Here is a 144,179-nt window from a genome sequence, read left to right as displayed (position 1 = left end):
GTGCGTGTTTCATCCATTCCGTTCATCCATTTTTAAAGATCATTTTAGGGTTTTATCCAAAAATTGATATATATATATATATATATATATATATATATATATATATATATATATATCTCAAGTGGACCACACCAGAGGAAAAAAAATAGTGATTGGATATCGAACATTAAAATCCTCCTGAGGCCTATTGTACTGTTTATTTGACATCCAATCTGTTGATTAGGTTGTACAGGCCCATATTAAGGGAAAAAAACAAAAATCAGCTTGATCCAAAGCTTTTATGGCCCCCAAAAGGTTTTTAATGGTTGATGCTCATTCAACACTATTTCCTGTAATGTGGTCCGCTTGAGATTGGGGTATACCTCATTTTTGGTCTAATACTATAAAATGATCCATAAAAATAGATGGACAGAATGGATGAAACACATACATCATGGTGGGGCCCACGGAGCACCGACCACCAGCCCTTGGCTCGTGGCAGGGAGAGTAGCCATCCATTTCGGCAATCCGATTTCACGTAGAGGATGCGGATTGCATCCTACGGAATTGCTTATTCACTCTACTTTGGGAGCTGGGTAAACTCTGTCTGGTTCAGCATAACTTATGTATCCATCCATTTTACTGGATAATTTTAGGACCTGAGCCCAAAAATAGGCATATCCAATGTTTAAATGGACCACACCACAGGAAACAGTTGAATTGAACGTCTACCGTCTACTATTAAAATTTTTTTGGGGCCACATAGGTTTTGGATCAAGCTTACATTTGTTTTTCCCCTTCATCCATAACCTTAATGATCTCATGAATAGATTGGATGACAAATAAACATCACTGTTAGGCCTAAAATAGTTTCAATGGTGGAAATCATTATCCCCACTTTTTCCAATGGTATGATCCACTTGATCATTGGATATGCTTCAATTTTGGGGACAACCCCTTAAATTAGATGGAAAAAACTGATGGACCGGGTGGATAGACCACATACATTCAAGGTGGGCCCGACTGAGTTTACTCAGTAGCAATCCGATTTTGTGTCCCACCGCCGCCTATCTCCTGCTAGGAATCGGAATCGGCGGGAGCTTTGAGTGGTCACGTGATGTATGCGTTTTATCCACACTGTCCATTTATTTTTCCTTATCATTTCATGGCATTATCCCAAAATGAGGTAGATCTAAATCTCAAGTGAACCACACCACATGAAGCAGCGGAGATAATGATTCTCACCGTTAAGTATTTCTTAGGGCCCACCGTGATGTTTCTTTAACATCCAACCGGTAGATTAGGTCATACAGACCTGGATGATGGAAAACAACAAATATAAGCTTGATCCAAAATTTTGATAGCCCTAGGAAGTTTTTAATAGTGAGAGTTCAATCAACACTGTGTGGCCCACTTGAGATGTTGATCTACCTCAGTTTTGGGTTCATACTATAAAAGTATTTTAAAAAATATATGGATGGTGTGGATTTATTACTAACATCTTGGTGGGACCCACCTAGCATTCCGGCGAAAGAACTTCATGTAAAAGGCTTCCGTCTTAGAGAATAGGGTGAAGAGGCGGGCGAAAGAAGGAGACCCGCTCTTTCAAACTCGCGCATACGTGTGCTTTCATCCAGACCACCCGCCTTATCATATGGTTGATAGAAAGGTTCGCACATAATGACGTGTGAACCGATGCATAGCTGAGCATCTCTCTCTCTCTCTCTCTCTCTCTCTCTCTCTCTCTATATATATATATATATATATATATATATATACACCTCATGGAAACTTCACATGAAGTCGAGCGGTGTGGACCCACTGTGATGGTGTCAAACATCTACCCCATCAGTCAGATGCACCATTCTACGGTGGGCCTCGGGCTTAAAAATCAAGTCAATTTGTGACTTTTGTGAGCCATACTACATACAAAAGTTGAGAGGGGTTATCCTTCATTAAAACATTCATAATATTTTTTGGGCCCACCGAGATGTGGTTCACAAATCTAGCTCATCCATTATGTGTGTCCCACTTGGCTGAGGGGTCAAAACAAGTTTCAGACGCATCCAAATTTCAGGTGGGCCCCACCAAATGCTTTTATATGTTTTAAGAATGTCTTCACATGATTTTAGATGATATGGCCCACCTGAGTTTCATATACGGCTGATTTTTTGGATATCCCATAATTTAAAGGGAACCCATCAAATGCACAATATTGATGTTCGACATACATTATGGTGGGGCCCACACAGCTTGACCTCATGGGAAGTTCTTGTGAGCTCGACAGCATAGAACCTTTTCCATACACACAGAGAGCCAATTAAACATAGTTACCCTTGTTTATACCTAGTTACAACTGGATATATCTAGTTACACTTAGCTACAGCCAATCACTGTGTTATCTCAAGTTAACCCAACTACACTCAGATATACCTAATTACACTTGTTCCCATTTACACCCAAATGCGCTAAAAGTTACACATCGCTGCACTTAGTTACACCTTGTTACTGTCATGAATTTCTGGTTAAACTAAGCGACACCTACCAACACCCAAATACACCTTGATATAGGCCATGCATGTTGCACCAAGTTACACCTCAATATACTTAATAAATCTAGTAATACCATATTCATGTTTACATTTATTTTTGAAGGCCCTGATGTGCACTAGTGAAGAGCCACCATGTGTCGATAGTACTGTGGGTTTATTACTCATGAAAATCATACTCGCACCCACAGATATCTTTGGTTGTTCTATTTTTTAGTCATATACATTCTATTATTAATATGGTGGTACAACCTTTAGGAGAACGTACTATCACATTCCACATTGCCACAATTAGCAAGTCAATTAACAAGGTACTGTCTCTGACATGTCTATAAAAAAACCATTGAGGGAAAGAATTATATCATGAATTTGATTATGATTCACTCGCTAAGGCTGTCTCTCACAGATCTTTTAAAATTGAAGATCTTTTTAAAAATATACAGAGAGCTGATGACGATAACAAACATTGCAAATATACGAAGATTGTAGCAAATCCTAGCAAAACCAATTGCAAATGAGAGTTGTCTACAATTATTTATTATTATTATTATTTTTTAGAACTCGTTGTGATGATTATATAAGATCCACTCCAACCATTAGATTCCACATTGAAATTTAGGATAGGGCCCAAAAATCAGGCTCATCAGTACTTTACGTGAGCCACACAAGAAAAAGTAGTTTGGACAGTGTGTGTTGCCCTATACATTATTTATAATCATGTGGTCCACTTGAATCATGGAGGGCGCTCATTTTTGGGCCCCTGACCTAACATGGGGTGACACATGTAATGGGCAAAGTGAATTTTATAACAACATCATGATGGGCACACCCAACCCGCGCATCCTATGCTCACATGGCAGCCCGAACTTTCGTTCGATTCCACTGCTTGAAGCGGATTCTGTCCGCTCCCACCCGTCTCTTGCCGGGATCAAGTAGATTTGTACGGAGTCCATGGTCATGTATCTGTTTATACACGCCATCCATCCATTTTCTCGGGTCTTTTAAGGTATATATAAACCTAAAAATGAGGTAGATCCAATGCTCAAGTGGACCACACCACATTGGACTCTTTCATTTAATGCAATTCAACATAACTTGTATATAATGCTTTGTGCATTAATGCAACCCAAGCTTATTACTTCGTGCAGTCCACTTAAAGGCCTGTTTGGCCGTGTGAATTATGGTGGATTACATGGGATGGAATTACGGCCATCCCATCATTTATGAGTTGCAGTGGATTGTCGGTTGCATATGGTGTACACCTTTATCCCATGCACCACAGGCGAAGTGTTTGGGTTTTGTGGGATTGCAAAATTGGGTTGTTTGGATTTCCCGTGGGATTCAACTGGATATCCGAAACGGCGTCCCTCCCTACAACTTCACCCACTGGGACCTTATCGCTCCCCCTCTCCCACTCGTCCGTCGATCTCTAATCCAAGGATTCTGGATTTTTCAATAATTTCAACGCTGACGTCGGGTTTCTGCATCGAGGATTTGGTTTCTAGAGGATGCGAAATCGTCTGAATCAAATTTCGCTCCTTTAAAAGTTTTTGGGCATCAGATTCAGGGTAGATGGAGCAAAGCCTTCAATCGGCAGCCGCAGGGTCGATTTTCGGGCTGGTGCTTGATTTCCTGCTGAAGAAGCTTACCCGTCAACTGGATTTCACGGCTTTCTACAGCAGAGTGACGTTGACTCCAGTTGTCAGTTTATGGCCTGTGTCGCCCCTGCTACTGACTCTTTGCCCTCCATTGGCGTTTGTTGCTGCTGTGTGAGTTTCTTCTCAATTTGCATCCTCTCCAATTCAGGTCTGTCGAGAAGATAAGCTGAAATCCCATCTCACAGGCTCCGGACGACGTTTTGGGGAAGAGGATGGGTGCGACTCGAGGGATTGAATGACTGTAGCTGGCATATTTCGGTGGGATTTTATAGTCCCACCGACTCCATCGCACGTGCCAATCCGTCTTATTATGCCGAGAGACGGACGCCATCCAAATACCTATCCATCTGTCACATCAGGGATTAGAGAATCCCATCCATCGTAATACCGATTAAGCCAGCTACCCAAACTGGCCCTAAGCGTTGGATTTGTTTCACCTTAAAATAGTTGAGAAAAGGGACGGTTGGATTTATTTCACCTTAAAATAGTTGAGAAAAGGGGGGGATGATGTGTATAAATAAATACATCATGATGGCCTCCACACAGATCCGCCCTTCCCTTTCGGAAATGGATTGGCTACTCCCGCTGCCGCCTGCCATTGGCTAGTGGTTAGTGCTCTGTGGGCACCACCATGATGTATGTGTTTCATCCATACCGTCCATATATTTTTCTAGATCATTTCATAATATGAGGCCAAAAATGAGGTACATCCCAATCTCAGGTGGACCACATTACAGGAAACCATGTTCAATGAACATCGATCATTAAAAACTTTTTGGAGGGCATAAAAGTTTTAGATCAAGCTGATCTTTGTTTTGTCCCTCCATTTGGGTCTGTGTGGCCTAATCAACAGATTGGATGTCAAGTAAACAGTACAGCGGGCCATAGGAGGATTTTAATGGTGGATATCCAATCACTATTGTTTTCCTGTGGTGTGATACACTTGAGATTTATATTCTTCTCATTTTTGGGATCAAGCCTTGAAATGATCAGTAAAAATGGATGATCGGCGTGAATGAAACACATATATCTTGGTGGGGCCACAGGCAACACCAGCCACTGGGCTGGTGGCAGGGGGAGTAGCCAATCCCGTTTCCGTCCCTTTCTAGAGACAGGTGGCAGTAGGACGCATTATGCTTCCCCTGCGCATATCATAATAAATTAATGAAGCAGCTTATTGACAACTTAAAAAAAAAACAAAAAGAAACACGTCAGGTAGTACCATATTAATGAGGTAATATTTTGTAAAATTGCAAAAAATCTATAATAATGAAAAAGGGACAAAAGACACTCTTTCTAATATTCGGTGGTACCGAAATAATGTAAAAAGAATCTAAAAAGATAAGAGTCTCTCTCCCTAAATCTATTTTAGCGACAGAAGCATGTCCATCTGAAAAAGCCAAGAAAATCAGCACCCAACAGCATTATATTCTCCATAAAAAGGGAAGCTTTGGAACAGGAAAAGAAATTCCCACTACTCTCCGTTATTGAGAATGAAAGAGGTTTCAATACAAACAAAGCTTTTAAAAACACGGGAAACAGAGGAGTCAGACTGAGACGGATGAATGAAGATTGAACGGACTTATTTTCTTCTTTTGATCTTGCTTTTCTTCTCAATCTTGCTAAGACCCATATTTGCTACCAAAAAGGCAAGCACATCCTTCTCTTTAGAAAAAATTATTTTATATATGAAAGATATCAATAGTTCTTTAATTGTGGAGATTTTTTGTTTCCCGTTGAATTTTTATGAGTTTCAATAAAAATCTGAACTGAATTCTCTTCTTTTTTAGTTTTTTCTTTGATAATCTGATTTTAGTTTTTCTTCTTTTTAGTTTTGATTTGAATTATGGTGAATTTTTTCTCTTTCTGTTTTTCAGTCTTATATTGTGTACTTTGGAGGACATTCTCATGGTCCATCAGCTTCTTTGATTGATTACAAGCGAGTGACAGATTCTCATTATGAGTTTCTGGGTTCATTCTTGGGAAGGTTAGGAATTATAGTAATCATTTTCCCATTTCTATCTTTTCCATTTTCATTCTGAATTCTACTAAAGAATGTACTTTCTTACATGAATTTTCTTAATTCCATTTATGTCACAGTAAGCAAAAGGCGAAAGATGCCGTCTTTTACTCTTACACGAGACATATCAATGGTTTTGCTGCAAATCTCGCAGACGAAAAAGCAATAGAGATATCGAGTTGGAAACAATCTCTATATTTTCATTCCTCTGTTTTATCCTGTTTTTATTTTGCCTCATTTCTATGTTCTCATTTGATTTTGTTCTTGGTAGAACACCCAGAAGTCTTATCGGTTTTCTTAAACCGAGGAATGAAATTACACACGACTCGGTCATGGAATTTTCTTGGACTAGAGAGAGATGGTGTAATTCCTGCAAAATCGATATGGCAAAAAGCTAGATTAGGAGAAGATACAATCATCGCCAATCTCGACACTGGTAACATTCAGCTTATATACTTTAAACTCCCATCAACACTTCAATTTTACAATTGAATCCAAGATCACTGCCATCTACGAATATCAACTACAATCAATCAATTCTTCTCCAAAAGATCTAAATCAACCCAACAAATATCATGTAGTAAGGATTAAAAAGGTTCCATCATCAAAACACTGTTCTTTTTATAGATATTTTTATGAATCCAATTTTAATTTTCTCATGGTTGCATTTGGTTGTCTTCTTCCAAAAGAAATAAAAGCAAATTCAGGCAAGCTTAAAAGGAGAACTAATAAAAATATACTCTTTTAATGTAATCTCATGTTTGAAAAAGAAAAGAGAATAATTCATCTCAATGGAGTCTTGGCCGTGATAGCAGCAGCTGTGAGCAATCTACTGAACCGAAGACCCGCCCTCACAACTTTTGGCTGATTCCTCACCTGCAGGCCTTAGGCAATAGTTTCAAAACTGAGGAAGTTGGCTCATCTCTCCGGAACATCAAGTCAAAGCATTAACCGGTAACATTAACCAGATAATGCAGATCTTGGAGAAACAAAATCCACCTCCCAACCAGAGGATAGATGCACGAGCAACCATCAAGGTCTCTGCACCACCTGAAGCACCGGTCGACTCGCAAAGAACCAAGCAACATCTTGGGCAGCTGAACCATACATCCTCCCACACCTCGGGAGCTGCCATGCTTGTCGACTCCGACTTGCGCCATACGTTGGAAAAGAAGAGGCGTGGAAAGGCTCCTAAGGCGGTAGCCAATAATGAGGAACCCTGGAAGGTAGAACTCAAGGAATTGCGATGTCAGATTGACAATATCCACCAAGCCTACCATGCCTAAATACTAACCTCCATCGAGGCTATGCTGAAGGACACCGAGCTGCCGTTTACCGACAACATTATGGGAGCCCGACTCTTGCCCAAATTCTGAATGCCACAAATCGCCCCCTACTTTAGGTACGGTGACTCGGCCAAGCATTTGGAATTGTTCAGGGTATGGATGGAGCTCTACGACATGTCAAGTTCGATTATGTGTCGAGCTTTCTCCCTGACTTTGTCTGGGACTACACGAAAATGATTTCAGCAATTAAAATTGAAATCCATCAGTTCGTTCGAGCAGCTCAACAAGGCCTTTATCGCTAAATTCATTGGAGGGAAAGACAAAATAAAGTCATCAACTCATCTTATCACAATCTCTCAAAGGGAAGACAAGTTACTAAAAGACTGTATCATCTGTTTTAATGCTGAAGCTATCCAGGTCGACGATTATTCCAACTAGATAGCTTTGGCCGCCATGATAGCCGGCCTTAAACGAGGAAAGTTCCTCTTTTCTATTGGTAAGAACCCGCCAACTACCCTCACCGACTTACTTAACCAAGCTCAAAAATATTCCAATGCCGATGAGTTCTTTAGTTCACGAAGAGCTGCTTGAGAATGATACAACTCGGCTAAGGATAAGAAGCAAATGGAAGAAGGGGAGCCTTCTGCCGTTAATGCCAAAAGAAAGAAAGAGGGCAACTAAGACCGAGACCATCGTATAGACCGACATTCGAAAATTCGCTTCCATTGCACACTCCCTTGAACACCAAGCCGGAGCAGATACTTGAGGAAGCTAGACTGGTCAAGGAAACCTGACAACTGGGTTGCACCAATCAACCGAGCTCGGTAATAAGAGTCGTCGGCCAACTCCGACCTACTCGACTAAGAGCGACCTCCATTTTTTAAAGGGAAAAAGGTACTCATGATTCTACTATTATGTTATCTATTGCTTTACGGGCTTCTAAAATAAAAGAATTTCCCCAGGTTATGGGAAGAAAATTCTTTTAAATGATTTCCCGACTATTTGAACTACACGGTCTATTGAGGACTTTCTTTAGTGCAAAGCAAAATAGTCCTCTCACTAGCTGTTCGACCCTTAAAGAAGAGGTTGGACCACTAATTGACAACATTACTTGGATTACGCAATCTACAATGAGAATTTCCCTTAGTGCAAGGGAAGAAAGTCTTCCACTGTGAATTCTACCACGAAAGAACCTCACCAGGTTAGGGGAGGAAAATTTCTTTTAAATTTTGACTATCCGATTTACGTGATCAACGACTGCGACTTCCCTCAGTTGAAGGGAAGAAAAGTCCCTCCTTCTAGTTCTACATCGGCCGACGATTGAGACTTTCCTCAGTTGAAGGGGTAAAAAAGTCACTCCTATTAATTCTACCGTGCTCGATCTATCACTAAACAATTGACTTATCTATCTTATGATTGCTCGGCCCACTAGATCTACTCCGTCCGACCTCTTGACCTCCCGACCTCTTTGATACAAGGCATGACATAGTGTCAGTCCATGCTAACTTACTTCCCAAGCTACTGGAGAATGCTTGAAAGTAGGGGACTACTATTATGGGTAAAAATGGATTGATTAGATGTACAGATTCGAAAACTATGGATTGCTTGAGTGCCGAAAAATCACCTCGGCCTCGACCAAAGGCCTCGACTTTGGAGGTCGGCCTCGGATAGTGACCTCAGCCTTAGTGTTCACTCCCCAAGTATAGGGTTGTGATGTAGTAAAGATCTCGACCTCGTAGGTCGACCTCAGATACTAACCTCGGCCTCAGGTATCAATCTTGGCCTCGGAGGTCGACCTCAGATATCGACCACCACCTCGGAATACAAATACACTTACAATATATTAAGATAATATTGTCCTTTGAGATATTCGCTGAGGATCTCAGGAAGTCAACCACGACACGTTCGAAGGAAGATCTCTTCCGTAATATGCAATCACCATCTAAAAGGCATTGCCATAAATGTCTCTGAGATCAAAAACCTATAAATACACCTGTTGCCAAAGTAAATGGACACACAACAAATATCCCGATTCTTTTACACTTTCTGCAGACTTACCCTGACTTAAGCATCGGAGGGTCCCCGGCTTTAACCGGCGCCCCCAATGTCTTTCCTTGTATTCCATTAAATCACAGGTATTCTGGCTAGCAAGAGGTGAGGAAGGATCAACCGGATTTTTGCATCTACATAGAATATAAAACTTCTCCCTAAAGGTTGAAAAGAAGACCAAATCTGAACAATATAGCAACATGATATTGATTAATATTCTTTCCATTTTTATTTTTTATTTTTTTAAATTTTTATGCTACCCATTTTTTAAGGAGTATACAGAGCAGTAACTTTATGAATTATTCCATTAAATTAATAAAAATAATCAAAATTCATAAAAGTGTATTATCCATGTATGTCACATCTTAGTGCTTTGATTTTTGTTTATTTAGTTTTCAACTTCATTTTAGAAACTTAGATAATGCTTCATCCATAGATTTTAACTGATATACATATGCATATCTGGAATAATTGTCAATAAAATTAATAAAGTACCCACCAATTAAATGGGGTTTGAATGAATTGAACAATACCGTTATCTACTTATATTAATAACAATACAATAAATCCCCAAAGCCATTGGATGTTGATCCCTTAAAACGTTTGATTCATTTGGGTGGCTTGATTTGATTGGCCCCACATTATATTCTCCCCCGTTAGGTTGTCAAAAGGTGTGTAGTGTGACCAGCTAAATGGGGTTTGGATGTACAAGCACTATTCAGTTATTCACCATAGTTGCCATGATATGTCAATGCCATACAACCTATCCTGTGTGACATTTTTCTTCCGTTGGGCTGTGGTCAATGGTCAGGAGTGTGGCCAGAATCAGAGAGCTTTAAAGATGATGGAATGGGACCGATTCCATCACGATGGAAAGGACTCTGTCAGAATAACACCCAAGTTGGAGTTCCTTGTAACAGGTCTGTTTTCTATTACCTTTATATATTCTTTTTTTTTTTTTTTTATAAATAAGAAAATAAATAAATAAATAAGAATACCCAAAAAACCATTGTTTTAACACTCGGATTTCTACCACCCTAAGTTTTCAGTAGTGGGAGTTCCATCCCCACTGTTTCCTGTGGTGTGGTCCACTTGAGCCGTGGATCTGTCTTATGTTTGAGCACGTGTTATAAAATAACCTTTTGAAACAGATGAATGAAGTGGATATGACCCACATCATCATGGGCCTAGAAGATCTTTGTTGCATGAATCTTTATGCAGTCACGGCAGCAAGCAATTTGTGTCCAAAAATTGAACAAAACAGCAATTTGGATCAACCTGATATTTGTGTTTTCACTTCATTCTGGTATCTGTGACCTAATCAACCGGTTGGATGCCAAATAAACATCATAGTGGACCCTAGTAAGGTTTTAATGGTGGATATCATTATCCACACCGTTTCCTGTGGTGTGGTCTAGTTGAGCGTTGAATCTGCCTCATTTTTGGACTCATGTCTAAAATGAGCTGATAAAATAGATGGATAGTGTAGATAAAACACATACATCATGGTGGGCCCCACAGACATTTGACACTAGCTAGCTGGCTGGTGTTGGGTTCAATGACCAAACCACGTCCATTCTGCATGTTCCATCTCAACTCTTTCCTATGGGGTGGCCTACCTATGAATTGGGTTATCAAAATTTTAGATTCAATGGTTAACATGAGGCAGAATATCTGATGGACACTATGAATCTAATGAAATCACCATCCACGTGGCACTCAATTCTTGCATGTCTGTTGAAGTTGAGGTGAAAATGGGGTTGGATTTCTTTTGAGTCAATGGAAAAATCAACCCAATTGTGTCACACTAGTATTTTTTATTATTATGTCAGACGCTATTCATCATTTTAAAAGGTGCGACCCACCTGTTGAGTGGATTTGGTTGAACTTTGCACCAGGTGACACTCACAAAATGGCTGGTCTTGTCAGATTAGATGTCCCACATCCTTTATTTATTGTTACTTATCACTGCTTGGGTCTTGACTCACAAGAATATTGATTTGATTGGCTTTTTTTATTTTTTTATTTATTTTTTATTTTTTCAATGCATTGGAGGATACAGTTATGTATGTACCTTAAGTTCTAAAACTTGTTGGGTTAACTTGAAACTTGTTCGAGTCAACTTAACTCGGTGAGATTTCCAGATGAGTTTGTTGGGAAACTCGGTCTTAGGCCTGAGTTGACTGCAACTCGGGACGACTCGTTGGGTCTGACTGTGAATGACATGATGGAGAGATGAAACTAATCGTTGATGTTTTCTTTAATATTTTGTACTATTTATACTATTTTAAACTATGTTAAATAGTTACCCCATTCTTATATATTAATTTATAAATATTCAATCAAGTCGGGTGGAGTCTTTCATACAACCTAACCTGGCTGAACATTTAGTTGAGTTGAGTTTTCAGGTTTCGGAGCTATGCTTTGTACATGCTTTTTTTTTTTTTTGAAACATGGATCATAGATTAATACCATGTTTGGTCTATTCTAATACTAAAAAGTAGAATAGTAGAATAGAAGAGTTCATGTATCAAAATCATTTCACTTAATTAATAATAACACTTGTGAAATAGTTTGATTACTTTAGAAGAAGAAGCAACAACTTGTTGCTAAAATGACATGTATGGTAATGTTGTTTGGGAGCATGTACTTGATATGCATCAATTACAGTGAATTCGATGTGACTTGAAATCACCAATTGCGCTTGGCATCCTAAAATCTGAAGTCATTGGAATATAGTAATTCAACAGCCGGAGTCACTAAATTGTATTTGACAGCTTGTATTTGGAAGAGAAAAATAGTGAGACAGATGACTACTACCAGTGAATGAATGATTATCCAAATCAATCTGAAATGAAATCACAAAGTTTTATTTTAGAAAGTACCTCTTGTTGTTCGAATTCACACAAAAATAAAATAAAAAATCCTCCGGAACATCTCAACTACCACCGAACGCTCTCAAACTATATCATTTTTGTGGCCGCATCCACTTTATAAAATATAGTAACTTTCAGCCACTTTTTGTGGTGAGGGGGAACATTTACATCAGCCAGTTACAAATTAAAGGGGGAAGCGGACTGCGTGGTGTGCCACACACCATCGACCTTGGTGGTGTGTTAATTTAACCAAGTTTTGGAGGCCCACCATGATGTATGTGTTATATCCACACCTTTCATGGGTTTTGCAAGATCAATTCTGGCCATGGCCCAAAAAAATGAGGCAGATCCAAAGCTCAAGTGGACCACACTATATTAAAAAAAAAGTGAGAATAATGATACCCACCATTGATTCCATGATGTTTATTTTCCATCCAACCTATTGTAAGGTCACACAAACCTGGATGGAAAACACAATATTAGCTTGATCCAAAATGAATGGACAGTCTCTGAATATAACACATACATCATGGTGGCGCCACAGAACTTGGCGATGTCCTTACACCACTGAGGTCGGTGCTGTGTGGCAACAAGAGGCAGCCCCTTTCCAAAAAAGAGCCTATATGCAAAAAGGCCAATCCATTTAGATTTTGGCACAAAGTTCCTAGAGTCCCACGTGTGAATTGACATTTAGAGCTATCTTTTGATAAAACATACACCATTTTTCTTCTACTTTTGATAAAGAACTAATACTTTTCAACGGCATATATACCACCAAAGAGAAAAAGGTATGGCCGTAATGTGAGTCAGTGAATAAAAAAGGTGTGTATAAAAAAGCTAGGGTACAGATTCTTTTGCCGTCCTTTGAGAGAGAGAGATCACATGTCATGAATGCATGCTAGGGTGGTTGTGGGGCTCCCGTTGGGCACAAGTGTACCTGTATGCTCACCCAACCATGTTCAGATATGTGTAACATACATGTATGCTAGTCAACCGGCCACGACAAGATACACATCCAACATGAGTTTTTATAGTTTTTATATATATATATATATATATTAAAATAGGTAGATTTTACAACATTTAAATTTACAAAATTTTAGAACATTGCATACTAAAAATATAATTAGGGAAATATTAATTGTAAATGTATAGCCGGCTTGATGTAGAAAGGGTCACAAATACGTTTCTAGCATGGCTGGGCCAAAAGAAGGTGGATTGTAAATTGATCATAACTTTTGATCCGGGTATCGCTACAGGTCGCACAACTTATCAATCTTTATTAAAATGGGTCATCCAAGGTGAACTGACCCACAAAGTGGGTTGCGTCTATTTCTTTAGTAAGAAAGCGCATGCTTTCAGCACAAAAATGAATTTTTAAGGAAAAAAGAAGAATAAGAAGAGGAGAGGATTTAATGAGGCCTAGAAAGGCCCAAATGTCATGAGGTTTGATTGCGTCATATCCATGTGATGTTGGTTAAGTACCTGCATGACTGAAGTACTCTCAAACATGCTTTGTGTGGCTCATTGACCAATTAAGTCTCACCAGATTAGGGCCTTATTTTGTTTAGTAAAGCTTTAGAAGGCTCAATTTGACATAGGGAAGCAGATGAAATGATCATGAGAAAGATCATTTTCTTCCTAATTAATCAAAACCTTGAATACACAAAATAATAAAAAAGAAAAATCAAATAATTTTATTGTATAACAATTTAAGTTTAATCCAATACATCACTTAGGGGGTGTTTGTTTTCTCAACTACATATGTAAATACGAGTAAATAGTTAATAATTACTTTTGAAGTGTGTTTGTTTAAGATGGAAATACCTCTGTAATTAGGCCTAAAAAACAACTCTAGAAATCGAACAGAACTTCAGTACCATTAAGATTCATGGTCCCACAATGATATGTGTGTGTGTGTGTGTGTGTGTGTGTGTGTGTGTGTTGTGTGATCTACCCCGTCTATTCATTTTACTACCTCATTATAAGGCACAAGTCCAAAAACGAGGTAAATCGGAAGCTCAAGTGGACCGCACCATACAAAACAAGGGGGTAAATAATGTCCACCATTCAAAATTGAAACTTTCATAAGGCCCACAAGAACATGTATCTACAATCCAACACGTTCAAAAGATCACACTAACATGTATGAAACGTATACGAATATCAACTTGATTCAAAACTTCCATGGCCCCAATAAGTATTCAATGTTAAGAATACTAAGTTTGCAATGGGTATAAGGGGCCTAAAATGTGATAAAATCCTAAATGGACCAAAAAGAAAATGCACGCACCACACACAGATGTTGATTATGCCTTTTTAAGGCTCCCCTTCAAGATGTGGAGTATATATCAAACATTGCTAGCTTGTTACAGATGAAGGACCCTTGAGAACATGATAATGACTTCGTGAATATATTGGCCAATTGAGTTTTAGATAGACATATTGAGTTATAATATTTTTTATACAATCTTTGTTGAAAAAAAGATCTCTTTTTGACTACACACACAATAATATCGAAGTAAAGAGAAAACATAAAAAGGCAAACCACAATACATATATTTATATGGTTCCCTTTTGGTATGTTCACGAATTCACGCTAATCCACTCACTCAAAAGCAAAATATGAAGAAGCAGCTTTTAATACAATGACGGCTCTCTCTCTCTCATGACTGAATATATATTATCTTAAATGAATTAGGGTTAACATAAAATTTCATGTGAAATTATGAAATTATCCTCCGAAAATGATGGTTGGATGAGCAATACGCCTTTAATGATGAGGCTCCACAGATCTTGACAATCTTCTCTCCAACAAAGTTCCCTTGTATATGCTTAATTCGTTCATAGATGATTATATTATTAGCTATATGGGTTGCAGCTTGATTGTCATGATATAAAATCATTGGATCTCTATTTTTTTAAAACAATTGAAGCAACAACTTAACAGTACATTGCCCATTGCCTTGTATTTTGCCCTTACACCTGATCTAGAAACCACCATTTATTACTTGCTCTTCTAGGGCATGGAGTTTCCTCCAATGAATGCATAATAACCTAATGTTGACTTTCTATCCATCATTGTATCAACCCCATCTCCTTCAGCATAAGGTCCAACTTGATGATGTCCATTGGACCTATAGATAAGTCCTTGTTCTAGAGTGTTCTTTAGGAATCAAAGAATCCATAAAACTAGATCATATAGTTGAACCCTTGGTTTATGCATAAACCAGCGGACAACCCCAACTATAAAATAGACATTGGGCCGAGTAATAGACAGGTAGATCAACTTACCCACGAGTCTTCTATCCCTATAGACACCCCACCTATGACAATGAAACCTACTCCACTTGATCCAAATTAGCAACGAAAAATGACTCTCAGAACACCCAAATCCTATCTCTAATTAGTTTGGAAACCTTCTATAACTCATATGACATAAACAAGGCCAGTGAACAACACAAAGGCCCATGGAAATAGATTTCCTCCGGCACCCATTAGTCGTTTAAAAACTGCCATGTGGCTCCGTAAGAAGCAAAATTATTGAAATGCATCAAGACTTAGGTTAGGCATATAAGCGAAAATCTAATTTCGTCTAACACATACTAAATGCATATCATAATGTTTCTGGAAAAGGAGGGGCCTTGGGGTTTAAGCTGATTCAACTTAGCATCCAGTGAAATTGAATTTCTGCCGGCACCTATAATAAGTAGGTTTCCTCCATTCAAACACGAAAGGGGAGAGGTAAAGGGAAAATGTGTGGAAAAAAAGGAAGAGAGACAAAAGAAAAAAAAATGAAACAAGAGAAAAGAAAGAGAAAGAAGAGGGGTCATAAACTAGCAACCAGAGCAAGCAAAGTAGGGTCGGGATTTGAGATATCCGATTATCTCTTTTCTTTAAAGTGTTGGGTTCCTCATTTTATCTCTCGTATCTTCAACATGTGAAAAACTTAATATTTATTAATAAGTTGACATGCATTAATTCACTCACAACCCTTGTTATGTATCCTTTAAGTTGTTATTAAAATAAGATACTTCATTAGTCATAACCAATGTTGAGCACGCCATTTCCATCGTCATGATGATAGCGTGTTGAATTTTTCTTTATTTTTATTTCTAGAACTAAATAATCCTTAAAAAAAATGTTAAATCTCTTTAAGTAGAAATTGTACTTTGGTATAGGTAAAAAAATGTCTATTTCATTTTCTATCAATGAGGCCCTCATTCAAAATATCCAGTCGCAGATCAACCACAAGAGTCTTTTAAATTGAGAAGTCTTTAATTTTCCAACTTGTAGTAAGTTTATGGTGTCTAATTGACCATAAATTCTAAGTTTCATTAACTAGTGGGGACTTTGATTCAACAAAAACCTTTTCAAGTGAATATCACATCCTACTCTACCAGGAAGCGAGTTAAAAGAAGTCTATGTAGAGTGAATGTAGTACTTTTATGTGTCTTCAAACAACTCGCCTTAATCACCAGATAGTTTATCGTTTGAATCCATTGAAGTGTCATATGGCTTACAAACCAATAATTTAGTTTATTCCAACAAGTTCAGTGTATATTTCTTCCATGACAAGTTGATCTCAATGGTGGATCAGACCACATCAATTGCTAGGAATGTTCATCCCCATTTTCGTCATTCCTCATGAGAACCAATTGGAATACGTTACATGTGATTTGTATGGATTTGCATGGTGTATTTGAAGATTTACAAATGTTCCTTGGTAATATAGCTACAATATATCAAACAATACCACGTCATTGTTTAAGCGACCAATGGAAGAGCAATAGCGAAGAAGTGATTATAGGACAGATGACAGAAGAAGAAACAGAGGAAGTCAAGTGGTGCTGAATGTTGGGGGCCGTTGCACAAAATCTTAGGATTTAGCCTCCCAAATAACACCAGAATTATAGGATAATAAAGCAATGAAATAAATCAAAACAGAAACCACACGACACAAGAGATTTTACGTAGAAAACTCTCAAAGAGGTAAAAACCACGGGACATCGTCCAAATCAACAATCCACTATGAAGTAGAACGTTACAACCGATCACAAGCACATCAAAACTTCTTCACTCATACAAGAGCAGATAAATAATAAGAGAATAAAGAAAAATGGAGATATCTCACCAATTACGAGGACGTAAAAGTGCTGAGATGTCGAGTGCACAATAGATCACCACTATGAGTATAACCTCCCTTCTATAAGCTTCCTCTCTCTCTTTCTCTTTCTCTTTCCCACACCTTTGATATCCCTAAACCCTTTAGCAAACCCTTGTAAAGCTTTAGGGAACTCTCTTGCATTTACTAGAAAAGCCTTATGAACCCCTATTTATAGTTTAGGCAACTCCTTTCTATACCATGGTGAAAACCGCCTCAAATTTACATAGTCCGCACAAAATCTGGACATGAATCTGCGTAACCTCGACTTGTCGAGCAGAGTGCTCGATTGGTCGAGCGGCGCAGAAGAATAAACTCAATTGGTCACTGAACTTTGAGTCGAACACCACCCTCGACCGGTCGAGCAGGGCACTCGACCAGTTGAGCGACGAGGAGAAAATCCTCATTAAATCTCTCTCTTTTTGACTTAGGAGGAATTCACCTTCTTCAAGCTAACCCGATTTCAAAAACCTCAAACTTGCCCTTGAGCAAAGCCTTGGTCATCATGTCTGACCCATTATCGTCCGTGTGGACCTTCTCAAGCTGTAACACCTTTTGTTCCAAAGTATCCCTGATCCAGTGATACCGAATCTCTATGTGCTTCGACTTGGAGTGCTGACTTGGATTCTTGCTCAAGTGTATATCACTTTGACTATCGCAATAAACCACGTGTTGTTCCTGCTTCAGGCAAAGTTCCTGTACGAACTTCTTCATTCAAAACATCTCTTGACATGCCTTTATAACTGCAATGTACTCAGTCTCTGTCGTCGACAATGCCACGACCTTCTGTAACTTGCTTTGCCAAAAGACCGCTCCCCCTGTAAACGTGAACATGAGCCTCGATGTAGACTTTTTGGAGTCTATGTCACCTGCCATATGTGCATCTGTGTAACCTTCTAACACAAGTTTTCCCTCACCATAGCATAGGCTCAACTTGGATGAGCCTCTTAGATACCGCAGTATTCACTTCACCACTGCACAATGCTCTTTGTCAGGATTGGCAAGATACCGGCTGACAATACCAACCATATATGCTATGTCTGGGTTTATACACACCATAGCATATATCGAACTTCCTACTACTGAGTGTAGGGATCTTCTGTATCTCATCAACCTCAGCCTTCGTCTTGGGACACTGTCTGTCGCTCAATCTGAAGTGACCATCTAGTGGAGTACTGATCGGCTTCGCTGCATTCATATTGAATTGGTCTAGGACTTTCTCAATATACCGCTCTTGTGACAACTAAAGCTTCCTGCTGATTCTGTCACGGGTTATCTCCATTCTTAGGATCTGCTTAGATGAGCCAAAGTCTTTCATCGCAAACGACTTGCCCAACTCCTGTTTCAACCTGTCAATTTTCTTGATGTCTTTTCCCATGATGAGCATGTCATCAACGTATAATAGCAGAACTAAGAAATCACCATCTGAGAACTTGCATGTGAACACACAGTGGTCCGACTCCATTCTATCATACCCATACTTTAACATGAACGAGTCGAACTTCTTATACCATTGCCTTAGAGCTTGTTTCAACCCATACAAGCTCTTCCTTAGCCTACACACCATATGCTCTTTGCCCTTGACTTTGAACCCCTCTGGTTTATGCATGTAGATCTCTTCATCCAAGTCATCATGGAGAAAGGCAGTTTTAACATCTAATTACTCTATCTCCAGATCCATGCTAGCCGCCAACCCAAGCAACACCCGTATGGATGTCATCTTCACCACTGGTGAGAATGTCTCCTCGAAGTCTGTGCCTTTCCTCTAACCAAACCCTTTCACCATAAGTCTGGCCTTGAACCTCATTTGTGAATTCTTCTGTTCAATCTTCTTTTTGAATACCCACTTGTTGCTCAGAGCTTTCTTGCCCTTAGGCAGTTTCACTATATCATAGGTGTAGTTCTTATACAAGGATTCCATTTCCTCTTGCATAACTTAGGATCTAGCCTCCCAAATAACACTAGAATTCTTCTGCTCAATCTTCTTTCTGAATACCCACTTGTTGCTCAGAGCTTTCTTACCCTTAGGCAGTTTCACCATATCATAGGTGTAGTTCTTATACAAGGATTTCATCTCTTCTTGCATAACTTAGGATCTAGCCTCCCAAATAACACCAGAATTATGAGATAATAAAGCAATGAAATAAATCAAAGCACAAACCACACGACACGGGAGATTTTACGTGGAAAACTCTCAAAGAGGTAACAATCACGGGACCTCGTCCAGATCAACAATCCACTATGAAGTAGAACGTTACAACCGATCACAAGCACACACCGCTTAGATCAAACCTTCTTCACTGACACAAGAGTGGATAAACAATAGGAGAATAAAGAAAAACGGAGAGATCTTACCGATTACGAGGACGTACAAGTACTGAGATGTCGAGTGCACAATGAATCACCTCTATGAACATAACCTCTCTTTTATAAGCTTCCTCTCTCTCTTTCTCTCTCTCTCACCTTTGATATCCCTAAACCCTTTAGCAAACCCTTGTAAAGCTTTATGAAACCCTCTCGGATTTACTAGAAAAGCCTTAGGAACCCTTATTTATAGTTTAGGTAACTCCTTTCCGCATCATGGTGAAAATCACCTTAAATTTTCGCAGTCTGCACAAAATCCAGACATGAATCTGTGTAACCTCGACTTGTCGAGTAGGTGTTCACACCCCAAGTATAGGGTTGTGATGTAGTAATAAACTCGGTGAGACCGAGGTCGAATCCCAAGGGACTGAACTTTGTACGTAATCTGAAAATAAATAGAACTATAACTAGATTAAGATGAAATCGAAATCAAATGAATTTGAGGGAATAATGATGAATTATTAATTTAAAACTTAAAGAATTCAGAGGTAAGAAACCAAGGATTCAGAGGATCCACTTGTAGAGATCAGGGAGATCTTATGCTTGTTTCAAGAACTCAGCTGTACTTAGAATCCCATCTTCATGAAAATTAAGATTAAACTTCCAATCAACAATGTATGAAGGTTAGGAAGGGTACCGACATCCAACCATGCCCAGGAGACGATGGCGAACAACAGGGCTTCCTGACGTCATAATCAAAATAAGAAAAAAGAAATACTCAAAGCCATCGCAGACCCATTGTAATTTCAGTCACAACAGACCGTTAAAAACTAAAAATATTCTCATAATAAAATTAAATCAAAATCCATTCAATCTAAACAAAAGGCACACGCATAAATTCTCCCATCACGCTACAAGCTCAACCTCTTAGCCCTAGCTAAGTGGTTTAGCCTGACCTAAACATGATTAGGCTTATCTCTAAAAGAAAGACATAAAACAAAAACAAAGGAAAAAAACTCTGTTAGGAAGCTGCTCCACGTTCCCAGCCAAGCTCCTTGAATCCTCTTGGAATTGAAATCCCCGCTCTCTCTCTTTGTTCTCCCTTTTATAAGTGTTGTAATCGGTGGCTGGAGTTGGTGGAGAGTCTTTATGCATCACCATGCGCATGCAGCAGAACAACGCAAATCAGCTTGCGTTTGGCTTGAATTTCTGGACAGTGGACTTCCCTTCTTTGGTTCTGACTGCATGGTCATGGTCTTGGCCCCCTGATGCAACGTGTGGACGGTCTGGATCAGAGATCCGACCATGATCTCATTCACAAAATGATCGTTAAAACCGGACAGCGTCCGAACGCGCGTAGTGCATAAGAAGTGCAGAATTTTGGATTTTCGGCGTCAGTGGGGCCCATGATTGATGTTATAGGAGAGATCCGATCCGTCCATTGAATTTCTCTTGGAATTTCAGTTGGGAAGGTGTATTTTTGACCTTCTTTTGATGTGGCCCACAGGATCTTTTATTCCGCCGTCCATCCTGCGTTTAACAGCTAGGATCTTTCAATCACTTGAATGGTGTCAAAAGGAGAGCTAGGCGAGAGTTACACGTCCCCTTTGGACACAATGGACGGTCCAGATCCTTCAAATGACTGATGTGTGGGGCCCACTAACTTCCGCAAGACGGACAGAGTCCGTTCGTTACACGGACGCAGGAAGAGGAAGCTGCTGTTTCCTTTTTTTGTGAAGAAGACTCGGTCAGCGGTCCGGTGTACATCCGGTATACATGTACTTGTGTACACACTACCTGAGGTGGGGTCCACAGTGATGTAGTGTGAGATATTTGCACCGTCCATCTCCTTACTCATCTGATTTAAGGGGTTGAGACCAAAATTGAAGCATATACAGATATCAGGTGGGCCCCAGATCAGATATTTATATGCTGATCTATCCATTTGGCCATTTCCACAAGGATCCAGAAGCTAAAATTTTACATGTACGGTTCATTTATGGTCCTCAGGCCATGTACAAAGTTTGAAGCCGATCAGATGGTGGGAACCCTGTGATCTTGCATTATGGACGTCTTTCAGGCCTGTTTGAAGTGAGTGGCTAGAATTTCTCTGATCTCTGGTGTGTAGATCCTCGATCTTGGTCCCATGAAGTCCCGTGCAATGCCTTGGTGATGCCAGAGCGTCAAATCTATGCTTTTAGCATCCTTTCCAGTTCAAGCTTGTAGTTGCATCTTGCATCATAAACATGATTACAATAGGCCGTTAAACAGTATTATGTTCATAAATCCAGGCAATAACTGGGGTCTGATATGCAATATTTAACCCTCAACACAACCCCCAACCAGCATTTTGCTAGTCCCGAGCAAAATATGCGAAAATTAAGTTGAGACTTATAGGAAAATTTTATAAACTCGAGTGACTTTTGAAAGACAATTTAGATCCTAGAATTTTAAGATTCATGAATGTTGGACATTACTCTCTCCTGGACTCAAGCGCACGGTAAATTTCATAATCAATTCTAAGCACTAATCCATCAATTAGAAAAATTCTAACAATAAGTACCATGAGTGTATAGTGAAATCTTGTCTTATCATCCTGGTTTATTTGTCTATTTCGTGATATCCTTGGCACTCCACAAGAGCATTTAGGTCAACAACAACGTAAACCAAAACCTACCTCATAGATCAACATCCCAACCCTTGCTTTTGATTTTTCGTCAAAAGTCATGCTAATGAAAGGAATCAAATTCTCACCTATGGGGAGCAAACCTATGGTGAAGATCAGTCGCCCAATATTTTCTGAATGTCAACTGTGGGGAATTGAACCTTCACCTATAGGGAGCAAACCTATGGGGAAGACCATTCGCCCGACCCTGGGTATTTTCTTTTTCTTCACTTCTTCTTTTTCTTTTTCTATTGATCGTGATAGGAAAATTGTCTAGGCTGGTTCCTTTCATGCTTAGTGATTACCAAGTTAGTCCTTCAATATTGAACTGAAACCTCAATATGTAAGCGAGATGTGACATGTTAAATTATGATTAATCAATGTTTAAAACTTCTAATCATGGATTGATAAGTCGCTCTCAACTGTGAAATTTATTAGACAACTAAATCCAAGAGACATAAATCAACAACATCATGTATCTTGTAAGTCTAAATTCAAGATGGCCATTAAAATCACTTCGCATTCATAAGAAGTTCCAGAAAAATTTTAAAAATTTCACAATTTTTGCTCAAGACCGATAAAATACTAATTAGGGGACTTAATCTCCCACCCTCAACCTAAAATCTACATTGTCCTCAATGTAAAAGATATGAGCATGCAATGCACATGGGACAACGAAAATAAAAGAGGAGTGATGGAAAGATAGTACCTAAACGGAGAATCAAGAGGCTTTCTCAAAAATATCAACGTAAAAGCGAGTTAGCACAAGAAAGAAATAAAAAAAAACAAAATAACAAAAATAAAATCACAAAAAGAAGATCCTACCTACACCATTTTCGCAAGTACTCTCGATTGCATTTAGCGTATGCAACAAGCCTTTAACCCCTAGGTTGCCCCTAGTGGACGAGTTGTAGTCTCGTGAGGGTTTGCAGCAATGTTAATCACAAACATTGAACTAACTAACTAGGAAAATAAAATGGAATGAAAAGCTGGGTTGCCTCCCAGGAGCGCTAAGTTTAATGTCTTCAGCCAGACAACAAATTAACTTAGAATATCTTGAAGCAAACTACCCTAGTCCTATAAAAACAGGAAACCTACCTATACCTCCATCAGACTAGGAGATCAATCCTGGTAAACAGGATCAGTCAGAGTAATGGACATGTCCTCTGAATCAAATTTCTCGACAAATGGCTTTAAGCGATGTCCATTTACTTTAAACTCCTTGCCATTGTCAGGATCTCTTATCTCAACGGTCCCATGAGGATATGCAGTGACCACAATGTAAGGGCCAGTCCAACGAGATCAAAGCTTCCCTGGAAAGAGATGTAATCGAGAATTATACAAAAGGACTTTCTGATAAGGTGTGAATGGTTTTCATAGAATACGTTGGTCATGAAACGCCTTCATTCTGTCCTTATAAATTCTCGAGTTCTCGTATACATCGTTCCGGATTTCTTCGAGTTCATTCAACTGAAGTTTGAGTAGCGAGCCAGCATTGTCCAAATTGAAATTTAATTTTTTGATTACCCAGTAGGCTCTATGTTCCAACTCCACAGGCAAGTGGCAAGCCTTCCCATAGACAAGTCTAAAGGGAGACATTCCAATAGGGGTTTTAAACGCAGTACGGTAAGCCCATAAGGCGTCAGTCAATCGGATTGACCAATCTTTACGGTCAGGGTTAACCGTTTTCTCCAAAATATGTTTGATCTCCCTATTGGAAATCTCAACTTGCCCACTTGTTTGTGGGTGATATGGGGTGTTCACCTTATGAGAGATATCGTATTTCTTCATTAAACTCTCAAATGGCCTATTACAAAAGTGTGAGCCCTCATCATTAATGATAGCTAGAGGCGTTCCGAATCGGGAAAGGATGTTCTCTTTTAGGAATTTAATGACCATGCGATGGTCATTATTCCGACACGGAATCACTTCAACCCATTTAGTGACATAGTCTACAGCGAGCAAAATATATAGATTTCTAAAAGATTGGGGGAATGGCCCCATGAAATCAATGCCCCAACAATCAAATGCCTCGATGATAAGAATGAGATTCAAGGGCATCATATTTCGACGGGACAACGCTCCCAATTTCTAACAACGCTCACAAGCTTTGCAAAACTCATGAGTGTCCCTGAACATAGTGGGCCGGTAAAAGCCACACTGTAAAATCTTGGCTGTGGTCTTTTTGGTAGAAAAGTGACCACCACAGGCCTGTGAATGACAGAAAGAGATGACACTTTGATGCTCAATGTGTGGCTCACATCTCCTTAAGATTTGGTCTGGGCAATATTTAAATAAATATGGATCATTCCAGAAAAAGTTGTGCACTTCGGTGAAAAATTTCTTCTTATCTTGCGCAGTCCAATGTGTCGGTATGGAACTGTGGCAAGATAATTAGCAATATCAGTGAACGAAGGTGGATGGGAGACTCTAAACAAATGTTCATCAGGGAATATGTCATTGATATGTGTTGTTTCAAGGGAATCAGAGGGATTAAGGTGAGAAAGATGGTCAGCCACTACGTTCTCTACTCCCTTTTTATCTTTTATTTCTAGGTCAAATTCCTGGAGTAGGAGGATCCATCGTATCAGGCAGGGCTTAGCATCATTCTTAGACAGAAGATACTTGAGCGCCGCGTGATCAGTATAAATAATGATCTTGGATCCAATCAAATAGGACCGAAATTTGTCCAAAGCGAACACTACGGCTAAGAGTTCCTTTTTCGTAGTCGAGTAGTTCACTTGGGCAGGATTTAGAGTCTTACTCGCATAATGAATAACGTAGGGTTTCTTATCTTTTCTCTGGCCTAGAACCGCCCCAAGAGCATAATTAGACGCGTTGCACATAAGTTCAAAAGGAATGCCCCAGTCGGGTGGTTGTATAATGGGTGCACTAGTCAACATGCCCTTAAGCTTAGTGAAAGCTTCCCGACATAGCTCAGTCCACTCGTATGGTGCATCCTTTTGAAGTAGATTACATAAAGGACGAGAGAGGAGACTAAAGTCCCTTATGAATCATGTGGAAAATCCTGCGTGTCCTAAGAAGGATCGCACGTCTCTAATGTTCTTGGGTGGAGGTAGGTTAGAGATAAGATCGATTTTTGCCTTATCCACCTCGATTCCTTTAGACGAGATAATATGTCCAAGGACAATTCCCTTATGAACCATGAAATGACACTTCTCCCAATTAAGTACCAAGTTCTTTTCTTCACATCTTTTCAGCACACATTTAAGACTCTCTAAGCACTCGCTGAAAGATGAACCGAAAATAGAGAAATCGTCCATGAAGACCTCTAGATATTTTCCCACCATGTCAGAAAAGATACTCATCATATATCGCTGAAAGGTGGCAGGGGCATTACATAATCCGAATGGCATCATTCTGAAGGTAAATGTGCCGTAGGGACATGTAAATGTGGTCTTTTTCTGGTCCTCAGGGGCGATTTCAATCTGATTGTAACCCGAATACCCGTCAAGGAAACAGTAATAGGAATGACCAGCTAGCTTTTCTAAGATTTGATCAATGAGGGCAAAGGAAAGTGGTCCTTCCTCGTGATGGTATTCAGCTTCCTATAGTCAATGCACATTCTTTAACCAGTAGTAACTCTAGTTGGCACGAGTTCATTATTGGCATTGGCTACGATGGTGATCCCAGACTTCTTAGGAACCACCTGAGTTGGACTCACCCATTGACTATCGGATATGGGGTATATGATACCTACATCTAATAGTTTAAGAACCTCGGCCTTAACCACTTCCCTCATGTTTGGATTTAGTCTAGGTTGTGATTGCTGAGCGGTCTTCGCATTATCCTCAAGATATATGCGATGAGTACAAATCGAGGGGTCGATTCCCTTAAGGTCCGATATCGTCCATCCAAGGGCTCCCTTATGCTCAATGAGAGTAGATATGAGCACACTCTCCTGTTCTTCCTCCAGGTGGGTAGAGATCACCACCGGGTATGTCTCATCTTGACCTAAATAAACATATTTCAAATTAGAGGGCAAAGGTTTTAGGTCAAGCTTCGGCGGCTTGAGGTTAGACGGTAGAGGCACTACATCAGTTTGGGGCAACTCTTCAAATTATGGCCTCCACCGGTTAACTTCAAGTACAGGTGCAGTATCAAGCAAGGCACACGTCTCCCTAATCATGTCATCATCAAAATCATGGGAGTGGGTCAGACACGTCTCTAGGGGGTCAGAGGATAAGGTCAGAGGTGTCGTATCTTCCACTAAAGAGTCAATCATGTTAATATCGTGGAAATCGTCATCATCCTCTAAGTTTTTGCCGTTATTGAAAAAGATGTTTGACTCCAATGTCATATTCCCAAAGGACATAGTCATGACACTATTCCTGCAATTAATAATTGCGTTTGAAGTGGCAAGGAATGGGCGACCAAGAATGATGGGAATCTGAGTGCTCATGTTATTGATGGGTTCGGTGTCCAAGATGATAAAATCTACAGGGTAGTAAAATCTATCAACTTGGACCAACACATCCTCAATTATTCCTCTTAGTACACGAACAGAGCGATCAACAAGTTGTAGTGCGGTTAGGGTGGGTTTTAATTCACCCAAACTTAACTGTTTGTATACCGAGTGGGGAATCAAATTGATGCTTGCTCCTAAGTCAAGAAGTGCATGATCAATTCGATGGTCCCCGATTACACATGATATGGTTGGGCTACTGGGATCTTTGAAATTCTGTGGCACGTCTTGTTTTAGGATGGCACTCACTTTCTCGGTCAAGAAAATCTTCTTTTGAATACTCTGCCGTCGTTTGGTCGTGCATAAGTCTTTCAGGAATTTGGCATATGAAGGTATCTATTTTACGAAATCAAGTAGAGGAATGTTAACTTTCACTTGTTTCAACACCTCTAGGATATTCTGAGAGTTAGAGAGAGGTTTTGGTGCGACCAACCGTTGGGAAAATGGAGCAACTGGCTTTTCTAGAAGTTCTGGTTCTAATTTTTGTGGGGCCTCACTAGATCTATTATTGTTGTCCTCTTCTGGTTCTTGAGGCTTTTCGAGCCTAATCGGAAGGGTTTTATCAATGATCTTCCCACTCCTAAGAGTGGTGATGGATTTAGCATGCCCCATTTGATTTGAAGAGCTGGGATCACTTATCTCGTATTGCGGTTTAGGATTGGGGAGCGGTTGTGCAGGAAGCATCCCCTTTTCTATAACCGTCATACGTGAATCCATCTTTTGCATAAAGTCTCGCATTGCATGGGTCAGCTCTTGCATGGAATTTTGAACCGGTTCTTCTTGAGGTTTCCCCTGATTTGGATTTTGATTGAAGAAACTTTGAGGGGTAGCAGTTTGTCCATTTCTCCAACTAAAGTTTGGATGATTTTTCCAACCAGGATTGTACGTATTAGAGGTTGGTCCATTGAAAGGTCTTTGATAATTATTTACGGCATTGGATTGTTCATTCAACACTTCTCGAAAGGCGGGTATCGTAGGACAATTTTCAGTTGTATGAATGTTGCAATCACATATGCCGCAAACACTTTCATTAACCTTATCCTTCTTTCCTTCCATGGCCTCAACTTTTCTTATGAGCGTAGTCACTTTATACTTGAGATCATCCTCTTCTTTCAAGAGATACAATCCACCTTTCTCCTTAGATTGAGTCGGCCTAGACGTGGTGTTCGATTTTGGGTAATAGTCCCATGATTGTATTTTTTCAACAAGACTATCGAGGTAATCCCATACCTCGTCAACATTTTTATTAATGAATTCTCCATTACACATTGTCTCGACCATTTGGCGCATGGAAGATGTCAGTCCATCATAGAAAAAATTTGTAATGCGCCACGTTTCAAAGCCGTGTTGTGGGCATGAACTGACCAAATCCTTGAACCTTTCCCAACATTGGTAAAATGTTTCATCCTCCTTTTGGGTGAAGTTCATGATTACTTTTCTAAGGGTAATCGTTTTATGATGTGGAAAAATTTTCTTTATAAATTCCCTCTGCATATCATTCCATGTGCCAATGGATCTAGGACGCAATGAATGTAACTACGTTTTAGCCTTCTCCTTCAAGGAAAAAGGAAAGAGTTTCAGCCTGACTGTGTCCTTAGACACATTTTGAAAATATAAAGTGGCTATGATCTTATCAAACTCTTTCAAATGTAGATATGGTTCTTCAGATTCAAGCCCATGGAACTTAGGAAGGAGTTGGATAACCCCTGGCTTGATGTCCATATGTCCTGTATTTTCAGGAAAAATCATGCATGAGGGCGTACTCAGCCCCGCTGGTTGTAAATAATCTCGTAAAGTATGAGGCGAGGTGCTTGATACACCTCATTCTCATCCTGAATGTCCTCCACCCTAGGTTGGGGTAGAAGAGGTTGGTTTTCAGCCATCACTTCAATTAACTCAAGGGATTTCGAGTGGTGTTTAGTCCTGCGATGGATAGTTAACCCCTCAACCAATCCTCCTTCAGTCAAGAGACGTCGAGTGTTGTCACGGGCCTACTTGGGCATGAAACACTCACAGCCCTCAATCTAACTCGAAACCTAATCCTAAGAAAGGAAAAGAAAATCTAGAAGGAAAGAGAGAGTTGGAAAGAAGTTACCAAATTGGAGTCCCTAAGTTAAAAATTTGTAAAAGAAAACAAAAATAAGTCAGTTTCTAAAGAGAATGTTTAAAATTAGAAAATCCTTAAAAAGAAATATAAAAGTAAACTAGTTTCTAAAAGAAGAAATTCCTGAAGGAAAGTGGAAATTTCTAAAATAAATCAGGAAAGTCCTCAACTAGAAAGTAAATTACTAAAAGAGATCTGAAAAATAGAAAGTAGAGAAAGAGCTTACCGAATTAGAAATTTCTATCTTAAAAGCCTACAAAATAGGAAAGTTAGTTTCTAAACAAAAATTCTACAAGTAGAAAATTTCTAAAAATAAATTAAGAAACAAAGTTTGATTCTAAAAGAGTTAGAATTAGAAAGTTTCTAAAAATAACATATTTCCTAAAATAGGAAAATACTAGAGTTAGAAAATTTCTAAAATTCAAACCCTAATTCTAAAAATATAAAAAGTAGAGAAATTAGAAAGGAATTTACCAAATTAGAAGCTGATGTCAGGATCCTACAAAATAGGAAACAGGTTAGTTTTAGAATAGAAATAAAAATCTAAAACTAAAGTTAGTAAAATCCTAATCTTAATCTAATTCTAAAACCAATTAATTTCAGAGAATCGTAGCCGTCAGTCCCCGGCAACGGCGCCAAAAACTTGTTCACTCCCCAAGTATAGGGTTGTGATGTAGTAATAAACTCGGTGAGATCGACGTCGAATCCCAAGGGACTGAACTTTGTACGTAATCTGAAAATAAATAGAACTATAACTAGATTAAGATGAAATCTAAATCAAATGAATTCGAGGGAATAATGATGAATTATTAATCTAAAACTTAAAGAATTCAGAGGTAAGAAACCAGGGATTCAGAGGATCCACTTGTAGAGATCAGGGAGATCTTATGCCTGTTTCAAGAACTCAGCTGTACTTAGAGTCCCATCTTCATGAAAATCAAGACTGAACTTTCAATCAACAATGTATGAAGGTTAGGAAGGGTACCGACATCCAACCATGCCCAGGAGACGATGGCGAACAACAAGGCTTCCTGACATCATAATCAAAATAAGAAAAAAAAATACTCAAAGCCATCACAGACCCATTGTAATTTTAGTCACAACAGACCATTAAAAACTAAAAATATTCCCATAATAAAATTAAATCAAAATCCATTCAATCTAAACAAAAGGCACACACATAAATTCTCCCATCACGCTACAAGCTTCACCTCTTAGCCCTAGCTAAGAGGTTTAGCCTGACCTAAACATGATTAGGCTTATCTCTAAAAGAAAGACATAAAACAAAAACAAAGGAAGGAAAAAAACTCTGTTAGGAAGCTGCTCCACGTTCCCAGCCAAGCTCTTTGAATCCTCTTGGAATTGAAATCCCCGCTCTCTCTCTCTCTCTCTCTCTCTCTCTCTCTCTCTCTCTTTGTTCTCCCTTTTATAAGTGTTGCAATCGGTGGCTGGAGTCGGTGGAGAGTCTTTACGCATCACCGTGCGCATGCAACATAACATCGCAAATCAGCTTGCGTATGGCTTGAATTTCTGGACAGTGGACGTCCCATCTTTGGTTCTGACTGCATGGTATGGTCTTGGCCACTTGATGTAACGTGTGGACGGTCTGGATCAGAGATCCGACCGTGATCTCATTCACAAAACGATCGTCAAAACCGGACAGCGTCCGGACGCGCATAGTGCGTAAGAAGTGCGAAATTTTAGATTTTTGGCGTCAGTGGGGCCCATGATTGATGTTATAGGAGAGATTCGATCCGTCCATTGAATTTCTCTCAGAATTTCAGTCGAGAACATGTATTTTTGACCTTCTTTTGATGTGACCCACAGGATCTTTTATTCCATCGTCCATCCTGCGTTTAACGGCTAGGATGTTTCAATCACTTGAATGGTGTCAAAAGGAGAGCTAGGCGAGAGTTACACATCCCCTCTAGACACAATAGACGGTCCAGATCCTTCAAATGACGGATGTGTGGGGCCCACTAACTTCCGCAAGATGGACAGAGTCCGTCCATTTCACGAACGCTGGAAGAGGAAGCTGTTGTTTTCTTTTTTTGTGAAGAAGACTCGGTCAGCGGTCTGGTGCACATCCGGTATACATGTACTCGTGTACACACTACCTGAGGTGGGGTCCACAGTGATGTAGTGTGAGATATCTGCACCGTCCATCTCCTTACTCATCTGATTTAAGGGGTTGAGACCAAAATTGAAGCATATCCAGATATTAGGTGGGCCCCAGATTAGATATTTATGGGCTGATCTGTCCATTGGGCCATTTCCACAAGGATTCAGGAGCGGAAATTTTACGTGTACGGTTCATTTATGGTCCTCAGGCCATGTATAAAGTTTGGAGCCGATCAGATGGTGGGAACCCTGTGATCTTGCATTATGGACGTCTTTCAGGCCTGTTTGAAGTGAGTGGCTGGAATTTCTCTGATCTCTGGTGTGTAGATCCTCGATCTTGGTCCCATGGAGTCCCGTCCAATGCCTTGGTGATGCCAGAGCGTCAAATCTATGCTTTTAGCATCCTTTCTAGTTCAAGCTTATAGTTGCATCTTGCATCATAAACATGATTATAACAGGCCGTTAAACAGTATTATGTTCATAAATCCAGGTAATAATTGGGGTCTGATATGCAATATTTGACCCTCAACAGTAGGGTCCTCAATTGGTCGAGTAGCGCGGAAGAATAAACTCAATTGGTTGCTGGACTTTAAGTCGAGCACCACTCGACTGGTCGAGCACACTGAATGATTATGGTAACCATCAGAATGTGAGAAAGATCTAGATGGCCAAATCAAAGCTATAAATGGTAAAAGAATTCAATATAAAAATTTCGTCTCATACCAGCCAAATCAAACCAAACATTATCTTTCAATTACCAGTCAATTTACATTCCGCACTGTAATCCCTTATTTTTCTTGTCAAGTAAATTACATTTCTTAGTGTGATCCGTTACTTTCAGCTTGATGTTTACGTTCCATAATATTAATCAAGTGGCTAGTAATTTTAGTGGTAATTCGAGTCTATACTCACAACCTAGATGCAGTTCTTTGCTTGGAAATGTGTTTTGCATCTGTTCTTCATGACTAACTGTAAGAATCCCTTTCTCATTTCACTTTGCCCGTATTGAAAAGTCTTTTCGTACTAACCCATCATCAAAGGACAAACCCCACCCCTCTAAATATCACCTGATCCTCTTTACATATTGATCGAGTGGCTGGATAGGTGATTAATCTCGTTAGATTTCAGTCATACACTACGTGTCTGCTAATCTTAGCACTTGGGGTCATAGTTGTTTGGTTTGAATTAAGCTGCAAATTCAATTCTGACACGCCAGCATTCCAACTCCCGAAAACCAAACAGAGCAAGCAACAAGGATAGGCCTAAAAGGTTCAAGGTCCTTTGTTTGAAATTGTTGCCTTATACAGCTCTTAACTACTAACATGTCTTATTTATCATTCCTAGTGATTATCATGTCATTGACATAGACGACTAATGCACTAATCCTTTATAAGTCTACTCCACAAACATAGAATAAACAACATATATAGCACATTTGAAAGCCGAAGTCCATAAGAAACTACTTAACTTCTGGAACCATAGTATGGAAGATTACCTTTTTTTTTTTGGAAGAAGATCTTTCTATTCATTCACAAAAGAACTGGGTTACATTCGGGCATGCCTAGAAAAAAGAACCAGGCAAGCCTATCGTGATCACAAAAACATAAGAAAACCAAACGCTAATTACAAAGGTTAAGCCCTGCCATCACAACCTCTAGTTGGCCGCAAACCCACCCTGTCCAAGAAGATCAGACTCCTAACATGTTGCGGTAACTCCGCAATAAAAGAGAAGATAGCGGCTCGTTGGGTATCGCTCCCAATCCGGGCTAGAACGTCGGCTGGGAAGTTGGCCTCCCTAAAGATGTGAGCAATGCGTGTTTGCCCTAACATCCTGAAAGTTTTGATCCTCTTGAGCCAGTAGCTCCACTTCCATCCCGGACATGAGTTTCCATTCAGAATGTCCACTATAAGCTGCGAGTCGGATTCAATCTCCACCTTATAGAAGCCCCGTTGAAGGCAAAGGGAAAGGCCATCAAGAATGGCGCGAATCTTCGCACACGTGTTTGTACCATGCCCATACGCAGCGGAGAAGGCAAAAATAAACTTCCCTTTATCATCTCTGCAAATCTCCCCACCACCTGAGAGCCTCAGGTTACCCCTATAAGAACCGTCGACATTAATCTTGACCCAATCGCAGCGGGGCTTGATCCAACGCACAACATTCGTCTGAGAATGCAGCTGAGAAGTAGAGACAGACCCCGAATTCCTGCGCACGGCTGACGAGGTCGACTTCTGGGCCAACCTGACTCCACTTCGGTTTGAAACGTACCTCAGCCACCAATCAACCTTAGCAAACAGGGCGGGAATGGAAATCATTTTGCTGTCAAACCTCGCAGCATTGCGAGCTTTCCACACCACCCAGCAGATTAAGAACGGGGCCACTCTCTGTGCATGTGATTTCCTACCTGAAGCAGAGTATGCGCTCTTCCATTGCCCAATCCGAATGCTGAATGAATGAGCGGGCATGATTTGGATGTGGAAGATATCACCCATGTGACGCTAGAGGGCCTGCGTAATGCCACTATGAAGAAATAGATGAGAGATGGTCTCGATTGATTTGTGGTCCGGATCCTCAAACCCACAGCAGAAGCACGCAGAGGCTAACTGCACACCCCAGGACTGAACCGCCTCGTCCACCGGGACTGCAGTCTGGAGGATCTTCCAAGCTAGCAATGAAATCTTAGGCGGCAACACATTGTTCCACAAATTTCTGGACCAATCCATAGGCGGAGAAGGGGACTTGCAAATGTTCCTAACCGAGCTAACTATGAACTTGCCTAACAGAGCCAGAGACCACAAATTTACATCAGGGTTGTCCGATAGGTTGAAACCACCTTGGAAAATGTAGTCAACTACTTGCTGAGGTAAAAAACTGTATACCGCTGAATGAGGCAATGGGCCACAAGGGCCCAGAAAATCCCTTACCTGCATCTCCATCAAAACCTCTGGGATGGGACTGACGACGAGATCCATAAGCAGGCCTAGTTCAGTCCAATTATCAGACCAAAGGAGACACGTTCCCTCCCCGATCAGCCACTGAACAAAAGGAGCCATGTGGGAAAGCTGGGACTAGATTCGATTCCAAAGAGGGGAGGCAAAGGAGCATCGCCTATCCGTCCCTTCTAAGTGCAGAAAAATATGGTATTTGGCAGCCATGTACATGCCCCTCAAGCTACAGTTCTTCTCAAAGAGGATACTCCACGCCATCTTCAAACGGAAAGCTTGCATGACCTCATGTAATTAACCTCCTAAAACCCAACCCACCTTCCTTAAGAGGAACCACCATCCTCTTCCAATTCAGCCAGTGTAATTTCCTTTCACCTTGCGACCATCCCCAAAAGAAATTACAGAAACACCTTTTCAAAGAATGTAAAACCTGCAAAGGAATATGAGTCACTGCAAGAGAGTGGATGGGGATACTTCTTAGAACATGCTTGATGAGAATCATTCTAACCGCCTGAGAGAGAATCTTAACCTATCATCCCTGGATTCGTCCTTTTAAGCTGTCCAGCAATAGTTGAAATATGCTTGGGAGGCCCTGAAAATTCCTAAGACATTCTTGATTGCTCTGACCCTAGATGCCGCCATCTTGTCTGTGCAGACAAAATAGCTTTTGCGGAGATTAATGCTTTGGCTCGAAGCTACCTGATAAGAATCGAGAAAATCTCTTATGACCTGAAGTGAAGCGAGACCCCCATTAAGGAATAAGAGAGTGTCGTCAGCATAGAGCAAGTGGGAAACAGTTGGGCATCCTCTGCGAGTTTTGAAAGGGGTGCACCGTCCTTGGTCCAACAAAGACATAAGGCCCCTACTAAGGACCTCCTCTGCGATAATGAAAAGAGCAGGGGAAAGAGGATCCCCCTACCATAATCCTCTAGATGATTTGAAAAAGCCACTTGCCTCCCCATTGACCATCATCGAGAACTAATTGTTTGCCCAGCATTTTTCAATCAAGTCCACCCAGCTATTGCCGAAGCTGAACCAATAAAGGACCTGCTCGAGGAAGTGCCAATCGACCCTATCATACGCTTTCTCCATATCTAACTTAAGAATAATGTTTTCACCCCGGACTTTCCTGGAAATGTCCCTGAAAAGTTCCTGGCTAAGAGCGATGTTTTTTGAAATGAGCCGACTCGAGATGAAAGCCCCTTGTTCTAAGGAGATGATCGAAGGATGGATCTCACTCAATCTAGAGGCCACAATATTAGCAAAAATCTTGTATAAGCAGTTGCATAAACTTATACGATGGTAGTCCGAGAACTTCTTAGGAGATTGAATCTTTGAGACTAAATAAATGAGAGAAGAAGTAACAATCCTGGGAATTTTACCACCTTGAAACAGATAAATGATGGCGTTCTAGATATCACGGCCCACCACTTCCCAACAAGACATAAAAAATGCACTAGAGAAACCATCCGGCCCTGGTGCGGCATCCGTGGGAATAGATTCGACGGCCTTCTTCACCTCCAGATGAGTTGGAAGGGCCATCAACCTATGATTTTGCTGCTGAGAAACTAGCTAAGGTATGACGTGTAAAATTTGATCCACGTCTGAAACAGCTGAGGCACTGAACTAACGTTTGAAAAAATCCACTGCCTCTGCTTTTATACCTGCTAGTTCTTCAATATCTTGGCCCGAATCTATAATGGTCTTTCGAATAAAAGACTTGTGGTGTTTTGCAGCCATAAAAGTGTAGAAAAATTTTATGTTTCTATCCCCTTCTGCTAGCCAGTCAATTCTGACCTTTTGCTTCCAATAAATCTCCTGCATCAATTCCAACCTATTGAGTTTATCGGTTGTTGATCTAATCTCATTGAGCTACTGAGGAGAGGGCCCGTCTGAGGCATCCAAGGTTTGGACGCTGGCCTCTAGCTCGCCTAGTTCCCTCTCTGCCTGACGGACTTGCTCGAAGATGTTTTCGAAAACGTCTTTGTTCCAGATTTTGAGATCTTGCTTCACCGCCTTTAGCTTCTCAATCACATTATACACCGGGTGCTGGGATTCTTCCGTGTTCCACGTTATGCTTACAACCTGCTGAAAAGACTCATACTGACTCCACATCTGCTGAAATCTAAACGGCTTAGGGCCACCCAAGTAACATTAATCAAGACCCTGTCAAAGGGGTGTGATTCGAATTGACCCTAGGTAGGTGTTGCACTTGGAAGGCAGGGAAGAAAGACCCTGTCAAGTCTCGCCCACACCCTGGAGGAGCCTACTTGATTGTTACTCCACGTGAACCTATTTCCCATGAAGCCCGCATCCATAAGTCCTGCATTATTAATTGCATCAGAAAATTCAGCTGAACTAGCTCTATCTAGCTGACTTCTACTTTTTCTCTCAGATGAATTTGTCACGACATTGAAGTCCCCACCGAGCGCCCAAATACCATTCACCAAAGTTGACAAGGCAGCCAGCTCATCCCACAGAGCTCTCTTAAGAATCCTCGAGCAACTGGCATAGACAAATGTTAGGGTGATAGGGATGGCCACTTCCTGCAGGCTGATAAGAATAGATAGAGATTGATTCGACATATTAATAACTGAATAAGAGATAGTGGATTTGCAGAAAAGCCAGATTTTACCCCCTACATCCCCATTAGAATAGGATGAGTGGTAACCGAGGGACAAGCCAGCACCCACCCTCTTCTCCTCTCTAAGCATCGGCTTAAGTAAAACTACAATCTAGGGGTTATGCTCCCTGATAAGCCTCTTCGTAGTTCTTAAAGAGTGTTGGTTCCCTATTCCATGAACATTCCATATGATAATCTTATCCATCTGTAACACATCCGGTATTCACAGCCCTTTGCCTTTGTCTGCGTAGTCTCGACTCCCAGTCTCCTCTTGAAATTGGAATCTTGCTTGTACTAATCTTCCTTGCAGGTTGTTTCCCCCCTGCAGTAACCTGCCTGCTTTTATCTTGCTCCAATCTGTCATTCATTTTTTCGGCCTTTGGATCACCTTCTAACCCTGCTTCACCATGGTTTGGGTTTTGCATAATTAGCTGAAATTGTTCTGTGTAATTCATGGTGTTTTGATCCAACACGTTAACTGTAGTGTTTCTTTCCATATCTATGGCTGCTGACTCAAAGAATGGAGACAGATCCACTTGAAGTTCAAGTCTGCCTTCTTGGAAAATAACATTTGGGGGGGAAAATACCGGCAGCTCCCCAACTCCAATTGCTTCCTCCCCTATTTGATCTTGTTGCCCTGTCAAGCCCCTAACATCAGTGGAGTCCGGATCACCAGCTGCAGTAGATTACTGCATTTCCAACTCCCTGATCTCTTCAGTAATTTTGTCTCCGGGGTCTAACAGCCTCCCATTTCCCCAGGCAGGAACATGAGAGTTTTGCTGCTGTCCTTTCCTGGGTTGAAGTTGCAGAATGCTGAACAGTTCAGACAAACCATTTCTATCCATATCCAAACTACTATCTTCAAAGTTTAATGGAGAACATCCTTTGGAGCGTGAGTGGAATTGCGCCACACCCCAGTGCTGAGCATACGACGCTGGGAGTTCATTGCCCAAAGGGCACCTTTCCTGATCAAGATTCTGTGTTTCACTATCCCTTGGGGCTCTCAAACCAGCTTGTTGAAATAGATTATATTTTGGGGTGGACTGCTGGTCCGCACCAGCGAGCCTGGGACTTCTTGAGACAGCAGCAGCGAGGTTGGGAGAGCATGGGATAGCGGCAGCAAGGCTGGGGCTATATGGAATGGTCTGCCCAACATTTGTTGGGGCGAAAGCGTCCGAATTGCACATGGGTTCAGGTTGAGGTGGAGCTTCCTCAGCTTCTAGTACTAGGTCTGCTGTATAACAGATCAGAGGGATCTAAATTGAATCCTTTGAATCTATGGCCTTATCATTGTCTTGAGTCTCGATAGGAGTAGGAGCAACCAGGTGGTTGTGAAATCTGTTGACCACCCAAGCTTTCGTACCTTCATACTCTTCGGGCGGTTCCTACGGGGCCGACTGGGAGGGGGTCACAGACCCCCCAGTATGACAAGATTCCAATTCTACAACAATGGGAAAAGTTCTATCTGTCACCTGCAAACTGAGGACCTGATTGAAATTGGAACCAGGTTTGAGGATTACCTTAATCCGAGCGTGCACCTGGAAGAGGCTGAATTTGCTAATGTCGTCGATCTCGGTAACTTTGCTGAAGAAGCTACCCAAATCTATAATTACCGTCTCCATCTAAGCATGAGCTGGGATACCAAAAATCCTAATCCAACAACCTTCTCCACCTAGGAGTTCCGTCGAACACCATGGGCGCACCAAAGTAATGCCCATCCGGTCATGAAGATAGCTGTCCTTCTGGAATTCCTCGTCAACCTTTGATTTTAGCATAATTAAAAACTTTGATGAGGAGATTTGGACAATGTTTACTGTTGACGATTGGAATTTGGACTCTCTGATTGCAGCTGTGGCCCTCGACACTGAGATGTGTGGACTGGAAGTGCAACCTACCAAGGCTAGGTTCAGCAGCTGCAATCGGTGCGCGACCACTCTCGGGTCCGCAATGGATGTTGGTTGAGAGGCCGGTGGAGGATTACCATCTGAGTCACCCTTGGTCTTCCTGATATTAGGGACAGGTTGAGATGAAGTTGCTGCCACCGCATATGACCCTGCTGGAGGCGGGGGGGCTTCCGTTCTGATCGGTTGAGCTTAGTGAGGGGGAAATCGTTTCCTGACATTATCGGTGGTGGAATCTTCTTGCCCCAGCCCATCTCATCGAGACGATTCTACCGTCGATTCGACGCTCGTTTAGAATATCTTTCGCTGCCATTGCATCCTGCTCATATCAAAAACGTACAAAAGCATATCCTCGGCTTAGAGATCCCTGGGAGAGTAGGGATGTACACATCCAGGAGCTTGCCATTCTTAATGAAAATGCCCCAAATGTCTTCCCTGGAGCAATTGAAAGGGATATTGCCGACGAACAAACTGAAATCTGTTCTATTGGATTGGAGGATGCGAATCGATGTTAGGGTGTTGGGTTGTCAAATGGGGCTCTCGACGGTGGAGACGAGAGGCGGCCCTAACCCTTCTGGCTGGAGATCTACCTCTCATGCCCTAACAAATCTTCATGCGCTTCCACTCTTATCCACTATGGAAGATTACCTACGTTTATATATTACCTTATGCAGTTTACACACTTTTCTTTTCTCTCCATTTATAATAAATTCAGAAGGTTACTCCACATAAACCTTTTTTAGACTAATTTAATACTGAGGAAAGCATTCTTAACATTCAGTTGATAAAGATCAAGATTTCTACAGTATTAAGTGATAGTTGGACCTTTAATACTGTGGGTGTCATCGATATTGAAATCCATTATTCCAATGGTTAGGATCACACTACCATAGCCCCAATTTTATTTATTTATTATATATATTTTTTAAGGCCCACATGTACAAAACTCTCCAATATATGGCCTGATGTAGACGGTTGTAAAATGAGAAAAGCAAACGTAGAAAAGGTCAAAGATCGAAGGCCAGGATCTTCTAATCTGGGAGATTTGTGGGCCATCCAACATCAACCATGACAGTTTAAACACACAATTTGTGTGATGATCGATCAGATGCAATTTTTTTACAGGAAGCTGATCGGGGCCAGATACTTCAATAAAGGGTACAAGGCTAAAGGGGGCGTAGTCAACGCGTCCACATCCTCCGCACGTGACACCGAAGGCCATGGAACCCACACTCTATCAACGGCCGGTGGCAGCTTTGTCCCCAAAGCGAATTTCTACGGTTACGCTAGTGGGACAGCGAAAGGTGGGTCCCCCAATGCACGTGTGGCCGCTTACAAGGTATGTTGGCCCCCGATCGACGGCTACGAATGCTTCGGTGCGGATGTTATAGCATCATTCGATACAGCCATCCATGATGGCGTCGATGTGGTGTCCGTATCGCTTAGTGGGGACCCCAGCACTGATTATTTAGACGATGCTGTGGCCGTCGGATCGTTCCACGCCGTTAAAAATGGGATCGTGGTTGTTTGTTCGGCTGGGAATTCAGGGCCCACTCCAGGTACGGTCTCTAATACAGCACCGTGGATCTTGACGGTGGGGGCCAGCACTATGGATAGGGAGTTCCCATCGTACGTTGGACTCGGGAACAACAGGCAATACAAGGTTTGATTTTTTATTTATTATTTTCACCACCTATAAACCAGTCATCATATGGATCATGATCAAGGTGGACCGTGCACCTGGTGGGCCACGGGTGGAGGTTCGCATGGATTTAGAAAATTTTGGGATTTTACAAAACACTGCCTTCTTAATAAGGAATTTACATTCCACAACTATTTTAAAATTGGTTTTCAAGTCAAGAAGCTACTCTAATTATTTCAATAACCATCATTTGGGTAACTTTAGATTTCAAGTCAGCAATGCCAGTAATGCTTCGGCAGCTCAAGTGGCCCACCGTGATGTTTATGTGAAATTCATCCCTAGAATTAGCCTCATCCGTGGTTCAGATAGACCACAGCGTAGAGGGCAGGCCTTCCACCCCAAATCATTCAGGCCCATCTGTGATTCAGGTGGACCATAGTGTATGTTGCAACCCTCCCACACCAAACTATTTACTCTCATTTGCCCACCTGAATCTTGAATTAGTCTAACGTTCAAGTACATGCATAAATTTTATTGTGACATTTAATGGCTCCAGTATAATTCATATAATTATAGTTGTGACACCCATATCCATGGCTCAATTGGCAGACTGAGTGGAGATACCTTGTTTCAACACTTGAGGCCTTGGTATCGATCCTTAGTGGGGGTGGCTAATATGGAGTGTGTGTACTGACATGGGTGTGTTCTAACAAGCTAACCCAAACACACACACACACACACACACACACACACACACACACACACACACAATATATATATATATATAATTATAGTTGTGGGCATGTAAAAACAAGGGTGAATGTCTCGGATGTGGCTTGAGTAGATCATGGGGTCCCACGGAGGTGGGTGGGACCCCTAAATGTGAAGCCCACCATGATGTATGTGACTACATTCGTACCTTCCATCCATATTGAAAGATCATTTTAGGGCATGAACCAAAAAATGATGCAAATAAAAAATCTCAGATGGACCATAGTCCATAGTGCAGGAAACAATGGTAATTGACCATTAAAAACTTCTTTTGGGCCACAAAAGCTTTGAATCAAAATGGTATTTGTTTGATCACTTCGTCTAAGTCTTTGTGACCTAATAAAAAATAAACATGTACACCGAATCCATGAAGGTTTTAGGTGGGGGATTCAATCGGGAGTGTTTCCAGTGGTGTAGTCCAACTAAGATTTGGGTCAACTTCATTTTTGGGATCATGGCCTAAAAAGAGCTGTTAAATTGGTTTGATGGCATGGATTTAAGGTGATGGGGTTTTCCTCCTCAATTCAGGGGAGAGACAGTGCAGTGGGTTAAAAATTCGGAGTGCTTCACCGCGCTGCACGACCGGTCGTGGGTGGCGCTCGACTCAAAGTCCAACGACCAATTGATGTATCTGACCCGATCTGGTGGATCTGACCCGATCCAACCTAATCCGGCCTGATTCGAACCGACGGCATGGATCGGTGCGGATCGAGTTGGGTCATTCAAATCTGAATATTTTTTGGATCGAGTTCGAATCGTGGTCAATCCGGACCGATCCAATCCGAATGGATCCGATCCAATCCGATTCGACCCAATCTGGAGTGGATAAACCACATGCATTCACGGTGGGCCCCAACAGAGTTTACTTAGTAGTAAGTACCGGAATCGGATCGGGTACTCCCCCTAGTTTTGAAACTAAACATGTGAGAGAGAAATTTTGAAAGAGGAGAGAGAAACAGAGATAGAGATTTAGAGTGAGAGAAGGAGAGAAGGAGAGGAATGTCCTGGCATTTGGTGTTGACACTGGCCAATGGCTGATGGTCGATTCTATGGGCCCCACCATGATCTATGTGTTTCATCCATGTTGTCCATCTATTTTTCTAGATCATTTTATGGTATGAAACTAAAAATGAGGTATATCCCAATATCAAGTGGACCACATTATAGGAAACAATGTTGAATGAACATTGACCATTGAAAACTTTTGGGGGTCATAAAAGTTTGGGATCAAGCTGATCTTTGTTTTTTCCCTTCATCTAGGTTTGTATGACCTAATTAACAGATTGGATGTTGAATAAACAGTATAGTGGGCCTTAGGAGGATTTTAGTGGAGGATATCCAATCATTATTGTTTTCCTGTGGTGTGGTCCACCTGAGATTTTTATCCCTCCAATATTTTCTATCAAGAGTTAAAATGATATGTAAAAATGGATGAATGACATAGATGAAATACATGCATCATGGTGGGGCCCACAGATCACCGAACACCAGCCACGGGGCTGGTGGCGGGGGAGTAGCCAATCTGTTTCCATCGGTACCACACACCAGCTATATAGCTACTGTAGCCTAGGTACGTGTCGTGCGAAGACGAGTACTAATGCTCCTCGAGCACCGAGTTTTATGAACGGTTCAAAGGAGATCAAAGTTATATGGGCCCCATAGTGATGTATTTATTATATGATCTACACCGTTCATATATTTTTAGAGATCATTATAGAGCATTATCCAAAAAATGAATAATATCCAAAAATCATTTGGACCACACTACAACTAGCAACAAAGATAATGATATTTATTAGACAATGGTTGGACAATTCAGTATTCCACCATGTGTCTATGGAGACCTCACCCGCTAGCCTATTGCTGAAATTACAAGGGATGTATGAGAGGAAGACAACCGGTAATAAAAATTTTCTGATAAGGCAACTTGTAAATCTCAAGTTCAAAGATGGTGGTTCTGTGGCCGAGCACATGAATGAGGTCAGCAATATAGTGAATTACCTCTCCGCTATAAATATGATCCTGGATGATGAATTGCAGGCTTTGCTATTGCTTAGTTCATTGCCTGACAGTTGGGAGACATTAGTGGTGTCTCTAAGTAACTCCAAGCCAGACGGAAAGATTTTCATGAAACAGGTAACCAGTTGTCTCTTCAATGAGGAGACAAGGAGGAAGTCTCAAGGGCCTACTCAGAAGAGGCTCTTGTGACACAGGAACGGGGGGAGGAAAGAATATGAAAGGTGAGAAGGCCCGAGATAAATCAAGAGGTAAGTTGAGTACCAGGAAAGATGTTAAATGTTGGAATTGTGGCAAGAAGGGCCACTGTAAGCATGAATGTCATAAGAATAAGAATGACAAGAAAGGAAAAGTAAATGAGAAGGAAGATGAATCAGATTCCACTACGGTCGCTTCAGATAGCGACGTTGTAGTTATTCTTTCAGCAGATCATGATGTTTGTCTCACGGCTACGAGTCAGGACACCGACTAAGTGATTGACTTGGGAACATCTTTTTATGCGACTCCATGCAGGGACTTCTTCCCAAGTTACAAGTCAGGTAACTATAAGACCGTGAAGATGAGAAATTCTGACGTATTGAAGATCATAGGGGTTGGTGTTATTTGTGTGAAGACCGATGTGGGCTACACATTGGTTCTTAGGGATGTGAGGTATATCCCAGACCTTCGCCTTAACTTAATGTCGAAGGAAATGTCGGATGATGATGGCTATGAAAACCGGTTTGCTGATGGGCGCTGGAAGCTCATCAAAGGTTCGTTGATCACAGCTGCACCCTTTAAAAGGCAAGTGTCAGTGTGTGCAATGATGGGTTGAACGCAGTGGAAGATTCAGCTATGGACATGTGGCACAGGCATTAGGCCACATGAGTGAAAAATTGCTTCAGCTACTAGCAATAAAGCGGCTCTTTCCAGACGTAATAGGTATGCCTCTTAAAACCTGTATTGATTATTTATCAGGGATACAACATAGGGTTTCATTTGTTAAAACTGTTTCTCATGTTAATAAAGTGCATACATTAGATTTAGTTTATTTTGATCTTTGTGGTCCTATGAAGACGAAAGCCTTGGGTGGGCATTGTATTTTGTTACTTTTATAGATGATGCATCTAGGAGGGTTTGAGTTTATGCTTTGAAATCCAATGACGAGGTCTTTGGTGTGTTTAAATTATTTTATGCTATGGTCGAGAGAGAAATATGTAGATCATTGAAGTGCATCCGCACCGACAAGGGTGGTGAATACATTGGCGACTTTCATGAGTATTGTAAGTCCTTGGGTATACGGTATGAACAAACGATTTTCAAGACCCCCCATCATAATGGTGTGACTAAGCGAATGAATCGCACCATTGTAGAGAGAATCAGATGCATGTTATCCCATGCGAAATTGCCCAAGACGTTCTTGGGGGGGGGGGAGGGGGGGAAGCAATGCACACAATAGTGTATTTGATAAACAAGTCTCCATTAACCTCGTTGAATGGAGAAGTACCTGAGAAGGTGTGGACTGGACATGATCCATTGTACAGTCATCTCAGGGTATTTGGATGCAGGGCATCCGTTCACGTACCAAAGGACGAGAGGTCCAAGCTCGATATGAAGATCAGGAAGTATGTGTTCGTAGGGTACGGTGATGAAAAGTTCGGTTACAGATTGTGGGATCCGACCGAGAAGAAGATCGTCAGGAGCAAAGATGTAGTATTCTTTGAAGATTAGTGTATCAAAGACATTGGTAAGCCAAAGAAGAACCAGCTTAGTTCAGGTGAGCTAGAGGATATGGATCTAGTTATTCCTCCCATGGTCCCTGATGACGGGGGAGTACAGAAAGGTTTAGAGGACGAGGGAGTTCCTACAAAAGATGGACCAGTGGAGCAGCCCCCACTTGATCCACCTGCTGAGCCACAGGTGAAGAGGTGATCTAGGGACAGACAGCGGTCTAAGAGATACTCGCCACATGAGTACATTATCTTGACTGATGAGAGAGAGCCAGAAGATTATTCTAAGGTCCTAACTGACGAGTATAAGGAGGAGTGGTTGAAAGTTATGCAAGAAGAGATGGAATCCTTGCATAAGAACCACACCTATGATATGGTGAAATTGCCTAAGGGTAAGAAAGCTTTAAACAACAAATGGGTGTTCAGAAAGAAGGTTGAGCAAAAGAATTCACAGATAAGGTTCAAGGCCAGACTTGTGGTGAAAGGGTTTAGTTAGAAGAACGGCATAGACTTCGAAGAGATATTCTCACCAGTGGTGAAGATGACATCCATACGGGTGCTGCTTCGATTGGCGACTAGCATGGATCTGGAGATAGAACAGTTAGATGTTAAAACTGTCTTCCTCCATGGTGACTTGGAAGAAGAGATCTACATGCACCAACCAGAGGGGTTCGAAGTCAAGGGCAAAGAGCATATGGTGTGTAGGCTGAGGAAGAGCTTGTATGGGCTGAAACAAGCTCCACGACAATGGTACAAGAACTTCGATGCATTTATGTTGAAGCATTGGTATGACAAAATGGAGTCGGACCACTGTGTGTTCATGCGCAAATTCTCAGATGGTGATTTCTTAGCTTTGCTGTTATACGTTGATGACATGCTCATCATGAAAAAAAATATCAAGAAGATCGACAAGTGGAAACAGGAGTTGGGCAAGTCGTTTGCGATGAAAGACTTGGGTCCGGTTAAACAGATCTTAGGAATGGAGATAACCCGTGATAGAAGCAGCATGAAGCTTTAGCTGTCACAAGAGTGGTATATTGAGAAAGTCCTACAGCAGTTTAATATGAATGTAGCGAAGCCAGTAAGTACTCCACTGGATGGTCACTTCAGATTGAGCGACAGTCAGTGTCCTAAGATGAAGGCAAAGGTGGAAGAGATGCAGAAGTTACCATACGCGTCAGCTATAGGAAGTTTGATGTATGTTATGGTGTGTACACGCTCAGACATAGCATATGCGGTTGGTATTATCAGCCGGTATCTTGCCAATCCTGGCAAAGAACACTGGGCAGCGGTGAAATGGATATTGCGGTATCTAAGTGGCTCATCCAGGTTGAGCCTATGCTATGGTGACGAAAAATCTGTCTTAGAGGGTTACACAGATGCAGATATGATAGGCGACATAGACTCAAAGAAGTCTACATCGGGGTTCATGTTCACGTTTGCAGGGGGAGCGGTTTCTCGGCAAAGCAAGCTACAGAAGGTCGTAGCGTTATTGACGACAGAGGCCGAGTACATTGCAGTCACAGAGGCATGTAAAGAGATGCTTTTGATGAAGAGGTTCCTACAGGAACTTAGCCTGAAGCAGGAGCAACATGTGGTCTATTGCGATAGTCAGAGTGCTATACACTTGAGCAAGAATCCAAGTCAGCATTCCAAGTCGAAGCACATAGAGATTCGGTATCATTATATCAGAGATACTTTAGAACAGAAGGTGTTACAGCTTGAGAAGGTCCACACGGACGATAATGGGTTAGACATGATGACCAAGGCTTTGGTCAAGGAAAAATTTGAGGTTTGTAGAAACCAGGCTGGCTTGAAAAAGGTGAATCCCTCCTGAGTCGGAAAGGGGGAGATTTGATAGGATTTTCCTCCTCAGTTTAGGGGAGAGACAGTGCAACGGGTTGAAAATTCGGAGTGCTTTACCGCGCTTCTCGACCGGTCATGGGTGGTGCTCGACCAGTCGAGTGGGGCTTGACTTAAAGTCCAACAACCAATTGATGTAAATTTGTCGAGGTGCTCGACCAGTCGAGGGAGGTGCTTGACCAGTCGAGGGAGGTGCTCGACCCGTCGAGGATTCATTTCGACCAGTCGAGCTTACGCAGATTTGAGTCCGGATCTTGTGCGGACTGCGAAAATCTAAGGCCTTTCACAACAGGATGCGGAAGGGAGTTTCCTAAACTATAAATATGAGTGTCTAGGGCTTTTCTAGGCAATGCAAGAGGGTTTCCTAAAGCTTTACAAGTGTTTGCTAAAGGGTTTAGGGCTATCAAAGGTGTGTGTGTGTGTGTGTGTGTGTGTGTGTGTGTGAGAGAGAGAGAGAGAGAGAGAGAGAGAGAGAGAGAGAGCAAGCTTGTAGAAGGGATGTTATGCTCGTGGAGGTGATCTACTGTGCAATAAACATCTCAGCGCTTCTACATACTCGTAATCAGTGAAATCTCTCCGTTTTTATTTTATTTTCTCATTGTTTATCCACTCCTGCATGAGTGAAGAAGGTTGTAATGTTCTATTTCATAGTGGATTGTTGATCTGGACGAGGTCCCCTGATTTTTACCTCTTTGAGGGTTTTCCATGTAAAAATCTCTTGTGTGGTGTGGTTTATGCTTTGATTTATTTCATTGCTTTATTATCCCATAATTCTAATTTGTTTTGGGAGGCTAGATCCTAAGGTTTTGTGCAAGGCCCCCAACATAAGGCATATACATACATCACTGTGAGCCCCACAGTCAAGGGTCCCACCCACCTCAATGTAGCTACCCCTGGATATCTCTCACTTATAACTGTTGTTGTGGGTGTGACTCATTGGAATCATAAGTTTGGCTTTTCTTTTCTTTTTTTTCTTTTTATCTTTTTTCCAGAGCCTACCATAGGGTTGCACATCTAATGGTCAGAGCAAATCTCATACACACATGATGGTATACCTATCAAGAACCAAGGATGGCATCCCCTTTTTGGGACAGTTGCAACAGGGATGCCACCCTTGATTTTCTCTAGGTCCACCATGACATGTATATAAAACCCACTCCAACAACTAAAATGTGTGATCTCACATTAGGGCCAGGGCCAAAACATCGAGCTAAGAAGTGATTCAGGCGGGCTATACCAAATGAAACAATTTCTAGAGATAAATCTACCCTTATTTCTACAAGGTGTAGCATGATGATTAGCTGAAATCCACTCTAACCATTAGATGTCACACCAAAATTTATATAGAAGTACATAAGTGCCGTTTGTAATTCAGGTGGGCCACACTCAGTCCTGTTTGATTGGGAGAGAATCAGGTGATACCTGGCCTAACCCAAGATAGTGCGACCCTTATCATGGGGCCACCTTTCTCATGCTTTTCATGAATTCAAAGAGCTGGAATGTAAATTCAATTTTAGTCGTTTGTAAATTTTTCAAAAAGAAAATTCATTTTAATTAGACGATCATAACTATCCAGACTATGATTTTATGGTCATGCGGGGACGATTAATATCATCAAACAAGCTTTAAAAATAAGCTGGGCTATTGAATTATACGTCCTGGAGATCACACACCACGACTTTGATGGTGTGTTGATGCCACCAAGTTCTGTGACCCTCGCAATAATGTTTGTGTTACATCCATTTATTTTGTGAGATCATTTTAGATGATGGCCCAAAAATTGGGCAGATCGAAAGCTCAAGTGGACCACACAAGAGAAAGCAGTTTGGACAATAGGGACCATTATTGAAACTTCCTACAGCCTACATGATGTTTATTCGCCAATCTAACCTGTTCATACGATCACACATATATGGATGAGGGGAAAACACAAACATCAGCTTGATCCAAAACTTCAGTGGCTCCGACAAGTTTTCAATGGTTGGCTCAATCCCCATTGCTTTGTATGGTGTGGTGCTCTTGAGCTTTGGATCTGCTGGGGTGCTCTTGAGCTTTGGATCTTCCTCATTTTTGGGGCCATGTCCTAAAATGATCGAGCAAAATAGATAGACAGTATGGATATAACACATATATTCAATGACCACTATTTCCTATAGTGTGGCCCACTTGAGATTTGGATCTGCTTCATTTTGGGACAATGCCTTAAAATGAGCTGAAAAATTCAATGGACGGCGTGGATTAGACAAAAAATTCACCGAATAGTTGCGTGGGAGTGAGCTAAGAGTCTGACAGCCCTGAGGGATTTTTTCATGTGATATGTTACACCCAAAGGTCTCTCATTTGGAAGCAAGCGAGGCAACTCTATCCACGTCAGGGCCTCACCGAATTCGGTTACCTTTTTGTCTCCATCCAACCGTCCGACACATGGTAGGACCCACATGCTAATGGACTGGATTACTTTTTAATTTCTTTCTAATTTTCATACTTGATAGGGACAAAGCCTTTCGAACAAAGTCCTTCCAGAGAAGTTCTATCCTCTGATCAGCTCCGTCGATTGTAAGGCTGCAAATGCAACGAATCAACAAGCGTAAGATGCAATCCATTAAACGGTTGAGATCTGTTGGGTAAATCTTCACCAATGATAAATGTGGTGATTAGCCTAGCCTCTCGGATTGGTAAATTGCTGAATAACCGTACCGATTGAATGATATTGAAGCGGCCGTTCTAATGAACGGCCCGGATTAGACAACAAATTCACCGATGGATACTGCGAAGGTTTACATACTTCGGCCACAACTGCCTGTGCCAACGTGGCATGTCTTTGTGAAATCCAATCCGTCCATCATGCTCATGTCACTAATCAAGCCGTTCATCAGGAGAAATACATGTGCACATTGGACGGACAGTTTTCTAACCGTCCATTCTTGCCTGACTATCTACCCAGACCATCAACAAGGTGGTCCCACCTGATGGAGGGCTCAGATCTTGCACTTTGTTTTAGCATTAACAAGCACTAATCAGTATGCCCATTTTGATTTGAACTGATTTTTTTGTAGGCAACTCTGTTACATTGGATGCCTTGATCCTAAGAAGGTGAAAGGAAAGATCGTGGTCTGTCTTGATGGTTTTAATGCAGCAGAAGAGAAAGGCGAGGCCGTCCATCAAGCTGGTGGGGCCGGGATGATCCTGGCCAATGATCTAGCCGGTGGAAATGATATCATGGCTGAGGCCCACGTCCTCCCGGCCACACACATCTCAGCCACTGATGGTCTTGCTGTGTTTGGCTACATTAATTCAACAAAGTAAGTTTCTCTTGTGTAGATGGACATCTTGATTTGAAAGTCGTTTGGCCAGAATGATACAGTGTGGGCCCAGGACATCAGAGCCGTGCAATGGTAGAAACCATCATGAAGATCATAGGACCGAAAAATGAGGTCATCTGACTCATCATAAACCACATAAACGAAATAAATGGACATCCAACGGTTTGACCCAACATAAAGGTGTGGCCCACATGATGAGTGGACTACCCCGATTTTTTCTCCATATGATCTTTATGATGGTTCCCATCTTCTGGACGGCTCAGATATCTCACACCTTTACAACCATACTTGGGTTATGTGTGATCATTCCCCTTTATAAAATGAAAATGTACGACATGTGGATTGTGTAACCAACCCATATTTCTCATATGGGCCATCCATGGTGGGACCCATTCAATGGACGGTCTGGATCGCTGTCTACATTACTACATGGAGGTTGGGCACACTTTTAAACCCATTTAAGCTTTATTATTATTAATTTTCTATTATTTTGTAGGGAGCCTGTGGCGTACATCACGGGTCCCACCACAAAACTCAACACGAAACCTGCACCGTTCATGGCCACCTTCTCATCTCCAGGCCCCAGTCCCATCACGCCCTATATCCTAAAGGTTTGTGATCAATCCCACTGATTTAATTCATCTGAGCCGTTCCCCTGTTATGCTTCAAGATCTGACCCGTTCAACCGTTCGATGGGTAGCCTATCATGTAAATGTCCACCTAATTTTGATGATCCAGTGGGTCTGACTCTTCAAACGAACGGACAAGATAAAAGTAGATCTCAGTTGTGGGGCCCATGTAAAGTGGTGTGGCTCACCAAGCTTGTAATGTTTTATTTATTATGATTATTATTTTTTGGACAGCCGGATATTACAGCACCAGGGCTGAGTGTTCTTGCTGCATATAGTGGAGCATCGAGCCCTACGACCCTGTCTTTTGATTCACGTCGGGTCCTTTTCAACGTTGTATCTGGAACGTCCATGTCATGTCCTCATGTTTCTGGGATTGTGGGCCTTCTCAAGACTCTCCATCCTGACTGGAGCCCAGCAGCGATTAGATCTGCAATCATGACCACTGGTGAGAAATCTCTTTTCTTTTATAATTCAATTACAGTTAGGTTGGCACTAGGCCTAGATGTGTCAGGCCCATCTTTGAACTGGGCTTGGGCCTCTTAGCTTCGACCATAGACTGTGAGTGGGCCTCTCTTTATGGGCCTATCATTTTCAATCTGGGCTGGGGCTCAAGACATTGTAGCCAGACTCAACCCAACCAAACCCAGCCCAACTTAGGATGGTTGTGTTTTATCATGCAAATATGCCATTCCAATCCTTGCTTTCGGACAACACGTGTCACGTCCTGAAATTCGGTACTCGAGTTAGCCATGCTCGAACCCGAATTTTAGGACCGTGAGTTGTACTTAAACAAAATAAACAACGCAACTCACATTATAATCATGTATTTTCAAGGCAATCAAAGCAACTAAAAAAATAAAAATCATTGTCATTAAATAACATCCACTAACCAATTCTTGAATCTTTAATTATGTTGATAATAATAATAACAAAATGCATTGAATCTTAAGAAATCTTCAAATAAAACAATAAGAAAAGTCCCCAATCTTTCCCAGCCAGTTCTTCATGTATAAACCCTGCAAAACAATCTATACGGGTGTGAGCGCGACAGCTCGTAGGGTTAAATCATTTCCAAAATTGAAATTTTTACGTTAGCACCAACACAACTTAATAGAATAAATAGGATCAATTGAATCTGTCACGCCCCAAACTCGGAAACCGGACTCACAAAATTTTCGATCACCGAATCTGGCGCCGACAGCTTCTGTAGTACCCCATTTTCGGCTCTTAGTGCCCATTCGCCAGGTTCCGATTCTGGGATGTTACGAGGAGGATTTTCAACATCAATTTGATTCATAATAAGCATAACTAAAAGCGTAACGTACAAACAACAACCAAAAACTCCATCACATTTCCACTATGATAAAAAATTTATAAGTACAGAGCGCATAAATGGGAATACAATGATGATGAACAAAAAACTCCAAGATGATCTGGTAAGCGCTCCTTCCTCAGTGTTGTTACGGTCCAACGTCACTTGTGCACGTAACGGTCTTGCATAAGCTTATGGAAAGCTTAGAGGGTGGTGAAAGTATGTGCGCAAGGTAGTAATACAATTATGCAGTATTAGAGTAATGCGGAATATGCTGATGAATCCATGAATACTATTAGCTGTACCAAGGTTATGTAATGTAAGACATGAACGATGTCGTTCATACCAAGACCATGCGATACGAGATGCAACTCAAGCATATGAATCCTCATCTAAGTCCACATATCAATACAGCTCAACTCTGGAATATCACCGGGGTCTAGAACACTCCAAGCCAGACTGTTGCCCCATCGCGCGCAATAAGGTGAGTGGAAGAGACCTCACTATCCGTTTGCCAATATCGGACCCGACTTGTCAATAGCGGACTCATTCCTCGAGCTGGTCAAACTCAGCCTACTTTGCGCCCTCCTCTCAGGCGGGTAAGGCCGCACTCCCTTCCAACCGACCACGACATAGTGGAAAGCACTGCCTCCTGGTATTCGGCATTCGGCGCTCGTGCATCCACTCGTTTTAGACGTTGGAGCAACCTTCTGGTACCATAAGGGTTTAGGGACTTTCACCCATGGATATCTATAGCACCCCATGTAGAACAAAATTTTCGGTATCCAATCCTGCCAACCACGATACGCCTGTGGAGGCTACGGCCCTGATGTCACTAGGGTGTACAGTAACCATGTCATACAATGTGAAATGCATGAATCACACTATCCAGTCATGCGGCAATCCTGCGCATATCGTGCGCTCATGTGGGCATCACCACTTATCTGCGAGCCCATAAACAATCTTGCCTGAAGGCATATGCTATGATCAGTCACTCCTCATATCAAGCATACATATGATGCGGATGAGCATGAATCATGGAACTATACTAAACATGCTATATGGTGATGGATTCTGCTCATAACGAAGATGGCCTATACGACCTACATACTACAAGTATGGGCCTAACAATGGGCCCTAGGGAGAGTTACAATGCGGACATTTAACCATCATTGCTCTTACAATGTGGGCGTCAAACCATCATTGCTCCCAAGGCATGATCGCCAAAAAAAATCATCACATATATCCTGGTAGAATCTCACATCGCAATGGGCCTCATATACATCACATTCAGCCCACACATAGGCCTCACATACGTCTCATTAAGCCTCATATACATCAAATGGGCCACATCATATGGGCCGCACCGATGGGCCGAATCAAATGGGCCGATTCAAATGGGCCCAAACCAACCCACCATTCATCTATTGCTAGAGATCATTTTAGAACATTATCACAAAAAAAAAAAATGAATCACATCCAAAGGATCATTTGGACCATACCACACCTAACAGTGGTGATGACGATTCCCACTATTAAATTTTCAGTGGGTCCCACCATAGTATTATTTCCCATCCAGTCTATTCATAAGGTCATAAGGCCTGGTTAAGGAGGACAAACAAATGTCATAGTGGTCCAAAATCTTGTAACCCAAGGGGTTTCAATGGTGGACGTTCATCCCACTATTTTCTGTAGTGTGGTCTACCTGATACAGATCTGTCTTATTTATAGTCTCAAGCCTTAGAACCGGCTTACCAAACGGATGGACGGTTGGATGAACCGTATACAGCAGGTGGGGTCCACTCTCGCCAAATGCTTAAATGGCTTGGATGACATATATATAATATGAAGGGCCCACTGGCCAGCCATCTGGACGGTGGGATACAAAGCATACATTACGGTGGGGTTCAAACCACCTGCTGGTGTGCGGTACCCAGCCAATCAGTTGGTGAGTTGGGTCCTATGTGGGCCACCATAGTATATGTTATATAATATATTATATTAATATGTATTTTATTTTATTATTATTATTTTTTATATTGAAATGATCCACCGTCTAGACCCATGTTTGGACGGACGGTGTGGATACAAGACATGCATCACAGTGGAAGATGGACTGCATGTATAAAACACATTCATCATGGCTGGGATCCACCGTCCATGCGCTGGACGGTGGATGCAGCGCATCATCTAGGTGGTCCCACCGTCAGGACGGCTGGATGGTGTGGGTGCAACATGCACCATGGTGGGGCCATACATGGCACCGTCTAGATGGATGGTGCAGATGAAACACACACGTCTGGTGGGTCCCACCAAATAAACAGATGGACGGTGTGGGTGTGACCCGCACGTCAGGTGGGTACCCACCGTCCAGCCATCTGGACGGTGCGTGGACACCAGCCAATCCTTCCCAATAGGTGGGTCCCTCATGGGGCCCACCACCATAGTATATTATATTATTATAATAATTATTATATCTATATTATTATTTTATTTCTAATATTATTTTGCTGCATGTACAGCGTCCAGATGAACGGCTGGACAAAATCCATACATCAAGGCCTCTGGTGGGCCCCACCCTCACACCTGTTACACATGTGGGGTGGGTCCCACGCAAATAGGTGGATGGTGGGATATAATACATACCGTTTGATGGGGCCCACCCCTCTGATGACGTCATTACGACAGTTATATAGCTACTGTAGGTTCACTAGCCAATCCGTTCTACAGTGAGTGGGCCTCACCGTCCAGCAAGCTGGACGGTGCGATCCAACCCATAAATCATGGTGGTCCTCATGCAGGATGGCATGGATACACCATGCATCAGGGTGGGGTCCACTACAGCGTGGCCCACTCGCTTGGATCAAGCCGATATTTGTATTGTCCCCTTCATCATGTTTGTCCCAAAAATGGGCAGTAATAAGGTGGGCCTCATGATCGAACGGTGAGGATAATACATCAAGGTGGGCCATACAAACAGGAAGCGGGAGAGAGAAAGAGAGAAAGAGAGATCGGAGATAACAGAGGGGCCCTGCCATTATGGGCCCATCTTAGATACAAGCATACATCAAAGTGGGTCCTACATATATGGACTCTTAACTCAAAAGAAATGAATGAAAGACAAAAATTCATGATCACCCACCGCCTTCTTCTTGCTCCCTTAGCTTCCTTTGCTCCTTAGCTTCGATCCCGATAGAAGAGATGGAGTTTTGATGGTTGAGATAGGAGATGAGAGAGTTAGGAAGTGGGCCACACAAAATTCTCTTATGGAGATTTAGGAGAGCTTGGACGTGTGGTATTTTGGTGTTTTGGGTTGCTTGGAAAAGAAGAGAGAAATAAGAGAGAGAGGAGATGGGATGGAGTGATGGATGGGAGAGAGGGATGGGTGTGTAAGAACTTTATTGACTTTTGAGGGAATTTGTGTAAGAAGGGTATGAGGTGTGTAAGGGTTTGTTGACTTATGGGGTTGCTTGGGGATGGGTGTGAGGTGATGTGTACTTGACCATTAATGAGATTGATGGATTAATTGAGGTGACATGTTGTAGAGATTCTCTTGAATTTTGCAACGCGTGACATTTTCCTCGAATTGAACGCGAGCCCACATTTCCTGGCCTGGGTATCGCCTCCGCACGCGAGATGCAGCATGGGAACCGCCGCGACAGCGCAGTCGCTACGGTACAAGTCTCGGGTTGAGTTGACTAGGGTTGACAGGACTCGACTTACAATCGTGCATAAACGTCGGATAAAGGTTGAAGGTTGCCAGAATTCGACCGAGAAGATTGCGGAGGCCTACGGAACAGTACGGTTTAGGATACGGGTCTTACAGAATCGACATTTTATATGACAACAATAACACTTTGTTTTTCGTAACAACAAAATAAGATAATACAGTCATATAAAATCCTTTTTGGTTCAATCCAGGATAGTGCACCCATGTATGTTCATCCTTTTAGGGAATGACCTTCGACAGAGCACCGGTGTTGATCCTTTTATGGAATGACCCTCGGCAGAGCACTTGGTGGATAGACTTTTAGGGTAAATACCCAGGGTAGAGCACCTGTGTGTGCATATCTTTTAGGGAATCACCCAGGGCAGAGTACCTGTGCTGATCCTTTCAGGTATGACCCTGGGCAGAGCACCCATAAACAAATAACATGGTGATCCTTTTAGGGCAGAGCACCCATAAATTGAAATATATTCATCATCATGTAATAATAAGGAAATAATTGTAATTTAAGCATGCCATGATAATAAAATGAAGTCAATTAATAACTCAAATAAATTATCTTTACAATATGCAACCAAGAAATCAAATAAAATAATATGCAACTAATGATAATGATCAAATAAATTTAATATATAATAAATAATCAACTTAATCTATATGTTAACCTAAATTTTTTAACAGGGAAGATCACCTACCTGATTTAGTGTGACAGATCCCATGTATGGCTAGATTAGGCGAGAAGATCTAAGATCGATACAAATGCAGTCTATTCGGTCCAGTTAGATCAAGTTCAACTCAATTCAACATAACGCCACTTGGTGGGCGTTTCTACGTGAAATGCTAAAGATCTCTACAGGAAAACACACATACTAATTATATTTCTATTATCCTAAAATTTATATATTCTAGAATCCAACTACATCAACATATTGACATACTGAGTCAACTTGGTGAGTCGACTCAATGAGTCAAGCCTTATGAACTACAACTATGAATTGATTCCTAAATAGAAAACTTGGGAGGGAAGGTTACTTGATAGATGGTGTATATGGGTTGGATTTCAACCTCAGAACCGGTACAGATAAATAATATGGATACAAGAGAACTTTTGGTTCAACTTTGATTGACATGAGGATGGTAAGCTTTAATGGTGATTTCCTGTTCTCGGCATATTTCGATGTAGCAATCTGTCTGGATAGCATGGATTCATCATGTGAAGCTTTTAAATGGTTGAAAATAAGCTATATACCCATTTTGTTGGTGGTTACATGGTTGAAGAGTTCTCAATTTTCTTACGTTGAAGAAGCGGAGAGAACATGAGAAGTGGTATTTTCCGATTGCTAGAATCAGGAGAAATCACAGGAAATTAAAGGTCCATTGAATGGAATTGGTTGAGGAAGATACAATGGCTGAGATTTGTGAGATGGTTTATACACAGACCGCAGTGTTGTGGAAGAAGTGCCAGCTTTTTTCGGTCGTGAAAGATGATGTAACTACGAGGAGTTGCGAACTGGATATGAAATGAAAGTTTAGGTGGGGTTTTCCATGAAGTTTGATGGGAATCAAAGCTGATCACAAGGTTTGTAATATCTCCATACAATGTGAACTCAAAACTAAGGCAGATCCGTTGATTAGGTGGGCCACACAAGAGGTTTTAGAGCAAAGGACCGAAACAAATAAGGTTTTATGGGATTTCAATTTGGATGGACGGTCCAGATTTAGAAGATGGGCCCTAGATGATGGATGGTGCTAGCCTCAGATGGGTAAGGGGTCTCACTGTGTGAAACGGAAAAGGAGGAAGAAGAGAAAATTTTCCTGGGCGGTTGCCTCGAGTGGTCACTTAAAATATATATTTATTTTTTTCAATTACACGGTGGGCCCCACAGAGATGACGTGATGAATCCACTTCACTCATCAGTTTCATTCAGACATGTTAGGTATGGGCCAAAAAATGAGATAGATCCGAAGCTCTAGTGGGCCACACCATAGGAAATGGTAGGATTTAGTTCCCACCGTTTACCAAAAAAAAAAGAAGGGTTGTTATAACATGCATCTTACATGCAGACCGTTGGATTCATTTTTCTAAGTGCCTATTTCTTTATGCATGTGTGGCCCACATGATTAACTGATGAATCTGGAACATTCATATGGTGGGAAAATAGGAAATTCACTAATTTTCAAACTGGGTAGGACTCACTCAAAATTTCAAGCTAAGGTTTAGGCCTGATTCAAGGCTCATTCAGGGCATGAGCCAGGCTCAGGACCAAGACTTATGAGTGTTGGGCTGGGCCATGCCTATATTGTGCAGCCCAAACCCAGCCCATTGCCACAATTAAATTACATTAGGTAGCAAACCAGGTATGGGTAGGGGTTCAACTTGCCGGCAACCCTATAGCTCAGTGGTAGACTCGTAAGAGTTTCAACATGAGGTCATGGGTTCAAGCACCATTGTGGTGTGAGCGCGTGGGCGTGTGTGATTTTGTGTGAAAAAAAAAAAACAAAAAAAACCTTAGGATTTGGGTTGACTTAACCTGATCAACCCAACTTGAGTTCGGGTTGTTAAGGTCCTTTGGTTGGGTCACTAACCTGGGTTGAATTCAGGTTGGGTTGGGGAAAATTACATGTGATTGGGTTAGGTTTAGTTCAGAAGTGTTAGGTTGGGACGAACACTGAGGACTTTTGGTTAGGTTTAGATTTGGTAGCTCATTTTAGAATTTGGGTCAAGTCTGGTTGTAGATTGGATCCTCTTGAGGTTAGGTTGAGCTTGAGTTAACCCTCATCCTGACCCAACCTGCCCAAATTGCACCCATGTAGGTTGGGTTTGTTTGAGAGTCAACCTGAGCTGGACCCAACCACAATCAGACCTAGCCTGATTTTCAACTTCCAAGCTTGAGTTCTGCTCTTCTAAACCCTAAACTGACCAACCGGACGGAGATACATGTGATTATTTCTATAGTCAAGTTGTTTTTTCTTTTTTCTTTTTCTAGCGCAGACTCACAGGAAACACCACAATCAGTACTTGAACTCATGACCTCAATGTTGAAATTCTTGTGAGTCTACTACTGACCCATGAGAAGAGCTGACACAAACCAAGCCAGCTTCAAAGCTTGGACTGCTTGGAATAGAAATTCAAACCAAACCAAGCCTTGGAGTTGAGATCTTTTAAAAAAACAAACTAAGCTCAAATCAGGGCACTACCAGCTCGGCTTAGCTCGGCTCAAAGCTCGACTTGATTCAGCTTGGTTTGATTGGGCTCATAGATTTTATGTGCACTATTTCATGTGGTGTGATCCACTGGAGCTTTAGATATGATTCAATTTTGAGATCATGTCTTAAAATGATATGTAAAAATAAACGGACGGCATGGATAATATATATACATGAGTATGTGGATAATACTTAATACATATACATGAATGCATGTTGTTTCCTATTATTTGGTCCACTTAAGCTTTAGATATGATTTAATTTTGAATCATGTTCTAAAATTATATGTAAAAATGGATGAACGCCGTGGATATCTTGTAATGTTATTTAATTTTGTAGTGTTATTTTTGTATTAAAAAGGTTTATATTATTAAATATATTATTTATTTAACAAAAAAATAAAAAAAAAAAACGAAGCGACCCCATTCAAACTTGGCTTGGTTCAGCTTGGCTTAGATATTTGGGCCAAACCAAACTAAGCTCGAGCTCATATAATCTGAATCAAAACAAGCTCAAATGCTAGCGATGGGCTGGAAGCTCCGCTCATGTAAGTATCGTATAAGTAAGGCAAACCATGGGCCTTGTGTACAGCTCTACCCATGAGTAAGGACCCACCTAACCTGAGGTTAAGTCAAAACGACCTGAACCCAAGTTACAGCCCTTAAACGATTGTATGTTTGGCTTTTTATTGAAAAAAAAAAAACAAATGTATAATGGTTCTTAAACCTTCTATTTTCCTAGATAATGATGACTCATCCTTGCATAAGTGTATGGCAATCCAGCCCGTCCAAAATGTGGGCCCCTTTGGATAGAGCATAGGCAAAGAGTGACACTAGTGGAGAAATCTCGACCATCTGATTTTTCTCTTTTGCATTTGAATTGTCCATGGATTTATTATTAACCATCTATTTGACAGCCAATCATCAGATGGTCAGGATTATTCCACCTGTCTAATTCTCAGGAAATGCACTTCCATGGTCAGCCCCATGATTTGATAACTATTTAATTAATTGGTCAGGATTACTTGATTCCCATAAATTTTTAGATGTGCTCTATCCACAATGGGACCCACAATTTAGATGGCCTGGATAGCTTATAAATCATTGTTGTTTTCTGAATGTGAAGAACTGACACAGGAATCTAGCCCCACCACCGTAAGGATGTGGATTGCCTACTGACGCTTCCAGTAGCTAGGTGGCTACTGGTCGGTGCTACGTGGCCATTACCATGATGTATCTGTGATCGGTGCTCTGTGGCCAGTATCATGATGTATCTGTTTTATCTATGCCATCCATTAATTTTTCTAGATCATTTTAGGGCATGAGATTGAAAAAAAATGAGACATCAAAACCTACGATAGACCACACCACAGGGAAACAATGGTGATTAAATACTCACCTTTAAAAACTTCCTGGAACTCACTGTAATGTTTATTTTCCATCCAACCTGTGTCATATGTGCTAAAAAATCACCTCTATTTTATGGCCCCAAGAAGTTTTTTATGGCAGGTGTTCAATCACATCTATTTTCCTCTAGTGTGGTCCACCTAAGATTTAGATTTATCTCATTTTTAGAGCCATGTATTAAATAATAATCTAAAATGGATGCACGTCATCCATAAAATGCATATATCATGGTGGTGCTCCCAGAGCACCGATAGCTGCGACTCACTTGGATGGGTGGGCTAATCGTACTGTGTAAACTCTGTTGAGCGCCCACTGTGAAATCATGTGGTTTATCCACACCGACCATTCGTTTTTTCAGATCATTTTAAGAGTTGAGCCCAAAATTGAAGTATATCAAAATCTCAAATAAACCATACCAAAGGAAACAGTGGAAGTATTGATTTCCACCGTTGAAGCCTTTCTAAGGCTCCGGTGATATTTATTTGTCATCCAAACTGTTCATAAGATCACAGAGACATGGATGAAGGGAAACATAAATATCATCTTGATCTAAAACTTCTGCTGGACCCCAAGAACTTTTCAACGGTAGACATCAATTCACACTGTTTTAGGTGGTGTGGTCGACTGGAGCTTTGCATATGATTAAATTTTGGTTTAAAGCCCTAAAATTATATAATAAAATGGATGGACGGAGTTGATACAACGTATCAATGCATGAATGACGGTAGGCCCCACAGAGTACACTAAGCGTACCGCAATCCGCAAATTTGCTCAATTTAGATAGGGAAAATCGTGTGGTTTTTACAAAACATGTGCTATGGCTTGAATCCATAGTCAATCCTATTTTCGATAGGAGCAGTTGACAATTGAATCCCATTTTTCCATTATTTTCGTATGTGTAATATTGCGAAAAGAAGGCCCGACTCCAAGTTGTTCAAGAATAGTGGCATTGAGTTTCTTGACCCTTTGCCTTTGCCTTGGGATTAGTCAGTTTTATTTCTCGATGGGGGCAGCGAAGGGATATAACTCAGTGGTAGAGTGTCACCTTGACGTGGTGGAAGTCACCATTTCGAGCCTTTTTTTTTTTTTTTTTTGAGCTTGATTATCCCTAAACCCAATGTGAGTTTTTCTATTTTGACTTGCTCCCCCGCTGTGATTGAATGAGAATGGATAAGAGGCTCATGGGATTGACGTGAGAGGGTAGGGATGACTATATTGTTGGGAGCGAACTCCAGGCTTACATGAAGTGCATGGATACAAGTTATGCCTTAGAATGAAAGACAATTCCGAATCCACTTTGTTTACTAACAAGGAAGCTTAGTTCACCCCGTGGCTAACTTCAAACAAATCTGAACTGTTGGTTGCCACTAACAGGATTTTTCTATTTGTTGCAATGTGATTGGGCCACGTTATCACATATGCCGCTGCTAACGTCATCAGTAGTGATGTGGACTAATGACAATGCGGGAAAAAAAATCATGTCCGTGACAAGAAGAAGATCTCACTTCCAAATATCTCACTTTTTAAATAGATAAGGCCATCATGAGGATCCCATATTACTCCCACATTTCAGGGAAAAAAAATAAAAAATAAAAAATCACATGCTGCAAAATTCAGCCTTATCTACTCATGAGATGGGCCACACCATGAAAACATTGTGTAATAAATAGAAATCTTGACCATCTGATTTTCCTCTTTTGCATTTGACTTGTCCATAGATTTATTATTAACCATCTATTTGACAGCCAATAATCAGATGGTCATGATTGTTCGACCTGTCTAATTCTCAGGAAATGCACTTCTATGGTGAGCCCCATGATTCGATAACTATTTTATTAATTGGTCAGGATTACTTGATTCCAGTAATTTTTTAGATGTGCTCTATCCACATTGGGACCCACAATTTAGATGGCCTGGATAGCTTATAAATCATCGTTGTTTTCTGAATGTGCAGAACTGACATAGGAATCTAGCCTACCACCGTTAGGATGTGGATTGCCTACTGACGCTTCCAGTAGCTAGGTGGCCACTGGTCGGTGCTATGCGGGCAGTATCTGTTTTATCCATGCTGTCTATTCATTTTTCCGGATATCTTAGGACATGAGATAAAAAATGAAACATATCCAAATCTAAGATGGACCACACCATAGGAAAATAATGATGATTGAATGCCCACCATTAAAAACTTCCTAGAGTTCACTGTAATATTCACTTTCCATCCAACCTGTTGATTAGGTCACATAGGCCTGGATGGATGGAAAACACATAAGTCAGCTTAGTCCAAAAAATTATATGGCCCCCAGAAGTTTTTCATGGTGAGCATTCAATCACCTCTATTTCCCTCTAGTGTGATCCACCTAAGATTTGGATCTGTCTTATTTTGAGGTTCATTCATTAAAGTAATGATCCAAAATAAATGCACGGCGTGGATAAAATCCATCCATCATGGTGGTGCTCACATAGCACCTATAGCTGCAACTCACCAAGATATCCTCTAGATATTTATTTATTTATTTATTTATTTATTTTGTTGCAATGTGATTGGACCACATTATCACATATGTAAATGTTAATGATGATGTGGACCAATGATAATGTACGAAAATAAGAAAGTTATGTTTATGGCAAGCACAGAATCCAGACTGGCTTCCAAAAATCCAACTTTTTTAATAGATTTGCCATAATGAGAATCCCATATTGCTCCCACATTTCAGGGAAAAAAAATCACATGTTGCAAAATTCAGCCCCATTTACTTATGAAATGGGCCACACAATGAAAACATTGTGTAGCCATTGATAAATAGATAAATAGTTGTAATGCTCCTACTTGCATCCCAACATTTGGATGATCCAATCAATCAATCCAGACCGTCTATTAGGTCATGCAACAATAACACTATCAGATGACCAGATCCGTCAATTAACTGACCTTCTTTCAGTTAAGATTTTATTATTTTGTGCTAACTCATCATCACATGCCTTGACAGCGAGGACTCAAGATAACATGAGAGAGCCCATGAAGAATTCCTCCTTTATCAAGGCCACACCTTTCAGCTACGGCTCAGGCCATGTGTGGCCGAACCATGCAATGGACCCCGGTCTAGTCTATGACCTGACCACCAACGATTACGTCCACTTCTTATGTGCCCTTGGTTACAATGCCACCCAAATGGCGATGGTGACAGACCACTCTTACTCCTGCCACCCTACCAGCATGTCCAGCATCCTGGATCTCAACTACCCTTCGATTGTGGTTCCATATCTCACCACCTCCACAACCATCAAACGAACAGTCAAGAACGTTGGCTTGCCAGGCACTTACACAGTCCAAGTTGATGCACCTAGCAGCGTATCAGTGTCGGTTGAACCCACGAGCCTGATTTTCGAAAGAACCGGCGAAGAGAAGACGTTTATGGTTAAGCTGATGCCTAAAAGGCATTTGGGCACTAATTATGTTTTTGGGAGGCTGATCTGGTCTGATGGTGTGCACTATGTGAGGTGTCCAATTGCAGTCTCATCTACAAACATATAAAAGAAAAGGGTTCGATCTTTTGGTCTTGATGGTTCGAGCCACGGTTCAAAAATGTGTTGCCCCATAGGACCGACATGGTCATATGATTAGAGTCGTCCATATTCTTATTGCTATCATAAACTATGGTCCAATAATCAGGCTTCAAGGATGATACTGAGTCCTAGCCTTCTATTTATTTGTATTTTGGACATGATATCACCAGTCTTAGGAAAGTATGTTTACTGGGAGTCCTAGCCTTCTATTTATTTGTATTTTGGACATGATATCACCAGTCTTAGGAAAGTATGTTTACTGGGAATTCATTCCATGCATATGTCTTGGAATATATTAAGGTGGATGGACATGAATGGCGTGTGTGTTTGGTTTGATCCTACCACCTCTTGAAAAGAAAAAATAATAATCTGGGGCCCACTTCCCATATGGGTCCCACTGCGATCCATATATGCCACGTGAACAACAACAGATGAGTCACATTCATGTGGTCATGGTCGATCATGCAAGAAGGCTTATACTAAAGCAAGTATATCTTCTTGTTGTTTTATCACTTGGATGATTTTAAACGAAGTACTTAAAAACCAGGTCAATCCAAAACTCAGGTGGACCACGTGTGTGGGACCCGGGAGTGCTCGGCCGTCTTTGGTGTATGCATTGTATGTACATGATGTCTATCAGTTTTGGCAGCCCATGTGGCCTATCTTGATGTCTGTACTCTAGACCCACGCTGTAACTTTCCTTGGGCAACATGACAGGTCTCAAGGTGAACCGCACTTGAGCCCTAATATAGAGCGTTTCAAGGTCCAAAGGATCTAAAATTATGGGCTAATGTGTGGGTCATATGTGAAAACCAAATGAGGCAATTTTCAAGCAAAATAGGGCTTGATATCTCTTAATATGTGGGCCATCTGATTAATTTGTGTGTTGCCAATACTTGGGGCCATTTCAACATATGTATTATGTTGCTTATTCTGTGTGGGTGTAGTTACATGATGAAGTGTATGGTCTGAATTCATAGTTCTATTCAGCCCATTGACAATATATATATTTATACATTTCGCCACCACTTTGTGGAAAATCGTTAGATATGAATATGTCAAATACATGTGACTCGATTGGTGAAATAGTATCTCTCTCCAAAAAAACATGTTTTTTTTTTTCACCGACACACAAAGAAAATATTTTGTTGCGAATGAACAAGATATTGAGGAATTGTCCATATGTAAGATCATGATTATTGATACGGGTCTTTTCCACATAAAAAGAGAATCTTTTGACACTCGATTTGCTTTATATTATATTATTCTTTTGACGGTCCAAGGGACCATTACTTGTGTCTTTGATGGCCATGGACCCACACTCAGTGGATCCCAATCTTATAATGCTATGAATGTTTAAACCATGATCATGGACCACACCGATCATGTGGACCACCCAGATGAATGATTGAGTATGTTGTAGTCTTGAAAGATGGTACATGTAACATGTTGAAGGAATAGCCCTTTAATTAATATAAGCTTGGACCTTAGCCAAGCCCATTCAAAAGCTAGAAAGAAAAGAGATGAGAAGTATGAGTGCATGGGGCATTTGACTTAGCCAAACCATTGGCCCAATAGGCTACTTTGTGGAAGGCCCAACTGGGCCCATAAATCTTGGAATGGGACATGATGAGATTGAAAATGTGTCATACACAAACACTTAGACTTTTACTTGAATTTTATTCCTTAAGAAAATGACAAGAGCTAGTATGGTAAGACTAAATTTATGGACTTAGCTTTTATTCCTTTCCATGTGAATAAAAATATGCTAGCATGATTTGTGTGACTTAGCTACATGAGCACCCATACATGAAATGTTATTACATCATATTGAAAGGATGATTTATATGGCGGCCTTGCGGTGGTTAGTTAAATAAAATGGTTGAATAGTTTGTGTTGAGGCCCTGAGATGATCAGCTTGGATGATATTATTGAGAAGAATGAGAAGAGTGCACAGTTGTCACCTCTAGTATAGATCTTATATTGGGAGATGCATATTCTCCAAGGAATTCATTTAGGTTGGTACTAGCTAGGTCCTCTTCTGTTGTAGGTTAGGTGGAGATGAGCACAATAGGTTGGGTGCAAGAATCCGTTTACACTGTCGGGATCGGGAAGGGGAAGAGGTGTAACAAGCTTACCTATTGTCATGTGTCGAGTCACGAACAAGGGTAGAGAGATTTTATTTCGATTGCTGAGGCTGGGTAGGATAAAACAAATTTGATCCCCCCATTGTTGAGTTGAGGACCGAATGGGGAAAGGGCTGACACTATGTCTCACACTTGTGTAAAAGATGTTGGGTTGGACTTGTGTGGCATGATTGTGATCTATGTAAGGAAATGACATACTGTCCAAAGATGTGTTGTGCAAAAGGCGATAAGGTTAGCATTTGAATCTTGTTGAGTTGAGGACCAGGTAAGGTAAAATAAATTTGGTTCCTCCATTATTGAGCCGAGGACCGAATCGGGAAGGAGTTGACGCACCTAAACTTGACTTTTTTGGAAATGTCCGAAACTTGTGCGAAAGATGTCGGGTTGCACTTGTGTGGCATGATTGTAATCTATGTAAGGAAATGACAGACTGTTCAAATAATGTAGTTACCCTTATTTACACCTAGTTACAACTAGATACATCTAGTCACAATGAATTACTGTGTTATCTTAAGTTACACCCAACTACACTAAGATAACCCAATTACACCAAGTTGTTCCCATTTACACTCAAATGCACCAAGTTACACGTAATTACACTAAGTTACACCTTGTTACAGTCACGAATATCTACTTACACCAAGTAACACGTACCAACACTCGGATACAACTTGATACAAACCCTGTTGCACCAAAGTACACTCAATTAACCCATTAATGATATGTTACTATTGGGGATTTTTAGAATGCAATGGAAACTTAAACTTGTTAATAATTTTAGATTTTAATTAGGCCCTTTAAATCTCTATCTATGATATTATCAAGTTTCTATAATGCAAAATCACAAACAAATCGTACTTTGATTTGTGCCATTTGGTTGTTGCAGAATGTCGATGCTATCATTCTAAATTGGGAGCCACGAAAGCAAACTCCAAATTTGAATCAAACAAACAAAAGGTAAACGCAACAAAGCATGCATAGGAATAAACGATTTTTACGTGGAAAACCCTTGCAGGAAAAAATAACATAGGAACAAAGCGACAATAAAATCCACTATGAAAATAAATTACAAGGGATAGATCGTACTTACATATGCGAAACCTATCAGAAAACCCTTCCCTCACTTTAGAAACCTCTTCGAAACATTTAGGCTTTTTTAATCATACCCTAATCCCATATTACACCCATATTACACCCGTATTTACAGCATAATAACCAGAATATGAAACAAATCGTGCAATTACGCAAAACTCTGTAAGTTGTTAATTTAAGCATTTGTCAATCGACATCGATCGAGCAACCCTTGATCGATTGACAGATACATATTTGATTGCTCAAACATGCCAAAAGTTTTCAAAGAGTTTACAAGTATTTTTTGAAAATAGTTGATCACTCGAACCTTCGAGATCGATCGACCGAACGTATCTAAAATTGTCCAAAGACCAATCTGTTTAATCCAAGGTTCACTCAATCAATAAATCTAGTTATTCAATTGCTCAAGAGTTCATGTTTCAATAATGATTGAAGACATCCAGACAACAATAAATTTCTGGAGGTAACTAGTGGATTCCATATTGGAATATATGAACTCCTTATGCATATTTGTGGGTTCCCTATACCATATCCTAATGCAATTCTTTCTATCTAATCAATGATCTTGGTTACTAGATTATGGGCCCAAATCATCAAGAATTTGTAGGTGCAAAAGAGCACCTATCTGATCCATGGGGTCATAATGCACCTGTGTTAAAACACAAGCTCCATTTTAAGAGGAATCCCAAGTGGGGTTCATGTTCTCGTAATACATACTATTGATTTAGTCCCACTCTGGATTAAGAATACCCAAAATCCTGTCATATCGAAAGATGGAGTTCAGCATTAGCTTAAGATTATCCGATTGAGAATATTTTCAAGTCACTGTCTATCTATAGTTGGACACAACAGATAAGTGGTTTGGATTAAAGAACCATGGCCCATTTGTCAGAATCAAGAACCAGCTATATTGTGCTAAGATAGGGTCAACCAACATAACTTCATCCCACTTAAAAGTTATAAACCATCGATTACCATGATCTTTCCCCTTTCTAGTCTAGTCCAACTAAAGAAAGGAATTTTACAAATTACTACCTCATTAGTGTGTTATTTATATCCTAATGCCTTTTTCAAAATAAAAAATCCCACCCAATTAATATAACCAATTATCATTGGAGTACCCTCAGTTATATTTTTTAATGGAAGCCAGAGTTGTCGTCTAATCAAAGGGGTCAGCGGCTCAGGTGGGCGCCACCATGATATTTATGGTAAGTCCACCCTAACATATAAGTCCATCATCTCATGTTAGACCTAGGGCCCAAACATTAGCCCCACCTCTGATTTAGGCTGGTCACATCATTAGAACCAAGGATGGGCTTTATTTTTTGGTCCTCATGCCAAAATTTTTGTGTGACATCTAATGGTTAGAGTGGATTTCAAATAATCATTATGGTGGGCCTCGTACAAATCAAGAGTGGACATTCCTTTCCAAATCATTTTCTTTGGCATGGTCCACCTGAATCACATGTCCACAGAAATCATAAAATTCTCTTTTTCTAAATATATCAATAGAAACCTAGGAAAAGTTTTGAGAGGGAAGCCACCATCAATTTTTTTAAGGGGCCCACCATGATGTGTATATCCGGACATGTGATTGGGGGGGGGGGGCACCATTGAATTTTTAAGGCCCACCGTAAGATCCACTCCAACCATTAGAATCCACATTAGAATTTATGCTCGAGGCTCAAAAATACACCCATCAGTGATTCAGGTGGAGCACACTAAGGGAAACAATTTGGAGTATGTGTGTTTCGTATATAGTGTTTCCAATCATGTGGTCAGCTGAATTATGGACATGGCTTATTTTTGAGTCCTTGACCTAACATGAGGTGATGGACCTGGCCAGTTGGTAGAGGGGATTTTACATAAACATCATGGCGGGGCTCACCAATCGGCCCACCCAATTCTCATGGGCAATCCAACTTCCATTTGACTCCTGAACTCCAATGACAATTATTAAATTAATAAGGTAGCATATTGATAACCTTTTTGAAAAGGTACTAGATGTAAATATCATATTAATAAGGCAGCAGTGTCTTGTAAAATTCCAAACGAAAAAAGAAGAAGAGAGAATCTAAAAAAAAATCTAAAGACTCTAGTATTTTCTAAAATTCGAAAAAAAAAGAAAAAAAAAGAAAAAAAAGGAGAGTATAAAAGAATCAAAAGAATCATCAGCCCGAGCCATTTCCATCTGATAAAGCCCAAGAGAAATAGTACCCCACAATATTATTTTCTACATAAAAGAAGAGCTTTTGGACAGGGAAAGGATTTCCCACTACTTTCTGTTATTAAAGAAGTAAAAAGGTTTCAATACAAAGCGAGCTTTTAAAGACAGGGGAAGCAGAGGAGTGACAGAGAGAGGGAGGGAGAGGAATCAATGAAGATTGAGAGAATTTCTCTTTTCCTTCTTTTGATGTTGCTTGTCTTCTCAATCTTGCAAAGACCCATCTTTGCTAGCAGAAAGGCAAGCATTATCTTTTTTTTTTTTTTTTTTAATGTATGAAAGATATCAATAGTGCTTTAGTTGTCCAGATTTTGCTTTCCTGTTCAATTTTTATGATTTTTAATATAAATCTGAACTGAATTCTCTTCTTTTCGGTTTTTAATTTCATAATCTGATTTGGGCCTTTTCTTCTTTTTGGTTGTGATTTGAATTATGGTGAATTTTTTCTCTCTCTGTTTTTTAGTCTTATATTGTGTACCTTGGAGGACATTCTCATGGTCCGTCAGCTTCTTGGATTGATTACAAGCGAGTGACAGATTCTCATTATGAGTTTCTGGGATCTTTCTTGGGAAGGTGAGGAGTTGCAGTAATCATTTTCCCATTTCTATCTTTTTTACTTCTGAATTCCACTGAAGAATGTACTTTCTTATGTCTTTTCTTATTTTCATTTTTGTCACAGTAAGGAAAAGGCGAAAGGCATGATCTTTTACTCCTACACGAGACACATCAATGGTTTTGCTGCAAATCTCAAAGACGAAGAAGCAACAGAGATATCGAGTGCGAAACTATCTCTATATCTTCATTCCTCTGTTTTTCCTTGTTTTTAGTTAGTCTGTTGAGACTCTTTTCTATGTTCTCATTTGATTTTGTTCTTGGCAGAACACCCGAAAGTCATATCGGTTTTCTTAAACCAAGGAATGAAATTACACACGACTCGGTCGTGGAATTTTCTTGGACTAGAAAGAGACGGTGTAATTCCTGCAAAATCGATATGGCGAAAAGCTAGATTTGGAGAAGATGCAATCATTGGGAATCTTGACTCTGGTAATTTTAATCTTATATACTTTAAACTCTCATTGACCATTCAATTTATCATTTGAATCTTAAACCATTGCCATCCGCGAACATCAACAGCAATCAATCAATTCAACTCCAAAACATCTAAATCACCCCAACAAATATCATGTAGTAAGGAATCAAAAAGGTTCCATTATCAAAATTGTCTGTATTTTTATATGTATTTTCGTGAATCCAATTTTGATTTTCTCATGGTTGCATTTGGGTTTATTCATAAGGTAATAAAAGCAGATTTAGACAGGCTTAAATGGAGAACTCATAAAAATGTACTCTTTTACTGTAATCTCATGTTAGAGAGAGATAGAGAGAGAGAGAGAGAAATTCATCTCAATGAAGTCCACGTAATTAAACGTTTGGTCATTTTTCCACAGTTTCATGCTCTTGGGCATTTAAGTTGATGTCGAGAGATTCGATTTCATCCAATACCCATCTAATTGATTGTTTGACAGTTTCATGCATTTGGGGACTTGATTTGAGTTGCCCATGTGAAACTTTTCCACATTTTTCTTCAAAATGCTCTCTATTTCTCATGTGAGATATCCTTAACATACACTACATCAAGGTTGTTGAGGTTTAGGGCAGACAAGACAAGGAGGGCTTTCATCTTCAACCTCTATAATTCAAAGTTATTTTTTACACATCAATTTCTTTGTCTTGTACTTCACATTTGATCCCTTTTGATCCCATGTTTCAGATTTAATATAAAATCCCCAATGTAAAGCCTATGCTCTAATAACACTAGTGCGTAACTGCCACACGGTAGCACATAAGCAACCTTCGAACGAATCAAAGACGTAATAGATAAACAAAAAATTCAAGCAATCATAGAGAACACAAACTTTACATGGAAAAAAAAAAAACCATGGCACCAAGCAACAATGAATTCTCTATGAACAGGAAGTTACATGAGATGGGCAACTTACAAATTCGAAACCAATATTGCTTTTATGAGCAAATTTCCTTCCAAAACCCCAGCTCTCTCTTTAGCACAACGTGATTCTCCTTACAATAACCAAAACCCATATTAACAGGGCTATATATAGCCCACATACAAAAATAGAAACAAAAACTGTGCACCTATACAAAACCAACACGAACCACTGATTAAACCATCGATCGATCGACTTTGATCAATGATCTTCGATTGATCGACACGCTATGATCGATCGAATGGAACATGTCAAAAAGTTCTTGGAGAAAGAACTGATTTTTCGAATTATCTCGCTCACTCGAGCCTTGATATTCGATCAATCAAACATGCCCAAAACTGTTCAGAGACCAAACTGAAAAATTCAAAATTTTCTTGATCCGATCAACGTTGCTGAAGATCGATCAAAATCCCTGTATCTGCATCAGACTGAAGGCCTTCAATCAACACTTACAAGCATAACTGCATACCTACTTCGAAGATATGCAGAGCCTAACTCTAACAACACTAAAGCTGTCACTCGGCCTCCAGATATGCTTCCATCTTCTCTAGAAGAGAAATACGCTTCAAAGACCTGCACAAGTCTAAATTGCAGCAACATGCTTGGATTACTCCCCAATGGTCCAGTCCTAGCCAATTTCCCAAAAGATTTTAGTGGCATTATGGCCACAACATGGACAATCACAGCTTCTCTTTTTTGCACTCCCTAACAAGTCACAAGGGGGGGAAGATACATATAACCACTTCATGCTAAACCCTAAAGAGCCAATCCCCAATGGATCTCTCAGCCTCCTATATGAGGATAAATTGCATCTCATTGGTGGATTCAACCATCTCCACTGTCACTCTAGTCAATCACAAAGTATACGACCATCAATGTGGGGGGCTTGCAACTCTATCGCTTAAAGGGTCAGTTACAACCCCAAAGGACACTTGCATGCAAACTTGCAAGTATGTTGAAAATCCTAAAGATGTGAAGATTTTTCATGCTTTTTTTCACAAATTGAACTTAAAGTTGGATGGAATCCTACACTATGGTTATGCTAAGCTTTACGTCTAAGGTCGCGCATCGATCCAACATCAAATGACTCGGGAGTCACATCATCCTTGAGCCAAAGGCATGTCATACCACTACAAGCATTATACCCAACATTGTATAGTGACCAAGCATCACCTGAAATAGTCAAAGGCCATGCAATTACGGTTAACGCCACTGCCTGGGAAGCATATACTGTTGCACGTTCAACACTTATTACAACAGACATGGTTATGTAGAAGTGAAGAAAGGAAGACAAGTTCTTTTCATTCTTAAGATGTTCCGTAGTACATCGGGTCACTACAAAGCAAGTTGTTGACTCTATAAGCTTATAAAACCACTCTCGTGACAAGCTTAAAGAGCGTAAGTAGAAGCAAGTGTGCTGAAATAATAATCCCATGACAGATCTACAGGGCTACCAACACCGCTTCTGTAAAATCTTAATTATTGTGATAGCCCAGAAGCGTCGCACCAAGGGAAACCTAACACTAGTTGGACAACATCCTCTCTGGCAAACCCGTCGAGTCTCTAGCCATTTGCTTTATGGGAAGACATAAAGAACCCTAGTTGGTTGAGTGAACTCATTAGTCCCTCATAGGCATGAGGAAGAAACCTACATTGAGCTATGCTTTATGAGGAAGAAGCCTACATTAGGTCAAATTATACATTCTCCTCGGATCTCAGACTTGTGCCGCTACAAGGCATCTGCCAGAGTAATCACACAAGCATGTGCCACCACCACTGCACAAGTCTCCCAAGACTGCGACTTCTCCCGTGGAGTCTTAATTAACAGCCCCACCAGTGCTACTCTGAGCCCTGATGGGACCTAGCCCAAGGTCCTCTACTCCTAAAATTGACTTGCATCCAAGGTCCTCCGCGCACCTCTTTTGGAGCTTCAGAATGCGAGCTGCTCATGACTACCTTGAGCTCCTACGCCATCTCTCATACCACATTCCACGGCACTACTCACACCATGCACCTCTTGTAATAACCTTTGCTGCATCTCGCGTCCTCATTTTTTCCAATGCTAACTAGAGTCCTTTCTCCTACACTAACGCCATAAATCTAAGGCTTCAATTATATACTTTTCAAATAAGAATTACAAGAAGAAAAAAAAAAAAAAAATTCCAATGAACCTTATTATTGGAATCTCAGGTCATGAGGTTGTATTGATATTTCCAGTACTTCATTTTTCTGTGGACATAAATCTCATCTCCATCTTTGTTCACAATACTTTTTTTCTATCCAAACCTTTATTTAAAGGATTCTCAATATTTTCATTGGATCTTATAAAACCAAAAGTTAATACACCATTATGTAGTGTGACTAATTAAGTGGGGTTTGGATGTATAAGTATCATTGTTGGGGGCCTTGCACAAAACCTTAGGATCTAGCCTCCTAAAACAAACTAGAATTATGGAATAATAATGCAATGAACTAAATCAAAACATAAACCATACCACACCAGGGATTTTTATGTGGAAAACCCTCAAAGAGGTAAAAACTACGGGACCTCGTCCAGATCAACAATCCACTATAAAGCAGAACGTTACACCTAATCACAAGCACACACCGCTTGGATCAAACCTTCTTCACTCATGCAGGAGTGGATAAACAATAAGAGAACAAAAGAAAAACAGAGAGATCTCACCAATCACGAGGACGTAGAAGCGCTGAGACATGGACTGTAAAGTAGATTACCTCTACGAGCAGAATCTCCCTTCCACAAGATTCCTCTCTCTCTTTTTCTCTCTCTCTCTCACCTTTTGATAGCCCTAAACCCTCTTAGAGTACCTTTAGGAAACCTTAGAAAACCCTGGAATACACCCCAATCCCGCATACACCCCTTTATATAAGAATAGAAAGAGGTAGAATCCAAATAGGAAACAAAATCCGCAAAATTTGCGTTTCCGCAATCGCATCTGCGAAAATCTTCAATGATATTGAAGGTCTCTCGATAACAGCTTCGATATCATCTAAAGGTCTCTCAATGATATCGAAATAGGACCAAAAACTATCCAGCAACCGGGGGTGAAAAATTCCAACAATTATCAATGTCATCGAGCCACTCTCGATGACAGCCTCGATATCATCTGAAGGTCTCAATGATATCGAAACAGGACAAAAATTATCTAGCGACCAGCGTTGAAAAATCCTGCAATTATCGATGATATCGAAACTGGTTCGATTTCATCGAACCCAGCAATGAGGAGAAAATCTCCATCAAATCTCTCCCTTTTCGACTTAGGAGGAATCCACCTTCTTTAAGCCAGATCGGTTTCTAAAAACCTCAAACTTGCCCTTGAGCAAAGCCTTGGTCATCATGTCTGACCCATTATCGTCTGTGTGGACCTTCTCAAGCTGTAACACCTTCTGTTCCAAAGTATCCCTGATCCAGTGATACCGAATCTCTATGTGCTTCGACTTGGAGTGCTGACTTAGATTCTTGCTCAAGTGTATAGCACTTTGACTATCGCAATAGACCACGTGTTGATCCTGCTTCAGGCTAAGATCCTGTAGGAGCCTCTTCATCCAAAGCTTCTTTTTACATGCCTCTGTGACTGCATTGTACTCGGCCTCTATTATCAACAATGCTACGACCTTTTGTAGCTTACTATGCTAAGAAACCGCTCCCCCTTCAAACGTGAACATGAATCCCGATGTAGACTTCCTATAGTCTATGTAACTTGCCATATCTGTATCTATGTAGCCCTCTAACACAGGTTTTTCGTCACCATAACATAAGCTTAATCTAGATGAGCCTCTTAGATACCGCAATATCCACTTCACCGCTTCCCAGTGTTCTTTGCCAGGATTGGCAAGATACCGACTGACAACACTAACCGCATATAATATATCTGGGCATGTACACACCATAGCATACATCAAACTTCCTACCGCTGATGCATAGGGTATCTTCTGCATCTCTTCCACCTCTGCCTTCATCTTGGGACACTGCCTGTTGCTCAATCTGAAGTGACCATCCAGTGGAGTACTGACCAGCTTCGCTGCATTCATATTGAACCGCTCTAGGACTTTCTCAATATATCACTCTTGTAATAACCAAAGCTTCCTGCTGCTTCTGTCACGGGTTATCTCCATTCCTAGGATCTGTTTAGCCGGGCCTAAGTCTTTCATCGCAAAAGACTTGCTCAACTCCTGTTTCAGCCTGTCAATCTTCTTGATGTCTTTTCCCATGATGAGCATGTCATCAACATATAACAACAGAACTAAGAAATCACCATCTGAGAACTTGCACGTGAACACATAGTGGTATGACTCCGTTCTGTCATACCCATACTGTAACATGAACGAGTCGAACTTCTTGTACCATTGCCGTGGAGCTTGTTTCTGCCCATACAAACTCTTCCATAACCTGCACACCATATGCTCTTTGCCCTTGACATTGAACCCCTCTGGTTGGTGCGTGTAGATCTCTTCTTCCAGGTCATCATGGAGGAAAGCAGTTTTAACATCTAACTACTCTATCTCCAGATCCATGCTAGCCACCAACCCAAGCAACACTCGTATGTAGAGGTGAGCATCGGACCGAGTTGGATCAGATTGGGTCTAACTCGACCCTGCCCGAAATATACATGGCCTAATCTGAACTCGATCGGATCCGAGATCGAGTCTGAGTCAACTGACTCGAATAGATCCGAATCACTACTTGTCTGAACCGATCTGAGTCCAACTCGGTTAGGAAAACTGTGTCGGATTGGATTGGGCGAGATTCGAATGTAATACATATATGTGCATCGGTGAGTTAGAATTGCCTTGTTAGAGAAAATATATGGAAAAAGACCATATAATCAAATACAGCCGCAAAGGAAAATCAAAGATAACTGATAATCACATGAGAGAAAACTACAAAGCATGAATTTATCAACAACAAAAAAATCCATAAAATTCTCCATCAAATATTAAAAATAAATATAAATAAATAAATAAAAGAAGAAGAAGAAAAAGAAGGAAAACACAAAAAGAAAAAGAAAAGCAAAGAAGGAAAATGAAGAACAATCCTAACCGCATCAGAACACACTTTCTTTCCAACAACTATAAGATTAAAATCCATTAAAACTCCAACAAAATCAGAAGAAAAAGAAGATTTTAAAAAATAAACCTAGAAAAAACAAAGCCTATAATTATTTGGAAAACAAATTGAAACAAGCATAATATAAAAAATTTCTAGGAAAAGAAACAGAAACAGAAAAGTAACATAAAACTGAACTACATCATAAAAACTCAAAAGCATGAAGCATTCCAACATAATTGAAAAAAAATCTCTCAAAATACACTCATTTCTTAATGCATGCACCTCTATTCTTTGTTAATTTGTCCTTCTGCCAATAGAATGCAAAAGCAAAAGAAAAAGAGGGGAAAGAAAAAGGCATGCATGTATCAAAAACAGGGTTGCAAATATCAATGCCCAAATAGAACTTTAAAAAAAATGAAAACAGAAAGTAAATAAATAAAAGTCTAACATCGATCCCGTGAGAATACACTCCAATCATGAGATATTAAAAAAAAAAATAAAAAAAAATCCAAAATCCACCAAATTCAGGAAAAAAAAAATCCTGGATTCGGACGGACAGAGTTGAAGGTCAAAGGATCTTACTGCTGGCCTTCGTCGAAGGTAGGAGGAGGCGCTTGCTCGCTGTTGTAATGAGAGACAAGGGTATCGAAACAGTAGACCGCCATTTCCCGATTCGCAGACACCATTTTCAAGCACTAAAAACTGAGAAATTTGGGGGGAGAGAGAGAGGAAGAGAGGGAGGGTAGGGTAGAGAAGGGAAGATTTGGGGGTTTAGGGCTCGGCGCGGCAGCGAAGAATTTCATTGGGTGCGATTAGGGTAGGGTAAAAAATTGGGCGAGCAGGGTAAAAAACTACGCGGGTAAAAGTAAAAAAATAAAATAATATATATAGCATAATAAAGCCAGTCCAAATCGAATCCAATCGGATTGGATTTCGGATCGGGTCGGTTCGGAACAAGGCCTATCCGGATTCAACTGAAAATATTTCGGATCTAGCTTATGCTACCCGATCTTGACCAATCCTGAGCATCGGTTCTATTCAAATTGGGTCAGATCGGATCTGATCGGGTCGGATCCACCGGTTCGGGTATGAAATGCCCAGTTCTACCCGTATGGATGTCATCTTCACCATTGGTGAGAATATCTCCTCGAAGTCTATACCTTTCATCTGACCAAACCCTTTCACCACAAGTTTGGCCTTGAACCTCGTCTGTGAATTCTTCTACTCAACATTCTTTCTGAACACCCACTTGTTGCTCATAGCTTTCTTGCCCTTAGGCAATTCCACTATATCATAGGTGTGGTTCTTATGCAAGGATTCCATCTCCTCTTGCATAGCTTTCAACCACTCCTCCTTATGCTCGTTGGCTAGGGCCTCAGAATAATCTTCTGGCTCTCCTCCATCAGTGAGCATAATGTACTTATGCGGCGAGTACCTCTTGGATGACTGCTTGTCTCTAGATGACCTCCTCACCTGTGGCTCAATAGGTGAATCAAGTGGGGGCTGCTCCCCCTGTCCATCTTCTAAAGGAACTCACTCGTCCTCTGCACCTTGCTATACTCCCCCGTAATCAGGCACTACGGGAGGAATAACCGGATCCATGTCCTCTAGCTCACCTGAACTAGGCTAGTTCTTCTCTGGCTTACCAATGTCTTCTATACACTGATCTTCAAATAAAACCACATCTCTGCTCCTGACGAGCTCTTTCTCGATCGGATCTCACAATCTATAATCGAACTTTTCATTACCATACCCCAAGAACACACACTGCTTAATCTTCATATCGAGCTTAGACCTCTCATCCTTTAGTACGTGAACGGATGCCCTGCATCCAAACACCCTGAGATGACTGTACGATGGATCCTGTCTAGTCCACACCTTCTCGGGTACTTCTCCATTCAATGGGGCTGATAGAGACCTGTTTATCAAATACACCGCCGTGTGCATTGCTTCTCCCCAGAACATCTTGGGCAACTTTGTATGGGATAACATGCATCTGATTCTCTCAACAATGGTGCGATTCATGCGCTCAGCTACACAATTATGCTGGAGGGTCTTGGGAACTATCTGTTCATGCCGTATACCCAGGGACTTGCAATACTCATGAAAGTCGCCAATATATTCACCACCATTGTCGGTGCGGATGCACTTCAATGATCTACTTGTCTCTCTCTCAACTATAGCATGAAACAATTTAAACACACCAAAGACCTCGTCCTTAGATTTCAAAGCATACACCCAAACCCTCCTAGATGCATCATCTATAAAAGTGACAAAATACAATGCCCCACCCAAGGTTTTTGTCCTCATAGGACCACAAACATCAGAATAAACTAAATCTAATGCATGCACTTTATTAACATGAGAAACAGTTTTAACGAATGAAACTCTATGTTGTTTCCCTGATAAACAATCAAGACAAGTTTTGAGAGGTGTACCTGTCATGTCTGAAAGGAGTCACTTCCTCGCTAGTAGCTGAAGCCCTTTTTCACTCATGTGGCCTAGACGCCTGTGCCACATGTCAATAACTGAATCTTCCGTTGCATTGAACCCACCCTTGCACACACTGACACATACCTTGTAAAGGGTGCAACACTTCTTTCCTCTAGCTATGATCAATGAACCCTTGATGAGCTTCCCGCGCCCACCAGCAAACCGGCTTTCATAGCCATCATCATCCAACCTTCCCGTCGACATCAAGTTGAGGCGAAAGTCTGGGATATGCCTCACATTCCTGAGAACCAATGTGCAGCCCACATCGGTCTTCACACAAATATCACCGACCCCTACAATCTTCGATACGTCAGAATTTTTCATCTTCACGGTCTCATAGTCACCTGACTTGTAGCTAGTGAAGAAATCCTTGCGTGGAGTCGCATGAAAAGAAGCTCCTGAATCAACCACCCGGTCTGTGTCCTGACTCGTAGTCGTGAGACATATATCGTGATCTGCTGAAAGAATAACTACAACGTCGCCATCTGAAGCGACCGCAGTGAAATCTAATTCATCTTCTTTCTCCTTTCCTTTTCCTTTCTTGTCGTTCTTATTCTTACGACATTCATGCTTATAGTGACCCTTCTTGCCACAATTCCAGCATTCAACATCCTTCCTGGTACTTGACTTGCCTCTTGATTTATCTCGGGCCTTCCCGCCCTTCCTGTTCTTTTCTCTCCCCCGTTCCTATGTCACAAGGGCCTCTTGATGAGTAGACCCCTGAGACTTCTTTATTGTCTCCTCATTGAATAGACAACTGGTTACCTGTTCCATGGATATCTTTCCGTCTGGCGCAGAGTTACTTAGAGACACCACCAATGTCTCCCAACTGTCAAGCAATGAACTAAGTAATAGTAAAGCCTGCAATTCATCATCCAGGACCATCTTCATAAAGGAGAGTTGGTTCACTATATTACTGACCTCATTCATGTGCTCGGCCACAGAACCACCATCTTTGAACTTGAGATTCACAAGTTGCCTTATTAGGAAGATTTTATTACTAGCTGTCTTCCTCTCATACAACCCTTCCAATTTCAGTCATAGGCTAGCGATTGAGGTCTCCGTAAACACATGGTGGAACATAGAATCATCCAGTCATTGTCTAATAAACCTCACCTCCTTCTGGTACATCTTCTTCCAATCATCATCAAACATATCCTTGAATTTTGCTGATATGCCTAAAATTGGAGAATATAGGTCCTTACAATAAAGTAAGTCCTCCATCTTAGCCTTCCATATGGTCCAGTTAGAACCATTGAGGCTGATCATCCTTGATGAGCCACCTTCCATAATTCAAAACCGATCCTACCCGTTCAATGAACTTAGCTCTGATACTACTTTGTTGGGGGCCTTGCATAAAACCTTAGAATCTAGCCTCCCAAAACAAACCAGAATTATGGAATAATAATGCAATGAACTAAATCAAAACATAAACTACACCACACCAAGGATTTTTATGTGGAAAATTCTCAAAGAGGTAAAAACCACGGGACCTCGTCCAGATCAATAATCCACTATAAAGCAGAACGTTACAACCAATCACAAGCACACACCGCTTGGATCTAACCTTCTTCATTCACGCGGGAGTGGATAAACAATAAGAGAACAAAAGAAAAACGGAGAGATCTCACCGATCACGAGGACGTAGAAGCGCTGAGATGTGAACTCCGAAGTAGATCACCTCTACGAGCAGAATCTCCCTTCCACAAGCTTCCTCTCTCTCTCTCTCTCTCTTTTTTCTCTCTCTCATATTTTGATATCCCTAAGCCCTTTTAGAGTACCTTTAGAAAACCTTTGAATACACCCCAATCCCGCATACACCCCTTTATATAAGAATAGAAAGAGGTAGAATCTAAATAAGAAACAAAATTCACAAAATCCGCGTTTCCGCAATCGCATCTACGGAACTCTTTGATGATATCGAAGGTCTCTCAATAACAGCTTTGATATCATCTGAAGGTCTCTCGATGATATCGAAACAGGAGCAAAAACTGTCCAACAACCGGGGGGGAAATTTCCAACAATTATCGATGTCATCGAGCCAATTTCGATGATAGCCTAGATATCATCTGAAGGTCTCTCGATGTTATCGGAACATGAAAAAAACTGTCCAGCGACCCGTGCTGAAAAATCCTGCAATTATCGATGATATCAAAACTGGTTCGATTTCATCGAACCCAGCAATGAAGAGAAAATCCCCAACAATCATGCACTAGCTGTAATAACATATCAATTCACTACAAATGTTTTGTCAACCTATCATGTTTGACATTTTTCTTTTTGTGGGGTTATGTCAATGGTCAGGAGTGTGGCCAGAATCAGAGAGCTTTAACGATGATGGAATGGGACCAATTCCATCAAGATGGAAAGGAATCTGTCAAAATGGTGCCCAAGACGGAGTTCGCTGTAACAGGTCTGTTTTTCTACTACCTCTATATATGCCTTTTTTATAAAGAGAAAAGAGAAATAAAAAAAACCCAAATAACGATTGTTTTGAGAGTCAGACCAGTCCGTTGCTACCAGCTTGATTTGACTCGGACCATCATTTCCACCATCCTAAGAAGTTTTTAATGGTGGGAGTTCAATCTCCACTGTTTCCTTTGCTGTGGTCCACTTGAGCTGTGGGTTTGGGGCTGATGTTATAAAATACTCTCAAACGCATGAACGAAGTAGATGCAGAACACATAGTACATCAGAGTGTTCTGTGGGCCTCACCATGATGTATAGGTTTTATCCACGCTGTGCATCCATTTTTTCAGATCATTTTAGGGCTTGATCCAAAAAACGAGGACATCTAAATCTAAGGCTGGACCACATCAGAGGAAAACAGTTGTGATTGAATGTCCATCATTAAAAGCCTCTTACGGACCATTGTAATGTTTATTTGAAATCTAACACGTTGACTAGGTTATACAGATCTGGATTAAGTTTTTTTAAAAAAAAGGAAAAAAAAAACTAATATCAGCTTGATCCAAAACTTTTGTGCCCCTAAGAAGTTTTTAACGGTGGCCATTCCATCAACATTGTTTCCGGTTATATGGTCCACTTGAGATTTAGATCTACCTCATTTTGGGCTCATATAATAAAATGATCTGAAAATATTGATGGGCAGCATGGATGAAACACATACGTTATGGTGGGGCCCACAAAGCACCGATCACTAGCCAATAGTACGGTCGGGCATTGTCCCCAAAAAAAAAAAACAACCGGCTGAGTAAATACTCTGGTGGGCTAAAAATAAATCAGAAACTTCTAAATTCACGTGGTATGTAGATCATTTTTTAGTAGAGGTACTTAAGGTTGACGGATTGTATGGCAATATCAATGCCACGAGGGGGCCTACACAAAACTAGCTGTGCTTTCTCACAATCTCAGCTAGTTCGTATGGTGTGGCCTACCTATTTTTTGGGTTAACAAGATTTTGGAATCAGTGGTTGGCATGAGGCAGCATATCTGATGGACAGTGTAGATCTCATGAAAACACCATCCACGTAGCTCTCAGTTTATGTACCTATCGTGAGGTATGCAACCATGCATGGTAGTTCACTTGGAATTGTCCACGTCATCAAATTTGTATGTGTTCATTGAGGTTGAGCTGAGGTGCAAATAGGGTTGGGTCTCTTTGAGTCGATGGAAAAATCTTCCCAATCTACCCATTAGGCGTGTCACACCTGTATTTTTATTTATTTTTTTTATTATTATATCATATACTATTCATTAATTTCTATGGCGTGGCCCACTTTTGGGTGTATCTAGCTGATTTTTGCACTAGGTGACACTTAAGATAGGGCTAGTTTTGGCAGATTAGATGTCTTACATCCATGATTTGTTGGTACTTATTGGCCTGCAGCTTCTGGAAGAGCATTCTTGCCAGAACAACATTGATTTGATTGCCTTTCTTATATATATATATATATATATATAGGTACTATGCGCTCGACCTCACGAGTTCGTCCCATGAGGTCGAGCTGTGTGGGCCCCACCGTGATGCATTTCGAACATCTACCCCATTAGTTAGATGCACCATTCCATCGTGGGCCTAGGTCTCAAAAATCAAGTCAATCCGTGACTTGTGTGGGCCACACCACATACAGAAGTGGGGAGGGGCCGTGCACAATTAACACATTCATAATCATTTTTTGGGCCCACCGAGATGTGGTTTGCAAATCCAGCCCATCCATTATGTGTGTCCTACTTGGATGAGGGTTCAGACCAAGTTTCAGCAGCATTCAAAACTCAGGTGGGCCCCACCAAGTGCTTTTATATGTTTTAACAGTGTCTTCACATGATTTTAGATGGTATGGCCCACCTGAGTTCCGTATTTTTGGGATATCCCATAATCTAGAGGGGACCCATCAAATGCACGGTGTTGATGGTCGACACGCATCACAGTGGGGCCCACACAAGGTCGAGCGCATAGTACCTTTTCCCATATATATATATATATATATGAGCTAGTCTCCTACAAACCGTACCACACAGAATTTATGTGCGAACCTTCATGTAATCCATAGGATGAGGAGAGCGGCTGAGATTCCATGAAGAGTCTTCGAAAAAAGGACTCTCTCCTCCACTCACGACTCTCACGTTAAAGTCTTTCACACGGAGATCATACGTAAGTATTCTTTGTGGAGCTTACTATAATGTTTGTGATAAATCCAAACCATTCATCTATTTTCTAAGATCATTTTAAGACATGCTAAAGAAAAATGGATACAAAAGTCAAGTGTGCCGCACTAGAGGAAACATTTTTTATTCAGTCACTACCATTGAAATATTTTTAAGGCCACGAAAGTTTCTTATCGTGCTAATTTTTTATTGTTTTCACTTCATCGCAGTGCGAATGATCTTGTAAACCGTTTGGATGGCATAAACCGCTTGGATGGCATATAAAAATCAAGTTGGAGCCTAGGAAAGTTTCAACATTAGAAAACTCCTTCTCTAGTTTTTCCTCTTATATGGCGTACTTGACTTTTGAATCCATATAATTTTTGGTAGCAAGTCATAAAATGAGCTTGGAAAATGGATGGACGGGATGGATTTAACAAAAACATCATGGTGGACCCCGCCTAGCATCCCAGTGCTGGAACATCCAACGAAGGCTTTAGCAGGAAATCGGCGTCCATCCGCGTCCCTATCGGAAACGGAACGGAAGCAGATTGGCTGGTGTAGCACACATCAGCTATATAGCTACGGGTCCCACCATAAGGTGTGTGTTATATCCAAAACATCCATCCATTTGGCAAGCTCATCTTAATGCTTGAGCCGATAGATAAGACAGATATAAAGATCAAGTGGACCACACTGCAAAAAGCAGTTGGGTATTGAACGTCTACCATTGAAACCCTTTTGGAGGTCACAGAAGTTTCTGATCAATATGAAATTTGTTTTTCCTCTAGATCTATGTATTTGTGATCTTATTAACAGATTAGATGGAAAATAAACGTAATAGTGGGCCCACCACAAAGTACAGATTGTGCTTAGAATACGGATGCTTTGTTTGCATATTGTTGTAATTTAATTGGATGGTATGATTGTGTAATTGCATCTGTGATTGAATGGACCAATCATTATTCAGCAAACGAGGAAAAAAACATGAAAGTCGGGACCTGTAGTGGACCCACTGCAAAAAAGTGGGGAAGTGATTCCGACGGTTGAAACTATCCTAATGCCCACCATAATGTTTATTTGAAATCTAACCCGTTCAAAAGTTAAAAAATACATGAAAGAAGGGAAAACACAAATATCAGCTTGATCTAAAACTTCCGTGGCCTTTAAAAGTTTTTAACGGTTGACGTCACTGCCCCCACTCTTTTCTGTGCTGGCGTCCACTGGAGATTTGGATTTAAGTTATTCTTTGGATATTACCCTAAAATAATCTCTCCAAATGGATAAAAAGTGTGGATACAAAACATACATCATGGTGGGCCCATGGAAATTGGTGACGTCACTTAGTAGCAATTCTCGCTTCTCAACAATTCATATCTAATGTGCGCCCGGGGAGCCGTGCTTTCGCAGAGGATCCACAATTCATATCTAATGTGCGACCGGGGAGCCGTGCTTTCGCAGAGGATCCACAATTCATATCTAATGTGCGCCCGGGGAGCCGTGCTTTCGCAGAGGATCCAGACTCCTGCGCTTAGTGTACTGAGTAAACTCCGTGGGTCCACCATGATTTATGCATTTTATCATCTTCGTTCATTCATTTTACTAGATAATTTTAGGGATTGACACAAAAATTCAGGCATATTAAATGTTCAAATTGACCACACCACTGGAAACAGTTAAATTGAACATCCACCTTTCGAAAAATTCCTGAGAGTAACATAAGTTTTGAATTAAGCTTATATTTGTGTTTTACCTTCATCCATGTTGTATAATTTTATGAATATGTTGGATGACAAATAAACATTACTATGGAGCCTATAAAGGATATGATCCAATTGATTTGTGTATATGCTTCAATTAGGGGCTCAACACCATAAATTTCAACTGTGGTCCCTAAATTCCCACTGTTTCCTCTCATGTGGCCCATTTAATTTTTGGAACCTCCTCATTCTTGGTATCATAGCCTAAAATGATTTCAAAAAACTGTTGGACAGGTTGGATTTATCACAAACATCATAATAGGCCCCACACAAAATCCTTTCACATAATCTTCATGAAAAAGGCTTTTCTGAAAATCCTCTTGCAATCCCAAATTTCTCTCTGTGAGTGTAGGAGAGTCCTTTCTTCAGAGACTCTTTCTCTCCCAACAAGTGAAATCCCAGCCACTCTCCTCATCCTACAGTGCACATGAAGGCTCGCACATAAATTCCGTCTGGTACGTACGGTACGTAGGAGACCGGCTCCCTCTATATATATATATATATATATATATATATATATATGCATTGAAGGTTATTGTTATGTACCATAGTTCTAAAATTCATTGGGTCAACTTGAAACTCAGGTTTCAATGAGATTGCAAGTCGAGTTGTTGGAAAACTAGATCTAAGGTGACTGCAACTCGGGATGACCCGTCGAGTCTGACTATGAAGGACTTGTGGTGACTCAAACCGAGTCACAAGGCAAGTACCTTGCGAATATTAATAAATTAATAAATTATATATGGAGAGATAAACCTATCCATGTGCATCATTTAACATATGCTTCTGTATTTTATATTACTTATACTAGTTTTAACAATGTTAAATACTTGTGGATATTTTACCTAAAAATTTATGTGGGCATATGATATTTCACTAACATTTTTCGTCTTTGCATATTTATTGAAATGATCTTTTGAATGACTATGAATGAAAGATGGGTCAACTTGAAACTCAGGTTTCAATGAAATTTCAAGTTTTGTTGTTGGAAAACTGGATTTAAGGTGACTGCAACTCGGGATGACTCGTCGAGTCTGACTATGAAGGACTTGTGGTGACTCAAACCGAGTCACAAGGCAAGTACCTTCCGAATATTAATAAATTAATAAATTATATATGGAGAGATAAACCTATCCATGTGTATCATTTAATGTATGCTTCTGTATTTTATATTACTTATTCAAGTTTTAACAATGTTAAATACTTGTGGATATTTTACCTAAAAATTTATGTGGGCATATAATATTTCACTAACATTTTTTTGTCTTTGCATATTTATTGAAATGATCTTTTGAATGACTATGAATGAAAGATGAAAAGTCAAAATTACTCTTAATGGGGAGATTTTGGAATGCTCCAAGGAAAATTATGCTATGTAAAACAAAAAGCTATATTGGGCCTTAACTTTTATAGCCTTTTATGTTCCGGAAATTCAATTCAACTGTTATTTGCATGAACTAATTTTAGGTGTGTGTGTGTGTGTGTGTGTGTGTGTGTGTGTGTGTGTGTGTATAGCCCCATCCGTAATTTAGGTGGCCTGTATGATTGGAAACAGTACTGTACATAGTGATGCCTGACCTCTAAACTGTTTTTCTCTATGTGACCCAATGGAATTATGGATTATCATGATCTTGGACCCTAAGCCTAAATGGTTTTGTGGAATCTAATTGTTGGAGTGGATTTCTCATAAGCTTCATGATGGCCCCCGTAAAAAATCAATGTTAGACATCTTTCTCAACTATTTCTTTTGATGCGGCCTATCTTAGTCATGGGTCAACTTGTTTTTTTGGCCTTAGGCCTAACATGGGATTACACAAATAATGGTTGAATGGATTTCACATACACATTACAGTGGGCCCTAATATAAAGAGTTAAAGCATGTTACATGAATATTATATCCTCCGGGAATTTTCGGATAAAACCCCCAACACTTATGCCCATTCTTGTTTTTAGTCTAGTCAGGTGGCGTATTTGAGTCAACCCAAATACTTATGCCCAGCTTTCAAGTTTTGGAGCAATACCATGCACACTCTTTTCCTGAAACATGGACCATAGAATAAGGACCCAGATTGCTTGGAGCAAGCCGTCGCAAGAACTTTCTGTGACAGAAAGCTAGCTGGGGTCCCTATGTTGTTTGTAAGAAATCCATTCTGTCCATCCATTTCGCCATATCATGTTACAACATGGCACAAAAATGAGGCTGATCCAAAAATCAAGTGGGGGCCACCAAACAGGAAAAAGTGGTAGATAATAGCCTACTACCGAAATCTCCCCAGGTCCACGTTGATGTTTATTTCCATGCCATTCATAAGGTTCCTAATGGAATGAACTGTTGTGACCGCATGAATGTTTCAACAGAGTAGAGGTGGACGTTCAATCTTTACTGTTTCCCATCCTGCAGCTCACTTGAGTTTTGGATTTACCTTGCTTTTGGGCCCATACTGTAACATGAACTGTCATAACAGATGGACGGGTGAATTTCTCACCAACATCACAATGGGCCCCAGCTAGCTTCCTGTTGCATCACAGGCCCATGTTTGTAGTATTCTAATACTCAAAAGTATAATACAAGGGGTCATATATCAAAATCATCTCCCTTAATTAGTAATAAGGACTGTGAAATAGATTCATTTCATTACAAAACGAAGATAACCTTTTCTTTTTTCTTTTTTGGTTAGAAAATAATTTAGAAAAAAAAAAAGAAAAAAGCCACCAACATGTTGCTAAAATGGAAGATAGATACCTCGTTTTGGTGGGCCCCATCCATTTTTTAGAATAAAGAAGTATATTCCATCCACGTTTTTTTAGCGAGGAGGAACATTGACACCAGCCAACTTTAAAAAGGCGATCCATTTGGAATTCCCGTACAAAGTCGATGGATTCAGATCGATCGGGAACTGACATTTAGAGCCACCTTTTGATATGCATACTCCATTTCTTTTCTGCTTTTGGTTAACATTTCACCGTTGTATCACCAAATATTGAAAAAAAAAAACAAAAAACATATTGTAAGCCAATGAATTTAAAAAGCTGCGTGTATAACAAAAAGCGTGGGTACAGTCTGTGTTCATGTCTTTCCTGGTCATTTGAAAGAGTACACACGTCATGCCTGCATTTGCATGGCTTGGGTTGTCCTCAGATAAACTGTGCTACATGTGCTAAATGAGATACTGTCTGTCTTCAAACATGCCCGACACGTGCCACTATGTCACATGTGCCATCATCCATCTTATCACGTGCCCTAGATGTGTAAAGAGCATCTATGACACCATCTATCTTACCTTGCGCCGCACAAGTGTCAAGATCCCCTAATGTGCCAATGTATCCAATATGCCACCATCCAGCTTCTCTCACACCCCACGCGTGATATTGTGCCATATGTACCATTATTTATCTTACTTATGCTCCACATATACAAAGCACCCCACATGCGCATATGTGCCATTGTCCATCTTAATTCCTCCAAAAACGGCACATCCTATTGTCCATCTTCAATCCTCCAAATACAGCATGTGCCAATGGTGCCAATGTAACCAAGTGTCGTCATCTAGCTTTAGTGCCTACACGTTAAATTTGTCAATATTTCTTGTGTTATTATATAACTTTAAGCCTCATATGTATCATATGTGCCACAATTTAACTTAAAGTGCTCACATATGCCATGTATGCCACATGTATTACTATTCATCTTTAAGTATCTCATATGTGCCACATGTTCTAATCTAGCAAATGGTAGTGACTACTATTTTTATTTTTTTTCTAAGTAACGAACTTAAAAGAAACAAACTAGGAAAATAGTATATCCTTTCCTGCATTTTATTAAAAATAAGGTTTCTCAAGAAACATTAATTCCTTTCTTATGCTTTTTATGAATCCAAACAGACCCTAATAAAAAATGAGAAGAAAAATATCATTCTAAATTCTCTAAAATTACATGGTATCATAGCTACAATTCAGGCTCTGATCTTATCAGCATTCACCATGCATTAACCATTGCCGCTCCACTTGTGAAAGCTTAAGGATGTCACATGATGCTACTCTCGGTAGATCCAGGCCATGGAACTAGATCCAACGCTGCCTGCTACGTGCATGAGACCATCTCTCAAAAAATCACAACACCATGGCCCATTGCTGTAACCCTCTTACCCTAAAACCCTCCGCCATCGGCTCTTATCTCCCAAACGTATTGCTGTCGTCCACAACCCCCACATTGCACCTCTGCCATCATCCGTAACCTAGTACTAGAAACCCATCACCATCCACCATTATTGGATCTCTGCCCCACCCTCCTGAAAGCCATCACCATCTACCATTTGTCCTGTCTGGAATTCTTTGAAATTACATTTATTATTTAGGAAGACATTCTTGACATTCAACTAGTAGAGAGGCCATGACCTATTAATTGCTGTCGATATCAGGACTCGCAGACTGTTTGTTTACCACTCAATATGTTACTGAAATCTTAAAATTAAATTTCAACCACTTAATATGCTTTTTTGGGTGTTTGTTTAACACATTTAAAATGTATTTAATGAAAACTAAGTATGGAATTAATTCAGAAGTGGTGAGTGATTTTGATATAATGTAGTAAGTCATTTTAACTTTATATATATATATATATATATATATATATATATATATATATATATATATATATATATATATCCTAAATGAGAACTCTAGCCTTTTCAAAGTAACTTCCCTGAAAACATTTAGGCAACGTTTTTTGGGTTCATCCTGATGTATATGTCATATCAACTACGTTCATCTATTTTGCCACATCATTTTAGGGCATGAGCCAATAAATGAGGCAAACCCAAAGCTCAAGTGGACCACACCACAGAAAGCAGTGGGGATGATGACACCCACCATCAAAACCTTCCTAGGGCCCACCATGATGTTTTCTTTCCATTCAACTGTTGATAAGGTCACATGGACACGACTGAAGGGAAAACAAAAATACCAGCTAGATCCAAAACTTTTGTGGCTCCCAAGAAGTTTTCAACTGTAGCCGTTCAATCTCCACTGATTTCCATGGTGTGGTCCATTTAAGTTTTGGGTCTGTTATATTTTTGAACTCATGACCTAAAATAATATGACAAAAACAAAGAAATGAACAGTATATATCTAACACATATATCATTATGGTACACATATCATAACTTTGTTACATCATAATGATACACACGGACGTGCCATGCATATTAGGAAATTCACGGGAGCCCAACTTGATGTTTGTGGGAAATCTACTCCGTCCATCTGTTTTGCTAAATCAATTTAAGACATCAGACAGAAAATGAAACATATCCAAACCTCAAGTGGGCCCACGTCTCCAAAGCAAGAATCCAATCAAGCTGTGTTGATAGATTAGATGCAATTTTTTCAGGAAGCTGATCGGGGCCAGATACTTCAATAAAGGGTATAAGGCTTCTGGGGGAGTAGTCAACGCGTCCACATCCACCGCACGTGACATCGAAGGCCATGGGACCCACACTCTATCAACGGCTGGTGGTGGCTTTGTCCCCAATGCGAATATCTACGGTTATGCTAATGGGACAGCGAAGGGTGGGTCCCCTAATGCCCGTGTGGCCGCTTACAAGGTATGCTGGGAGCCAATCCATGGCTACCAATGCTTCGGTGCAGATATCATAGCCGCATTCGACATGGCCATACATGATGGGGTTGATGTGCTGTCTATATCGCTTAGTGCGGCCTCCGGTACAGACTATTTGAGTGATGGCGTGGCCATCGGATCATTCCACGCCGTTAAAAATGGGATCGTGGTCGTTTGTTCGGCGGGGAATGGAGGGCCCACTCAAGGGACGGTCTCCAACACAGCACCGTGGATCTTGACGGTGGGGGCCAGTACCATGGACAGGGAGTTCCCATCTTACGTTCGGCTTGGGAACAACAGGCACTACAAGGTTTTATTTTCTACCCCACCTATAAACTAGTTATAGTATGGATTATATGATCAATCGGAACCGTGCAACACCTCGTGGGCCATGTCAAAAAGGAAAAATCAGCTCGACTCGACTCGACTAGCTCGAAATCTTTTCGATCTAAAAAAAATCAGCTTGATTCGGCTTGAGCCCGTTTCAAGCCATGTCGAATCAGCTTGAACCCAGTTTCAAGCCAAGTCATGTCGAGCTTTTTAGAGTCGAGCGCAGCGAGTTAACCCAGCTAACTTGATTCTTGTACAACTTTATATGTCACGAGCAATCTGGGTAGGGAGGAGATCTAGGTAAGACCTTAGCGGGTGTTAGAGGTGTACACGAGTTGAATCAGCCACTTGCTTACCCCAACTCGAACTCAGCTCAATTCGGTCCTCAAGCCTGTTCGGCTCGGTTCGGTCAGCAACTCGGGCCAGTTTGAGCCAAAATCGAGCCGAGTTCACATGTGGGGCATTTTCACAAACACATGGAGTGCACCTTCAAATTCTCGTGGTATGTAAAACAGGAGCAACAATTTTAAGGTATTTTATCAAACAGTTAGTAGGTAATATCAAAATCAAGATACAAGGTTATTTGTTTCATATCCATACCTTTCTCGTCACTCGCTGACACTTTGCTGAGTCATTTCATCAAACACTTGGTGTGCAACATCAATAACAAAATAACCGAGTCACTAAACTAGTTCGATGCGAGTTCAGTTCGAGTTGGGGTTCGATCCGTGTCGAGTCAAGCTCGGGCAAGCTCAAACTCAGTTTGAAATTTATTCGAGTCTAATCATTCAACCTGTTCATAAGGTCATATTCATAGGGTTACATAGATATGGATGAACGGAAAATACTAATATTAGCTTGATGCAAAAATTTTTTAGCCTACAATAACTTTTTAAAGGTAAATCACCACTATTTCGAATAGTGTGGTCTACGAGAGATTTAGATCATCCGCTAATACGATTTGGAAAAATGGATAGATGGAGTTGATAAACAATACATACATCAAGGTGGGCCCCACAGTTATCAAATCAGCTCATTTTGTCACACACCGAAAGTTTTAGGCAGGTGGGCCTCACAGCGGTCTCTATAGTGGAATTCCACTATGGGCAGATCATATAGCCATCAGATGGTGATGAGAAGCGACTGAGGTGCACTTGAGTCCACCATCATATGCAACTTTTAGAGGAAGTGGGCCCCACTTCCTACAACCAACCAAATTTTCACCGACGGCGATAATTTCTAGAACGGTACATGAATCGAGTTAGCTTAGTTAGCTCACTCGACTCGACTCGAAAAAGCTCGATTTGACTTGGTTCAAAACTAAGTTCAAGCCAAGTCGAGCTGATTTTTTTAGCTCGAAAAAATTCTGAGCCAAGTTCGAGTTCACCCGAGATCGATTCGACTCGGATCAAACTTCAACTCGAATCGAACTCAGATTGGACTAGCTCGATGACTTGGTTATTTTACCATTGATATTACTCACCAAGTATTCGATGAAATGACTTAATGAAGTATTGGCCAGTAGCGATGACTGTATGTATGGATATGAAATGATTTTTACGTTACCTATTGAGTGTTTGATGAAATACATTTGAACCAAATACCTTTATATCTTGATTTTTATGTTACCTATTGGGTGTTTGATGAAATATATTTGAACCAATGCTACTGCTTTACATTTCCTGGGAAATTGAAGGTACGCTCTATGTGTTTAGGAAAATGCTGCAAAGGTCTGATCTTGGTTCAAATTGGCCCGAGCTTTTGACCGAATTGAGCTGAGCTGGCCAATCAAGCTCGAGGACCGAGCCAAGCCAAGTTCAAGCTGGGTCAGCTAGAGGCCGAGCCGAGTCGATCTGTGCCAACCTCAACTCGGTTTGAATGGTATATAGCTCTGATAATATCCAACTACAGTGGGGGAGCGGAATGGTATATAGCTCTGATAATATCCAACTACAGTGGGGGAGCGGATTAGGTGAGAACCTGGATCCACCCAGGTGGGTAGGACCCTGACTGTGGGGGCTCACGGTGATGTATGTACCTTTAATCCACACCGTCCAACCATTTTGAAACCTCATTTTAGGGCCTGATCCAACCATCAGAGTGGCATGCCCGGAGAGTCCGTCGGTTCCTATGAAATGACTGTGTGGGACCAACGTGCAACTGGATTCAGATTACTTTTTCCCCCCTAATTCTCATACTTGCCAGGGACAAAGCCTCTCGAGCAAAGTCCTACCAGAGAAGTTCTATCCTCTGATCAGCTCCGTCGATTGTAAGGCCGCCAATGCATCGAGTCAACAAGCGTAAGATAGAATCCATTGAACAGCTGAGATCTGTTAACTTTCACCAGGTGGCTGCGTAAACCTTCACCAGTGATAAATGTGCTGATCGACCTAGCCTCTTGGAATCCCAAATTGCTGGAAAAACCAGACTGGTTGGATGATCTCGATGTGGCCATTCCGGTGAACGGTCCGGATTAGACAGCACATTCACTGATGGCTATCCTGAAGGTTTACAAACTTCACTCACAACTTCCTGTGCCAACGTGGCATATCTTTGTGAAATCCGAGCTGTCCATCATGCTCTCGTCCCAAATCAAGCCGATCATCAGATTGGACATGAACCGTTGTTCAAAATTTCTAACTGCTTCATTCTTTCCATGGTGTGGTCCATATGATTAATCGTATTCCCCTAACTTTCTGCACAGACCATTAACAAGGCAGTCCCATCTGATGGATGGCTCGGATCTTTCACTCTTTTTTCCTACATTAATCTTCCACCAAAACCGTGTGTTTTCTTGCAACTTCAATCTAGCCACATGATCAGTGTGGCCCATTTTGATTTGATCTGATTTTTACAGACAACTGTGTTACATTGGATCCCTTGATCCTAAGAAGGTGAAAGGAAAGATCGTGGCTTGTCTTCGTGGTGGTAATTATAGAGAGGAGAAGGGTGAGGCGGTCCGTCGATCCGGCGGGGCAGGGATGATCCTGGCCAATGATCCAGCCAGCGGAAATGAAATCGCTGCGGATGCCCACTTCCTCCCGGCCCTACACATCTCAGCCATTGATGGTCTTGCTGTATTTGCCTACATAAATTCAACAAAGTAAGTTTCTCTTGTATGGATGGACATCTTGATATGAAGGTCTTTTGGCTAGAATGATACAGTGTGGGCCCAGGACATCAGAGCCGTTCAATGGTAGAAACCATCATGAAGATCATGGGACAAAAAAAAATGAGGTCCTCTAACTCATCATATAAACCACATAAATGAAATCAATGGACATCCAACGATCTGACCTAAAATAAAGGCATGGCCCACACGATGAGTCGACTGGCCCTGATTTTTGCACCGTGTGATCTTTATGATGGTTCCCACCTTCTGCACGGCTCAGATCTCCCACAACATGAGGCTATATGTGATCATTCCCTTCTATAAAATGAAAATGTAGACCAATATTACAACATGCTGATCGTATGGCCCATCTATTGTGGGATCCATTCAATGGACGGTCTGGATCCTTATCTACACTTTTAAACTCATTTTTTTTTCTTGGTAGGAAGCCTGTGGCGTACATCACGGGTCCCACGACAAATCTCAACACGAAACCTGCACCGTTCATGACCGCCTTCTCATCTCAAGGCCCCAATCCCATCACGCCCTATATCCTAAAGGTTTGTGACCAATCCCACTGATTTAATTCATCTGAGCCGTTGATATGTTGGTCCACTAGTACTAGGTGGGCCATCGAAAAAGGAAACAGTTTTCTCCCTTGATTTACATTTCTCTTTGATATGGCCCACTAGAGTTTTGGATCAGGCTGAAAATTGGGCCTCTGGTGTTTCAAGGGGCGATACATCACGTGGACCGTTCAGATTTTGTGCCCATAACACGTGTGAAAATATGTGCACGTGTTATGGTTGGGTGGGCCATGTAAAGTGGTGTGGTCCACCCATATTGTATTATTTTATTTATTACTATAATTTATGTTTTTTTGGGCAGCCGGATATTACGGCACCAGGGTTGAATGTTCTTGCTGCGTATAGTGGAGCATCGAGCCCAACGACCCTGGCTTTTGATTCACGTCGGGTCCTTTTCAGCGTAATATCTGGAACGTCCATGTCATGTCCTCATGTTTCTGGCATTGTGGGCCTTCTCAAGACGATCCATCCCGATTGGAGCCCGGCAGCAATTAGATCTGCAATCATGACCACTGGTGAGAAATCTTTACACTTTTATAATTCAATTGGATGTAGATGTAGGGTTGCAATGGGCCAGGACGAGCATGGCTTGGACTTGTTAACTTTGCCCTGACAGCAATTGGGCCTGACTCTTATGGGCTGATCATTTTAGGCCCACGGGGTGCCGCCACACTCATGGGGCGATGCCGCCGTGCTGCTGTGGGCGTGCGTGAGTGAAATTGTACTGTTGCTGCCCCCCCATCTGATGGTGGCAGCGCGAGGTGGAGATTGACCACCCTTGCGCCCTGCACGCGGCTGGTTGAAAAGCATTCACTCTCCTATCAAGGTGTGGATATGGCGGTAGACGGTTTGAGAAGCCGCTAACTTATCAGACTCAGATGCCGTTGCCCCACGCTTAGGGGCAAAGTAGCACCCAACTCAGTCACCCTGCGGCCCTTGCACAGTAACCCTAAGTTAAGCCGACACACCCGCTGAGTTTAAGTATATCAGTGGGGCTCAGGGTCAAGTCATGGTAGCTAGACTTGGGCTGTCACAATCAAGCCCTACCTCGGATGCACGTGTTTTATCTTGCAAATATGCCATTCCCTTGTTTTTTTTCAACACATGAATCTTGCTTGCAGACTGCCGGATTCATTTTTCTGAGTTTCTATTTCCTTGTGCATGTGTGGGCCACACGATCAACTGTTATTCACGTGGTGGGAAAAAAAGGGAGCGATATAGGTGTTACTCGGATACCCTTACTGTGGGCCTTTCTTGATGATGTGTTGTATATTTATGCCGTCCATCTGTTTTTCCAGCCCATTTTTGGACACTGTTCCAAAGATTAAGAAGACCCAAATCTCAACTGGAGCACACCATAGGAAACAGTGGCAATTGAATGCCTCACAATTAAAAACTTCCTAATGCCCTTCGTAAGGTTTTTGTAACATTTAGTTGCCATCCAACCTGTTGATAATGTCAATCAGATCTGGATGATCCGAAAATACAAAGATTAGCTTGTGTGTGGCCCGCAAAAAGTTTATACTCGTCATTTACCACTGTTTCCAATGGCGTGGTCCTGAGATTTGGATCTACTTGAGGTTTGGGATTGCGTCCTACAATCAGATTGTCAGCATGCATACATAACGCATAGCTGTGGACTTGAATTGGCCTGAGCTAATAACTAACTCAAGCTGAGTTGGCCAATCTAATAAAGGACCGAGCATGTAATGCCCTGAATTTTGGGAGCCAAATAAATATTCAACTCCTGATATTTCGGGTGCCACTTATGCTTTACGAACCCATAGTGCCCTAAACTTCGAGGGCTGAGTGAATACTCAATTCCTAATATCCCCGGTGCCACTTATACTTTGCGGAAGCAGAATTTTATAGTTTGTTTCACCAAGCATTTAAGCAGTTCATAGAATTACAATAGATTATGTGATGTACCTTGAAATAAACATAAATTTTAATGTAAATGAATTAGCTAACAATAAAATATGTTCATTAAGAGTACGATACTATAGCTAAACAAAATATACAATTCACAATTTACAAAATCTGTCAACTCTAGATCTCATCGACGTCCCATAGGCATCCTACATCGGCTTGCCCAACAACCGAAAGTACGAGGACTCCTCCTTCGAGTCTGTGTGCATCTCCTCCAATACATCGGACTTCATAATACCTGCATTTATAACAGTGTCTGGTTGATGTTTTAAAATACCGTCCCAGAGTGGGAGTGAGTGATCAACTCAGTAGTTCCATTAACTCTAAGTTATGTATGTTATCAACTCCACTAGCTCAAGTAATGATAAAACAACTTAAACACCCAGTTCCTAAATATTCTTATTAGTGCACATGCATGTTGTCATGAAATAATACATGCCCTCGCAATCCAACATTCCCTCATAAACGACTCCAACGTCACATTCGCAAATGCCAACACTCCCTTAACACGCGACCACAACACTCAAGTCGCTCCAACTTAAACTAATGCGATGCGATGAATATTCATATTAGCCAGGTAAATTAATTAAATCCGTTCATCCAACAAAATTGGGGAAGTTGAAACACCTCCATTTGGTCATTGGCCTTATGCAGATTGCTAAGCCCAGGGGGAGCCATAGCGGCTCTAAGTTTACGATCCATGATCCACCTAGGTTCGTTACTCCCAATTGAATTTATACGATAGGTAAGATTTGCGAATAGAATTTTAGTCATGGTCACTGTGGGGAGACTTGTCATCCCAGCGTAGGCCGACAGCATGGATACGGTGTCCCATACCACCATGCCCTGTTCCCGAGACTCGGGGATCGCATCACTAATGGTTATTAGTAGGCCTCTCAAATGTATTGGGTGCTCTAGATTCTAGCAGACGTAATGGTAGACACATATAGTTGGTCAGCTATTAGACTAATTCGGTTGACTCGGATGAACCTCGGCGTAACCGGCATTAGGTGTAAACATCTCGTGTAGTCCGATTACTGTCGGTTATCCGCATTCAGCCCGGATCAATCAAACTAGTCTAAGGCAACCAACCTAATCAAGGCTGCCCACGTGGAACCGCAGTTTGCTAGCCAACTCGACTACTCAGGTAGTCCTAGTCAGTCAATCATATTAATAAATCGACTACCGCGACTACAAGGAGGGATATAAACAATTAATCAGGAAATTCTACTTTATTAGCCATTTTATCAAACATGCAGGCTATATTATGACTAAGATAGCAATTCATGAATGGTAAAGCAAATTAAGTGCATACATAGGTGAGTAATACTAAGTACAAGCAGTAAATTAGCAAATTTAGCCTATTATAGCAACCAATCAAGCATACAAGTATCATTACACATGGTTAGCGATTCATGGGAAGTAAACGGGTCATACGAGTATACACTGGTTAGCATGCATTCATCCATTCATGACACAAATCATTAATTATGACACAAGGTTCAATAGACGGTAACCTAGACATAATGGTCTACACTTTGGAGTAGCACGTCAACTTTTGGACCCGCTCTTTGGGCTAGGGTCATGTGGATTGGTTTATTAGTATCATGCACCAGCGAGGTTAGCTTGCAAGGGCACATATAATCGGCCTATAAGGCCTAAATCTGAAGAAGGGGTTCAATAGTTACCTTTACTTGTCGTCGGGCAATTCCTATAGTGTGGCACGGTCGTGGCAATGTTACAGCTAGCGGTGGTGGGTGAATTCTCAATCAACTTTCTCTATCTAATCTCTTCTTTCTCCCTCTCTCTCTCTCTCTCATCTCATCTCTCTCTCCCCCCCCCCCCCTTGTTTCAATTGAATTTTCGTCTGGGAGTGAGGAAGCGGGAAATGAGGCTATTTATAGTGCTAGGAATATGCACAAATAGTCCTGGTGCCCCTTTTTTCTATTATACTTACCATGTGAGAGGTTGTTTTTAGCATACAAGGTGTTTCCGTGGCCCTAACTCATTTGTACCGGGGGCATGTGTCCCACCATGGGATTTATGATCAATCACAATTGGGTGGAAATCAGATGCTACGATCAACATGGGGACCCTACTTGTGATAAACGGTCGTTGGTGATCAATTGAGGCTATGAGTATACGGATACGAGCGGAGAAATATGCTTAACCTTTATTTCGAATTTGGTTGTGATTTAACGGTCGGAAAGTTACAACTTCGCGAAAGAGTGGGAGGTTTGTTTTACTTAAGTTTCAAATCTTCGCCTAGGGCATTTATGCGTTTCAAGAAGTAGGCCTCCGGCCCAAGTTGAGCAATTCTGGGCACTATCCTAGTTTTCCATCTGTGATGGACATCAAGCCTAGTGAGACAGACGATCTTCTATAGTTTCGGGCTTAATGAACCTATGATGCATGGATTGGCTCTATTTTGATTTGTCTGAGCAAATACTCGAGAGAGTACACTCTCGGTGCCCTTTCCGGGTCCTCGTTTTTAGGGTTACTTATGTTTGCGACGTTATCCATCTATGAATTGTAGAAGTAGTTTTTTGGTCTTAATTATACCCAGTCCCTATAGGTTCCATGCGTTTGTTCCTTCTAGCCTCTCTGGCACAATCCTAGGGCAGCTCCCTCCGCTGGTGGGCACCCTAAGGATCTAGGGTCGATTTATCTAAGTTGTTACGGAGTTGTGTTACAGAGCTGAGCCAAGTTTAAGCGTCAGTTGGCTCCCAGTCGAGCTGAGCCAAACCATGCCAAGCTCAACGCGGTTAAACTCCTGTACAGCTCGAGTGTAGGTCGGATGTGCTGGGCCCATTATGAGTTGAGACATGCCTATCCTACCACCCAAGCCTAGATTGGGCAAGCACATCAGGCCCAAGCCCCAGTACGCTTCCACAGCGAGCCCCGTGATTTGGACGGTTTGGAATTACTTGATGAATGTCTCACAGAGGATGAGTCCGGAGCAGGGCTCCGGGTGTAGATCCCTACGTTAGTTCTGCATCATCTAAAAACTGACAGTGATTCTTCAAACGTACACATGGCATAGTGGTACAACAATGCAGACCGTCCAAATAGCTGACCCAACCGTATATGCAGGATAAACGAAAATTTTCGGTGAGAAGATGATATTAACCATCTGGTTTTTTTTTTTTTTTTTTTTTTCACCTTTTAATTTGTGGCAGTCACTTTTTTTAACTTTTAACCATCCATTTGATAGCTATTTATTGGATGGTCAGGATTGCTCGATTATTGCCATTTTTGGGATGTGCTCTATGCGGAATGGGACCCACAATTTAGATATTCTTGATACCTGTAAATCAGTGTCGTTTTCGAAGTTGCAGAACTGAGACGAGAGGATAAAGATTGCCTGCTGAAGCTGTGGCAACTGACGGTGCTCCATGAGCACTAGAACCATGATGTATGCGTTTTATTCATTCCCTCTATCCAATTTTTACAAATTATTTTAGGGCATGAGTACAACTTGAGGCAGATCCAAATCTCATGTGGACCACACTACAGGAAAAGGTGGTGATTGAACGCTCAGTACCATTAAAAACATTTTTGTGGGAAACAAAAGTCTTGGATGAAGCTTATATTTGTGTCTTCCCTTCCTTCATATCTGTGTGACCTAATGAAAAGGTTAGATAGAAAATAAACATTACAAGTGGGCCTTGGGAAGTTTTTAATGAGGGGCATTCAATCAACACCATTTTCTTGTAGTAGGGTCTACTTGAGATTCGGATCCATCTCATTTTTTGTCTCTTGCTCTAATGTAATCTGGAAAAATAGATGAATTGAGTGGATAAAATGCATATATCATGGTGGGCCCCACAGAGCAATGTCCGATTAACCACCTTGATAATGACAGTTGGTAGTAGAGCTGTACACGAGTTGAGTTAGCTCAGTCAGCCTATTCTACTCGCCTCAACTCAAAATTGGATTTGGATCGAGTTGAGTTGATTTTTGGAGCTCGAAAAAATTTCGAGCCGAGTTCGAACTCAACTCCGATCGAACCTCAACTCAAAATGACTCGGATCAAATAAGCTCAGTGACTCGATAATTTTGATATGAATGTTGCTCACCAAGTGTTTGATGAAATGACTCAATGAAGTGTTGGTGAGGGAGGAAGGAATGGACACATCGGCTTTTTGATTTTGATGCTGCTTGCCTGAGTATTTGATTTTAATGATGCTCTCTAGGTGTTTGAAGAAATACCTGTAAAATATTGTCACTATTTTACATTCCGTGAGAAATTGAAGATACATTCTACGTGTTCGAGAAAATGCCGAATTGACTTAAATTGATCCAAGTTGCAAACCGAACCAAGCCAAGCTAGCAAGACAAGCTTGAGGACCGAGCCAAGTCAAATTCGAGCTAGGGCTAGATGCTGGCAGAGCCGAGCCAAGCTATGCCAAGCTTGACTCAATTCGACTCGTGTACAACTCTATTTAGTAGGCAATCAGCCTTCGCCAATAGCCAGTGGCTATTGATCAGTGAGCTGTGGGCCACACCATGATGTATGTAGTTTATCCAGGTCATTTTCTCTCTCTCTCTCTCTCTCTCTCTCTCTCTCTCTCTCTCTCCAAATTATTTTAGGGTATTTAAAAAAAAAACAAAAAAAGCCAAATCCAAATCTCGGGTAGACCACCACATTACAAGAAAACAGTATCGATTAAATACCTACCATTAGAAACTTCTTAGGACCCACTTTAATGTTTATTTGCCTTCCAACTTATAAATTAGGTCACAATGGATGGAGGGAAAACACAAATATCAGCTTAATTGAAAACTTTTGTGGCCCCCAATAGGTTTTTAATGGTAGCCGCTCAACCAAAACCCAAGATTTTGATCTGCCTCATTTTTGTACTAATGCCCAAAAATAATGATCCAAAATGGATAGAGAGTGCAGATAAAACACATACATCATGATGGGCCCACAGAGCACTGACCAGTAGTGGTCCCCTCAGCAGGCATTCTGCGTCCCCACCAGTACCAGTAGGCTTGGTCCATCCAACGGCTAACTTCCAACCCGTTAAGCGCATGTGAAATCCAACCTTTTTGAATAGGTTTGCCATCATGAGGATCACATATTGTAAAAATCAGTCCTCTCTACTTACAAGGTGGCCCACACTATGAAAATAATTTGTAGCCATTGATAAATAGATAAATGAATATAGAGCTCCTAGTTGCATCCCAACACTTAGATGATCCAATCAAACAATCCAGGCTGTCTATTAAGTCCATCAGTCTACCATGCAAAAATGACACTATCAGATGATCTGATCCATCAACTAGCTGGCCTTCTTTTTAGTTAAGATTTTATCATTTTATGCTAACTCATCATCACATGCCTTGACAGCGACGATTCGAGATAACATGGGAGAGCTCATAACCAATTCCTCCCTCATCAAGGCCACACCTTTCAGCTATGGCGCGGGCCATGTCCGGCCTACTCATGCAATGGACCCTGGGCTCGTCTATGACCTGACCACCAACGACTACATCCACTTCCTATGCGCCCATGGCTACAATGCAGCCCAAATAGCAATGCTTACAGACCACTCTTACTTGTGCCACCCCACCAACAAGTCCAGCATCCTGGATCTCAACTACCCTTCCATTGCGGTCCCTTATCTCACCACCTCTATGACCATTAAGCGAACGGTCAAGAACGTCGGCTCGCCGGGCACTTACACGGTCCATGTTAATGCACCTCGTGGAGTATCAGTGTCGGTCGAGCCGGGTAGTCTGATTTTTGGAAGGATAGGAGAAGAGAAGACGTTTACAGTTAAGCTAACGCCTAAAAGGCGTTTGGGCACTGATTATGTTTTTGGGAGGATGATATGGTCCGATGGTGTGCACCATGTGAGGAGTCCCATTGCAGTCTCATCTAAAGACATGTAAACCAAAAGGGTTTGGTCTTTTGGGCTTGATGACTCGAGCCGTGGTTCGAACATGTAAGGGTGGTAGTTAGGTTGCTAGGTTTATTTTGCTAGTGTGAGCGCTTGGCTACTTAGGATTGCGTCAACTCTACTTATCTGCTCATGACATTCTCACAAATGAAGTGATAAAGAACCTCCATGTACCATACAAGGGCATGAAACATTGGATTTGAAGTTACTACGATCAAGCTATCACTATATACTACTTGTGATTGAAATAAGATAAAACTAAAAAAAAATAATTAGTAGCTATGTCAATAATATACTTTCGTATGTATCTAGCATTACAGTTCAATATGCAACTTCAACGGTGGATAATGTAATAGTAAATTATTTCCTACTTTCTTATGACACACTTTTTTGAATCAAAATTGAAACAAAAACTAAATATTGAACGATGTGTAGAAGGGTCCCAAGCTCAATAGGTATCCTATTAATACCATAATAGTAAAAACTAAGTCCGTGGATGGCCACTTTCATGTATATCAAGATATGTACTTTATAACATAATTATGTTGCTTCCTCAACTCTTATATAAATTAATTGACAATTCTAACTAAATATGCCAAATTTGGGTTAGTAAAAGTTAAGTACAGTATATCAAACAATAATTTTTTTCTAAAAGCTTAAGCTATCGGAGTTTGGTGTATCAATGTATATTGAAGGACTTTATTATCACTCCAATAACCACACCCACCCTCCTGTGCGGGATGGAAACTCCGCACCGGAATACTGATAAGGGTGGAGGGACACTCACACCATAAATAGGATGGGCTCTATTTCCTTGTCTATAGGCCAGACTTGATTTTCCTGACCCCCTGTGAGAGAATAATATATTAGCGAAGTATATTTGCTGACATTTCGCTCTGATATCATGTTAAACAACCATTTACTCTAAAAGCTTAAGTTATCGGAGTTTAGTGTATTAATGTATATTGAGAGATTTCATTATCAGTACTCCAATATGTTAGGCTCTAATAATCTTTGATATACATGTGCATTACAAGTATCTCTCTTTAACTCTTGATTGGTTTGTAATTCACTTCAGGTGATGTTACAATTAATTAACTCTAACTATTCAAACTTTACAAGTAGATGTAAACTAAATTTGTTTTGAAGAATCAAAATTTCTCTTATTTCTCATCATCCAACATAAAAACTCATCTAACTAAATCAAACTCTTTACAGGTAGATGTAAACTAAATTTGTTTTGAAGAATCAAAATTTCTCTCTTATTTCTTATCATCCAACATAAAAACTCATCCTAACTAAATCAAACTCGTTCGCGCCATTGATACTATGATTCACCAAGTGTAGCGAGCCTCAACCCGACTTGAATGAGTCATTACATACTCAGGGCAATATAACTAAGTGACTTATGGGACCCGTCGATTGAGAGTTTGTGAAATGTGCTCTGATTTTTTAAAATCATGGCAAGTGAGGCCATGTTTTGCAATACAAAACCTTATAAGATAAGCTCTTTTGATTTGTGGGTTGTTGAGAGTTGGCTAAGAAAAGGGTATCTCAACATTATACATTCACCTTAAATAGGTATTAATATAGGTCATTGGATTATTTTAGTCTATGAATTTTTTAGGGCATTCTCACTCTAATATGTAGTCCATAGAAAAATGACCTAGATTACAGATGCATGTGCCACATTCTTCGCATTTGGAAATTAGGATATATAACTCCTTGGAATCAGCTGTGTGCCGACTAGCTTTGAATTTTATTTTTACTTTTTTGGGTTGGAAATTTTTGGGGAGAATTTTATATTTTAATGTTTTTCTCACATTATGAGAAAACAAAATCTTAAAAGTATTTATTATAAATTAACAAACAATTTTAAAATTTTAAATATGTGAGGCCGGCTGATGCATCCATGGCGTGCAGATCTGATGCAGATCTGACGATCTCTACCGTTAATCTGGTGGCCAGTGAGCTGGATGGGCCATGGATCAAAATCACGTTGGTTGATGACGGTTGAGAGTCTGATCTGTAGCAAACTGTTCCGTACGGCCAAGAAAATCGAAAGGAAATTCTATAAAAGGGGAGGAAATGTATGCGGATTGACAAAGACCTCGGACTGCAGGCGGAAGCTGTGGGGACAACCGTTATGTTTGTAAGAAATCCACCCCGTCCATCCATTTTTCCAGCTCATGTTATTGTAAGAACTTGAAAATGAGGCAGGTCCAAAAGTCCAGTCAGCCACGCCATTGGAAAAAAGTTAGAATGAAAATGGCAACCGTTAAAACCTTCGCAGGATCCACCGTGATGCTATGATGCTATCAAAACCGTTCATAAGGTCATTTCCACTGGGATGAACTAAAAACAAAAATATTTAGCCTGATCTAGAATTTCTGTGGCCCCATGAATGTCTCAACGGTAATCATTCAATCATCACATTTTCCTTTTGTGTGTCCCACTTGAGTCTTGATTCTTCTTCATTTTTGGTCCCAAATCCTAAAAATATCTGGAAAAACGGATGGCCGGGTGGATTTCTCACGGTGGGCCCCACCTAGCTTCGGAGCGCAGGTACTCGCAGACAAACAGCATCCAAGATGCTCCGTATAATGAGACTTGTGACCGTCAGTCAATCAGCAGAATAGAAAAGGAAGATGACCGTAGTTGGCTATCACTTCAAACCTACGCCCGGATTTCAAGGCGGCCCACCCTTAATTAGAGGTTGACGCGTGGACCCTCTCTGGTACTCGGTCCCATCTCAAATTCCACGCGGATGTATTTCATACTCTGGACGTGTCTGACACTTCATGCACAGGCACTCAAATTGAACTAGCAGCTTAAATTAATTCAATATCGATAAGTTACTATTCCATAATCAGATTAACTGAAAAGTCCTAACCTTTGATTTGTAAAAACTTCTTTGTTGAAATAGGGAAATTGGACATTTTTCATTCTTAACTGTCCAATAAATGTCGATCAATCCAATGGTTAGAAAATCAAATAATTGTAGTTTTTGTTATATAATACATCTAAATTGGGAGTCGTAATTTGGACTGTTTAATTTGAATTAATTTTATGTTACGTAGGAAATTTTGAAGTAATTTTTTAATGCCTGCGTATCATCCATTACACTCTGCCAGAGTATCAATTTCGTTAACGAAACTGAATTGTCCCACCCCATGGATTGGGAGACAGCTTTCCCTTTGCTGCAACTGACGATTTCCAGCATGTGTCGGCCCATGGGGCCTACATGAGAAGATGGTTTTGTGATTTGAAAGGTGCACCAATAATCGAGCTGGCAAAATGATCCTGACCATTGATATATTGACTTGAATTGCGGCTAATCAACGGTTGACATTTAGCAACAACAAATCAACGGTCAGAATCATTAATCGAGTGCAAGTTTCTTAGTGTGCCACATCTAGGATAACACCCAAACATTGACGGTTCTGATCATCATAAAATCTCTTCGTGGTCGTGGCAGTTGAGCAATGGAAGCGGATTGGCTGGTGTACCACACACCAGCTATCTAGCTGGTGTAGATACGTGTCGCACGAAGACGAGTGCCGACGCTCCTCGAGCTCTGAGTTGTACGAACGGTTCAAAGGAGATCAAAGTTACGTGGCCCCAAAATGATGTATTTATTATATCCACACCGTTCATCAATTTTTCGAGGTCATTTCAGAGCATTATGCAAAAAAGGAATCTTATCCAAAGCTCAAATGAACCACACCAATAGTAGCAGCTAGGATAACGATTTTTACTGTTAAAAAATTTGTAGGGCCCACCATAACGTTTATTTTATATTAATCTGAAACTTCCGTGACCCTCAAAAGGGTTTCAATGGTAGCCGTTCAATCCCTTACTGATTTTTGCAGTGTGGTCGACTTGATCTTTAAATCTGTCTTATTTTTTGGTTCAAACTTTAAAACGAGTTCGCAAAATGGATGGAAGCTTTGGATATAACACACATCTTATGATGGACCCACAGTATTTGCTGACGTCAATACACAAGCTATGTAGCTGGTGTGTGGTACACCAGCCAGTCCGATTCCTGGAGCAACGTAACAGGAGATGGATTAGCTACGTGCCCCTGACACCATCCCGTGGCTAGTGGTCGGTGCTCTATGAGACCCACAATGATATATGTGTTTCATCCATTCTATTTATCTAAGTTTTACGTATCATTTTAGGGATTGGTACAAAAAATGACAAGGATATATGTCTTATGTGGACCATATCACAGGAGAACAATAATGATTAAATATCCACTGTTACAATCCTCGTAAGGCCCACTGTACTGTTTATTTGAAATCCAATCTGTTGATTAGGTCATAAAGACCTAGATGAAGGGAAAAATAAATAAATATCACCTTGATCCAAAACTTTAACCCCCAAAAAGTTTTTAATGGTCCACATTCATTCAACACTGTTTCCTGTAATGTGGTCCACTTGAGATTTAGATATATCTAATTTTTTCTTTCATAGGATAAAATTATATATAAACATAGATGGACGGCATTGATGAAACACATACATCATTCTGGGGCCCACATAGCACCGACCATCAGCCAATGGCTGATGGCAGGGGGAGTAGCCAATCCGTTTCCCTTGTAACAATCCCTGTCGTACCACCAACCCCGAGAACACTTTCGCACGTGGTACACGTGCCAACCTGTAATCGTTTGACTCATCTGTGCCATGCATGAGGTTGGCCCATAGTACAGATGCTCTGATCAGAATATGAGGCCGGTCGAATCATCAGGCACGCCACATCTACATTGAATATGGAGCGTTGATTAATCTATCTAATGCGTCCTTTATTGGCATACTGCTACGCGGATTTCCTGCGCTGGAATGCTAGGCGGGGCCACCGTGATGTTTGTGAGAAATCCACACCGTCCATCCATTTCGAGAGCTTATTTTAGGTCACGAGAAGAAATTGAGGTGGATCTAAAATTCAAGTGAGCCATCGAGAGGTTAAACCGTTGAAAGAGTTTCCTATTGTTGAAACCTCCATGGTATTTACCTTGATGCTTACGTGCCATCCAAACCGTTTATAAGGTCATTCCCACTGGGATGAAGTTAAAAAACTAATTTTTATTTTATTTTATTTTTTCTGGCATCCAAAGTGTTGTAAGTGTACGTCCAGTTAAAAGGATTGCTGGCAACAAGCAACTTTGTACGCGGCACATTTCCTAAAATGATCTCTCAAAACGGATGCACGGTGTGGATTTCTCGAAAACATCACGGTGGGCCCCACTTAGCATTCCATGGCCGGAGAAATCCCCTTCGGTGAACGTGTCAGATTTCTCAGACGTATTAGGTTTCCGCATGTGCCACCGTTCTTACGCTTACCACCCTTTGCGTGTGGGGCTCACGTTACCCTATAATTTAGGGGTGTACATGGAGTCGAACCGTGACCTCAGCTGGAACTCGGTTTGGTCCTCAAGCCTCACTGGTTAGCTCAGCTCAGTTCGATCAACTGCTTAGACTAGCTCAAGCTAGGATTGAGTTAAGTTCACTTGTGCAACATTTTCACAAATGTGCTTTCAAAATCTCACTGTAAAAATAACAGTAGTAGTTTTCAAGTTATTTTATTAAACACCTTCTGAGCAACATGAAAATTAAGAAAATAAGATATTTATTTCATGTACATACCTTCCTTACCATCAGCCACCCACCACACTTAAGTTGAGTCGTTTCATCAAACACTTACGTGAGCAACATTAATATCAAAATAATTGAGTTGTTGAATTAATTCTATCTAAGTTGATTCAAGCTGTATTCGATCCGAGTCGGTTTCGAGCTAGGGCCGGCTCAAACTCAGCTCGAACTTATTTTTAAGGTCAGAAAGTCAGCTTGACTCGGTTGGAACACAGCTTTAAACTAGTCGATTTAAACTTTTTCATGTGGAGTCCAGCGAGCTAATCGAGCTAGCTCGGTTCGTGTACAACCCTACGTGTATATATCGTCATATCTGTCCATCAGGGTAGTCCCATCATGAGGTGGGACGTCCAAATACTCAGGCTAATCCCACCGTCATTTGGCCCACCACGTGGGTGGTTGTCCATTTCTTTTTACCTTTAATGTGGCCCACCTTATGTTGGAAATGCCTGAATTTCTTTTCGCCAGTTGGATGATTTCACACAAGGCCAAACACTAGCAGTCAAATAACTTTTAACCGTTGGATAGTTGGCCTTCAAAAATGGACGGTTAAGTTTCAATATCCGTTAGTTTTTGCACTATAGCCCATCCAATGTCGACAACGTTAGATGAACGGTTAAGATCTCATAGAATTTGGCCACCAAGTGTACACATGTAGATCGATGTGCGACTGACACGTGTAGGTAGGGTAGCCTTATAAAACTATTGCAAGCTAAAATAAAATGGTATCTGCAGGACCACCCAAATCTAAAATACACAATGTCCCATGGTGGGCTCCACCTTGAATGAGCTGCCACCCCCAAAAGCGTAATAATCGCACAGTCGTCCAAATATTCCTACTGGGACGTAAATCACGCCATTTTTATTGTAACCGGCAGCCGTGGAATTATATGGTACGTGGGCCAGCATCTTTTTGTACTCTACATTAGGGTTTTCAATTCTAACAAATGGCTACCATGGTTCGGTAATCCAGACCATTGGTTTGTTGGGTCCCACTATGGATGGACCATGCATCAAAACCTCTCCATATGTGTCCAACGGATGAACTGTTAATGATAGAAAAACAACATTATTAGACGTTCAACTGGAAATGGTAGTAATATCAGTGGCCAGGATCTTCCAATCTAGAAGATCTTTTAGCATGCTGGTCCGTATTAGTGATTATGGTGGGCCCCACTTTCTAGAACTGGTTCATATCAAATAATTCCTCCATGTAGCTTTCTTTCCGGGCACAGATCATTGGAATTAATGATCCATGGCCCATCCATGTCTGAGATCAATAAGTTAACGAATCTGATCATTGAATTGTATACCTTTAAATGTGTGGTGGAGATTGAGCGGACAAACCATTTCGGTGATGGGGCTGGCTACCAAAATAAATTATTAAAGTATTATTCCCAAACGGCCGTTAGAAAATCCGTTTCTCGTTTCTTTAGAGAATGCCGCTGTCTTTTGCCGTGGCGTCGTCTACAAACAGGTCAAAACCCGCTCACTATACTACAATCACGGTACTCTTGAATAAAGAGAAAAACTTAAGTACTCTGGCAGAGCGAGATGAATGATACACAGGCACTACGAAATTTCACACGTGACGTACCCAAATTTTAAATTAAAAACTCTTTTAATTATGGGTACATATTTAGTTGTATCGTGAACATTTTTAAATTTTTGCTTATTTGGTTATTATACCATTGGATAGCTGGACACTTATTGGACGGTTGAAATGAAATATAGACAAAGGTCCTATTTTGACAAACATGGGTCTACTAATCTGTGGTTAGGATCACACAATCAATCTGATTGTGGGGTCTATCACTTGGAGAGAGCGGTTGAAACAATCTACATGCCACGTGTACAATTTCTAAGTGCATGCGTATCAAGCCTCATACACTGCCAGATTCCCAGTTTTAGTACTGATAAAACCAGAGCAGCCTTATCGGCCTCACGTACAACTAGTTGGATGTGTAACTACTAACGTTTGAACGTTTTTGTATGTCTTTCTCTAGCTGTATATACATGCTCAAACACAATTAGTTGCATATCCATCAGCTGTATGAGGCCTACCGGGGTATTTGTATAACATCCAACATGTCTAACAAGGAAAACCCTACCATGAAAATATAGGATGTTTAAAAATCAGGATGATCCAATAATCAGGTAGGCCACACTATATAAAACAATGAATAACCATCTAAAAAATTCCACGTTCATATGTGTCTCATCTAACGGTTGGATTGCGCTTAATTTTAGTGGGTTTTATTTATATTGCAGGTGAACCATGATAGACGGCTGGGATGTCTTACAAGCACTACGATTGTGGCCCACTTACCAACTAGTTTGGACGTACAACCAATTGTGCATCGGCATTCCTCGTGTATATATTATGTTGATAATAAGAATTGCTAATATTTACTCCCTCTTTTTTATCGGTTGTACTGTTTCAGTACCTATTTTTGTAGCATCTAGTTTTATTTTGTACGGGTGGGGCCAGTGGTTGAATTATCCAGACCGTTGATTTGATGGGCCGCATCCTAAATATTCTAGAAATGCAGATCGTAGCCATCCAATATTTGGCATTTTTGTTTACTGTGATGTGTTACTCTAATTTTCCCACCAAAGAAGCAAAGGACAGTGACTGCCCATCAAGGGAATTTAGGGTGATGTGGGGCCCACAAGATCGACAGTCTGGATCAGGATGTTGATGGGGCCCACTTGCAGAAAAGCACGAAGGAAGGGGTAGGAGGATGTGGTGCATATCCTCGGTTGAGTCCATGAAAAGAAATGTCTCCACGTTTTCCGATGAAAGAAAATTCCAAAGCCTCTCTCCTGCAAAACCCAGGCTGCTTTTGGCTCTACTCGTGGAATTGTTGTGGGAAGAAAGGGTTGCTGCCGCCCTTCTAAAAGAGCTGGCTTTCACTCATGCAATGGATTTTCCCTTGTCTTTTCGCTCCTTCCCTTTCTCCCCTTTTGTATTTCTTTAAATTCGACTCCTTGTATTGAAAGAGAGATGAGTGGTTGATTGGTTTCAAGTGAGTGAGAGAGAGAGAGAGAGAGAGAGAGAGAGAGAGAGAGAGTTTTGTCTTGGATCCTCTTTCTCCTTTTTGATTCCCTAAATTCCATCCTTGGAATGAAAGGGTGTTAAGTGGTTGATTGGGGAGAGAGAGAGAGAGAGAGAGAGAGGAAATTCGTGGAAATTCGTCTAACAGTGGTTGAGCTTACTAACCATTTTCAGCTGCAGTTTAAATGTAAGTACAATTTCATTTATATTTCTTTTCTTTTCTTCTTCTTTTTTTGTTTTTTTTTTTTTTTTTTTTTTTTGTTTTTTTGTTTTTTTGAATTTATTCTCTATTAGCGTGTATACCTAGTTTAGCTTATCACTGTTGGGGTGAACGGCCTGACAGTAATATACACCATGCTATGGTGTATATACCAAAACTAATGGATTTTTGCTAATTTTAGACTGTAAGTACCCCTTTGTATCCTTGTTTATGGTCAATCTAGGATTGCTCAATACATGCATTTTAAACTCGATTAGCCCAAAAAAATAGTTTAAATGCATGTATCAGACAATCCTGGATCATCCCATACAACAATCCAAATGGGCCCTAAATGAGTAATGAGTTTTGATGGGTTTTTTGAAATGTGTATGTAGAATCTTATAATCATTTGATAATGCTGTTATTATTGTATACTTTTCCTACATCTAGTTGTATATGAATTTTCACATACAAACAAGCCTCTTAATAGAGGGATTAGAACATATTATCCGCAGGTTAAGGTAGATCATAATGTTGAAAGCATCAATTGTATGTTTGCCTTACACATTATCAAATCCACACTGTCCAAAATGATGGGATCCAATTTTGATGGGCCATAGAAAAACATTAAAAATGATCAGATGATATCATCCATTGTTCTAAATTTTGTTGATATTATCGATAATATCACTGATATTACTAATACCGCCCAGTCAAAAAAACAAAAAAGTACTGGAAGTATAAAAATTTTCAAGTATGGCTGATTTTATTTTATTTTTCTATAATATCAATGATATTCTATCATATTATTGATATCAACTATATCTTGAGAAGAATTTCTTATAGAGGATTCATGGTATTACTGATACCATAGATAATATCTTTGACGCTAGAGAGACATCTGTATGAACAAAAATTGATAGAAAATTATAAATAAAAAATGAAAATATAAAGAACTCTTTACTCTTTTGGTTTTTTCTTTTCTTTTTTAAAATGTTATTTCTTAGGAGATTTTTATCACTCTTAGTTTTTATAGAATTAAAGTTTGGATTTAGAGAGAAACCTAACTTTAAAATAAATGTGAGCTAAAGTTCAGAAGTGACAAAATTTCCATAGAATCTTTTTTTTTTTTTCAAATGTTATTACGAATTGCAATGAAAATTCATCTCTATTCATGATTCTCATAGATTGACATGGATTAGTGATGAAAAAAATTTAACATTTAAGCGGAAAAAATATTATTTTTTCTTTTATATTTAAAACAATGTGCTTTTCACCATTAATTAATATGAAAATTTTAAATATGAATGAATGTTGGCCAATTTATTAATTAGCTACAATTTTTATATATTTATTTTATGCTGATTTTTTTTTTTTTTTTTTAAATACAATGTAAGCTTATCATGAGTATGTGTTATATCTCTGTCTTTTAACTTCCCTTGAAGCTTCGATGAAATTTTTTACCTTTAATCTCAATGTTTTTCTAATATTTTCTTAGACAATGATATTTTTTCAAGTTTCGACATTAACATTGGTGATACTGATACATAGTGTTACATAGTTCCATATCCTTTGTTATTTGATACACGTAAAGATACATAGTTACATAGTTCCATATCCCCAGTTATTGAGATATCGACAGTCTGAACATTGATATGGCCCATCTAAGTGAAAATCATCAAATAGATGGTTGAAAAGAAAATGGCTAATTGTCAAAATTCAGTGCATTGAAATTGAATGGTTAGAATGTTTCAATCAGTATGATATTTTGCCACTATCCAATCCAATGAAATGGGGTGATTATTTGTACGGCCTAGATTACATTCATATATTGCATTTGTGCATTGATGTGGACTTGACCATGTTCAACAAGGTCACGATAGTATAGTATGATCTCCTTCAATCTAGATATTAACTTTCATACATTTTTGATAACCTAACTCGCTGATTGGCAGACATTTATTTGACGGTTGCAATGAAAAATATCCAACGGTCTAAATTCAGTAAAAAACTGCCCAAGAATCGTAGGTTAGGATTGATCAACCAGTACCATTTTGGTGCAATGACTTATGTTACAGTGGATCCCACAATTGTAACGGTTTAATTTTAGTTAGTGGTTGGGTGTAGAATTTTAGAGCGCTTGCATATCAAGCGCTCACTCTGTCGGAGTATCATACAACTCCTTGTATACATGTAAGCCTGAAATCAAGCAGGCATTTCGGAAAAAGCGAAAAAAGACAGACGTGATTAGTCCACCAAAGCAAAGATGGTCAATGGTCAATGTTCAATGTAGTGTTGCTGATTTTATGCATGTGCATGCACACGTGAGTCAGAACACGTGCTTGATCTGAGCTTTCCATTAGGCTACACTGTTAAGGTCTCCTGACCTAAAATTTAGGTCATTTTGACACATCAGTATTCTCAAAGTACTCCAAGTTATGGTGCTCTTAATTCCATCAATCCACTTCGACAATCCAATCAGTCGATCTGAATGTCTATCAAGTCCGGGAGATATTTCATCAACTAACATACAAAAATAATACCCTGATCTAATCCATCCTTGATTTGGCCTTATTTTCTATAGCCATTCTAATTATAAAAGTGGTTCTTCATGATCATGAGTAGAGGAATGCACATGTGCACACGTGCGCACACCAGTTCAACTCATTTCCTGTGATACGAGTCCAAAATTTGAACCGTTGATGTGATGAAGCACCCCATGAAACCCTCGTGCCCAACTTTCACTATAATCCAAAACTTTGATAGGCCACGGAAAAATTTAAACAATTTCCCCCCTTGATTTGTTTCTCTCTTTTGCCATGGCCCACCAAAGTTTTGGATCATGGTAAAAGTCAAATCTTAAAGGTTTCATGGGGTGCTGCATCATGTGGACGGTTCAGATTTTAGGCTTATATTATAGGAGATGAGTTCTGAAAAAGTTCTCACGAGTTCCCGGAGGTGAGTATTCTTAATCATAAGTAATCCATGATGGTCCCTAAGTATTGAAGGATGAAATTGTTGATTGGCATATTTTTGAATAAAAATCTTGACCGTTCATCTGTTGTCAATGGTTAATATTTGTAGGATTGATGTGATGTGTCCCTCGTAGCTTCCTGAAATGTAATGGATAAGTGTTCCAATGCAACTAGGAGCACTATAACTTTATAGTGCTCTGAGAGCACTGGATCGTTTCTCTATATTTTGATCTTCTTTTGCATCTTGGCTTGGTTATTTCTGATCAAGATATGATTCTTGTAGGTTTTGATGTTCGGTCAGCAACTCTCAGATCTCCGGATGGGCCATGCCATGATCAGCTTCGATTGATCTGCCTGGCTCCCTGAATGCCATCTTAGAAGCTTGTCAAGATGGTTGATTCACTTCCTAGTTGGCTTTCGGGGGGCCATGCAGGCCCAAAAGAGACGGATCCAGTACTTGCAGGTGCATTTCAATCAGAACACCTCTCTTTTATATATGTACCTATTAATAAAGTATTGATGCAAAGGTAACTTAGTAAGAGGTTTACTTGAATACATCAATACATTTGTATGTATTGTAATATAGTACATTAGGACTTTAGCCCTTAATATGAATCATCTTTCAATGATCCAAACCGTTTATGAGACAATTCTTACTTTGTATAGTGGACTTACAGTCAATAAATAAAAGCACCTAGTTTGAATATTTGAAGACTTTGATAATTCGGCTCTTTAGCTTTTTTTTCTTTTTTTTTTTTTTTTGCTTTTTTTGTTTTTTTTTTTTGTTTTTGTTTTATTAGCTTGTTAGTACAACCACTGTCAATTCACACTTCACTGTTAGCCACCCCCTCTAGGGAGTCGATACCAAGACCTCAGTGTTGAAACGAGGTATCTTTCACTCAATCTACCAGTCGAGCCATGGATCTAGGTAGTTGGCTCTTTTGCTTTGGACATGAATGATCATTGTAACTTTTGTATAATCAAAGTGTTGACATATTCAATCTAAGAGTATTTTTGGCCAACCATAACTTTTGTATAATCAAAAGTAATGGTCGGCCATAACTTGTTAGTACAACCACTGTCAGTTCACACTTCACTGTTAGCCACCCCCTCTAGGGAATCGATACCAAGACCTTAGTGTTGAAACGAGGTATCTTTCACTCAATCTACTAGTCAAGCTATGGATTTAGTGTAGTTGGCTCTTTTGCTTTGGACATGAATGATCACTGTAATTTTTGTATAATCAAAGTGATGACATATTCAATCTAAGAGTATTTTTGGCCGACCATAACTTTTGTATAATCAAAAGTAATGGTCGGCTATAACTTGTTAGTACACCCACTGTCAGTTCACACTTCACTGTTAGCCAACCCCTCTAGGGAATCGATACCAAGACCTTAGTGTTGAAACGAGGTATCTTTCACTCAATCTACCAGTCAAGCTATGGATTTAGTGTAGTTGGCTCTTTTGCTTTGGACATGAATGATCACTGTAATTTTTGTATAATCAAAGTGATGACATATTCAATCTAAGAGTATTTTTGGCCGACCATAACTTTTGTATAATCAAAAGTTATGGTCAGCTATAACTTGTTAGTACACCCACTGGCAGTTCACACTTCACTGTTAGCCACCCTCTCTAGGGAATCGATACCAAGACCTCAGTGTTGAAACGAGGTATCTTTCACTCAATCTACCAATCGAGCTATGGATCTGGGTAGTTGGCTCTTTTGTTTTGGACATGAATGATGACTGTAAATTTTGTATAATCAAAGTGTTGACACATTCAATCTAAGAGTATTTTTGGCTGACCATAGCTTTTGTATAATCAAAAGGTTATTGAAATATTCAATCCAAGAAATTTTGGGGCAACCCCGTCAAGGAAACCCTACAAAATAAACGGTTTGGATCATTGAAAAAGGCATTAAGCCAACTACTAAGAATCTCAACTATTATTATTATTATTTTGAGTTTGTGTGATGGGAACTAGAATTGGCTAAAATGCCTATTTTAGTAGTGCATAAAACATCCAAGATCTTCGTGGTCCACCATATTGCCATATTGTATGTATGAGTTCCACTTTGTATGTCAGATGATAATTCTCATATTCACCTTACATACAAAAGATTGGGCAGACAGAGATCTAAGATGGGCTACATAGACATGAACAATGTAAATTTGCACCTAAGACCTTTGAGTTGACACAGATGGGCTGAGTTTTGTTTCCCAATGAATTTTGTATCTTCCCTTTGTCATGGTGAGTCAAACCTATGAATGGTATTTTAAAATATCCACGATATGGTGGCCCTACTTAGAAACCTACAGTTGGCATCCCATCCCCATTGTTTAGTGTGGTGTGACTCACCTGAGTTGTTGATCTGGCTAATATTTTTGCCACAAATCCTAGCATTGAGGAGTCACTTGATGGAAGGAGTGGATTTCACATGGACAACATAGCAGGCCTTAAGGAGCTTGCATGTTCTTAGGCCTGTTGCATAAAACATGTTTTGTAGATGATCCCTGTTTTATTTGGGACCAGTTTTTGTGGAGCCCACCATGTTATATATGAAAAATCCACTCGGTCCATCTTTTGAAAACCGTTATTTGAACTGCACATACAAAATATTGTCCTAATAAAAAACTCATATGACTTACACCATTGTAAATAATGCAAAATTATTACTTAATCTCTAAGTTCATGTAGTGTTACCTGCCTGAGTTTTGAATCAGTCTGAATTTTATATTTTTCTCCTCTTAATAGTGAGCCACACATAATTAACGGGTTTGATGAAAGATACACATCATGATAGCCCTACATACAAACTTATAATTGGCATCTCATACTACTATCTTGAATACTCTAGCCCACCTGAGTTGTAAATACACCTGGGCACATGGCTTGGGTGTTTTAGCCAAAAACGTGGATAGATTCTGGTCGGCTAAAAAATCTACTTTCATAAAACATCAGTGCCAAGTACAATCAGTCTAACCTTTCTTTCGTTTTTTATTCTTTTTAACTGTATCAAAGTATAATATTAAAACAATAAACAACTATATAAAAATCCATGAATATTCTCTCCTTCCAATGCCAGGCCACAATATGTACTGTCTCCTACTAAATACCATATTTCAAAAAGTCCAAATTGACGACTTGACTCAGTCTTTAATTGACTTGACTTGATATTTTAACAATTAGTTTTACGATATTTAGTGCCCTCCCCATTGTATGAAATACATAAAATTAAAATATACAAAATTGCCTACAATAGTAATGTATTTGAGCATAGCATGCTTGTGACATCCAATCCCTTTTGTTCTTTTCCCATCTCATTCCTTTTCCTTAACATGATAATAATAATAATAATAATAATAATAATAATAATAATAATAATAATTTGACGACTAAGATGGTTGATCAGGGATGCAGTTTGGGTACTACCCTTCCTGTCCTGCGGTCTTCTAGGCTAGGGCTCTGAGGGCCACCATGATGCATGTGTTTTATCCCGGATGTTAATTCATTTTGCAATATCATTTTAGGTTATAAGCCCAACAATGAGGTAGATCCAAGACCCATGTGGACCACGCAGTGGGGATTAAGGAGATACATTTGAAAACTTCTTGGAGGGCTATAAAAGTTTTGGATGAAGTTGATATTTGTATTTTCGCTTCATTTGGATCTACAGGACCTTATGAATAGGTTAGATGGCAAATGAATATCACGGTGGGGCTTAACAAGGTTTCAACGGTGGGCGTCAGTGGCATTTTTTCACCACTACTTCTGGTGGTGTGGTCCATTTGATTACTGGTTCTACCTCATTTTGGAGCTTATAACCCAAAATGATAAGTGGAAAAATGAATGTACCAGGTGGGTAAAATTCATACATCACATTGCCTCTTTAGAGCCCTAACCTAGCCGGGTAGTACCCAATCCGCTTGGTTGATGAGGCTAGCCACTTAGTTGAGTCATGCCTAGCCGGATTGAGTCAACTGAGTTTTTCAGTAGACTCAATGGGTCATGAAGAGTCTCAACCAAGTGGAGTTGGCTAGCTAAGTTTCTAAAAGATGCAACTTGAAATCTTATTGAGTTGAGTTGACTAAGCCTAGTTTCAAGTTGGCTCGAGTTTTAGTACTATGCTAAGTAGTATTTGTTTTTAGGTTTACAGTCTAAATTAATACGAGAAAGGAGGTAAAAAATGTAAATGGAGAAATCAAAATAAGCACTCACTGAATAGCAGATAATTGGGCAATGGTACTATGAGGTCGAGCTCTGTGGGCCCTACCATGAAAGGTGAGGCAATCGACACTGTGCGATTGGTAGGTCCCCTCTAGGTTGTTGGATGTGCTGAAATTCAGCCATATCTGAAACTCATATGGGGCATACCATCTAAAACCATGGGAAATTATACTTAAAAGTATCTAAAAGCACGTGGTGTGATCCACCTGATTTTTGGAATGGCCTGAAATTTAATATGACCCCTCATCCAAGTGGGACATAAAAGATGCATTGGTTGGATGTCTAAACTACATCTCATTGGGCCGAATATACAATTAAAAAGGTTTCAATGAGTAAGCATCCACTCTCAATTGTTGTTTGTGGTGTGGCCCACATAAGTCATGGATTGGCCTGATTGTTAGACCCACATCTCACTATGGAAGGGTGCATCTGATTAATGGGATGGATTTCCCCCGCACATCAAAGAGAAGCCCATAGCTTGACCTCATGAGAAGCTTCCCATGAGGTTGAACTCATAATACCTTTTTCTAAGATAACTAGATTTATTTTTATTTTTTTTTACACGCGCACTCACACCACATGGTCGAATTTTAGTACAATAGGGTGGAATTTCACTATAATGGGTACGCGAACCCATGGCCTCGTGTTATAAGTTTAAACCTAACCATTTTTTAAAACATGTAGCATTGGAAGAGTAGATGTGACTAGGGTCCTTATCACAATATTTCATTAGCCCTTGATAGTGGCCCAAATGGTATCTTTTCCATTTGACAAGTGCATTTCATTTATCACGTGCAATGAAGTCTTGCTGCCAACCTTTTCTTATCAATCAGCTCCTTTTTCTAGATGCGAAAATTTTGTAAGAGATTTGAGTTGATTATTAGGTAGGCCATATACCAACGTTCACACCAAATTGGACACTCCTAGCTATAGCTGGGCATGGAGTCGAGTTGGACCGAGTTAGGGCTGACACAACTCGATTCGGTTTTGAAATAAGCCTGACCCGAACTTGATACTGATTCCATCATGCTTGACTTGATTTGAGTCCGGTCTGGCCTGGACTGATCCAAACCGAGTCCAATCTGGTCAGAAGTACCGAGTCAGGTTGAGTTGGCACCAAGTCGGATTAAGAGATGAGGGAGGGAGAGACTGAGAAAGTGGGAAAGAGGAGGAGGGTGATGGTGGTGGGTGGTTGCCAGGCTTGGAAGATGAGGCGGGTGAGGGAGGGAAAGAGAGGTTAGGCTTGGAAGATGAGGAGGACGAGGGAGGGAGAGAGAGAGATTTTGGGATCGGGTCGGGGTAGGGTGTGGCAAGTAGGGTTAGAGAGTCGGGTTTCAGATTGAGTCGAGTCTAACCGGATCAAGTTTCAAGTCGAGTCGGGTCGAGTTACTATGTAACTCGAACTCGACTCGATTTGAGTTCGGATTAGGCGAAACCTACTTAGTTCGGACCGACTCACCCATTCGGTTCGGGTCGAGTTAGATCAGAACGAGTTGGACGAGTCGATCATGCCCACCTCTACTCCTAGCTGTTGATCTGGATGCTTGTTTTGGAGGGGTATTAGTAGGGAACGGATTAGGTGAGACCTCAATCTCACCCAAGACGGTGTGGCTCACTTTGATGTATCTATTTTGTATCCATGTTGTCTATCCGTTTTTTCAGTCCATTTTAGGGCATGATCCAAAAAATGAAAATGTTCCAAATCTCATGTCAATCATATTCTAAGGAAGCAGTGGTGATTTAATATCCCACCATTAAAAATTTTCTTAGGATACACATTGATGTTTTCATAGTATTTATTTTCCATCTAATTAGGAAGAAGGGATAAAAAAGAAAAAACAAACATCAGCTTGATCCAAAAATTTTGTGGCCCATTAATGGTCAATCACTGCTGTTTTCTATGGTATGGTGCACCTGATAATTGACTCTGCTTCATTTTTGGGATAATAAACTAAAATGATTTGGAAAAAAAAGAAAAAGAAAGATTAACGCTTTGAATACAGAATAGATACATCAACATGGCCCCACGTTATGGACCCCACTGACTTGGGTGAGGCTGGGGTCTCATGACCTAATCCGCTCCTGTATTGTTAAGGCTTACAAAATAAGAGAAACGGAGATTATCTAACCATGGATAACTCACACACGCTGCAATGTCTCTAGCCAACCCTACATGATTTGGAGGTTTTCATAGATAGCTAATAGGTGGTCAAAAGTGATTTGATGGACTTTTCTTACAGCCATCTATTTTCCATTTTCCCAAAAGTCTTTGATCTAGGATGTGTAAGAATGTAAGATTGGTGTCACTTTTTAGGGTATGGCCCACCAATGGTATAGGCTACCTAACAATGGATTTGGGTCTTGATGATTTTTGCCATGTTTGCTAAAAGGTAGTCAATGACAAATGAAAGAAAGTGACAAACATTAGCCCTGGAGTCAGACCACACGGGGTGGATGTTTTTGACCGAGATGTCGTCGTATGGAATGCCAGAGAATGGTAAAAGGATCCTTGGTTTTCAGTTTGTACAAGGGGGCCATGGTGCATCGAATCCAGACAGTTGGTCTCTTGACCCACCTCAGAAAGACCATGCCCCCAAGATCTACTGTAGAGGACAACTCAATTTGTAGCTTGAAAATAGATGATTGCAAAGATAAATATGATGATGGTCCACATTCTATTGAAGAAGGGTCCAAGATTAGTGGTTGGTTTCTTTTTATCCAAGGCATTCTCTCAGGTAACATGGACGGTGGGATGTGGTTCACACGTTCATACGTGTGGGATGTTCACACGTAGGAGATTTCTAATTGGAAATTCGTCTCTTTCTTGGTATAAAAAGGTCACAAAAGTTACTTTTAGTAGTTTTTATAACAAATTGCTCTTTTTTTTTTTTTGAGTGGAATACTGACTGTTAGAGAAATTGGATTGCATAGTGGATAATCCAGTATACTTTTATCGCACCAAGTAAACTTTGTTGGGCTACCAAACAATGTATGTGGCTTATCCACACTCTTCATCCATTTTTTCGGCTCATTTTATGGGTTGATCCTAAAATTAAAGCATATCTGAAGCTCAAGTGGACCCCACCACTGAAAATAGTGGGGATAATGATATCCACCGTCCAAACCTTCCTAAGGCCATGGTGATGTTTATTTGTCATCTAATTTGTTCATAAGGTCATAGAGGCATGTATGAAGAGAAAACTTAAATATCAGCTTGATGCTAAATATTTGTAGCCCCATTAATATTTCAATGGTAAGTGTTTAATCACACTCTCATATGGCGAGGTCCACTTGAGCTTTGGATATATATGTTTCGATTTTGACCGGTATGCATTTTGATATTCCAAAACACTTATGAAAAGAAATGAATTAGTTTATAAGAAATTTTGTGTATGGTGAGAGAGTAAGATATATATAAGGTATTCATTATTTGAATTTTTTTTTTATTTTAGTGAAAAAAAAAACTTTATTTTAATATCCCATGTATGCAAATAAGTTAATTTTTTTAATTTTTTTTTTCTAACTACTATTTTTTGCATTGATTGTGTGTGGGAGTCTCAATTCCAACAAGTTATGGCTGTAGTTCTTTAATTTGGTTGCTGAATTTCTGTGTTCGATTGTTATAGATTACACTTGTAAAACATCCCAGATACGAATATCATAGCCGCTAGCCCTGTCACCTTATCTAGTTGAGCGTGGACCACCGTTGCAATCTCTTCTTAACTATCTTTATATCAGTCCATACATGGAGCTGTTACTATTATACTATTAATGAAATCTTCCGGTGGCATAGTCTATCTTATGAGGGCAAAACACCCCAATGGTTTATACTTATGAACCATGGCTCACTCATCAAGGTTGAAACATACGTACACTGTGCAAAGGCATGGCCACCTATCATACAATGGCTCATAAATCCTACCCGGAATCATTCTGTTGGGCGGCTGCCTAACCTATGTAAGTTAAGAAGGAAAAGACAGGTAGTAGTTTCTCCAATTTTCTTTGATCGTGAAAGAACTGGCTTCTCTCGTGCGTCCTTTGCATCTTTGGATTGCGAAGCCTTTGATCATGACATGGGAGGTGGATTAGGTGTGCCCTGCCTCACCCAAGATGGTGCAGCCCTTACAGTGGGGTGGCCCACCCTGATGTATTTATTCTATATCCATGCCATTCATCTATTTTCCATATCGTTTTAGGGCATGTTCAGCCCAAAAATGAAGAAGATTCAAATCTCAAATGGAACATACTATAATAAACAATGGCAATTGAATGCCCTACCTTTAAATACTTCATAGCACAGGTGTTAACGCTGGCATCCATGACAGACTACCACCAGGCGTGAAGTGCTGGGCCTGGGTCTCTGGACGTGGACCCAATCTTTTTCTGGGTCATACGGTGGGCTTGCTCCAAAACAACTCCCATCACATGGACACGGTCTATGTGAGGGACATTTAATCACCACCGTCCAATTGCTTTGGGAATAACTGGGCCTGATCTGGACACTATGCCCAGATGCCAAAACCATATGCACCCAGTAGTGTGTATGTCTGTGCATGTGAACCCACAATACATGGAGCCCACACATGTGAGAGTGGACCCCGCAGTCTAGTCATTCGTGATTATGTGGGGCCCACTTCTCAGGCCATGGTAGACCACTGTGTTTAATCATGCACAAAAACAAATGGACTTGTCTATGGCCAATGAATAGTATAGAGCCTAATGCCTTACTATTGCGAGAAGACATCAAAGAGCATCGTATGCATGCGTGTGGACACTGGTCTTGACTGATCATGAGGATCGAGTCTTCATGATCTCATTGAGCGTCGATCTTAGTTAGATCTTAGATCAACCTATGGGTGATGTTATTGGATTTTGCAATTTGGAACCATATTGATTTATTGCATTTTGCCCATATTCTAGATGGAAAGCTTATAAGTATTAACTGAGATTGGTAATTTGTAATCATTGAACTCAAGTTTTTTTCTTTTATATGTATGCATTAAAATCATAAATTAATGTACGATTTTTTTAAAAATAATTATTATGAATGTAATTGAGGTTCTTAATGAGTACAAAAAATTGAGCGATAGAAATTTTGACATATGAAAATGTAAAAGAAGTTTCTTGTCCTTTGAATTGTATTTTAACTTATGTAATGGAGAAATCAATTAATGGCGCAAACGATGAGGTTGTGCATTTTGTGGTTACTTACAAGAAGTAAACACGGGATGGCACCTTGGCCAAGTAACCATTCTTAGCACTATGTGCAATGATCTTATTGAACTATTTGAGAAATGTATCACAAAAGCATTAATGGATGCACATATAGACAAGTTTATAAGCGTATCTACTTCGAGGCTACGAGTCCATAAAAGACTTATCTAAGACGTTGAATTGAATAGGTTGATTTTTAAAAAAAATAAAAAAATTGCAAACTATTTTTTGAAAAAATAACTTATATATTAATATTTGAACAAGCTTTGGTTGATTAAAATTTTAAGATAAAATTCATTCAATCTTAAAAGTAGGTAAGTATGTTTCACGATTGGAGTATTGAAATTTGTGCACATGGGTGAATAGAATTAAGCACGTCTAATTGAGGGTGATCTAATCAATGGTCTTGGATAAGTAGTTGATGATTATGATGAATAATTTATGGTTCATTTGAAATTTGGTAATATGTTATTCTTCCACGAAAATTTATAGTTGCAGAGGTCTCACATTGAATTTCCTGAATTGCAGGATGCAGAAAGCAGTTGTTTTTTTTAATTATAGGAGAACATGGTAACTTGTTACCACCATAATTTAAAAGATGTGTGTAGACACTCCACTCTAGGACGACATGCTGACTAGATTGGATTGAACCTAAACTCAACCCATAAGCCTACCCAACCCTAAACCTAATCCTAAACCCTAAACCTAACATTAAAACCTTGAAAACCTAAAAACTTGGCCAACTCACCTAGTCAACTTGCTCAGCCAACCCATCTAGTCAACTTATCTAGTCAATCTACCCAGTCAACCCACCTAGTCAAAATAAATGACAGAACTAACCGAAGACCCCAGCCCAAACCAAGAGCCCATTTGGAATCCCATGGATACAATAATAAGACACCAACAAAAGTAGAGCCTCCACACACTTAGGGAGGCTTCCCTGCCAAAATAGGAGAGCCTGTGTGACATAGGCAGCACCTAGTGTGTCGCCCGCCATGTGGCACTCGTCCTGTTTTGGGAGGGACACGATGCGATTGTTTTTTATCCCTTTGTAACCCTTAATCATGTGCCAATGTGAAACGACTTAGGTGCCCTTCCTCCTTAACCAAATTTACAATTCGTTCCATCCAAATCAACCCTTGAGATCTTGCCATATGGTAATCTCAAATCTAAGGGCTTGTTTGGATTCACGTATTAGGGTGTATTGTATTGTATTCGGGTACTGTTCATGTATACATTGGATGGTTTTCAGAATACATCCAAATCAACATGCCGTTAATCAATGTTTGGATAGGAGATATTGTTCGGGCAAGTATACAATTTCTTGTACATATCAATGTTTGGATACTGACATTGGTGGCTAACATGGAGTGTGTGTACTGACATGGGTGTTTACTGACAAGCTAACCCCAAAAAAAAAAAAATGTTTAGATACGACGTATTAGGCCTGTGTATTGTACAATCAATCCGACATCATTTTCTAGCTGAATTTTCAGATCAACCTCCTTTTCTGGCTAAGTTTTTAGCCCGTCATGAATTAAAAAAATCTCAGCTTTCGATGAATTTGCTTCTAGAATATCTTTCTTCTTTGTGGAAGTGAAGATCGCAATTGTAAATAAAATCAAATCTGAGAATATAAGGAATGTTGGTGATGGAATCGAACTTTGAAAACCAAAAACCATTATAAGAAAGAGTGCAAAAGAAATCAAAGAAGACAAAGAATATAAAGAAGAAGGAGAAAAACCCATTTGAATATGATTTTCAGATATTTTTTTCAAGAACAAAGATCAGAACAAGCAGTACAACAAATAAAAAAACCTAAAAGAGAACGTTTAATCTCAGCCGTTCCCTATTTCTTTTGTGTGTGTGTGTGTGTGTGTGTGTGTGTGTATTTCTTCTAAAACTCAGTTATCAGGAAAAAAAAAACAGCAACTGATTTCAAAAACCTATAAAGCAAAAGGATAAGAAAAACAAAAGAGATGGGCTTTCTTCTTCTTCTTCTTCTTGGGGGATTTGAAGAAGAAAACGACAGAATCCGATCCTATTCACCAACAAGAGATGGGATGAAGAGATTTGACGGAGAAGAAGAAAAATTATTTGAGTTTCAGCTACTTTCTTTTTTCTCAGAGAGAGGAACTCCTTTTTAGAAGAGATAGGCATGAAAAGTGGCGAAAATATAGCGCATTGAATAGGCTGTACAGATGGCAGTCGAGACATTTGACGATACATTACAATGGCTATGTTTTTTTGGTTCTGCGTTGTATTTGCGAGCATGGTTTTCCATGCATCTCCACTCCAAACCAAATACCGTAAATGTCAAATCAAACCCTCTAATACCATACAATCCCGCCTAATACATGAATCCAAACAGGCCCTAAACCATCTAAACCTTATCTAAACATAGGTAGGCTTGATATGAATTACTAGAAAATTAGGCTTGGGGGCTATAAATAGCCCCGTCCCATTCTCACTTAGATCATCCCCCACTACTCAAGAAACCCATTCATCCAAGGAAATCCCAAGCCATTCCATCTCTCTACCAAGGAGAGGAAATAGTAGTAGGAAAGAGTCCAGCTCAAGTTAGCCTAGCTTAGCCCAAACCTTAGCTACCTAAGCTATTAAAGCCTTGATCCTAGCCGCTTAATCCCGTCCTTGTGACATAACCATTCAAGCAAGAATCCAGTCCAAGATCAACTTCATATGGTTGTTCATAGGACATTGTGCAATATCCATCCTCCTCCCAACCCCCCTTGCTTGTCATATTCATTAGCATAAATATCATACATAACATTTTTCACCCAGTTAATGTGAGCGTGTATTCTCTGCGGCTTGCCGAGTTCCTCGGATCCTAGCTATCAAAAGCTCAAGTTGGCTGATTATTCTATTTGACAAGTGAATGAGTCAGGGCAAATTTATCTAGCTCGATACACTACTTGGCAACGATAGTGCATTAAAAATGACATTCTTCACACAACATAAATAGTGCGTAAGAACTAATTAATCTTCAACAATTCAATTAATCTTGTGAAGTAGAGATCATACCTTTGTATGAGCAAAGTGAGTGCCTAAAACCTCCCCTCTCTGTAACCATGGTCCGTTACCCAAAATTTTTGAATATAAATCAAGTAGTCATTTTTAGGAGAGCCTTTGGGTTTCCCCTCATAAGCATTTCTACAAGGTCTAACTAACAATGAAATTGGAGTAACTTCCTAGTGGCGACTCCAGTCAAATATATCAATTACATATACCTCCTCTTTGATCACTACCCCAGACAACGAGCATAATCCCTCCTTGGGGATCCAGCGTCCATAATGTGGAGTTAGTCTATAATTGAAAATTTTCTTAAATGGGGGTTTCTAAATATAGGTGTAAGCCATTTCTCTCAAATACAATTTTCTTTTTCCTCTCTAACACTAATCATAAAGAAATCATTTCCTTTATGCAAACTCTAGTACACCAAGTTTAGAAATCTTATATTATATGTAATATTTGTTGTCACTAAGTTTGTTTTATATTATGTGTGGTGTGTGCAGGTATGCCAAAATCGATATAGCGGCTCGATTCAAACCGATCAACTTTGACCCCAAGCATTAAAATAAGAAGATATGTCCAATATGAACATATATGAACAGATTCTGAAAAGATCGATCACTTAGTCATTTGCAAAATTTTTATAACGATGAGGTGATTATTGGAGGGTGGAATTCTTCCTCCAAAGATGGGTTTTATAATACCAATACAATCTAACAAAAGGGAAAACTATTGATCGATTGTTAGGAGCAATTACAAGAATGCGCATCTTGAAAGAATTGTGTCATATTGGATAAAAGACAAATCCAATGTATGAGCGTAGATTTAGATTAAAACTAAGAAATACAATGAAGAATCATCATTATTGGATTATCTTTACTCCTAAGATAACTGAGATAAAGTAAATTGATAAATTAATTTGGTATTGGATTGAATTGTGTTCGGTCAGGTTGGCGTGTGCTTTGTAGGCTTCCTATGTTATTTATAAATTTATGCTATGCAACTTATTATTCTATATACTTCTTTCACTACTCTAACGATTACGGTAGTCGAAAAGCCTTTCTATATCTTTCTTTCTATTACGTTTCCTTTTCAGGACGTTCTCATTTTGTCAACTGCACTCTGTTTCCTTCAGTCACAGTTCATTCTTCTCAGTTGCATTCTGTCTCTCGAGCGTAATCTAAACTTCTATTTCTCTTGAACATAGTATCTTGTTGGTCACGCGTCCTCTTCTTCTGATAACTTGTAGCGCCAAATTAGCGTCAGTTATGATTCCAAACTAAATCTATCATAAAATCTATTCAAACACCTTCTATTCTAGGTGTAATGCCACATGTCATTTTCTTATTACCTCTGCTTCAATCGGTCACAAATAGGGTACAACAGTATTCTCTTCCCTTTGTGATTGGAAATCTGGACTTTATTTTATCAATGTGCATGTTTTCATCATCCAGTGAGGAAGACAACCGTGGTTATGTACCAAGGTAACTTGGTTCCTAATTTTAAATCAATTTTCTTTTTATTTATTTATTCATTAGCAATTTCGCCTACATGGGCTACATGCTCAACTTATACATGTGTGAGTAGATTTTTTTGGATACTTGGGTTTACGAGAGGCGACATATTGTTAAACGGGCTTCGGAACATTTGCTTTAGGCCCATTTGAAGTTTTGGTCAAGTTTGAGATCCAGGTCACTCAACTGGTGGGCTTTCCTTCATCACCATGTGTGTTTTTGTAACGGAAAGGACTATCATATCTACGTACCTGAGGTAATTATAGTCCTGATTTCTTTTTTTTTTTTTTATTCCGCCTACATGGACTACATCCCCACCTTGTACACTTGCAGGTAGATTTTTTTAGGATACTTGGGTAATTTGCAGGAGGCAACATCCGGTTAAATGGGCTTGGGATCATTTTTGAAGCCCATTTGAAATTCAGGTCGGGTTTGAGATCCAGGTCACTCAATTAGTGGGGCCCACTATGACCAGACACTAACCCAGACTCAGTTGTCGCTGGTGGGCCACAGTTTTGTGTGGAAAACAGGTGGTTGAAAGAATGAGAACCATCTCTATTTGACAGGCAGATATTGCAATGGCCCCCTGATGAGTGGACGAGCCTAACTTTCTACGAGAGTAATGCCATACTTCAGATATTCTAGCAAGTGGGGTCCACATATTGCAGTCAATGGGCCAAAACATGACTGGGCCCAGTTCAGCCCAAGCTATCTTGTTTTTTCATCAAGGGCACGGTTCTGGCAGGCCCAGACTGTATCAAACAGCCATTTAACTGGGCCCGTAGATGGGCTGAACTGATAGGGCTGCTGGGTCATTTATAAGAATTCCGCAAGTGTAACTCGCGTAGGTACTGCTAACCACGTGCCATTTGGGGGAACGTACATGAGATCCATGCAGTTAATCAGGTGTGCCGCTCTATGCTCACAATAAATCCAAAATCTATGACAATCCAAAACGCAGGTGGGCCACACCATAGGGAAAAATTGGGATGATGACGCTGGTCGTTAGGTGTGTGTGGGTCTCTCATGTGTTTATATATACCATCCAAGCCATTCATCCAACGTATCTCACCGTAATCAAGAAAAGCCCTAAATTCATGCTATTCCAATCCTCAGGTGGGCCATACCACGTGGATTTAGTGGTTCCCTGTATGATTTCGAGGTGCTCCCTACGGGATGGCTGGTCTTAATATTGGATGGGGATGGAGGCCGAACACGTACTCGGATTCCACAACAGAGACGTGGGACTGTGACCTACTGGAAAAGCTGTGGCCCCGCCATGATGTAAGTATTTTATCCACGCCGTCTATCCATTTTGCCGGATCATTTTAGGGTATAAGATTAGGTGTGGTCCTGACCATGGGGCCCACCTTGATGTTTGTGTAGAATATCAATACCAATCTTTTTTCCAGCTCATTCAGAGATGAGCCTAAAAATGAAGCAGATACTTGAGTTCTTGGTATCTATCCCCAGCGGGGGTGGCTAACATGGAGTGTGTGTACTGACATTCGTGTGTACAAACAAGCTAACAAAAAAAAAAATCTAAAAATGAAGCAGATACTTGTTTTTGTTCCTTTATCCAGGTCTGTGTGACATTATCACAGGAAGTTTTTTAATGGTGGCCATACAATCACCACTGTATTCTCTAGAGTGGTCCACATAAGATTTGCTTCTTCTTTATTTTTGAGCTCTGGATAGACAGCATGGATATACTAAACATACATCCAAGGTGAGGCCCACCGTGATGTTTGTGAGAAATCTATATTGTTTATCCTTTTTACGGGATCATATTAGGAATTGAGACAAGAAATGAGAAGGATCCAGGACTCAAGTGTGCCGAAATATAGGAAAAAGTGAGTAGGGAAATTCCTACCGTTGATAACATCATTCCTATGAACTGAAAACACAAATATTATCTTGATTCAAAATTTCTGTGGCCCCACGAATGTTTCAACTGTGGACGTTCAATCCTCAGATTTCGGCACAGTTGAGCATTGGATCCGGCTCATTTTTGACTCCCTGTCCTAAGATGATCTCAACAAACGGATGAACGGGGTGGATTCTCACAAACATCACGGTAGGCCCCACCTAGGTTTTTAGCGCAGGAACTTGGCATACTGATTGAAAGGCGAATTTCGTTCTTGTCTAACTTGTTGCACGATGGGGCCCACGCATATGTATGGTTCTATGCGTTAGGCCCCACCATGAATGATCGGTGTTGATGATCACGACGAAGACATCTTCTTACGTGTGGCCCATCTTCGCTGAGGTGGACGAAACGACTTCATGTGGGTGTGATCCACTCCATCCATCAGGTGCACCTCAGTGTTTGACTGTGGCCCAAAAATCCGGCCGATTCAACTTAGGTGGGGCTACACAATGGGGAATATAGTTGAGAAATTGAGGCCAACTACTAAAATCCGTGTTGTTTGTGATTTACACCTTTGTGTATATATGCCATCCAACCCATTCATCTGGCGCATCCCACAAGGATGAAGGGACCACCCTAAAATCAGGACATTTCAAGACTCATGTTCGCCACACCCAATGAATTTACAGGTTTTAGGTACGTTTTTACATTGTTCCGTTCTATGTTGACCACCTCGCCCTTGAATCAGAATGATCTTTATGGATCCTGGTTGAAAATATGGCCGCGCACTTGATGGACGGTGCGGATCTCATCAGTCATAAGATCTAGGCAGCAAGAAGCTCAATTATTTTATTGAATTTTCTTATGTTGTTAGCAACATCACACACATATATATCCGTAACTATACATCCCATTACATATTTAATAAGAAATGCTAAGAATATCTTTATTTCATGGCACAAATGTGCAATATCCGGGTCATAAATCAGATGGGCCACACATGTATGAGAAAAATGAACAGCTAGAACAAAAAATCATTGACTAAGATCCCACGTTGCAAATAACCAACAACGATAATAATAATATTAAAAAAAAAAAAACTATCATCGACAGTATTAAATGAATCTCCTTGCCATTTCTGATCTTGTTACATCCTTTTTTGATATTTTCATCATCACCTCATAGAATCGAACATGGGTCATACCTGCCACGGACCTCATATGCATAAACCGGCATGCTTGATTGGCAAGTCCAGATTGATGGTTGAGCCTTCGTTTCACCCCCCGACTTTGTTTCCTTCTTCTCTTCAGCAGGTGCGACACTAACGAACACTGTATAGCCAACCTTCTTTCTGAGCAACTTTGTCAAGCAGACAGAATCAACCTCGTTGCTGATAACTACAATCTGATTCATGTCTGTGCCTTCTATTGCAGCCGATATTACCCCTGCGAAGCGTACCGTAGATTGTATCTACATCTATATTAATGATTTTTAATGCGACCATTCTAGTTCACGAGCATCCAAAGATGATGAGTACGAGGGTATGTTCATCTTGCATCATACTTCAAACTCAGTTACTCTGAGTAGACTCGCAGACTCCACTCAGTTTAAGCAATGGGCTTGGACAAGTTGCCTAAAAAAGGAATCTGGATGAGAAAATATCGCACAGTAAAAACTCCGACGGCTAAAAGCCGTCGGGGAAACCGCCACACGACCAACTTCAATCTTTTGTTTTTTGGGTAGTGCTGTGTTACTTAGGCAACATGGATTTGGACACTATATAGTTGACTCACTGAGTCACGGCTTGAGGTCAGCAGGTTATTAAGCTAACATGCATGACGCGATTGACTCAGTCACCGCTTCATGTCATCGGATTAGTGAGTCGATAAGGATTCAACATGGTTGACTAAGTGGTTCACCACTTGCCATGTCAGTTATTATTTGAACTCTTAGCCTAAGTTCGTGAACATCCCAATGGATAATGATTTCATCAAAATGAGCAGGCGCAGGATGTTCGAGAAGAAATGGTTGGAAATACAACTGATGTCCAAAGATGAAGATTTTTCAGCAATTTGTCTTGCATAAGGCACATGTTGAGACAAAGCAGTAATTATACATTTTTTTTTTTTTTTTCAAGAATTGATTTATTCCCAAAATGCTAATCCATGAGATTTGTTATAGCTACAAGAGAGCTTTTAAACTGTTAACCTTTTAATATTTTTATAGTAAACAACATTGCAAAATAACCAATGAAAGCAGATATATCAATCTCTTCATTTTTCACGTTATCAGATTTCAACGGCAGTTTTCGCAGATGCAGATTTCAATCTCATCATTTTCTGCATTATCAGATTTCCATGCCTGTTTTCTGCATCATTAATGACCTCATGTTAAAATATCACAATAATTGGACATTTCACTTCGTGTCACAATATCTTAGTGAACCATTGCCTTTTTTTTAAACCATACAAAAAATGGATGATGGATCAGATGATTATGAACATCCAACAAGCATGGGTTTAGGTCTCGGGGTCATGCAAGATGCAACACCCTAGTTAGATGGTTTGGAGACATAACCATGCATCGACTGCACATGAATATCCAACATTCATGCTTATATGCATAGAATTTAAAATATAGGGATACCTTGTACCCCAACTTCAACTTTTAAGGCTTTGGCTCGGCACTTTGGGCTACACATGTAGACTTTTAATACCAACTTTTGCTGTAACAAATCAGTTATTGAGTTAGATGGCAAAATCACATAAAATTTACCTAATCATATGAAAAAAAATCAGAATCGTAATAATAAAGTGATGTTGAAGCTATTTGCTTAAAGGCACGGTGAAAACCCTAAACACTGTAGGATTTATGCCATCCCATTTTATAAGCCCACCATAAAAATTCCTAGCCCCAAATTCAAGGTGGTCCACTCATTAAGTAAGCTGCACATGTATATTCAAATTGGATGGTTAGGAAAAAATGATCAACGTAGATATTTAACGTACATGCTCGGACCAACCCGACTTTTGGGCTAGGATTGTTCGAGGTGGGAAGCTTCTAAGGAATGGCCCCAATCTTGGGCCTTGTTGCCATTGGCCTTAAGCTTGTTGGAATTTTACCTTCATTGTCGATGCCTAGTGGCCAACTGCATCGGAAACTGCTTATTTTGCTATTAGGGATGCAAAAAATAGTTTTTTCTTAATCTTTTTTAGGACATCTTCTGCACCATGTATTTATAGGCTTTTGGGAACACTTCCCCCCTGTGCTTTCAAGAAGATCATGGAGACTACGTTAGTGGCCTTGACTTTCCAAGGGTCGACATTAATTCCTTAGGGTTCATGAATCGTGGAAATCAGTTCATCCTGACATGAGAGACTAGTCTACCAAGGCACCTTAATAATGCCATTGACTGTATTTACTTTATTGAGTTTTGATGATTAGAGAAACCGATTCTTCCACACTATCATTTTCATATTCTAAATGTCATACAAGAAGGTTGGGTGTATTTTTCTATTTCTGGCTTCTAGAAAGAGGTGTTTCAACATTCTGACTCACTATATTAAGACTCACTGAGTTGACTCGCTCGAGTTGCAGTTTTAATGTTCTATTTATAGCCAGTTTCTATAATGACCCTTGTGGGACTCATCTGACTCACTGGGTCAACTCGCTCGACTAGGAGTGCTATTCTTACACAAGCTAGTTTCTATCATGACCTAAGTAGGACTCATCTAACACTGAGTCAACTCTCTCTACTAGCAGTGTCATTCTTATTTGCACACGCTGGTTTCCTTCATAACCCAAGTTTCTTTCTCTCTCCCTGGGGGGTCATCACCATTTTCATCCAGTGTACACAGGTCATTCATATAAATAATCTAGGCCGTTAAAATTATAGGCCCTGCCATTGATATCAAGCTCAAAAACAATGCTAATCAAATGAATCAAACCATCTATTTGGTGGCCTATCAAAGGGATGGTTCAAGACTAAAATAATCATGCTAAATGGATGGTTCAGATCATCCAATTAGAATAATTTTGATGCTATCTTCCATCCTCAAAGGGGCCCATTCTAAGGGAGGCATATAAGTATGAAGATCCGGAGGGTCCATGTAATGGGCCCCATTGAGGATAGATAAGTGGATCCACCATTTCAGAACCGGTATCCTTGTCCAACTAGATATGGACACTTTCTGATCAGTGGCCCAAACGGGTCAAAGATCTTTAGGATGATAAAATATAGGGGGAACTATTTGATACTCAGGTTGCATACGACTCTTGATATGCAGACACTTAGAAATGGCAAACGCGGCAAGTATTTACTCAGATTAAACCGACTGAATTGTTGAATCCACTTAAGAGTCTCTAAGTGGATTGTTTAAACAATCCTAACCTCCGATTCGGTTGACACTTATTTTAAAGACCATCACATGGTATTTATTTCTAACCGTTATATAAATGTCCATCAATCTAATAGCTAGATATCAAGTAAGAGATTTTGTTTTTTTATCGTGACAGATTTATATATATTGTACCCATAATTTAGACGGTTCATTTTAAATTATTTTAAGTCCGCAAATGCAATTTCTTTGTATTTTGCAACCCCTGCGTATCATCCATCACCCTATGCCAGGATATATATTAAAGTATTTCTCAAAAATAACTTAGTTTTGGACTTTAGTTGTCAGTCGTCCTTGCCTGCTCATTCAAAACACGGTTCTCACTGGATTAGTTGTCTTATTCAATTGACTGAATAAATGAACTGATTTTGTGTGGATCTATACCAGAAGTTTGGATTTTATTACTACAAGCTTTTTTGCCGTAGATTGATTCATGGGGCCCCACTGAATGGATGATCTCGATTTTCACACCATGGTGGCTTGTAGAACCGAACATGATTCAAGCTAGCTTGAAAAACTCGGTTGAGTTCGATCCGACTTGATTCACAGACTGGCTCGAGTCAAGCTGACTGCCTAAACCTCTATCTCCAAAAAAAAATCGAGTGGAGTTCGAGCTCTGTCAAGCTAGAAGAGACTTGACTCGAAACCAAATTCAAAGTCGACTCACTCGAATTATATATATATATATATATATATATATATATTAAAAACTAAAAAAGTTAAAACCTAAATCTACCCTACCCGACCCTTCCCCCTCCCCCCACCCTCATTTCCTCTTCCTATTTTCCTTTTAACCTATATGAGTGGCAGGCCAGTGGGGACCCCACCCGATCCCCGCACTCGGCGAGTGGCAATGAGAGACCCTACTTCTCTCTTTCCCTCTTCTCTCATTTCTTTATCCTTCAGTCCTCTCTTCAAGGTATGTTTATGTATGGTTATGCTTGGGTTGTGTCGCGTTGGGTCAAGGTTGGGTTGGGTCTGGGTTAGTGTTAGGTTGGGTCGTATCGGGTTGGGTCATGATGGGGTTGGGTTTGGGTTGGATCAGGGTTGGATTAGGGGCAAGGTTGGTTCATGATCAAGGTTAGGTTGTGTCGGGTTGGGTCATGCTGAAGCCGCATCGGGTTGGGTCCGGGTCAGGGTTGGATTGGATCAGGGTCAGGGTTGGCTAGTTGGGTGATGTAGAGTGGATCGCAGACACTTTCATGCCCAAGATGGACCACAAAAGGCCATATAGGAGGCGGATGTGATTAGGACTGTCAGAACCCTAAATCATGCATATCTCGCAAACTGTAATGAGTTATTCAATGTGCCATCTATGATTTTGGGGTAGGAGAAACTACTTTAGCCAACCAACCTCATTAAACCATGTTACCCATGCTGGATTTGCGAGATTCCATCAGATTGATGGTCAAAAATCCTTTTTAATTTTGTTTTTACTATTTATAATAAGTTTTAATTCGATCATAACTCTTGATCCTTTGAGCTTTAAGAGTTGTACCCAGCATGAAAAGGGCTTAGAAAATTTAAGAGAATAACATGGTTAGGCCAAATTGGACAAATACTATTTTTGGTCGAAAACCATGAAGTTTAATAGAAATCATGACCATCTATAATTAGTAAGTTTACAATTAATAGTAAGTCACATTTTTAGGGAGTTTAAGTTAGGAGTTTGATTCTGAAACTTCTTATTAGGTTTGAGATTACTATTTAAAGGGTTGTAATTTTGTTTTTATCATCGATCAATACATTTTCAAATTTATTGGAATTTATTTATATTTTTCCTCGTGGATTCGAAGAATCTCTATGAGGAGTCCAGAGAAGCTCCATGGATTTAGAGTAATTATCCCCTTGAGGAAGATGGTGATCAACCTCATCATGTCAATCCCTATGTCAATTGGTATCTGAGTGAGGACTCCGCTCGAACCGACAGTAAATAGCACAGGAATGGACCAAAATCTTGTAGACGGTGATCTAGGGATTTGTTGTCTTTTGAAAAAAAATGGAAGCTTTCCATCAGGAGAGTCAATTGACCAGGTAAGGGCTGTAGGCAACCCTCGACCGTCTTGAGGATACGCTAATTTTTTCCCTAGACAAAGGCAATGCTTAGCCACCTGTGGTTGTTGTACAGTACAATCCAAATTTCCATAGGGCACTACCGAAGGTGAATTGTAAGGTCAAAGATGATTACATCGATGACGGCTTTGCCTGACGACTAGTTCATAGAGGTAATCGACTAGATCGTGCAGAAAGATACTATTTAGGTAAGGCCAAACTTTTCAGTTTTAATGACTTATTACATACAAGATTTCCTCGACTAGTTAGCCAAAGTAGAACAATATCTTGATTACATAGACATGCTAGAACATATAAAGGTGAAATTAGTAGCATTCAAATGAAAATCCGGTGCTTCTACATGGTTGGAGCAATTACAACTCTCACGTGCTCGATAGAACAAGATGTCCATCCGATCATTGCCATAGATGAGACTCCTTTGATCACGATTCCTCCCTAGTGATTATAAGCAGGCATTGTTCTAGCATACCAAAATTGCTGACAGGAGAATCGAACCATCACAGATTATACTAAAGAATTCCAACGGTGGCAACGCGAAATGACCAATCATAAGCCGAATCACAAAAGATTGCATGATTTATAGGTAGGTTACGATTGATGATTCAGAAATGAGTTTACATGCACCCGGTTAATACAGTGGATAAAGCGATTCAGTTGGCAGGTAGGGTGAAAACGTAGCTTGTAAGAGTCCTTACTTGGCTTTATCCTTCAACTCGGCCTCCAATGATAGGTCCTACGTAGGATTCAGTGCTGGCACAAGGAAAAGAATCAATAGGAGGACATCCTCAACATCTTGCAACAGCAAACCATGACATGGGGATCGACCTATTTAGGACTCCGCGGTGCAATTAGAAGGTGTCCACTTGGCTTCAAAGTGCCACTGTTGCAACAGGAACAGCCAACCAGACCAACCGAGATCTGATATTGAGACAACGAATCAACTTTTCCTCATGGCGATCTTGCTAGAGCCACTTGGAACCATTTTGGGAGATATTTCAGCATCGACGTGCAAAACGATTCCTCAGTAGAGCAACGTTTCTATCAATGGTGGTCAGTTCCAGCGAACAGGAAAGCGGAATCAACAATGCAAAGAATATTACCATGCTTCATCATTTGGGAACTTTGGAAGGCAAGAAACTCGGCGCGTTTTGATAATGTCAACCCATCTCTCTCAAAGATTACTGCTAAGATATACTGGTGGTCCAATCGCTTTTCAAGGCACGTTGCAAGGGCGGCCCCCGCTGCTCCTTCTTCTGCCAGGATTCATGCTTAAGCGGGAAACCAAGATCCTTCTAATGCGTCCAGCAGGCCACATCTAGCGAACGCGGCCCAGCTGCAAAACTACTAGCCTGTTCGAGCTCCTCTCTCCTATGCTGGCGTGGAGGAGGTGAGATGGAATAGACCAATGGATGGATGGGTGAAGATTAATGTCGATGGCTCGACCCTTGGCAACCCGGGACTTTCTGGAGGTGGGGGTGTTTGTCGCGGTGAGAGAGGTAATTTCATTTTTGTGTTTGCGGCTAGATATGTACATGGCTCTAACGTGCATGCGGAACTCAGGGCCTTCCACGATGGGCTGCTCTTATGTCTAGCTAGAGGTTTCAAGAAGATAATTGTGGAATCTAACTCCCGGCTCATCATCAATTTCATCTCCGGGAAGGCATCTCCAGGATGGAAGTGGAAAGCCTAGATTTGCAGGATTAACGCTCTAATCTCAGGTGCCCATGTGAAGTGGGTTCACATTTATCGTGAAGGTAATGCGCCTGCGGACTCATTGGCTAGCCTTGGTAGTAGGAATCAGGTCTTCTCTCTTTTTAAGGATACCGATAGCCTTCCATCTCAGACCAGGGGTCGTATCTTCCTGGACAAGTTGGGCCTGGGATTGATTAGAACGAAATAACTGTGGTCCTATTTTTATTGGTGGGTTGTTCACCATCGTGTTGCTAATCTATTTTGTAGCTCTTGTCTTTTCTTCTTTTCTTTTCACAGGATAGGTGTTGCCTCTTCGTTTTTGTTGGGGCACACCCGAAAGTATGTATATTTGCTATGATCAATGAAATCGTGGTGTCACTTCTTAAAAAAAAAAGAAAAAAAAGACCTATTTAGGACTCAACGTGTAACACCCACAACAGTAGGTCCAAATAAGATTCCAAATCTTTATGGTCGGCTAAGGCAAAATACTTGTTATTGTTATGGCCAATCGAGCCACTTATCAAACACCTCCTCTTTTAATGTCCAGCAACCTACTTGACTATTAACAAAGGGGGCACTGAAGGTGATGTAGTAGAAAAGATTATGGATTTGATGAAGATGATTAGACCACTGAGGAAGGAGAAGGTGAAGAAGAATGGTTAGCCGATAATCATGGCAAATATTTGGTTGTGAGGCGATTATTGTACACTCCATAAAAGGAGTTGCATCTACAGTGGCACAATATATTTTATACTTGGTGTACCATTAATGGCAAGGTTTGTGATGTAATCATAAACAATGGTAGTAACGAAAACATCGCCTCGAAGGTGATGATGGATAAGTTGCAGCTATCTACGACAAAACATCCTTCACTCAATTAGCTAGATAAAAAAGATGAACGAGATCAAGTTAACCAAACAATGCACTATCTCATTTTCAATTGGTAAAAATTATAAAGATCAAGTACTTTATGATGTGATCGACATATAAGTATGCAAAATGTTACTCGGTTGACCATGGAAATCGGACCGTAATAAGACCCACCGAGGAAGAGACTATTTATGTGTTCGTTAAGGACGGTCGAAAAATGGTCATTGCCCCTGTGGCACCAGAGAACTACCCTAAGGCTTCTAAAGTGGAGGGGAGTTCCTTCCTAACCATTCAGGATTTCATGTAGGAATCTAATGGCCTGTTTGGGAGCGTGGATTTTGAACCCCCTAGATTCGAAACCCCCAGGATTGGAAACCCCCTAAATTAGTAATCCTTCTGGTGTGTTTGGCACCCTGGAGTGTGAATCAACTTTAATTCAAAAATACCTATGCATGGTATATTTACAAGGGTTTGAATTTAATTAGTTAATCAACTTTAATATCCCTAATTAGCGAGATATATAATTTTTGATAATATGGTTGTGATAAGCCCGCGAAAATAGATGATTTGCCTGTAAATGATGAAATTCCAAGTATCTGATGGACCGCAAGCACAAGATCATGTCTGAGTGACTAACCAATGATTTTTAATCGTTGATTAATATGGATAATGTTTGGACGGTGCTGGACAATGTTTGGACGGTACTGATTTACATGGACAATGTTTGGATGGTGCTGGACAATGTTTAGACGGTACTGATTTACATGGACAATGTTTGGACGATGCTGATCATCATTAGTGGGCCATGTGCCCAATAGAATGATAGTGTACAGTGACATACATGTTACACCTGTAACTATTGAAATGATTTTAGGTGTAATCCAAGCTCTCACCATGGATTACAAACCCCCTCAAAGAGGGGATTGGAAACCCCCTAGATTGGCAATCCTGAATTACTTTATGCTACTAAACAACCAAGGGGATTTGAAACCCCCTCCAATCCACGGTGCCAAACGACCCCTAAGGAAACCGATGAGGTGTTCACCATGGTGGTAAAGGGTTAAGAATTGGAGCCCTTAAGGATTCCTCTAAGTTTAAGGCCGTGCTGAATGAATTCAAAGAAATTTGGCCCGATGACCTTTCCAATGGATAGCTTCTCATGTGAGATACTCAACACCATATTGACATTGTCTCCAGGTCCAATTTACCTAATCGTCTTCACTATTGGATAAGTTCGAAGGAGTGTAATATTCTTTAAGGGCAAGTGGAGGAAGTGATCCGTAAGGGTCTAATCTGAGAAAACATGAGCCCATGGGCCGTGCTGGCTCTATTAACTCCAAACAAAGATGATAATTAGCACACGTGTGTTGACAGTCGGGCGATCAATAAGAATACCATAAACACAGATTCCTCATACCACGGCTGAATGATATGGTGAACATGCTTATAGGTGTGATTTTTTTTTCTAAATTAGATTTAATGAGTGCTACCATTAGATTTGAATATGGTTGAGGTGATGAGTGGAAGATAACTTTTAAGACCAAGGAAGGGTTGTATGAATGGTTGGTCATGCTCCTCAGTCTTTCGAACGCATCTAATACATTATTGAGGTTGATGAACTAAGTTCTAAAATCATTTATTGGGCATTTCGTAGTAGTATACTTCGATGACATTTTGATATACAGTCAGGACGAAGCAAGTCATATGAAACATCTCAAACAGGTTTTTCAAGTATTCACCGAAAATAAATTGTATCTCAATCTAAAAAAACTGTAGCTTTGACCGATAACCTATTATTTTTGGACTTTGTCGTGACATTCATGGGCATCCGGGCGAGTGACGAAAAGGTAAAAGTCATTAAGGAATGACTGGTTCCAATAAACATCCATAAAGTATAGAATTTTCACAGATTGACAATATTTTGTCGTAGGTTTGTGAAGAATTTTAACACCATTATATTACCAATTACAGATTGCATGGAGAAGGGGCCATTTTAGCATTTTAGTAGATTGACGAAGCTAATAAGAGCTTTATTGAAATCAAGCACAAATTGTCTACAATCTCGGTTCATGTACTTCCCAGCTTTGGCAAACTGTTTGAGGTCGTATGTGATACTTCATATGTCGGAATTGGGAAATTTTTATCTCAATTAAGAAAGCAAGCCGGTGGCCTTCTACAGTGAAAAGCTTAATGATGCACGCAAAAAGTAGTTGACCTATGAGTTGTACGCAGTAGTCCAGACACTGTGACATTGGTGACATTACTTAATTAAGGGGGAGTTCATTTTTTACAAATACCATCAATCTCTTAAATTCATTAATAGTCAGGCTAATGCAAATCGTGTGCATGTTAAATGGGTTACGTTTTTTTAGGAATTCACATTCTTTCTGAAGCATAAGTTAGGGCAACAAAACAAGGTGCCTGATGCACTTAGCTGACGTGCTTCACTACTTATTATAATGAGTAATTAGGTAGTTAGCTTTGACTGTCTCAAAGAGATATATGCCAAGAATGATAACTTCAAAGATGCATGGATGAGGTGCTAAGAGGGTCATCCTAGTGACCTACATATGCAAGACAATTTTATTTTCAAAGGGAATCAACTATGCATCTCCAAAAGTTCTCTGAGGAAGTAAATTATTCAAGAGTTACATGGAGGTGTCCTTGGTGGACACCTTGGGCGAGACAGGACTCAGGCTCTTGTGGAGGAGCGGTATTACTAACTGCAATTGGTAAGTGACGTGGGTAAAACAGTTACAGCACTGCCATGTTTATCAGACCTCTAAAGGGTAATTTTAGAATACTGGCATTTACACCTCGTTACTTATGCCTAAAGGCCCTTGAGAGGACTTATCTATAGAGTTCATACTTGGTCTCCCATGAACACAAACAGGCATGGAAGAGAGTTCAATATAATATATGCTTAATCTTTATCTTTCATCGTCTCATCCACATCCAACAACTTGCAAACAAGCCTATTAAAGTTATTGATGTGGGCCTCAACATCAGTGCCCTTTGTCTTCATCAGATTGAACAAATATAGCTTTAGATACTGTAGACACCCCACCCAAGCTAGCAATTTGATAAGGCATGAATGATTTTTAGGAACTGAACTTGAATCCCGCACCCTACCTATAACTGCAGCCATTTTCCTAAACCTGATCCAAACCTTGATTTGAACCTAAGCCATCCTATTACCCCAAGCCCCAACTTGACTCAAGACCATTACCCAAGTTAAAGCATACCCAAACCTTTACCTACAATCAATCCATTTTTCGAGCCACTTTCGGGTCACAATCGAACCAGTTTCGAGCCATTTTTGAGCCAAAAATCTAAGAAAGGCTTTGGGCCACTCTCAGGGCCCAAAAAGAGGCTCACTGGTCAAATTACAGGAGCAATCGTACTTGGGTGGTAATTCGATTACCGCCCTACCTCGATAGATGTGCCCCTCTGAGCTATAGTTGTTACTATCTCCCAAAAGTCAACTCTTTCACAAATTTAACCCTGAGATTCACTTTATTTACCATCCTACCGAGCCCAAAGACTAAAAGAGAGTGTCACGTGGCATTACCCTCTCCTCAACCAATTACAAGCCACCACATCCTCATTCACCCTTTAAAGTCCTCAAAATTATCAAAAGGCCATCCCAAGGGGCTATAAATACCCCTCACTTCTCATCAACCAACAACCATTTACCAAGTAAGCCCCTACCAAGAGAGAGAGAGAGAGAGAGAGAGACAGAGAGAGAGAGAGAGAGCTTAAATTCTCAAGCTCTCATCTTTTTAGCTTCCCTCTAGCCTCCTCCAACCATCCCTTAGCCTTACAGTCCTACTTGGATTAATCATCCCTAACCATGGTGCACCCAAACATCCAAGCCATTTCAAGTGCAAGACAAAGATCATGCAAACATTAATCGCATTATTATTTCCCTTCTCAAGCCTTTGCTTCTCTAGATTATCATTGAATGTATGCTATGTGACTTGCCAAAACTCTGAGCCCTATCACATCAGAAACTCATGGTAGCTTAGTCCCTTTTAAATGATATTTTAATATCATCACATCTATTTAAAGCTTCTCTAGACATTCTCTGGACGTATGCTCTGCGACTTGCCAGAATTTCAGATCTTGCCATATCAGAAATTCGAGTCTGCCTACTCCCATTTCAATATTATTATCCCATTCTTTAAGACTATTTTACCATACGAAGTAGAGACTGTACATCCGTACGGACAGAGAGGGTGCCTAACACCTTCCCTCTCTGTAACTAAGGTCCTTTACTCAGAATTCCAAATCGCAGATCATGAGTCAACTTAAAGTAAGAGAGTCTTCAGATTCTCTAGCTTTCACATATTATGTAGGTTCTAGCTGACTGCGGGATTTTGAATTAAGTGGCAAGTGACAACTCCAAGTCTACTACATCATCAATCTAAATCAGTCCACACAGCTCCAAATGCCAAACATAAAATCAGCGTGGGTGCTAATTTCCAGCGTTCATAAATACAAGATTCTCAAGAGACTTTTTCGAGTAAATGTTCTCTAGTTTCACCCATGTATCTGCAGCAGTTTCTCTATTAAAACATTATAAAGAACCTCATCTATTAGACATAA

General features: G+C 40.4%; 2 protein-coding genes, 1 long non-coding RNA gene and 1 other non-coding gene across 4 annotated transcripts; all 4 read left to right on the top strand.

Annotated features, from left to right (window-relative positions):
- Positions 1-28,375: 28,375 nt before the first annotated feature.
- Positions 28,376-28,482, top strand: LOC131257107 (small nucleolar RNA R71). The gene has a single exon (XR_009177126.1). It is a non-coding gene; the product is annotated as a small nucleolar RNA R71 (small nucleolar RNA).
- An 11,249-nt stretch (positions 28,483-39,731) lies between these two features.
- Positions 39,732-64,059, top strand: LOC131255986 (subtilisin-like protease SBT5.3). The gene is made up of 6 exons (XM_058256956.1): positions 39,732-40,394; positions 49,225-49,319; positions 49,789-50,034; positions 50,552-50,666; positions 50,919-51,132; positions 63,327-64,059. Exons 1-6 carry the CDS (start codon positions 39,828-39,830, stop codon positions 63,869-63,871), a joined length of 1,782 nt encoding a protein of 593 aa, XP_058112939.1. The 5' UTR covers positions 39,732-39,827; the 3' UTR covers positions 63,872-64,059.
- Positions 64,060-69,336: 5,277 nt separating this feature from the next.
- On the top strand, positions 69,337-103,022 carry LOC131255985 (subtilisin-like protease SBT5.3). Its single transcript, XM_058256955.1, has 11 exons — positions 69,337-69,606; positions 69,830-69,939; positions 70,046-70,143; positions 70,246-70,410; positions 81,241-81,349; positions 90,691-91,228; positions 93,454-93,548; positions 94,106-94,351; positions 94,806-94,920; positions 95,249-95,462; positions 102,233-103,022. The coding sequence occupies exons 1-11, from the start codon at positions 69,520-69,522 to the stop codon at positions 102,775-102,777; spliced, it is 2,322 nt and encodes a 773-aa protein (XP_058112938.1). The 5' UTR covers positions 69,337-69,519; the 3' UTR covers positions 102,778-103,022.
- An 8,584-nt stretch (positions 103,023-111,606) lies between these two features.
- Positions 111,607-115,391, top strand: LOC131255984 (uncharacterized). The gene is made up of 2 exons (XR_009176551.1): positions 111,607-111,691; positions 114,962-115,391. It is a non-coding gene; the product is annotated as an uncharacterized LOC131255984 (long non-coding RNA).
- Positions 115,392-144,179: the final 28,788 nt, after the last annotated feature.

The sequence above is a fragment of the Magnolia sinica genome, chromosome 9 (genome assembly GCF_029962835.1).
Source record: "Magnolia sinica isolate HGM2019 chromosome 9, MsV1, whole genome shotgun sequence".
Lineage (NCBI taxonomy): Eukaryota > Viridiplantae > Streptophyta > Magnoliopsida > Magnoliales > Magnoliaceae > Magnolia > Magnolia sinica.
Note: the sequence above shows the minus strand (reverse complement) of the source record. Positions and strands in the feature narration are given on the sequence as shown.

Bases quoted from the DNA above. Each gene is read 5' to 3' on its own strand.
- LOC131255986 (XM_058256956.1), top strand. From the start codon at position 39,828: ATGATCGATCAGATGCAATTTTTTTACAGGAAGCTGATCGGGGCCAGA. The intron at 49,320-49,788 runs GTAAGATGCAAT...ATTTTTTTGTAG, and splicing joins AATGCAACGAATCAACAAGC to GCAACTCTGTTACATTGGAT. The intron at 50,667-50,918 runs GTTTGTGATCAA...TTTTTTGGACAG, and splicing joins TCACGCCCTATATCCTAAAG to CCGGATATTACAGCACCAGG.
- LOC131255985 (XM_058256955.1), top strand. From the start codon at position 69,520: ATGAAGATTGAGAGAATTTCTCTTTTCCTTCTTTTGATGTTGCTTGTC. The intron at 70,411-81,240 runs GTAATTTTAATC...GTCAATGGTCAG, and splicing joins CATTGGGAATCTTGACTCTG to GAGTGTGGCCAGAATCAGAG. The intron at 94,921-95,248 runs GTTTGTGACCAA...TTTTTTGGGCAG, and splicing joins TCACGCCCTATATCCTAAAG to CCGGATATTACGGCACCAGG.